This window comes from Tinamus guttatus, unplaced genomic scaffold, assembly GCF_059628265.1.
Source record: "Tinamus guttatus ecotype Peru unplaced genomic scaffold, ASM5962826v1 Tinamus_guttatus_pri_ptg000650l, whole genome shotgun sequence".
Lineage (NCBI taxonomy): Eukaryota > Metazoa > Chordata > Aves > Tinamiformes > Tinamidae > Tinamus > Tinamus guttatus.
The window spans coordinates 601,215-705,937 of NW_028289184.1; the positions used below are offsets into that span (position 1 = coordinate 601,215).

Genomic DNA, 104,723 nt, shown 5'->3' on the forward strand with positions numbered 1-104,723 from the left:
CTGGCGCGGTGCACGGCGCGGCAGCAGCTCCCGAGGGGCTCGCAGTGTCCTAGCAATCGGTTTCACATTTGGTTGTCACAATTTACTGTATTTTTTACTTATTTTCTGTTACAGTTTTGCTAATTTATCAGATGGTCCAAATGTTTTGACATAACTATTTCAGTTTGCATTATTTATTTATGATGCTTTTTGTCATTGTCTTTTATACATTTGGGGTTATAAATTATGTACATGTTAAAATTAGCATCTCAAAGAAGTCTGTTACCCATGATCTAGAAAAAAAAAAAGAAAAAAAAAGCATTTGAGGTTATATTTTTGTGGAATTTATTCCCAGTTTTCTGGATTGGATGATTTTTCTTTCCTTTCTTTTTAAAGTGTGTAACCAGTCATAATGCACCTCCCAGGTAATTAAATGTGTTCTATTTAATAACATCCTTGTAGCATAGATACTGTATCACTGTCAACAGATTTCTTAGAAATGCTGCTATCTCTATTTAACTAACATTTTGTTCAGTTTTGCCTCCAGTGGAAGCAGAAAGGGTTTTTTCAGCTGTTAAATCCAAAATCAATATAATTTATTTATGTAAAAAAAAATAATAATCACATGATTGATATATTTTTGAACCTTTTAAGTACTAACTTTCTTTTTATTCCGTAGAAGAACATGTACTTGCCCTAAATCCTTAAAATACAAATGCTATAAAACTTCATATATCTTCAAAGCCTTACTGTGAATGGATATAGAAATCTCTTCAGAGTCCATTTCTTGTACGGGATGGTTTTTCCAGGGTTACACTCATAAGGAACAGGGTTTAAAGTGAAATTTATTTAATTAGCCAGCATGCTCTATACCTTGTTCTTACTTATCGGACATGTATGTTAAGTCTCTGGGTGTTTAGGCTTCTCTTTGACTGCTATTTTGTGACCCTTTTGCAATCTGATATACTCTGTGGATTATTTAGACTGTAAGGCATAAGTGGCTTATTATTTTCCATCATATCCAAAACAAATGCCAAATTTTCACCCGTTTCCATGGATTCTCACACAAACATACATTCTTCACCAAATGTGCTAACAAAAAAATAAACTGTCTGTGCTCTTGAACATGGATAAAAAGAAAAGGATTTAAAAGTCAGATTTTTATTTTTTTAATTTAGTGACTAGATGATGCTTATCTTTCAGACTTGGCAGAGCCTTGCTACAGATGTATATAATTTTTTTTCAGCAAATATATGTGAATGTTGAATTCACCTGACTCAGTGACAAACGTTGCCTTTCTCTCAGCATGGCGCTGCCGAGGCCAGTGAGCATGGCCCGGTCCCTCTCGGCGGGTGGCTCGCGGCGCTGCCGCTGCACGGCCCTGCGAGGCACAAGGGGCAGCGGGGGCTCCCCGTCGCCGTGCGGCCCTGCAAGGGCACGAGGGGCAATGGGGGCTCCCCGGCGCCGTGCGGCCCTGCGAGGGCACGAGGGGCGATGGGGGCTCCCCGGCGCCGTGCGGCCCTGCGAGGGCACGAGGGGCGATGGGGGCTCCCTGGCGCCGTGCGGCCCTGCGAGGGCACGAGGGGCGATGGGGGCTCTGTGTCGCCGCTGCAGCCGAGCAGACACACGGGGCTGCCTGGGGGACCGGCATCTCCGTCTGAGCCTTGCGAAGTGCTGGTAGGTGCCCGATAAGCGCTGTTGCGAATCTCAGTCTGAGGATCTCCCTTGCTTCAGAAAATTGGGCATTAATTCAGGAGTTTTTTAGATGCATAAGCAGACTCACAGGAAAAGCTCAGTTATTTCTTTATGCTTGAAGAAAGCTTAGCCAGCGCGGAGCAGAGCGTCGGTTTTGGCTTGCGCTCTCTGCCCTTGCGTGAACACCTTTTCTTTACGCTGTGTCCATGGGCTTATCAGCCAGGGAAAGGGAAGCACTGGGCAAGAATAGAGCCAGAACGTCAAAGCATCAAGTGTTGACCGAACAGGGGCCTTGGAGAAAAGAAGTGACCGGGGGAATCCTGAATTTCCTATTGCCTCACCTCCCTTAGCGTGTGGGCTTTGCAGGCCATAACTCCCGTTATCTCCGTCTTTTATGCAGAAAACCTGCTTGAGGCTCAGCAGGAATCAGGTGACCCCTTCCCGTCTGGAGCCGCGTGCGTGCCGGGCCAGTCGCTCCCCCCTGCACTGCACGGCACAGCCGGGGCAGCTGCGAAGGGCCTGACCCAGCAGCCGGGGCTGCTGTTTCCTTCGGTAACGTGGTAGTATGGGGGTCTGCACATTGCCGTGCCTGCCTTCTCTGCAGATTTGTTTTGCTGCAGCCATGCAGAGTCTGGAGCAGGAGGGGAGTGAAAAGCCCTGTAGATGCTCATCTCTGCCCTTTGATCCTGAGATCACTTCTTGTAAGACAGGGAATGAGCAGGTACATCTGCCGTTTGGGCACCATCTTTCATGTGGTTTACTGCCCCAAGGAGCTTGTTAAGAGATTTCCCTCAGCACTAAACTATACCTGGGTTGATGTTACCTACCTTGAGGGCAGGCAGTGCAGTTCAGCTACAAAAATGCACGCACGAAAAATGGGCCCAACTCAGGCTGCAGTGAACAGAGCACAGTTCCTGAAGTTGGGCTGGCATCAGAAAAATCCTTGAGTTTTTCAGTGCACGTATACCTTCCACCCCCTCAGGAACTGCTTCCACAGATCCTGTCAACTCCAGCGCTACGCAAAAACATCTGGGAAGAGCCCGTGAATGGTCACGTTTGTTGTCTGCAGCTTTTACACATGACTTAGTGCTTTACAGAACAAGTCAAGACCAGGTGCCCCAGGGTGCGGGTGCTCCATAGCTGTCCAGGAAGGAGAGAAGAGCCAGGCAGGGAGCCCCGGGCGGACGGCTGCTCCTCTCCCCCCAGCACGCGGGGGTGGCGGCGGACGGAGCAGCGGCTCCGAGCAGTGCGAGCAGCCTTGGGCTGCTGGGCACCGCGGCGGCACCTCTCGAGCAGGACACGGGGACCCCATGGCCGCAGGTGTCCAAGCATGGAGGGGCCAGGAGAACGGGGGGGGCTCATCCCGCCTCAGGGCTGGCTGAGGCGGCTTCGTCACCAACTCGTCACCAACTCTGTCCCCCGCACGGCGCCGCAGCGAGAGGGGGCTCTGCAGGGGTCCCCCACGGCAGCGTGTCCCAGAGGTGGCCCCGTGGGCTCCGATGCCCAGGCCCACAATGCGGCCCGGCAGCAGCTGCGCACACGCTGGGCTGTCGCAAGATGCGCGTGTGCGTGTATGTGTGTGCAAGCATGTTTGTGCATGTGTGCACATGCGTGTGAGCGTTTCACATGTGTGCATTGTGTTGCAGATATGCATGTGTGTTGTGTATGGCACATTAAGAGTGTGTGTGTTGCATATATGTATGCATGCGTGTATGTGTGTGTATGTGTGTGCATGTGTGCATGTGTGTGCGCCCGGCGTGCACATACACACATGTGTGCATGTGTGTGTGCACGGATGCATGCACGCCCGTGCATGTGTGTGCACGCCCCTGCATATCAGTGTGTACGTGTGCACACGTGTGTGTGCACGCCCGTGCATGTGTGTGCACGCCCCTGCATATCAGTGTGCACGTGTGCACACATGTGTGTGCATGCCGGTGCATGTGTGTGCACGTATGCATGCATGCCCGTGCATGTGTGTGCACGCCCTTGCACACCCGCGTGCGCGCGTGTGCGCGTGCGCGGGCCGGGCCCGGCTGAGCCCCACCCCCGCCCCGCCCCTCCGCTCCCTCCCCCGGTTCCCTCCGCCCGTTCCCGCCAAAAGCGGGCGGGGCGGCGGAAGCCGCAGCCCCTTCCGGCCGGGCGGGGCGGCCGCGGAGGGGCCGCCATGTCCCGTGCGGAGCCGCTGCCCGCCGAGCCTGGCGCGGCCGCCGAGCGGCTCCGCCTCGAGCTCAACCTGGACGCGGCGAGCGCGGCCGCGGCGCTGCGCGACTTCACGGCGCTGCGCGGCACCTACAGCCTCGAGGTGAGCGTGAGGCCGCCGCCCCCGCGGGGCCGCCCGCGCCCGCCGCCCTCCCGGATCCCTGCCGCCCGTTGCCGTTATAACCCCAGGCCACAGCCGGGAGGAGCCCCGCCCTGCTGCGCCCCCTCCGTGCCACGGCGCTGCCTGCCCCTCCTGTCACCGCGGGGAGCGGCGGCGCGGCCGCCCCTGGGGGAGCGTGTCCGTGCGGACCCCGCGTGTCTGTGTGTGTGTGCACGCGTGTGTGTACGTGTTGTACACGTGTAGTGTGCATGCGTGCGTGTTTGTACACCTGCGTGTACATGTGTGTGTATCTGTGTACGTGTCTGTACGTCTGTGTGTGCACACGTGTAGTGTGTGCACGTCTGTGTGTGCACACGTGTAGTGTACATGTGTGCGCTTGCGGCAGGGGGACGCCGCGCACTGGCTGGCCTGCGCCCTGTACGTCGCCTGTCGCAAGAGCCTCGTCCCCACCGTCGGCAGCGGCCTCATGGAGGGCAACGGCGTCTCGCTCACGCGCATCCTGCGCTCCGCCAAGCTCAGGTGCGTCCCCAGCCCCGCTCTGGCGCCTTCTTCACCCTTCTCTGTGGGCCCCTTCGCTCAACCAGCCTCTCGTTTCGGCCTCCCGACCTCGCAAAACCTGCATGTCCCACAGTAGTTTTATTCAAAACAATAAATCCTCTCTTGTGCCAAGTGGAAACAAGATGCAAATATGTAATTTGCTTTTCCCTAAGTTTATCCTCAATCCTTTGAAAAACCACCCACATCATCAGACTAACAATTGTTCTGCCCACAGGTGTGTTTTTTTTCTCCATTCTTTCTTTCTTTTTGTAGTTAATTGAAATGCAATAGAGACATCTAAGTCTTTCACTAATCATCCAGATAAACCTTGGGGTGCAGGGCAGATCTCCAGGTATCATCTCCGCTGCTGTGTTGTGTCAGGGCTTGGGAAAGGCCAAGCTATGCTCCTGTGCTCCAGCGGTTTTCCAGGCAGCCTCAATGCCTTGCCATGATATAACTCAAACTACTTCATGTTCCATTGAAAAAGCTGTTTCAACTGGGCAGACAGAGGGGATTGGCTCCAGTTACACCTTCCTATGAAGGTCCTTCACTTGTTAGTCTCCCCTGACCAGGTCAGCTCTGCCAAGCAGCCTTCAAATGCAAGCGAGTATTTCCATGTCTGTGCCTTAAAGGGAGTTGGAAGAAAGGCCTAGATATAAGGAGGCAGAAAGCTTTGGTGTGTGCAGCTTGGCAGCGTCTCAAATGTCAAACCTATGTATTAATTAAACTACTTGCCAAAGATTAAATATGTCGCATTTCACCTTTATCAGAAACTGACAGAATACATGAATCAAGTTAAAGCTGAAAATAAAATACTTTTTTTTTTTCTTTCTCCTTTTAAGTTTAATTCAGTTTTTCAGCAAAATGAAAAAGTGGATGGACATGTCAAATCTACCACAGGAATTCCGAGAGCGAGTGGAACGGCTGGAGAGAAATTTTGAAGTGTCAACAGTGATTTTCAAAAAGTTTGAACCCATATTTTTGGATATATTTCAAAACCCTTATGAAGAAGCTACGAAGCCACAAAGAAGCAGGAAGCAGAGGTATTTGTGAGGCTTAGCAGAGAGAACCGAAGTCACGGAGGGTGTTTTGTCTTGCAAAGAACCTGCTCGGCTGTTGTGCAGAGCGATTGTATCGGGACATCCAGTGGCCTGTGCGAAATGAGCAAACGCTGCCAGGCTGTGGGTCTGGATCATCTCTGCCCCAGATGTTGCTCAGGAGAAGAAGCTGTAATACAAGTAATAGCTGCATGTATTGAAGGGATGACTGATGTTTTGATAAAATATTTAGAAAAAAATCTGTTGTAATTTATATACCCATTGGCGTCTTGTTCACAACTTCAGGTGAATTTTATTTTTTCACTTGTTTATTTTATTGTTTTTACAGTTGTGGCAACAGAAAAGAATAGTATGGCTAAGAGTCACCGAGTGCTGTTTGCTCAAAGAAAGGATGGAAAGATCAATGATGGGGTGTTACATGCTCTGTAGACCTAGATATGAGTATTAATTACTGAAAATTGATATAAGCGTATGTGGCTTGCACTGTGCCTTGGTGTAAAATAGAGTTAGACAGTGCTTCTGAGCTGGGGAACAGTATGAAACCGTTGTTGTAAAAAACAGTTTCTGCTTCTTGGAACTGCAGACTCACTCCTCCTTCCCCGTCCTTGGCAGGCGAGTGCCGTGCAGCGTTAAGGATCTCTTCAACTTCTGCTGGACTGTCTTTGTGTATACGAAGGGTAGGCTTGCTTCGTTTTATCTGTTGATTTGTTTCTAGTTTGAGTTACTAACTCCTTTATGTTGTTTGATGTGATACACTGTCTCTTAAAGGTAATTTCCGTATGATTGGAGATGATTTAGTAAATTCCTATCATTTGCTTCTGTGCTGCTTGGATCTGATTTTTGCAAATGCCCTTTTGTGTCCGAATAGAAGAGATTTGCTAAATCCATCGTTCAAAGGTATGATGAGACAGATTATTTAAAATCAAACACGCTTTGATCTTTTAAAATCAAATGTGAGGTCAGTGGCCTCTCTCTTCCCTCTGTTCCTCGTTTTGTTTCCAGGCTTACCCGCAGACTTCCACGCAGCGGAGACCCCAGCCTCTGCAGAGCCTCCCTGCATCATTGCCACGCTGTGTGAGCTGCACGATGGGCTGTTGGTGGAAGCTAAAGGAATAAAGGAACACTACTTCAAACCATACATTTCAAAACTCTTTGAAAGGAAGGTATGTCGTATTAGCTTTAAGAATATGTGATGGTCCTCAGATAAATGTTCTTATCTTAAAAACACTTAAATGCAAGTTCTAGTAGAAAGTGTGCTAATAGGCAGATGTGTTTGAAAGTGATGGGTTCAGATTTCCTTTGAACGTATTTAGCAGTAGATTTTACTCTCACTTTTCATGCTGCATAAAGCGTTTTGATGTGGCTGGCCAGATGAGTGGGGAATTTCTATCTTCTGTTCACAGCATTGTGAAGTACAAAAGCTTTTGTTAGAGAGGAAACAAAAACAGTTACCTCTTTGTAAATGAACTTTATAGGGTAACTGTAGTGATATGGTGGCTTCTTGTTCTTGTCTTGGTGTTTGGGAAAATATTTATGACGACGCAGTTGAGGTTGCGCTTGCACGAGCTCTTCTGTCTGCTCTTGATCCTGGAAGGTTGTTTCCATGCTCTGTGGAAGGTTATAGAGTCACTCATCCGATCACTCCCTAACCTGCTGGAGGAACAGGCTTTAGGTGGCAGTACTGTTTTTGAAGAGTGAGTTTGTTTGGAGATGGGATAGAACTAAGCTCTGTTCCCCAAGTCTTGCCAAGGGTGTTGCATGCAGCAAAATATCCTATTATGTTTCTAACCATTATTTATCTTTCTGCTAACCAGTTGTGCTGAATTGGGCCAGTTATGAGTTTCATCATATATATATATTTTTTTCAGATCTTAAAAGGAGAATGTCTGTTGGATCTGTGCAATTTTACAGAAAATAAGTAAGTTATGGATTATGTTCTTAATCATGGGTTTGAGTTTCATTTCTGGAGTATTGTGTCCATTTCTGGGCTCCACAGGACAAGAGGGATGTGGAGCTGCTGGAGAGAGTCCAGCGCAGGGCTACGAGGATGATCAGGGGCCTGGAACATCTGCCCTATGAGGAGAGGCTGAGGGAGCTGGGCCTGTTCAGCATGGAGAAGAGAAGGCTGAGAGGGGACCTGAGCATTGTCTAGAAGTACCTCAAGGGAGGCAGTGAGGAGGATGGTGCTGGCCTCTTTTCAGTGGTGGCCACCAACAGAACTAGAGGAAATGGCTGGAAACTGAAGCATCAAAACTTTCACAGGAACTTAAGGAAATTTTTTTTAACAGTGAGGGTGCCAGAGCCCTGGAACAGGCTGCCCAGAGAGGTTGTGGAGTCTCCTTCTCTGGAGATCTTCAAACCCGCTTGGATGCAGTCCTGTGCCACGTGCTGTAGGTGACCCTGTGTGTGCAGGGGGTTGGACTAGATGACCTGTAGAGGTCCCTCCAACCTTAAGAATTCTGTGATTCTATGATTTCTAGAATTCATCATCTTCAGATGCTGTGTATTAGATCTCTCGGTTCCTTTCTCTTGCCATAGTTAACTGTTTTTAATTATGTGGCAAGTAAATCTGTTGTTTGGCCGAAGTGATCTCTGAGTCTGAGATTTGACAATTATCCCAGGGTTTTCTGTTCAGCAGCAGTGATTCCCCCCCCCCCCCCACCCCCGTTTTTATAGTGTTTGCTTCCCACTCACCCAGGTGGCTGTCATCTTTGGAAAGCCTGGTAAAAGGATCAAAGTCTTGACTCTAAACTTCATGTTTCTGTACATGCCTCAAATGTTTATATACCCTGTTGCCTGGGTATGGAAGTTTAATTTATGTTGTTGCCTGTTTCCTGTAAAATCTGTGACTGCACCAGAAGAACAAAAAAGCAAAAATAAAAGTGCAAACTGCAAAACCACAAAAAGGGGATAAAGCACTTGTGTGAGGCTTGCGTAGTTGTTTTAGAAAAGTAAATTGAGATCATTTCTAATTTAAAAGCTAATTTAAATACAGATTAACAGCAGCTGCTTGGTTTGGGATAATCTTCAAGATTTTCTTCTTTGCTTTCTTCAAAGATACCTAATACTTTGCTTTGGCAAGACCAATCTCTATCTTCTCAGTTTGTTAAATGAGAATTATGAGCAAAGACTTGAATTGTTTTAAGGGGCAGGTGATACTCTGAAATAGATGGATATGAGAGTGTTGATATAACCCATATAAAACAGTGAAGCAAATGTAGCTGCTGATTTTAGTATTTCTACTTAGTAATATTGCTGTAATAATGTTGTTTTGTATTGATAATGCCGTAGTACTTATTCTCTTGCAAGCAATTTAAAAAAACAAAGGAAATGTGGAAGCCTGTCTGTTTCTTTGCCCAAACTTATTCATATTTCTTTTCTAAAAGACTGTAAGGTGATAAACCTATAAAATAGTTGCAAGTTTGCTGTGGTACCACTAAATCACTTATGTAATTATGTTACATGTGAGTGTATGAAGTATCTTTGCCTGCAAGGCTCAGTGTTCTTTACCTACAGGTATTGTAGTACATGTATACGTTAGCATAAACTTGCAGATAGGATTTCATGATGCTTCTGGCATTTATTGCCAAGCTTCATTCAGCTTCCCAACTACCAGTTTAAAACTTTGCGACCTTAACAAGGTTCAGTATTCCTGTATTACAGATAGGTGGACTGGAATAAAGAAAATGAAGGATTTATTTGGTATCTTGTGTCAGAGAAGGCTTGGAAAACGAATCCAGGGGCCTGGCTATTCAGTTCTCCCTGTTTCTAGGCTGCTATGAAAAGTGCTGACCACCAAGTAGTACAAGTACAAATCGGACCTCCTAGCTAGTTCCACGCAACCACAATTACCTTGTTCTGTATTTACAAAAGGTAACTTCTAAAAAAAAAAAATTCACTTACAACTGCACTAGAAGCAATTTTTTTCTTCCTGTGCTTGCTGAGAACCAGAGGGTGGCGGTATCCTAGGGAGAAAAGTAAGGCCTGTGGCTGATTCTATAGGGAATAGGGGAGGCTCTAGGTAATGAGAAAGGCAAGGTTTAGCACAAGCAAATTATCCCTTGTAGTAAAATGTCACTGACAAATAGTGCTACCATTTAAAGTGTTATGTGCTCTGAATGCCTCTTGGTTTCAGTTTTGTGCTTTGCTGGCATCTCTTTGCTTCTTTAGCAGTGTAGCCTCTCATTACAACACTTGGTGGTTTCCCCTTTCAGCAAAGCGTTGAATAAAGAGTACGAGGAATATGTTCTGACAGTGGGTGACTTCGATGAGAGAGTTTTCCTAGGAGCAGATGCCGAGGAGGAAATCGGCACCCCTCGGAAGTTCCCTGCCGACATGCCAGCGGGGAAAACAGCAGCAAGAGCCCATGTGGAGTGTCACCTGCAGCAGCATTTTGAAAAGGTGGGTCCGGGGACATCATTTTCTCTCAAAATACTCTTATTCCTTCCCCCCCCCCGCCATCACCGAATCACTTCTGAAAAGTTGTATTTCTTCAACACTTTGCTAAGAGTCAGAAGGTAAGCCTCATACACAGGCTCCAGGGAGCTTTCTTGATAAGGAGAAATTGTGGTGTCTTCTCTTGTGATTTACTAAGTCACTATTCCTTAAAGAACGTGTGAGCACTTTCATATGTGAGTTTCTGTCTTACACTTTCATAAAGTAATTTATCAATTAGAAACCTTATTAGATATAAATGAAGTTTGACCAAAATCTTTGAATACCACGGATTAATTTGCTTGTTTTCCTAATATTTCTCTCCCAATACAGGAAATGTCAACTTGTTTGCTATTCTGTAGGAAATAACATTCAAGACAAATTTGACAAATGCCTTCCTTTTCTAATTTACAAAATTTGCGCTCTACTTTTCCTAAAAGGATATTTTAAAGAAATTCTTTTTCTAAAGAAATACTCTAAAAGTATTGCTTTCAGTCTACTCTACTTTTTCTAAAAAGTTTTCTATTTTTTTCTAAAAGTAGAGTATAAACACTGCAAGTAATTTGCTATGCTTTAAAATATAATATGTATGTAATGAAGCAGGTATATGGAGGAGGAAAAAAACTTGTTTGACGACTTTTGAAACTGGCTAACAGGATAAGGGCTGCTGCCTGTGCGAAAGGATCAGATGTTGTTTCATAGTTACCCACTGTTACATGCCAGCTTGAAAGTTATTGAAAGATGATACTGATCATGTAAATGAATTGCACAGTTTGAGGTTTTCTCCCAAATGTAAACGTACTGCGTATTTAGGCAAGTTAAAGATATAATGATCTGGAATTAATTTTTTAAATTTGAACTTCGGTTTCTTTATTATAATGACATGAGCTTATTGCTGTCTGTTCACACTGGCTGTGGGCATAACTTCAGGTCATTATTTGCCTAGGGCCTGTTCTAATAACTGGGAAGCAAGTGCCTTCCTGCATCACTTCCAGGACGGAATGGCCGCGCTCTGGGCGCTTCGCGCCGCGCGGTGCCCGCAGTGCGGACGCTTCCCGTGGGGTCCCCCCATTCTGTGCCCCCTCCTGCAGCCCGCAGAGCCACGGGTGCTGGGTACTGTGGAGGGAGGCACGTGCTTTCTTGCCCTGCATCTGTCAGTATTTAAGAAGTGAGCTTAGTTGTGTGCTTGAAGATTTGAATTCTCACTTTCCTGGACTTTACTTTAAAAACTTTAACTTGAGTTTAGTCTGTACTTACAGATGAGGGCCTTGGGAAAAAAAACATCAAAATATTAAGGGCATTTTTTTGAAGGCCAGTTCTGTTGACCAATTTATTTACTTGTTCTCTATCTGGCAGAAAAGATCATTTGCCCCTTCAACTCCACTGACTGGCAGAAGATACCTGCGAGAGAAAGAGGCTGTCATCACCCCTGTTGCTTCAGCAACGCAGAGTGTGAGTCGGTTGCAGACTATTGTGGCTGGCCTGAAAAATGCCCCCAGCGAACAACTTGCAGCTATTTTTGAGTAAGTGCCTGCACTGGAGCTACTCGCACGCAGCTGGAAACTTCACTTTGCTCCAAACTTGGCTCTTTTGTTTGGTGCAGTGTTTGCATGGTCACTTCCATGTATTTTTAAGTTCTAAACAAATATGGATGAATTAAAATAAATGTTGCCCGTGATGGTAGAGGTTTTGGGAGCTGTGGGGAGGCAGGAAGTATGAGAGTCGACAAACTGGAATCTTTGTTTAGAGATGTGGGAAAATGAGACTAACTACAGCCGAAAGGCTCACCATTTCTCTTTCATATCACTCTTGGAGATCTTATTCTTAAAAGTTTACAAGTGCTTAGCAACATTCTGTTCTATTTTGAATATTTTTAGGACCATTTGTTAATGTTTTCATTACCCAGTTAAGATGCTAACTCATCTGCAATCTCTGAATGATGAACAGCTTTTTCATTAAGAATAACCTAGTCTTTCATAGAGATGTAAATACTAACAAATGGGCGAGTACTGATTAAACCTCAGGAAAAACTTGTTGAATGCTTTGCTTCTCTTGCACACAGGCTCAGCAAACAGCAGCACATGTTATTTCCTAATTAGTAGTAATAGGAGAAACTGTATTTGGATTACGCAGTATTCTGTTTCCAATAACTTCTGTTTCAAGTAAAAATTCTTTAGCAGTATAACATTGTAATTAGCTGTAAGGCTGTTGATTGAAGCTATAGTTTTTCAGTGTTGCCCTTTTCAAGATGGTCAAGTGTCTAAATGTGAAGCTAATCAGATGATCCTGTGCTCTATTGCAAACTTGTTGGAAAATCTGGAAGCCTTCAGAAAGGGCCCTTGTGGATGGAGAGACTTTTTTTTTTTTTTTTTTTTCTCTTAATAGCAATTGTTGGGCTCATGGGTGCCCCTCTAAAACACAGTCTCACTGTTAAATAAGTTCTCTTTGGGGTGTTGTAGGAAATTCAAACTGTTTGCTGGCTGTCCTTGGGCCCCATCCTCCCTGTGTTTTTGCAAGGGGAAGTAATTTGTTCTTTGAGGTGACCCGGGGTTATTTTAAAATCGATGTTTCACTGTCCTACAATACAATGGTATCAAACACGTGTTTCTTAAGCCAGCTCTTGAACGTGCAGTTTTTGTGAATCTACATTTACTTAATCCTTCTACTGATACTTCAGCATAAATCCAGTTCATAGGGATCTGTATTATGAGTTCTAGCTCTCCCATCTCCATTAAAATCTGTTTGCATTCAGAGTCTTTAGGATATTGCTTTTAGTCTGTTTCAGTTTGTGGATACCTGAATCTTTTGCCCTGGTCACACAAGTTCCTCATAGAGAATTTAAGTTATAAAAGAGGATTTTTTTTTTTTCCTTCTTTGCCTTTCAGAGATAAGCAATGTGCAAATTGCAAGTTGGAAATCACACTTAGGCAGAAATGCAGCTGCTAAAAGCTGGACTTTAGATTATTCATGTATTTTCTGGGGAAAACATTGTGCATGAACTCTAGAATTGTAGGATAAAAGGGTCTTGGCTGGGAGCCTTTATTCCCTCTCCTGATTAAGAATTTTCCTCACTTAAATAGAGGCCGTTGGGACCGAGTGCGCCAGTCTGGGCGCTGCAATGGGCCGGTAGTTGCTGATTGTACTACATCCCAGTTGGATTTGTTTGTCCCTTTTCCCAATAGGCTTACTCACCCTTTGGCTGTTGGCAGGTCATGCTCCTCTGGAGTCAGAGGCTGTAGTGCTGTTACTGCATTTAGTAGCTGCTGATGGGCTTTCTTCCTTGAAGTGATCTTTATTTTTAATTTACTCAACGCTTTCCAAAATCTCCCCTCCTGAGCTGGCTGGCTGGAGCTGTTGCTATGATGTTTGCTCTTTACATGTGCATTACTTTGTGTATAAGTGATGTCTATTTTCTTTCCCTCTGTCAGGCAGGTGTTTAACACAGGGAAGTGGTTCTCTAGATCTCTGCAGCAGCCCAGCAACAGGGGCATCTCCATCCTGCCCTCCAGGCCACTGGTACAGGGTGCTTAACTATGTTCTGCCCATGAGAATCTTTCATGGACAGCACATAGGCCAATAACTGCTTGTTAGGTTAATAGCTGATTGATGACTAGGAATAAGGAGCCCTGTTCTTATTGCCTCTTAACAATGTTGTCTTCTGTGGGAGGCTAATTTCTCCCCTCAACAAGAATAGGGTTGCAGCTTCTGTGCCCCTTCAGCAAAGCCCGAGGCACAGGATTCCCGCTGTCCTGCGTCAGTGCCGTGCTCGAAGGCACCTCTGTGGTGCCCCTGCTCAGGAAACCACCTTCCCTTGGCTCTGCAGCCTCCCTGTTTCTGGTGTGCTTTGGGGTTCTCACTTTTATACTTCCAGCAAGATAATACAATCTGAAGAAATAAATATTAACACATAACTATGATTGTATTTAACGTATGAGTTTGTGGGTTTGCCTGTCTCTTTGTTTCAATTGATTTTCAATTTTTATAGGCATTGACTTCTTGCTTTGGAAACTCCTCTTTGCTCTCTCAAACGGTGCCTGCGTGTGCAGTTGCCTAGATGCGTTTGGGTTACCTCCTGGAGCAAATTTCTTGCTACCTTCCTCTTCCCAAATGTGTCTTTGTGCTTGGTGTGCTGCCATAGCTCCTGATTTTTGCTGCATTTGTTCTAAAATTTCCCGTATAATGCCTATAACTGCTAGGAAAGGAAAAGAAGGAAACAATCTCTTTGTACCTTCTAGGTATTCTGCTTTTTGTAGTAGTGTGTGTTACTGCATGTTGAGGGAAGCTGAGTACAGGCACCTTCCCTCCTCTTCATCTGAGTGTGGTTTTTGGGAAGGGCTTGAGGGGAGCAGAATCCTTATTTGTGCAAGCAGGACTTTCTGTCCGTGTCCCCTGCAGATCGTGTGCGCGCAGCCCTATGGAAAGCATCGTGAACAGAGTGAAGGAAATAGGTGAAACTTTCTGTCGGAGCTACACTCGGTCAACGGATGAACAGCCGGGGTCTCATATAGGTGAGCGTGGAATGTGTGGCTTGTTTCAAAGCATGAAACCAGGCAAACGAAACGCATGCCTGTGCTTTCCTCTAAGCACTTAATTCAGTGGGGCTGTTGGACCCAGAACCTGTCCAGAAAGAAAAGTGCTTCTGTCAAACAGAACACTGTAAAAAGTATTATGAAATAGAACAAGGCTATAGTTCAAAATGGGATAACTAAGAAAGCATTTAAAGTTTAGCAGCTTTTTAACTGAAACTGGAAATTATATTCTTCTTGTATGCAAAATTTAAAGGAAATAGGGTGTGAATTTGCAGAATTCCATACTTAGAAATATTAAAATACATAATCCTCTTATTTTTTTTTTTTTTTTTTTTAGAGTTGCATACTGTTCTTATGTTTAGAAATCCTTTGGTCAGTCTTGATTTAGAGAATCTATATGCATGCACACACATGCGCATTTTTCATTCGTTTTAGTAGAAGACCAGGTATCTGTCAACTTAGACTAAAGCCATTTGTTAAAACAGTATTGGGCTTCATCATTGTGGTTTTAAATTTCAGATTTTGCTGTAAACAGATTAAAACTGGCAGAGATCTTGTACTATAAAATCTTGGAGACTATAATGGTACAAGAAACACGAAGACTGCATGGGAAGGACATGACTGTAAGTAAAAGAGAACACTTTTCCTAAGCTCTCCTCTAGGGAACTCTCCTTAGACAGCTCCAAAACAGATCAGTGTGCAGCTGACCAGCCTATGTATATTGTTAGTATTAAAGACAATTGTATGAGAGGTGCCTTAGTTGCAGGTTTTTTACTGTTACAAAGGCTAAAAATTCAGCTCTACTAACTATATTAATTTGTATTGCCTTTAGAAGCAAACCTTCTGGGCACGTAGTCCTATTGTCATCTGCATCCTGTTATCAATATTGGCACTTCGTGTTAGGCAGGAACACGTCTGTTGTGCTTTGTGATTCAGCACAGGGAGACTGTCTCCTCTGGGTATAGAATCAAAACTGTGTGCTGGTTTTGCCACTGTTAATCTACTTCCAGTCTTTACCAATCTGGAGCTTCCAGTAAAAAGAGGAGATTGGGGGAAGCAGTAGCTGTTTCTTAGGCACTAAGCTGGGTGTTTGTGCTGCAAAAAGGAAACTTTACCTGACCCGTCACCTGGGTGGGTTAATGACTGTGTACTGCTTTGGGTCTGCCTGTTCTTCCTTTCTTCTTGACACTTTCTGGTTGCCTGTAAAGAGCAAAACGTAGCTTATTCAGCTGGATTTTTAAGCTCTTATGTTTAAAGCAAAACACAGAACCTTCCTGCAAAAGATGTAAAGTGTTTTGAGGCTTAAATAAATGCATTCATCTTAGTATTGTTAAATTAAAATCATCTTTCCTGTTCTCCCTAATAAGATTATATAGTATTTTTAAAGAACAAAGGTTGTTAGTTTTTGTCTAAGATGAAGTTTCTTACAGTAAGAGTGACAAAGATGTAATTCTACCTGACTTGCACACTTCTTTTTTTTCTGCCTCCAGTTCCCTAACCTTGGATCTCTGACTGTTTCCATAACTTTTTCAGGCTCTCTTGGAACAAGATGTCTTTCACCGTTCCCTGATGGCATGCTGCTTGGAGATTGTGCTTTTTGCCTATAGCTCCCCTCGCACCTTTCCCTGGATCATTGAAGTTCTTGATCTCAAGCCTTTCTATTTTTACAAGGTAAACATGTGCTCTCTTGTTATTGGACATATCCTTATATATATTCTGAAATATTTTACCCAAAATGTATAAGGTTTCAGTTGATGCTGAAACTTAAAGAAAACCATTTTGTGGATGGTACTTAACTGTGGTGTGCTGTTAATCAACTTTTAATTCTTGTTACGTACAACTTTGAGTAGGTTAAAGCATTCAGTTGGATGCTTTACTAAAATGCAAATATGCTGACTACAAGCTATAGGACTGCTTGCATCCTAGTTCTGCTTATTACAGATAAAATAGTAAAGACACTTTATCTTTGACTACTCCTACTTATTTCAGACTTGTTCTGTAAACTTTCTTTTTTCTTATTTTACATAAGAGAGCATAGTGTTTTTTTCCTTGGTGTTCTCTTATTTTTACTCATAGTTTGGAGGTGGTAGAGTTGTGGTGCTTTGTTCGTTTGTGTGTTTTTTCTTTCTCCTCACCAAATACCTTTTCTCTTCCTTAATTTGTTTACTCATTTAATCCTTTTATCACCTATTCATGACCCTTATGCAAAGCTCCTGGGAATCTTTACTAGACACCTAATAGCTACTGTGACTAGTACTGAAAGCATGAAATTGACTCTGTTTAGAGAGTAATAACTGAAAATACTTAAATCCTTTGCAAAACAGTTGTTTTATATCGTATTCTTTCTTCTCCTTTAAGTTTCAACTATAAGGTGGTAGTGAAACTGAAACAAGTCTGTTAATTGCTGCTGGTGTTGGTAGCCTAAATCAGCAGCAGATGGTCTGGTGTCTTCTCTGCAGACATAACTTTGTGGAACAAATTTATGTTTCATTTTCTTTAATGTTGTGCATATGTTTTCATTGCACTTTTTACTTCAACAAGCTGAAGACGTCTCATGAAAGTCTATGTTTGTTTCACTTGTTTTTTCTTCTTTAGCAGGTCACTTTGGGAGTGTATGACACTCTGATCACTGAAGGTTTATAAAAATAGACTGAACATTCATCTAATTAGAAATAGCATAAAGTTCTTGCATCAGAGTGGGGGGGATAAATTCTGACCCTGCAGGAGCCTTTTTAGCTGTTGCTGGTACTGATCTGTATGCTCAGGGATGGCGAGAGGAGGCCGCACACCAGGGTGTGAACTGGATTGCTTAGAGCGATTGGAAAAGGTTTGAAGGGATGAAGATGTGAGGCAGTGGCTAGAACATCCTATGCTGAAGAGCATGTCTGTGCAGTTTGTGGTTGTTGGTTTTTGTTTTTTTTTCCTCTTTCCTTGTTTTCTTGTTTTCTTTTTTTTTTTTATTTAGGTTCCTGAAATGAATAATATGGTGATATTAAGCACGAGTGATGCAACTTCTGTTTTTTTGTATATGATCCTTGCTGCCACTAGGTCATCGAAGTCCTGATTCGGTCTGAGGAAGGTCTCTCCAGAGACATGGTGAAACATCTCAACAGCATCGAGGAGCAGATTCTCGAGAGCCTGGCCTGGACTCGGGAGTCAGCGCTCTGGAATGCACTCCAGGCTTCGGAAAACAAGGTCCCAACCTGTGAAGAAGTATGTTAGCTGGTTTTCTTTTACTTGCAAATTCGGATTCTTTATTACTGTCACTTTATACAGCAGATCATTCAAACTGGACAATTTCTACAGAAAACAATAAATTTTTAAAAGAAGGGAAAGTTATTTGTTGTCTTACGCTGGCATTTCTTATTTCTCAGGTAATCTTTCCCAGTAACTTTGAAGCAAGCAATGGAGGAGGTGTCCTGGGGCACTTGCCTATGATGCCGATATCTCCTATAATTCATCCCCGAGTGAAAGAGGTTCGGACAGATCTTGGTGGGAGTTTAAGACGGGGTATGTTCCAGGTTTCTAGCATATTTTAAATGCATGGTTTTATTTATTTAGAGACTACTTTAGAATTATGAAGAGCAATCCTGAGGCTGAAGTAAACATTGCTAAATGGCAACAGCTTCAGCCTGCATGCATCCTGTGAAGCCATTTGTGTATTTTAGTAGCAGCAGACATCAGTGATTCATTTCCGCGCTGAAGCTGATTTTCCTTGGTTTGGATGAAATGGGTGCCCTGCTCTTGGAGTGGATTGTCATCCTTGTCCTTTGCTCTTGATGCTTTTCCAGTCTGTTCTCTCACTACTATAGCAGTCTCACTTCTTACCCTTCAGCCTCTGCCTTTCTTCCCCTTCAAGCCCAGGTGCCATTGTCACCTCTTGCTTTGCTTCCTGCAATGATGAGTGGGTCTTTTCCTCCTTCCTCCAGAATGTTTTTTGCAGGAGGGGAGGGAGATAAGAGAGGATAGTTGGGCAGGCAGTGCTGTCTGTCTTCAGTTGTTGCCTGTGATCCAGAAGGCTTCAGCCTTGTAGGAGGCAGGAGACTGCAGTCGCTGTACGGGTGGTTTTGGTTTGTGTTTGTTTTTTTGTTTCTCTTCCCCCACCACATCCCTTAGGTAGCTATTGGGCTTCTGCAGGAATGCCAAAAACAGGCAGTGAAACAGAAGCCTGAAGATTAGTATTTACATGCTTTAGTTTTACTAAAAATGTTTAAAAGCAGCAAAGAGCAATTTGAAGGGGACTAGAGGTATGTGGGGGGAAGGCTCTTGTTGGAATTAGTTTAGAAAGAAGATAATTTCTTCATCAGAAAGGGTTGATTGTATTTTGCAGCTTGAATAGGTTAGCCTGTTGCCTCACGTGGAGAAGTGATCCTCTTAAGCTGCTGCACTTAATTTTTTTTCTTCTTTGCTTGCCAGACCTGCAGCCGCTGTCGCCGATCTCTGTCCATGAGCGCTACAGTTCTCCCACGGCTGGGAGCGCCAAGAGGAGGCTCTTTGGAGATGACAGCCCCAAAGAGATGCAGGTGGAAAAGGTTTTCACTGAAGGAACTAAGCTGACAATTGCTCCTGCTTCGAGCGTCCTTGCTGAAAATGTCTCTGTTTCTCCTGGGCAAACAGTACTGACCATGACAACTGCTACAGTAGCAGGGAAAACGGGACAGAAAGTCACCATCCCGCTGCAAGGTAAGAATTCCTCCTGCACTAGAGCTTTTGCTTGTGCTTAAGACCAGTTAAAGTAAACTTGCATTTTTAAATTGTGTTATTTAAAAGGAAACTATTCATTTAAAAATAAATGAGAGCGCAAATGTATACCAATGTCGCATTCTAAAGTTTGATCTGCTGCCCAGCAAGGAAACCTGGGGGGGCTTGTCCTGGCAAACAGAGTTGTGGAGTCTTTCCCAGTCATGCTTTGCTGCAGATAAAGCTTGGTTTTAGTTGTTGACTTCAATAGTTATTCACCACCATTTGGCTTTCAGTGTCACAGTAAAAATTATCTGAAGTTTCTGGATGAGGGCTCTCTGTACGTATAGATATGAGGCAAAAGTTTGGTTTTGTTTTATTAAAGCTGAAAAGATGTTGGAGTATTTCTGGTGATGATGCACAAGAAATTTTATAGCTTTTTAATTTTAAAAAATAGTTCTTGTTTTTCTGTAAATGAAAACCACTCATTGATGGGAATTTTCAGCAAGAGGGTTTGACTACTAAGCCTTGTCCATACTTTGCAAACTAGACACAATATTAACCCAAAACAGAACAAAAAACACTCACCTACTCCCCCGAGTGGAACATTAGTGCAGAAACTTTCTCTGAGTTTCTTGTGAATGTCGTACTTTGTCTGGATAGTCTTAGAGCATAAATGTGAATTGCTTCTTTTGAGTAATCATCAATGCACTTTTCAACCATTTCTGAATACTCTGAAGGATAAAGTCCGTAGCATCCAGTGCAGCGGGATAACGTATCTTCAGTGGGGAATGTTTGCAAATCCTGAATTCGTTCACATTCTCACTGTGCACATGGTGGCAGCAAGCAGCTTACTTCTCGCTGTGTGTGTTATCTCCAGGTATTGCAAATGAGATGGGAGGGATCACGTTGATCCCCATTTCCATGAATTTAGGTCAGCTGTCTAAAACGGAGGCTCTGGCTCCCAGCCAGCCTCCGGTGCATCAAGGGCAAGAAGCGCCTCCTTCATCAGGAAGCAAGCCGAAGAAAACGGGCTCCTTGGCGCTGTTTTATAGGAAGGTAAGGATCTTGGTCAGGAAGTGGAGCTTTGCTTTTCCTCGTGACTCTATTGCAGCTTATCCCCTTGAGTAGTTTCCATGTTCTCGTTACCTTCCAGGCTTCAGGCACCTTCCCTTTGGCACTAACAGCCCCCCTGTTACCGGGGGGAGGAGAAGGAGGAGGGTTGCTTAATTCTTGCATGGAATCAGATTTCCCCCTCTCACTTCATTTGTGAAGTGAGGAAGGGGTTTAAGGGTAGAATAGATCTAAATGCTTCAGAGGAGCTTCAGTTTTCTTGTCCTTGTTTGCTTGCCTTCACTTGGCAAGGGACCATTGCAGGAAGAGGGATTTCCTGAATGCTGTGGAAAAATACACAAAAAAATACATATCACAAGAATATAGGACGTTGTTGTTTATCTCCTGTCAAGTAAGAGTTTGTTTTTAGAGGCTTGAAATATCTGTATTTCAAACTTGCAGAAATCTGTACTGAAGAATCTGTAAATCTAAACATGGAAACTCATACCTAGAAGAACTTGGAAAGGAAGAAAAAGACAACTGCTGATTTAAGATTTTGTTTGATGATAATTTAAATATCTTTATTTAAATGTCATAATTTAAATACCCACCTTTCTACCATTGTAGTTGATAGGTGATATGGTGTATGAGCAATAGGCATAATGCCTTTAGTCAGATTTCTTTAAGTGTTAGAAATGCAGCGTTTAAACAGAGTTTACACCATAGTGCTTCAAGACCCTTCTTGGGCAGAGAGGCAGATTTTGCTAAAATAAAATCTCCGAGTTCACGGGTGTGCAAAGTCTGTGCTCGGATGAGGAGTTTCTGGGGAGAGGGAGGCAAGCTCCCTGCCCGGCCTCTTCCCGCATCTCTCCCAGGTGTATCACCTGGCCAGCGTGCGCCTGCGCGATCTGTGCCTCAAGCTGGACGTTTCCAACGACCTGCGCAGGAAGATATGGACTTGTTTTGAGTTCACGTTGGTTCATTGCGCCGATCTGATGAAGGATAGGCACTTGGACCAGCTCCTCCTTTGTGCTTTTTACATCATGGCAAAGGTAAGGCATAGGTTTAAGAAATTTAGGGAAATTTACTTCGGTGTGAAAAGTTAGTGTCAGTTAGCTGACAAGGAGCATTTGTTTTTCAAATTCCCAAACATTTTATCTGACTTTCTAGACTTTTCCTTCTTTATCTCTTAGTGTTTCTAGAAGAAAACTTGGAAAAGGAATGATTCCTAAGCAAGAAAGGGCTTTCCTAGCTCAGATAGGAGACAAGGAATTGTTGAGAAGGAAAAATCCTAGCTTGTCCGTATTCCATTGCTGGAAGCAGTTGGGCACCCCACTGCCTGGCTTCCGTCCTCCGTGCAGCGAGCTCTGCACTGGTTGTGCTCCTCCCCGTGCTAGTGTCCTGGCTCGAGGAAAAGCTCCCCTTTGCCACTAAAACTAATGTAATCTTCTCTCACTTCAGTATTTGGTCTATTCTTTTGTAAGAAAAACTTAATAAATAAAGGATGGTAGAGGCTCTAATGTCAGAGTGAAGATAAGAATCTTTATGCAATTGATTTTCAAAATTAAAAGATCCTAGAGTGTGCAGTTGGTCTAGAACAGCTCTTTCTTTTCCAGGTAACCAAAGAAGAAAGAACTTTTCAGGACATAATGAAAAGTTACAGAAATCAACCACAGGCAAACAGCCACGTGAGTAAATAATACTGCCCTTCCTTTGTAGATATGTCAGGTACAGATGTCTTTCCAAATGTTTCTGCTAATAGTAGAAAATCAAATCCTTTTCAAATTATTCAGATGGATTTCATCTGTTCTTTACTTGCCCTCCTTGACAACAGTGTTTTTCCCTCTGTCCTGTAGGTTTACAGGAGTGTCTTGCTGAGGAATATTCCTGGGGATGTTCCACTTGACACAGATACGAGTCAAGATGTAGAGATGATGGATGGTGAGCGCAGCCAAGTAGTCTGCTGTCGTTAGGAATGCACTGCATACTTGAGAGGAACTGAATGGTGGGGTAGTAAGGAGTGCCCTTGTAAGGAAAAGGGAAGCCTGTTTTAGGTTTTCAAATTGGAAAGCAATGTTATGGAAGAAAACAAACTGTCTTGTCAACAGGTGTTCTCTGTGTTAGCACACAGCAAATGTACTTTCCACTTGAAAGAAGTGTTTCTGTGGGAGTGGGTTGGGTGGGTTGTGTTTCTTCTTCCCTTAGTTATGATAACTTGAAGTGCTGCCTTAGTGTGTGACAAAGTGTGGCAGTGACATTGTAGTTCTTTTTGGACAGCAGTACCAGTTAATAAGGGAAGATGAATAGTACCGAAAATATTCTGACTTTTTTCTTAATGTGGATTTATGTTATTACCTTAGGCTTGGCAGGGAGAACATGTTCTTCTGGCCCACCACTCCCTGCCTTCAGATTTCTTTAGATTCAGCATCCTGTCTAGCAGCTCCTGGTGGCACTGGGCTCCCATGTTTCACCAGGCAAGGAGCTTGGTTACAAAGTTCCTTAGTTTCTTTTCCTGACAGACTTTCTTCAGTGTTTTATTCTTTATCTAGTGTTAACCCATGTTCTTTTCACATTAGCTGACAAATAGCATGTGACACATGTTACATTGTGACGTTAACTTGTGTAGTTGTAGCTCTTTCCCTCTAGTTACATGCCTGAACAAGTGTTTTGGCTTCCTTGTAGTAGAGACACGAGTTGAGCACAAAGCTGCTCTTTGCCACCTGATCACTGTAAACTGCCTGGAAAACCTGGCAGTTGTCAGACTGCTTCACACTTTATTTTGCTGTGAGAGCTGGAGAAGTCAAGGTCTGGAGTTGACAGTCTAGAGCACCTTAAAACTGTTCTAGATCCTGGCTACTTTGATTGCTGCTGTAACTGGATCGTTACCTAAACGGGATAAGTGAGCAAGGTGACACTTGGTGAGCAAGGTGACACACAAGGTGCCGGGCTGGAGCACAGAGCTGACCAGGAGCGGCTGAGGGAGATGGGTTATTCCGTCTGGAGAAGAGGAGGCTCCAGGGAGACCCTATCACTCCCTACAACTACCCAAAAGGAGGCTGTAGTGAGGGGGAGATCGATCTCTTCTCCTGAATAACTACCCATAAGACAAGAGGAAATGGCCTCAAGGTTGCGCCAGGGGAGGTTCGAGTTAGGCATTAGGAAATATTTCTGCACAGAAAGGGTCAAGCATTGGAACAGGCTGCCCAGGGAAGTGGTGCAGTCACTGTCCCTGGCAGTGTTCAAGAAATGTGTAGATGAGGCTCTTGGGGGACATGGATTAACAGGTATGGTGGTGATGGGATAATGTTTGGACTTGGTCTTGAAGGTCTTTTCCAACCATAATGGCTCTATGATTCCACCCTTCTCGCCACAAAAAGGGAGCAATAGTGCTGTGTTGGTGAGTGTAACCACCGACAGCATCCCCTGAGCTTGTCTGAAGCAGATTACCCAAGTCACTTTATTAACTGGTCAACACAAGGATGAGCTCATGTCAGTTGCATAGTGTACATCTGAATCTGAAGAAACTCAGTTTGCTGAAGCTATGTTCTTGAAATCTGAAGCTCTCTCTCATTCTTAGAGTCCTCTGTGAAAAGTTGTTCCTTGGCACAATCTGCAACAGAAAACTCCAGTGAGTCAGGAACAGAGGAGAGAGGTGATCTGATCAAATTTTACAATGCAGTCTATGTAGGAAGAGTAAAATCATTTGCACTGAAGTACGATATCACAAACCAGGATCACGTAGTAAGTAAAACATTTTAGAATTTTAGAATTTTGCTCTATCTGATAAAGATCGTAAAGACAAAAGGATTTTACTGCCAGCTAAGAATGTTAACTCTGTGTTGTCGTTTCCCTGATACAAATACAGAAGTCAAATAGTTCTAAGTACTGGGCTTTCTTTAACCGCCTTTCCAGAGGACAAACTGTCAGATGCCATTCAGTTCATAACTCCATTTTCAACTTCTCGTGGTGATGCCACCCTCTTTGCGGAAGTGCCCGTGCGGCATCAGTATTTTAATGCAGCATCTGGGAAATAAATTTGTTCTATGATTTGGCAGACATTTGCCCAATTCATTGAGTACAGCTTGGAAGTGCATTGGTCTTATGTTTCTCTGAAATTAGCATTTTAAAAATATTTTCTAACTTAGCTCCAATGCAAATTTGGCCTCTTTCAGATGGAAGCTCCTCCCTTGTCTCCGTTCCCAAACATTAAGCAGCAGCCAGTGTCTCCTCGGCGGATATCTCAGCAGCACTCGGTTTACGTTTCGCCTCACAAGAACGGCGCCTGCCTGACCCCTCGATCTGCTCTGCTCTATAAGTTTAGTGGGAGCCCTTCCAAGGTAGAAAACAAAGAGGTTGAGAGGGGAGTGTTTGGGAGGGTTGAGCTGGAATCTCGTGGTGGGAAAGTGCTCTTGTGCAGTGAGGGTTCTTTGAACTGGTTTCTTGGTTTGTGCTGAAAGGTAGATTTCCTGGGCTTCCTCCCTGATTGGCAAAGAGGTTCAAAATAGTAGCTGTCTATTTCTCAGATAATTGAAAATCAAAGCAATTTGGAGGTGTAGTAACTCAAGATGCTTTTTTTCTTTATCACAGAGCTTGAAGGACATCAACAACATGATAAAACAAGGCGAACAGAGAAGTAAGAAACGTGCGATAACGATTGATAGTGACACAGAGTCCCCTACAAAACGGCTGTGCCAGGAAAACGATGACGTTCTGCTGAAGCGACTCCAGGATGTTGTCAGTGAGCGAGCAAATCACTAAGGCTGCCTGGTTTCTCTGGGATCTACGAGCTGTGGAGTTCAGCACAGCTCTTGTGCTATTTATTTCTTGGTTTCCAGCCATTTTGTGTGTAGAAAACTGCCAAGTTGTTTTAAGTGTTGACGTTGCCTGACTTCCCTAGGATGCAGGAAGGAAAGGTGAAGTAGCAACCGTCGGGGGATAAGCAGGATGAAAAATGTGTTAAAGTTGCAGAAGACTGATCTGTAGGAAGCTGTGGGATGTTCTCTAGCATAACTCAGAGCATCTGAATTCAGAGTATGACTCAGCTTCTAGTAAGTGGTTTTGTTTTTTGGAATAATGACTTTCAGGGAATAAGTGGAGTCCGTTAATTGTCTCAAGCTTTTGGTATTTGTCTGAGGAAGAAACTTTTTAGAAGTGCCTTATTTTAAGAGCATGGAAATTTTATGCACTGTTTTAATGTGAAGTATATGGAGTAGAGAACAAACAGTCACTGAGAGGTTCTACCAGCCTTGAACTGCGTGGTTTTGTGTGAAGGGTTCCGTCTCCTCTGAGAACTTCAACTGAGGTCATCACCACAGTGAATCAAACGGCTTTTACAGCAAGGCAAAACCCATGAATGCGAAGAGCAGTGGCATAGACGGGTCCTGATACCTGCTGCAGCACTGATGCTTCAGTCAGTGTGAGTTACCTTTCCTCAGGGCTGGTGACAGCTCCTGGGGAGCTGCCTCTCTTCTCGGGAAGCTCGAGGGCATTCCCGCTGGGAAGGCCGGGGAGGCGTCTGCTGTCTTCACCGTGGGAAGTGCTGGATGGTTGCAGGTCAAAACAGGTCAGGCTCGGGCCGACTTCGGGCTGCTCTCATGCTCAAGTTCATTTAACAAATTGTATCTCTTTATATTTTTTCCTGAAGGCTTTAGTCTTTTGTTGTGTAGTATCTACACTGAGTGTAAGCCCGATCAGTTAAGGCATGTTTGTATATGTGATTTTTATAGCTATTAAGGGTGCGGATTCATTGGAAATACATAAATTCCAACATCTAATTCTAAGTTTTTTTTCACTGAAGGATTTGGTAGGGTTTATTTTGCCAAAATGGAGAAAAGTCAAGATTTGTTTGTTACTGTATATCAGTAGTTTGATCTTCTATCATAATTACGTTTTAAGATTAGAGCCATACAAAAACTTCCCAGCCCTCTGTTTTTTCAATTCTATGTGTGTATAATCTGCCATTTTTAATGGTTAATAGGACTTGTTTAAAGAGCTCTGACTTTGGTTTGTTTAATACGTGCCAATAGATTTGCTGTACCTCAGTTCCATGGAAAATAATTTTATAACTTCAAACAGTCTCAGCTAATGAACCTGGCCAGCAATGGTGTAGGAAACATGTATTTAAAAGTATACATGAGACAGCTTACCATATGCTTAATTCATTTTTGAATTAATTACTCTGTGATTTTTTTTTTTTTTGGTAGATTTGGAAAAAGGTGCTTGTCCATTTGTAGTATAAGGAAGCAGCTAGGCAATACACTAGATTTAATGTAGACTTTTCTGCTTATTTCCTTTATTCAGTTTGAATATTTGGCCTCAGATCTTGAGATAAAAAGCGGAGGGGAAGCAACCTTGCCCTCTACATTTGCCCCTGCCTGCCCTTATACATGGGATGGGTATAGTCGTAATTCAGTGATAATTCACCAAGCCCACAGTGTTTGGGGCAGAAGGGGGATCTCGATTTTAGCCTTATGCAGAGTCTGTTGTTTCCACAGAGGGCAGCAGGCTCTCTGGGTGATCTGTGGTTAAGATCCGTCTTAACAACATAAGTCTTTCAGCAATATTGTATCATGAGAATACTCTGTTCTGGTATTTTCTGAAAATGTAGAAAAATAATGATGATAGAATTTTTACTAGTTGTCATGAGACATTATTTTTTTCGTTAGAAAAATCAATATGCAACAACTGAGTGCAGTTCAGGTTTTCTCGTATTAGATTTGGCCCTTTTTAGGTGCTAATAGAAAGAAGGGTTTTCTTGTTTTTTGACTTGCTAAATGACTAATGGCTTATGTGACAATTTTGTAACGGTTTAAAAGTGCCTTCACATGTAAATATGTATTTTATAATAAACACTTTAAAAAAATGTTTCAGCTTGTGTTGCTCAGTTTCCTGTGATAGTTTTTTAAATGGTGCCCTCTGTATTTTTAGTACTGTCTGATTCTTTTCTGCCCTCTTCAAGTTTGGATTTTTTTGCTTTGAATTCATTTTCTTTCATTTTGAATATTCATGTGATCTGTCCTGCACTTCTGCATTGTCTGTACCTCAGTCAGAGTATTTGGGAAGCAGAGGTGAGTAATAAATTCCCTGAAGTAATCAAAAACAGTGAGAATGCAAAAATCCTGCGGTGACGAGCGACCTGCCAACATGTGGGAGCAATGGCTCCAGCACAGTAAATATTAACCTCATTGTGAACTCATCATTCCTCAGCTTGCAGTGCTGCAGCCGAGTTGGGCAGAGTACTCATTAGGATTACCCCAATGCCAACTGTTTGGATGGATTTTTAAAAATCAATCTGGGATGTGTTCACATCTGTGCCAGTGGGCTTGAGGCTGTTTTTGTGTCTATAAATGTGCATAAAGCTGGCCTGCTGCCAGCGCTCTGGGTTTGTGCTCAGATCTTTATCAGGTTTTGTTGTGCACCTGTACTAGGAAGAAAGGAAAAAAATTTAAGAGGAGTGATTTGGCTGTACGGAAGTTCATTTTAATGACTCTGCAAGACAGATTTTGTGGCAAGGTTTCATTTTAAAAGACTGTTAAACACAGTTTCCATCAGAAATGATGATGAGGGGCATGGCTGTGAAAAGGTGGTTGGCTTTTCTCATCGGAAAGTTTGGCTTTTTCAGATGAGGCTGCCAGTGAGGTGAAAGCATTGCAGCTGGGCAGTGTAAGGTGAGAAATAGCTGCTTTACGCATGTCTTGAAACCCACAATCTATTAGGAATGTTATTCCTCTGCCACAGAGACTTTTCACTCATGCTCCATCTGCAGATCACCTCCTTTACTGCCTGAAGGGAGTTCAGCACTTCCACGTGCTCCACAGTTAACGGAAGGGTAAGTAAGGCTGCCGGGTACAACAAATCTAGCAATTTGTGTGTGTGTGTTTGTAACCCGCTATGTTAATATTAGGCTACCACATTCTAAGTTGAGTACTACGATATGGCCTCCAGAAAAACTGTGGTCAGAGTGCAGGTAAGCACTGTTGGGAACAGAAACTTCTTAAAATTTGGCTTCCTGTTAGTTGTTAAAAACAAAAGATTATTTCCTATCTTGTGACTCATGGTTGGGGTTTTGAATGCTATTGGTGGGGTGGTTCCCCCCCCACACACACACTTCTCCCTTCTTACTGACAATCAAGGAAAGTTGGGCTTGGCCCTGGAGCTGATGTATTTTTTTCTCTCTTCAGAACTGTATCACAAAGAGCTGCTTTGAAGGACCGGCAGTAGTTCCTGAAGTTACAAGACCTCGGCTGAAAGATGCTGGTGCTGTCCCTCATGTCTGAGTCTATCTCAAGGCCAAAGAAACTCAGTTTGTTGTAATATCCGCAGTTGCTAAGTGTGTGTCTCATCACCCAAGTAGCAGCCCTGAAAAAAGGGTATCTGGTGATGTTGCTTTGACTAATCATGCAGGTACCAAGCCCATGAAACTTCAGCTTCCTTGAGTGCTAAGAGTTTCAGAAGACTGGTGAGTCACGGAGATGGATTAGGTTGGTCCTTTCCAGCCTTTCTGTAGCCAGGGCTTCCAGCTGCCACTTCAGCCTTGCTGGGTCAAAGTGCTTGGCAGATCTGAGGGGCATGGGGGTCTCCCCTCTGCCTCACCTGAGGGTTAACACAGCTCAGGAACAGGGGACCTTTGGTTTAAGTGAGGCCAGGCCTCCCTGCACAAGAGTGCTCCCAAAGTCATGACTCCCAGTTACAGAAAATCAACTTTGAAAGAATTTGGTCCAAGTTAAGAGCTCCAGTGGGCATGGAGGGCTTAGCTGTGACCTCTTCTGTTCCTGGCAGTACCAAAGCTGTCACTCTGGCAGGCAGGCTCCAGTGCTTGTAGTGCTGCTTAATCAAATCCAGTAAAACCAGCAAAGGCTATTGGAAACACATTAAGAGGGGGAAAAAATAAAAGAACCTCTGCAAAAACAATTCCTCTTCCTTACTCTTTTTTTTTTTTTTTTTTTTTTTCCCTGCAAGGGCTTCCTTATGGAGTCATTTTAGGATTTTTTTGTCATCTTAAAACTGCCCTATATCAACATGCTGCCCATGCTACAAGAAGGAGGCTTGCTGTGTGGTTGGTTGGTGTAGCTGGAGGGAGTGAGGAGAGGTACCTCTACGAGCACCGTGGAGACAGGCTCTATGAAAACATCTTCCTCTCTCGTGCTTGGTTTCTATGCCCTGCCTGTCACAGGAGCAGTCCCTCTACTAGCAAGGATGGGCCTGGCAAGCCCTGAACCCTGGTACTGTGCTGCGTCTGAGTCCGGCGCTGTAACATCGACAGTTTCTCTCTTGATTCAGAGTGTCCTGCCATCTCCCTATTTTTTAGGCCGCTGGTGATGAGATCCTTCTTGGATTTCTTTGAGCATGCCAGAATTACTGGTGCTGTAGATATGATGCATGACTTTAAACCCCTTTCCATCCCCAGCAACCTCTCCGGGGAACATGCATCGATTGAGATACTCGGAATAGCACATTTCTTGACCCACTTAAAGGTAACGGAATGGGGAGCTGAAGCCTTTTTCTTTAAAAGGCTGAGCACTGGTGAAGTGTGGATGTCACCTCAGTGTGGGAGAGGGGCACTGGAAATGGTGTGAGGCTATTTGGTGTGTTTGCTTTCCTTGAGGGATCCAGTCTGTTCTTGTCCGCTGAGCTTTCTTCCAGGAAGAGGAATGTTTGTTCCTGAGTAGCTGGAACAACTGGCTCCTAAGCTGGTTGCTGCCTTTTTGGAAGCAAAGCCCTAAGGGAATATGAAAACCCTCAACTAGAAGAAGGGCTTTGGGCCTCAACAAGGCAGTGAGCATTAAGTACGCCTCTGTGACAACTGATGAGAAATGGAAAAACGTATGTATATATTGGTTTGTGACTGCTGTCACTGACATTTTCTACTACAAGAAAGCTACAACTTTGCTCCCTGTGAAGAACTGAAGAAAAGTCGAGAAAGGCTTTTTAAGCTGACCTTTTTCCCCTACCTTTTGTGGCTGTGACGTGTGCTGGGAATTTGTGACAAGATCACAGCAGCTGTAGGAAGTGCATGTAGCTGCTGAAGGAAAACTCTCCTCAGTCTTTCTCCTTTCTCCCTAAGAAGCCCGTGCAGCATCGCAATAAGCATGAATTCTTCAGGAGAGCATTTTAATGATGTCCTCTTGAAAGGAACAGACACTGCCCCTGTGTGTGCCCTGCAACCATCCCTTTGTGCCCGATACTGCAGAATTACAGAACTGGGATGGGACACGGAGATGTCTCATACACAAGGGCCCGGCCTTCCCTGGGCTGGCTCTGCTGGTGTCACTGACCAGCAGGGCAGAGGGTTGCCCAGGAGTAGAGCGGGGGCATCACAGTGTCGGGGCCCCTGGGAGCAGCAAGCAGGTCAGTGGCCTCCATCCAGCTGCTCAGAAAGCTGTGGTGAAACAAATACCTGTTAAATCAGAGACAGTGTGATGTGAGACTTATTCATGTCTGGCACATCCCTGAGAAGGCTGGTAGGGATGGGCTTAAGCAGCTCGTGGCTTGAGCTACTCACTGTGGTGCCACTATTTGGGAGCCCAAGTCTTAGGGCGCTTCTGAGGACTCCATAGAACATTAAAGGCCTCTTGTGGCAGAGTTGTTTTTTTGTGGATGTTGGGACACTTGCTGTGGAGACAGTAACAGAAAAAAAAATGGGATGTGCTTGTGTCTGTGTGTGCTTGTGTCTTGGTTTCACACTACTGCTGTCGTGACAGATACTGGGGCTGGAGACCATTCATTTTCGCTGCAGTTGTTGTTTTGGGGAATAGTGGATTGAGAAAGACAGTTTGGGTGTCTCCAGGAGTCTTGTTTGTAGGCTCAATGAGTTGGGGACAGTGGTGCTATGACACCATGAGTTTTGAGTGTACCTTGATGGAGGTAGTTTGCTGTAACTGAGCTGGGTTTGGGAGGGTGGGAGAGGTTTGCCGTGATCTATGGCAATGCCAGTTTCCAGTTATTGTCCAAATTCTTCATGGTACCTTGTTGCTCTGGTGGGTACTCTTTATCTCGCCCCAATGGCTCTATCTTCCCCTATTTTATGGGCCAAAGCTTTCATGTAAAAAATGATTGATTTCAGAGAGCAGGTTCCAAAGATAGATGCTAGCTGTAACCTTACTGTGGGTACCTGCCTGCTTCTCCTTTGCCTGCAGCAACACTGGGCTCAGTTAAACGCTCAAGGTGCCCAGGGCTGGGCACAGGACACGCTGGAGCAAGGGGCTTGCCAGATCCCTGGTTTCAGAGGGTGACGGGTCTCCGTGAGCATGTCTGAGGACAGCTTCTGTGAAGGGGGTGACGATTTGAGGTTTGGTGTGGTGCCTCCTCAGGGTGTTGTCAGGAGGGCGGTGGTGCCTAAGACCTGTGTCTCTTGGGGCCTTAGGGTCCTAGGGGCCTTTCCACATTTTTTTCTGCTGCTGCCCTCCATGTCCACTTGGGTGCTGGTCCGGTGCCTTTTCCCAAGGCTGCATCCAGGCTGCAGTAGGGAAGAAGCAGCCGGGCAGCTCCCAGGCTCACTTTGAAGAGGCTTGAGGGTGGTCGGGGGCAGAGGGCATTGGTGGTGTCACCATGAGGCTGTTTTGGGATGGGGGGGCCTGCGGTGGCCCTGAGGCCACTCCAGGCCTGTGTGGGGGTCAGCGGTGGCACCATGAGGCTGTTGGGGACAGGGTGGGGTCTGTGGCGGCCCCGGGGCTGTGCGGTGAATTGGCGCAGTCACCGTGCGGCTGTTTGCGGACAGGGGGTCTGCGCGCGCCGCGGGGGCGGGGCAGCGCCGGGCGCGCTGCGTCATGACGGCGCCGGGGCCCCGCGGGGGGCGGCGGCGGCTGCGCGTGCGCGCGGCGGCGGCGGGATGGGCAGCCCGGCCGGGGCGGCGGGCGGCTGGGGCGGGTCGCCCGCCAAGCGCGCGCGCTGCGGGGCGTTGGCCGAGGAGCCGTGCGACGACCCGCGCCTCTGGGACACCGAGCGCCTCTGCGAGCACCTGGCGCGCAGCGGCGCGGCCGAGCCCGGCCTGCTGCGCCGCCTCCGAGGTAGGCGCGCGGCGGCGGCGGGCGGGCGGGCGGGAGCCGCGGTGCGGCGCTCACCCCGCCCTTGTCCCCGCAGAGAGCCGCGTCACCGGCACCATGCTGCTGGAGCTGCCCGCCCGCGCCCTCGACACCGCCCGCGTCTGGTAAGAACCGCCGCCGCGGGGCCTGCCCGGCCCGCGCGGGGCCGGGGCGGGCGGGGGCGGCGCGAGGGGCGAGCCCGGCGCGGGGCCTCGTGAACTGATAAAAGTAAAACATGTATACACACAGACACACAAAACATATGTATATAAAATATGTATATATAAAATATTATATATTTTATGTATTTATATATTTTATATTTAATATATATATTTATATTATTTTATATAATATATATTCTATATATAGTGTGTGTATATATAGCATGTGTGCATATATATACAAGAGGTTCTGAAAATCTGAATGAAAATACCACAGGCAGCAAAATAACTTTTAAGCATGAATAGGGATGCTGTGGCCCAGGCTGGGGGTTTGCCGAGGCCTCTCGGCTCGGGCGCAGCCTGATTCCCGCCGTGCTGGAGCAAAGCGGATCTTGCTGTGGGCTCGGCTCGCGTGGCTCCCCAGAGCAGCTGCAGGGGCTTACAGCGTGTCCTGGGCCTTTAACCTTTGCTTGGGCTGCCGCAGCGCGGGGAGCGCGGAGCGTGCGGGCCACGGCGAGGGACCGCGTTCAACAGGTCTGTTACTGGGGCGCAGGGCTTGGTGCGCGCGGGAGCTCTCAAAGCACTGCTGCAGCAGTGGCAAAAACAAAACAGAAACTTATTTTGATGTAGCAGGAAGCAACGCAGATTTAATTGTTGTCTGCCAAGAACATAGGAAACTAGAAAGCTGATTTTAAAAGCTTTAGAGAATTGTTCTCACCAATATAAATGGTTGAATACCTTGCATTTTTTCAGGCAATAATCATACTTTCTTGCTCTTCAGAAGCAGAAGAGAAGCTAACTGTATCCCATGCTTCTAGATGTCTGAAATCTCCTTCTCGGCCCTACTAGGGCCTGACTTGCTCAGCTCTCCTGGGACGTAAGCCAATAGCCACCACACACCTCCAGGCACTTTTTGATCTCTGGATGCCTTTCCTTTGCTCCCTTGCTAACCTTGTTTTATGCTTTCTTCCAAATTTCTCTCAATGCCCCTCTGCTCTATACAATTTACTTGCTAATATTGTGGTTAGGAGATTTCAGGTGGGTTGAATTGTGGTTGCTTGGCAGACTTGCCCACATGCAGGGTTGGGAGAAGTTAAGATGTTGGCAGATGTCAGTATTTCCTTTAAAAGGGCATTTAGCCACCACTTAACCACGCGGGCAGATGGAAGTAAGGTAGGAACACGAGGAAGGTGGATAAAGTGTTTATTTTGGTGCCATAAGGAATTTATGTAATGGGAATAACGGAAGGGTGTGGGTGTGTTTTAATGGGTTACCAGATTTGGATTCCTTAGCAGCCAGACGAGCATTCAGTGGCCCCCGTTGGACAGTGGGGCTTGTTTTGACGCTTGTCAGAAGCTTGGAAGGCCACGTACTGTTAGCTGTGAATGCATCCAGCTGTGCCAGTGCTGCAAAAGGAGTGATCCTTGCTAAGGCCAGATGCCTGTGAGAGCTCTCAGTCGGATGCAGGGCGGATGGAGCTGAGGGTGCGGGACACGCTTGTGGATTTTCTTTTACGAGGCACTTCCTGACCCTGCAGCAGCTACCTCTGCGTGTGGCCTGGCGCCTGCCGATGCTCAGCCGGACCCGGAGCTCAGCACAGTGGCGATGCCGGACAGTGTCCGACCCCGGTCCCCCGGACAGGCCGCTCCTCATCGCGGCTCCGTGCTGGTGAGGACCCGTTTGCTCTCGCCGTCCCTGCCGGGCTCTGCTCCTGGCTCCTCTGCCACTGTGGAGCAGCCGGCCTTGTTGCCCCTCGTGCTCCTGCCTCCTCCTGCTTAACTGGTGAGAAATTGCTGCAGCTTTTTGCTTTTCAGGGTGAACTCTGGCTTGACTTTGCAGGAAAAATAGCAGTTAGCAGTTTTTTTTTTTTTTTTTTTTTTTCCCCAGTCCGTGCCTTCCTAGAGTGCTAATAAACAAAACTGCCTTCCCTTCCCACATGTCCCCTCCCAAAACAGATGTTTGCTCTTCTTCCTTGTCCGTGACATTTGAGTGACTATGGCCAAAGCAGGAAAATGCTGAGGAAGAAGGTGTCATTTTTGCCCTTTAAAAGTTAATGTTTGTTCTACTGGCCCAGCTGTTCAGGGAACTACATGTGCTGGGAAAATGAAGTAATGAGTTCAGATCTGTGCATCACCTTTCGGTGGGGGCATTCCGGTGACTCATGGGGTTTTCTCACTGTTCTCGTGTCTGAGGAAGGAGTAGGTGCTCATACCTTGTGCCGAGGATGCCCGTCTCGGCACGGCAGCGCTGACGCCGCGCGGTGTCATCCGGAGCCAGCTCTCCCAAGGGAGCTCAGGCTTCCTCGAGGCGGGAGTTGCTGAGACGTTGGCACGAACGCAAGGGGCTTCCCGGCGTCTCTGGTTGGGCCTTTCCTGCTGCTGGGTGACGAGTGTCGCCTCCAGTGCCCGTACCCGATCCAGCCCAGCCCAGGGAGTCTCCAGCACAGAGCACGGGTGTATCGTGCTGTCCCAAAAAATGTTGGCGCTGCTTTTTAAGTTATGCTAGAGGTGGTTTTCTGGAGCAAAAGTGTGCTCACCTGTGTGCTTTACGGACAACATTTGCATATATAGGTAGTCGTATAATATTATTGTAAGTAACTTAGAGCGAACGGAGAGGTGCTTCATTGTCATCCAGAAATGTCTTTGGATGTTGATTCTCCCTTTGCTAATGGCTTTACTTGGTTGAAAATGAAGTGATTGTGTCGTCCTGCCTCCTGCCCGAGGCCTCACTTGGTGCAATTGCTTTGTCACCATGGGCCTCTGGATTGATGGGGCCTGAGCGTAGCTGTTTCCTAGCATTTGGCAAAAATAATTGATTAATAAGTAGGATCAAAGTGGTGCTTGAGCAGCTAGGAAGCCCTTAACGTTTTGCAGTGGAGCACCTATCAAGGGGGTAGCTTGAGCCTGCGACAAAATGCTGTTTTGAAAGGGCCTGTGCCAGTGGTTTCCCATCCTTGTGGAAGTGCAATAGAAACGTGATTTTGGGAACTTCTCTTCAGGCTGCATCCTGGCAGTGTCCCCGCAGAGCTGTGTGGGATCCTGAGGGCTCTGTCCTCGAGTGCTTGCTGGCCTCCTGCCTGCGAAGCCCAGCTCCGATGCTCGGGTTTTGGGTGGGTGCAAGGGGTGCTTGTTCCCTCCGGGCCCTCGGCCGTGGCCCGCAGCACAGGCCCAGCCGCTGCCGCGCGCTTCTTGGCTCCCGTCCTGCAGAGCGGCTGTTCCTCCGGCGTTTCCCACCTTGCGGTGGGAAAGAGCAGGAGGTGCCCACATGCAGTCTATGAGTCTATGTGGCCTTTTTGCAGTTCACTTTCTCCTCCAGCTGGAATTCTGTGGCGTTGCGAGGTGAAGCTAGATGCTCGCGGACGGAGCGCAGCTGCTGGCGTGGCTCTGGGCACTGCTGGGCATTGCCTCGCTGCCTGCCGGGGAGTGCTAAACAAGTCCCAGCCTGCGTTGTGTCGCGTCGAGTTTGGATGTTCAGTATTTTAGAGTCTGCTGTAAGCCATCTCTCTGCTGTCCTCCAGACAGGGTTTTACACGTTAGATTTGTATTTTGAGGTTATCGGTATTTTTCAGTTTTAATTGTTTGAATAAGTAGAAGGCAGGCGGGTGGCTGGCACAGAGGGCCCTGGGCGCGGCTGCCCAGGGAGCTCCGCACATGCCGAGGCGGCGCCTCTCCTGTGGGGCAGCCCATATAGTCCCTCCCGTCGGGCAGATGAGGCTCAGGAAGCCCTTGCCCTTCCTGTGCGTGCGGAGATAGGTATTGAGAAACTCCTGGGTTTTGCAGAAGGATTCCTCAGTTTCTCCCAGCACCAGAGCTTGTTCTCCAAGCCTAGCGCAGAGCTGAAGGGAGGGCTCGTGCAGGGGAGTCCTCCTCTGTCTCTGCTTTCAGCAGCTTTTGGTTACTTGGTAGATACGGAGCCCTTTCAGGAGCTACCTGGTAAGTAGGGTAGTAACCTACTCTTGGGGTTTGTAACCTAGTGCAGGTGGAGCCGCTTGGGGTGCAGAGTACACAACATTGCTGTGTGTGAGCAGCCCCTGCGACGCTCCTGGCCTTGGAGCCTCGCGGGGGCAGCTGGGGACCCGGAGCCACCGTGAGCAGTAACCCAGGAGCTCTCGAGTTGGGGATGCTCACTTTGAAAAGACAAAAGCTCAGCAGCTCACATCTGATATGGATGTAATCTTGCGGGCTGTAAGTTATTAAACTCTTTAGCCAAATAGTTAATGTGTTAACAAATTGTGCTCACTCATGGTGTAGTGTTTGCTCTTGTACTGTGCAAGTGAAACCATTTTGCTTCAGGACGAAGCTTGAAGATGGTAACAGAAGTGAGTGCAATGGACTGTCTCATCTCCCCTCGCACGCTGGTCCCGCTGGAGCTCTGGGGCTTCAGCCTCTTGAAAGCTCCGAGCACATCGCTGAGGAAGACCCTAACGTCACAAGCGATGACGAGGTGCCGTGTGAGCCGTGAGAGTCGGCTCTCCGCAGAGTCGGGACATCTTTCCTCCTGCAGTGCTTCAGCCTGTGGAGCTGAAGTTCTGTTATATAAAACTCAGATTGTTTTAGTGAAATGAAGGTTTTATATTTTTTTAAATGCAGAATTGATTAACTTTGGAATAAATGTTTAAAAATGTTGCTTGTTTGGGGTTGTCACCTGTCAGTTTGAGGAGTTTCTCAACCTGAACATGGCAGTTATTGGGACACTGTCTGTAATCTTTCAGATATGTTTAAAGGACTTATTCCACATGTGACCCTTCCTAAAAGGATTTGACTTTAATGATTAAAGTGTGCATTTTTCTACTAGCCTCCCAGCTGAGAGATTGAAGGTGCTGGCGTGCCTGACCCAGCTGCAGCAGCAGCACGCGGACATCATGAAGGTAACAGTTATGTGTTAATTTACTTGAGGGAAAGGCTAGACACTGGGTGTATCCTTAGCATTCTGCACTTCTGTTAGTACCCTCTCAGTTAAAGGACTTTGAATAGAGAGACTGCCAAAAGAATCTCATTTTCTTCAGTATTTTGCCAAGTTATGTTTATCCTGAAATGATTTTATCTTTTGTTTTTATGCAGTGATTAAATATGTTTATGTTTATCTTCTTTAATGAGTCGCTGTAGTTACTAAGATTTTTTTTTTTTTTCAAAATGTGTGCTTGGAGGTAGGTGGTCTAGCAGTACTTCACTTTCCAGCTGTGGTTATCTTGGGTTTTATCTTTTATTTTACAAAAGAAAAAAAAAAGAAAAAAGAAAAGACTGGCATCATAATTTCTACTCTGCAAATTTTGCCTTGATTTTCTTAAAAAATGCAAGCGCTGAGAAACTCAGCAATTATTAGGTATCTCAGACGTGTTGTGATAGCCTGCTTGCTCTGATGGAAATGGTAGATGTTGCCATTAAAGTATCAGAATTAAACAGACACAGATGTATCTTTGGAGGTCTGTACAGATTCCTCCTCCTCTGAAATGCCAAGCTGTATCTTTTTAGATGCCACACTGTAGTGGTTCTCAAAGACAAGGCATTATCTAGGGCAGACTGGATGCGGCCAGTCTGTAGGAGAAGAGAAAAAAGCCCCTTTCTCCAAATAACCGCCCCTCACAGACATGCTTTATCTTGGCGCTGCTTCTCTGAAAAGTCACCTTTCACACGCTGGTTTGGTCGTTGTTTGACTCTCCTGTAGGTTTTTAACGATCCGATCCACGGGCACATTGAAATCCACCCTCTTCTCGTGCGCATCATTGACACTCCGCAGTTCCAGCGCCTCCGATACATCAAGCAGCTGGGTGGCACCTACTTTGTGTTTCCAGGAGCCTCTCACAACCGCTTTGAGCACTCCTTGGGGTAAGGGGGTGTCCTGCCACGTGCATGTCTCTTGCATTTTCATTTTCGTGAGATGGATTCTCCTGTGTGAAGACAGCTCTGCGGTGTGTTCTGTCCTGTGAATGTTCCTCTCTGTCCTGTGTAACTGAGTGTTGACTGTTCTTAGAGCTCTTTGATAGAGCAAAACCATGAAGTCTGCTGGTTGGATCACTGTTAGATTTCTTCTCCCACCTTCTTCTCTTTTTGCGAGGAATGATGTTAATCAGAGGCTGTGAATGCTCTATGCTCTTCCTGCTCTAAACTGAGATGCCAAGTTTGCCATAAATTACTTCTTGGATGTGTTTAACCTGCGTACATATATTACCCTGTAGACATGAAACAGATTTTGGCTGTAATGTTTACATTTGTGCTTATGTTTGTCTTATGCAATACACTAGAGTTCATAGTCTGACTATTTGTCATCTAAGCTAAACAGAAACAGATTGTGGATATTGGGATTTCCAAAGGTTTTCTTTAAAAAGGCATCGTCACTTAAATCGTTCATGATCAGCAGAGGAGCTGAGTAAGCCACAGTTTATACCTTTTTTTAAAAGGTGTGTGTTCCTGTGTGCAGAGAAATTCTCCTAGTCAATTTTAGAATAGGAGTGGAATTTACATCCTCATACAGGTCAGGGTGTGAATTAGTTGTGTGCCACCTGTTAAACCAGGGCTGTGACTTCAATTGGCAAAAAAGAATTGGTGAATTACTCACTCTCTCCTCAGCCTGTGATACAATTGCCTGAACTCGTTGTTTTTCGCTGCAACAGGGTAGGCCACCTAGCAGGGTGTCTGGTTCGTGCACTGAAGGAAAGACAGCCAGAACTGGATATAACCCAACGAGACATCCTCTGTGTTCAAATTGCTGGCCTTTGCCACGATTTGGGTAAGCCATGCTTGTTCTCTTGCTGTCCTTTGAAAAGATGGCCCTGAGTTCAGAATGTAAGATGTGTTTCTGGCTGCTCAATGCATGGCCATGCTCTGCCACAGGATTTGCCTACTTCTGCTTAGTCTGGAGCTGCTCTCTATATAGGCAAGTGCACTCGGTAAATCTGCGGGCCACTTAGCTGCTCTTTCATGTCCTTCCTTTGTGGTGCTTTGACTTCTTCTCTCTGGCTAAAATGTCATCATCTTTCTACAGTACCTTCAGCCCTCTTAAAACCTCCGGTAACATCTATGAGAAGTCAGTGGCCGCTTCAGCACTTTCCATGATGATTTTGTAAAACTGACTGTCTCTTTCTGAGCTGGCATTGTGTAATCAATGTACCTCATGCTAGCAGAGCGTTTGCTCGTGGCGTAGGTAATGGAACTCTGTATTCCGAGTGAGGTACTGGTTAGGATGTTGCATGAGTGAAGTGTGCTGGCTGGAGCTGGATCTTGCTAGCTGGTAGCGTAAGCCAGGTGCTTAACTTGCTCCAAGTAGCTTTCCTGATGAGCATGTCTTGGATTAAACCTATATAATCTTTATTTTTAAGGCCATGGCCCGTTTTCACATATGTTTGATGGAAGATTTATTCCACTCGTTCGCCCAGATTTGAAGTGGAAGGTAGGCATTTCGCTTTTCAGATATAAAGAGAATTCTTATTTTTATTTATTTATATTTTTAAGGGGAGAATAATTCATACTGTGAGCACATCATGATCATCTAGTCTTTTCTTACTGCCTCATTTTGATGTAATTAAACAAAGTTGTTTCCTAATCCTGTGGAGATTTCCCTGTTGTTGAATGGGAATGTTCATTTCCAAGTTATTTGGGGGATTCCAACGTGCTCCTTAGTGTTGGCAGATGTAACCTTTCTGGGAAGCAGAAGTGGGGTGCAGTTAAGCAGGACATACATTTGTCACCAGTATCTCCTTCTTGAACGTGAAAATGCTCTTTGAACTCCCTGCATCATGTATTGAGACCTTCTATTTGGGTCAGCGTGTCCTGTTTCTGCAAACATCTCACTGAGCGACATAGAAAAGAAACAAAAAGCCTCAGGTTTAACAGTGCCACTGGCACAGTTTTGAAAGGGCAGAATTCATTAGGCAAAATGCATTGACCTTTTTAAACCAGCACCACAGTTTAATACATTAGTAGCTTTGCTCAGAATATGTTTTACAGATGCAAAATATCATTCTGTAACTTTTTTGGTTTCAATTTGGAGATTTCAATTTAAAGTCCAGATACCTAATGCAGTGACTAGAATGCAAACATTTGGACTATCAAGGGTTGTTTGCTTTGAACAGAATCCCTTCCAGACCTCTGCGAGCAAGTTAATTCTAAACAAAATCAGCTGAGTAAACTTATTAATCTACCACATGGCAAAGTTGGTTGTCTTTTAAATATATTTTTAATAAACAAAAGAGTTAAAAATTTTTACAGCTCTATGGTGAAAATTTCTGGCTTTGGAGACTGTGGACAGGGTGTTAGTTCTATTGGGGTAGATGCAAAATGAACAATCAGGCAAGTGCTACACTTTGATGTGTCCGGGCACGTGTGCTATGGCAGGCAGTGCCACTCGGTGCTTTTGGGGAGGAAGTTTTTGACTCTTTAGCAAAGAGCTGATGAAGAAGGAACTTTGTAAAACAGCATTAGCATGTTTTTAACAGCATGAAAGTGCCTCTGTTGAGATGTTTGAACACCTCATCACTTCCAACAAACTAGAAAAAGTAATGGAATATTACGGTCTTGTCCTGGAAGAAGATATGAACTTTATCAAGGAACAAATAGGAGGGCCTATAGATGAAAACACTCGTGAGAAATCGGTGAGTCAGTGTACTACTTTTGTGGATATTCCTATAAATGCCTTAGATTTTACTGAAGAGGATTTTTCTTTCTTTCTTTTATTGGTGGGATACCCTCAAGAGGTGTAGTGCTTTTTCTTAGTGAAGCTACTCTAAGTTATGCACTCGCATCGTCCTCTGAATCTCTTGCCTCACAATCTTAAGATTAGTCTTTAAAAAAATGCTATTTGTAGTAAGCTTATGTTACTGTAACTAGATTGGTGAAACTGAATTCTTAATAGGTATCTTAGATGACCAGATAAGGGGAAATCAAACCTGTTTACTGAAGGGCTGAAGGTGGTGCTGATGGTAGATCTTGCGAAGACAAGCTGGGCACAGTTTAGAGTAACGAGCTGAGAATTAATTAAGAGACTGAGATGAGGCAGGGAGCAGTGCAGAGCATCGGCCAAGCTCCCGGGCAGGAGCGGGGCCCGGGGCAGGAGCAGGGCCCCACCAGCTTTGGAGGTGGTAACAAAACATCTGGCTTTATTGCAGTAGGAAACACAGAGGGAGGATAAGAGCTGAAGAGATGTGTTGACTCGAGGTGGTGGAGAAGAGATCCTAATTAATTCTCTATGAAACAATTCAAAGTCCTCTCTCTTCTCACTTTCTAGCTGTTGTCATCTCTTCAAGAACACCCATTCAGTTCCTACCAAGTTAAAGGCCTCCTCAATGGGAGGCCTCTGTCATGATAATCTGGTCCTAATCAGAGTTTGCTGTTGTTCTGAAGATTAGCACAGTGGCACCAGCGTGTCAGTCCTTGCTTTCTGCTGCGGTAGTGTTGTGCTCCTGTGTGCTTTGCGAGCCTGATAGAACAGAGGGAGGTTAGCACAACACTAAGGCAGTTTGAGGTCTTGTGGAAGAGGATGTTTATTTACAAAGTCCCTGTGTTGATGTCCCTGTCCTATGCTCCTTCGCTCCCGTTCACTCACACTTGCTGCTTCAGCGCTGGACACGTGTGCCCAGGTAGTCTGGGTGTGTTGGACCCAGGGGGCTGTTGAGTCCTGGTTATGTCCCTGGGGCTGCTCCTGCCTGGAGACAACGAACCAGACTCTGCACACCTCAGGTAGCCTAAGGTGCTCCTTCACCTCCGAACTGTGCTGCTGCCCCAGGCGATGGGCCAACTGGTTTCCCTTTATCCTGGGATAAAAGGAATGGTCCGCATGGTGCGTGGAGACTCTGGTGCCCTCCTCCCGGTGCTGGCCACCACATCTTCCCTCCCCTCGTTTGTGCCGTGGTTTCACCGGCGCACAGGCTGCTCTGCTGCCGGGTCTGCGCCGGGATGTCACCAGGCCACAGGCGCCTGCCCACGGCGTAAAGGACTGGCTCTTCGTTTCCAAAGCTGGGAGATTTGTTGCTGTTCTGGGAACACCGAGCAGGAGCAGAGAGCTGTGTGAGCAGTGCAGGAGGCTCCTCAGAACAGAGACCCGGTGCCGGATTCCCAAGCTGCTTCACGGCAGCGTTGCGTGATGGAGGCGAGTTTACGTGTGTGGGAGGTTAATGGCTGTTGTGCAAGTTGTATTTTACAACAGTTTGGAAACTAATTTTCTGTGTGACTCATGGCTGATTTGGTCTTTGCTCGAGGGGTAGAAGTTTAAGCAGCTGGCTGTGCAGTTTCTGTTTCAAATAGTTTTAAAATAATTATTTTTATAGATTCTAGAAAGTTGTCTTATTAAACTTTAGTTCTGAATTTCTTGCACCCAGATAGCTTCAAAAGTGCTGCTCTTTTTGTTTTCTTTGGTAATTCGGTGTTGGTTGTCTATCATTGGCAAAATCAAAATGTATTCCTGCTATCTTTTTTAAAAAAAGTTTTGATATTGTTTGTGGGTTTTAATTCATTATTGTTTCTGATTTTTCTTGACTCTCTTGCTATTAGTGGCCCTACATTGGTCGACCAAAGGAGAAAAGTTTCCTTTATGAGATAGTAGCGAACAAAAAAAATGGCATTGATGTTGACAAGTGGGATTATTTTGCAAGGTACAAACTTTATGGATTCTGTTTTTTATTAAATTCCTACTGTAGCACTGCTACTGTGTTTATCAGAAATATGATCTCATCGTTAAATACTCTGTGGAATGTTTTTAGGGATTGCCATCACCTAGGAATCCAGAACAATTTTGATTATAAACGGTTACTGAAATTCACGCGGGTCTGTGACGTGAACAGCCAGAAGCTCATCTGCACCCGGGACAAGGTGAGCGGCACGTGGGCCAGGGAGGCTCGGCGCCGCCTCGGAAGAGGAGGAAGCTGCTGCCGCCCTGCTAAATTCCGAATAATGCCTGTCCTGGTGCATGCTGCAAATGGAAGAAGTCAGTTCATTTGCTTCCTTGACAACTGAAATGTGAAAGGTAATTATTATTTTTTTTTCCTAGGAAGTTGGAAACTTGTACGATATGTTCCACACACGGAATTGCCTGCACCGGCGTGCGTACCAGCATAAGGTTGGCAACATCGTTGAAATAATGCAAGTATTATGCTTTCTTCTTATTGCATGGACTTTATTTGAAATTATTGATCCTGTGTATGCAGTTTGAATAATCACATAATCCATAAGCTGTAATATGCAATAAAAGCCACTGGGCTGTTCAGCTGGAGCTTTGTTGTGGCAACATTCAGCAGGGGAGTATTGTGGAGGCTGTAAATAATACAAGGGGCTGATAACATCATTCCACGTGAAAACCAAGTAGAGATAAGTTGCTAAAATCCTGAGGAAACACTTTGCCAGGATGTACTTATGCTGGTGTGATTGCTGACAATGGAAGTTTAAATTGCAGATAGAGATTGTCAGCTCAGTTCGATAGAGCAAGATTACTAGTAGACTAAAGCAAGGAGCGAGTCGCCCAGCCAGGATCTGCATGTCTATGTCTATGCAGTGCCACATGAGCAGCTGGTTAGGACCTGCTCAGTTGGCTGCCTGCATTTGCACCTCTCTTGTGGCTTCCCTGCAGCATTGCTGCAGAAAGGCCAGCACCCCACAGGGTGTTTTGCATCGTGAACTTGGCTGCTGAGTAATAATCTGTTAAGCTTAGAAAAAAAGGAATACAGGAGATGGCACAGTACAGGAATTGTTCATGGCACAGACTTTCATTCTGTAGTCTTTGAGTCATGGTTTAGTGATTTCTTCAAAACAGTCAGGTGTACTCAGGCTGAAAATCTTAAGGGGTGGTTCAGACCTAGGTGTGAAGAGAGAATCATCAAAGAAATGCTGATGTTGACTTACTGCGATTGTAGCAGCCTGTGCGGATCTCTGTGGATCTGCTTTCAGTAAGTGGAAAGATTCTCTACTGAAATGTGCAATGAGACGTGGAGATGGGAGGTCCTGCAGGGTGCTTGGGTTCTGCTGTGTGCTTCAACAAGAGTTTTATTTATTGTCTTGTTTCTGTAATGTACTGCGTCGTTTCTGACTCTTAAACAATAAGATCCTTCAAAACGAAACTTTCCTCAAAACTTTCTGTCTTAACTTAATTTTAAGTCTTAACTTAACTGTCAATCCAGGATTACAGAGGCCTTACAAAAAGCAGACCCGTTTTTTAAAATTGAAGGCTCTAAAGGAAGACCCTACCGAATTTCTACAGCCATGGAGGACATGGAAGCCTACACCAAGCTAACGGGTACGGTGCTCAGGAATCCTTTGTCCTCCAGTGAAGGAACAGGAGGACCTGTTGGAGTGGGGAGTGTTTTTGTGGTTCACGCAGCAGGGCGGGCGCAGGGCAGAGGCGGCTGGCGCGGGATACGCTGGGCTCCAAGCACAGGCTCAGCGCACACCTGTGCTGCCTGTGGGACACAGGAACGGCCGCCTGACAGCGGTGGTTCCTCGAGGAGAGCCAGAAATACCTCGGTGCCCCTGAAACCGCATCAAAGCGAGCTGTCTGGGGGTGGGGGGAACCACAGCGCCCGCGTCGCTGTCATGCGGGAGCGGAGCCGGCCGCTCTGATTGCAGCACCCGAAGCCAGGGCTGGTCTTGAGGTTCAGCAAAAGGTTTTGTTTGTTTGCAAAACGTCACCCTTGTCCCTGAATCTGCTCGTGCTGGGGATGTTCTGCCAAACAGACTGGCTAAATGGCAACACCAAGCAAACTCCGGAGAAATAATGTAACTTTTAAGCATGAGAACTGAGTTTTTCAGCCCAAAACTGTTATAAATCAGCCAAGAGCATTGTCTAAGTGGCATTTTAGTTGTCAGACTAGCGTGTTGGGTCATTTTCTGACAGTACAGTTTTCTGATAGTTTCTGAACCATGTGCTTTTCTTGTTTATTTAATCATTGGCCATTGCTGTGTGTTCTTGTCTGGTTGCTGTGATACTGGAGTTGGTCACATTTAACAAAAATCAACACCCCTTTGGCAGATCACATCTACTTGGAGATCCTGCACTCCAGCTGTCCAGAGCTGGCTGAGGCACGAGAAATTTTGCGTAAAATCGAGCGACGTGAATTATACAAGTTTTTAGGAGACACTCATCCAGAAAAGGAGAAGGAAATTGCAAAGGTAATCTCAATTACTGGAAGATCAGAATTCCTTTTCTTTAAAAACAGTCTCTAAGTAGCTTTTGGGGGGTTGGGTTTTTTTTTATTGTTTTCTTTCTTTTCCTTAATTGCCATTCCAAAAACAGTGTTAAAAGCTCTTTTGCAATCTTAACATAGCCAAACCACTGAATATGTTTAAAAAAAAAAATGGGAAGAGTCTTTTATACAGGCAAGCAGAAGAATGATGAGAGGTGGGCACTCACAAATAGTTTGTGGCAGAAATATTTTCAGAAACATCCTGTTCTCTTGAAGGGGGAAAAAAAAAGTACAATATTGTATAAAATGCTGTTACAGCACAGTGTTTGGGAAGACTGTTGCTTTTGTCATGTTTATTGTATGGCAGAACAAGGAAAATTTGATGATATTTTTGCTTTGAATCGGAATTTGTGCACTTTCGTGACTGAGAACAAACCTCAATCTGAGTATTAATTTCTCAGTTTATTGGTGATATGATCTATCCTTGACATAAGCTTGCATATTTTTCCAGTGTTTTCCTTTCAAAATATTCCTCAAAATTTGGTTTAACTGCTGATATGTCTATTGTGTTACTTCAAGATTCTGTACTAGAGCTGATATTGCTTTTAATGGTTCAGCTTTTCTAGTAATGTGCTACAAAAGTGCCTTTAGTAGTCATTTGACAACCTCAAAATTTCAGCGCTGAGGTGGCTTTTTTTTCCATGCTGAATTTCTTTTTTTTTCTTTTTTTTTTTTTTTTCCCTTTTTTAGAACAAGGCTAGAGAAGGACTATTAAATATTTTTATTTTTCTCCTCATCTTGTTTGGAGGGAGGGCTGGCTTGGGTTCTTCATCTTGGCTGCAGGAATGTTAAGAGATGGCACAACTTCTTTTGTAATGGGGAGCAGGGGAGAGAAAGTATCGAGGAAGAAAGAATAAATGTTCAGGCAAATGCCAGCACAGCCGGCATGAAAAGGTTGGACATTGGATTGCAAAGCTTCTCTCCTTCTGGGGAGGAATTTAGGACAGATGCCCAAATGTGGGGAGTTTACAGTCCTGCTCTTTTCCAAGTTTCACCTTTAAACGGCTCCTTGCTGAGTTGCGAGGAAGCGAGTCCTTAGGCTGAGCACCGTGTGCGCTTGGCCACGCGCGTAACCCGAGTCGCTGTCTCCTTCCAGGAGGAATACAGTGGCCTGTCAGCAGAAATCGCCGATTCCAGACCTGAGAAGAATCCTCCGCTGGTGCAGCCAAAGGCTGAGGACTTCATAGTGGATGTGAGCATCTCCCAGGGCTAGCTGAGAGTAAAAGCCCTTCAGTCACAGAAGCCTTTCTATGCTGCAGGGAACGTCTCTAATGTTTCCAGTTCTAAGTGTGTGCTGTGTGTGTGTGGGTGGTTTCTTTTTTCCCTCATTTGTTGTTTGTTTGCTTTTAACGTTACCTCCTCGCTTGGGCAGCCAGAGCAGCGTGTTCCAGTGCTGGAAGTGGAGGCGGCGCAGGGGGAGCCTCCCCTCTTCTCCTTGGTGCTGCTTTGCAGCCGAGGGCTGGGCGCAGGGCCTGGCCGTGAGGCTCTGCACAGGTCGAAGGCTTTGGACATCTTCCCAAGACATTGTCCTCGGACAGGCCCTGCTCCTGGGGATTGGGTGGGACATGTTCTCCTAAGACTGTCTTCTTGCTGAAAAGGAAAGGGAAAACCTTTGTTTTTTTAGTATAGAGATGTTCAAGGACACAATCGAGGACGCGTGCTCTGGGTATGTTTTTGAAGGCCAGGCAACTGTGGGCCTAAATTGTAACATATTGGACGGTTGCTTCCAAACTTGTGGTGTTCCATGCCTGAGCACAAACCTGTTTCCAGGTTTGTGTCTTGTACAGAAAGCATTTTGGTGCCACAGCTCAGTACCCCCCTGGCGCTGGGAAGGAGTCTATAACAGAGCACTGTGCGAGTAGCCTGTAGCTTAACCCCTTTTCTCCATCAATTCTGGGAAGAGCTAATGAACGGCTTTGTAGCAACTACCCATCACTTCTGAACTCCTTGTTTGGGTGAAACTACAGCAGCTCATGCGGGTAGCTGCCCTCGTCTCATGTAACCCCAGGTCATGGAGAGGTGGGTTCTTCTCCCTGCTGATTGTGAAAACGTGGGTATAAATTGTGTTGTCTTCCACCTCGTGTTCAAAAACTGAAGCTCTGCTGCTGCCTCAGTGTGTAGCAGGATTCAGGAAGGCTGAGCTGTCAGGGAGCAGCACGTTCCTGTGGTGGAAGTCGGAGTGTTTCAGAGTGCAGCCGAGTGCTAGTTGATGCAGATGTGCTGTCCCCTTGGCAGTTTCAGGGAGACCTATGGTGGAAAAAAAGACTTTAAAAGCAGTATCAGATTTCTTTCAACTAAATAAACATTTGCTAATTGCAGTTGTATTTGGTTACTGTCATCTACAGATGTATAATACCTATCTTTATATATTTATTGTACCAAAATTAAGGATGAACACTAACAGATAACCATTTTATTTCTTTATTGATACAAGATTATCAATATGGATTATGGAATGGAAGAACAGAACCCCATTGATAAAGTTCTCTTCTACTGCAAAGCTGATCCTACCAAGGCAGTGAGGATCAGTAAAGAACAGGTAGTCTTTATTTTCCTCAGCTGCCCTCTGAAGGGCACCTTTCTTTACAGTTTGGGATCACCTTTGTGTGTGGGAGCTCTTACGGTAGCGTTAGAACTATCCGGAGATGGATGGGTGGGCGTTACAGGTGAGCAGTGTTTACTTTCTACAGACTTGGGAGTCGTGCAGAAACAGAATTCGTTTGGGTAGAAAGCCCATGACTTCGAGTGGGATATTTCTTCATGCTTTCAATTTGTATTTAGATGAACAAATTGAAGTTCAGTGGACTCTAGATTTCAAGAAAGACTAAAACTTCTTTTTTTTCTCTCTCTCTTTTTTTTTTTTGCAAAGGTCTCGAAGCTTTTACCTGAGACTTTTGCAGAGCAGGTTATTCGGGTTTATTGCAAAAATCAGGATCCAGATACTGTTTCAGCTGCAAAACAGTATTTTATTCAGTGGTGTATAAGGAGGGATTTCACTAAACCACAGGTAACCGTCACACTTAGCAACATTTCACCCTGATCTATAAACTTGCTATTTCATTGGATGTCTTGGGATTTGGCCTTGTCTTTGGCAGAGTTGCTTCTCAATAACTTCCCAGTATGCTTCCCATATGGTTGTTATGTTATATATGGTGGCCAGTATATATGGTTTGTATTGTGGCTCACATCTAGGCATGCTTTGATTTCACTGGAACTGATTTGATTACATTGATTGAAGTAAATGATTTGAAAAGTCTTGCTTTACAACTACGTTAGTGTCCACATAAACATTCACTAGTTCATTGGTGCAAGTTGCCTCATGCAGAGGTTTAAATCATCAGAGACTGAAACATCTGATAGGTCGGATGAGTTTGTCCCATTGCTTTGCCAGCCTCGGAGGGGTGTCCTGCTCTCTGTGGGAGCAAGGAGGAAAGTGGGGAGAAATTCCGTATGGGAACTGAAGTCTTTAACTTGCTTTAACAAATGCGCTGTGAGCACTTTGTGAGTCGTGCACGTGTGTCTGTTCCACTGCGTACGATCATATCCCGACCTTGGCATCTTGGTTTTCCAGAGATACCTGCAAGTCTCTCTGGGAGGAAGAGCTACATTTCCTGAAATGCAAATCCAGGGGGTAGCCCAGTGTTCCCCTCTGCTGCGCCTGTGGCTGCAGGCACGAACCACTTGTCTTGGGGCTCATTCCTACACGGACAGTGGCAGTGTCTGTCCCTTGGGCACAGGTGGCTTGGGAAGGGTGTGTTTTACGGACGGGTGGCAAGGGCCCTTCTCTGCCTGTAGCTCCCACGTGTCGTCACGGGTGGAAGGGTTTCCCTACCACACATTGCCATTGCCTGCAGCCCTTCCCATTTCTGGGAAGCGGCGTCCCCAAGCAGCATTGATGTACTCTGCTACTAGGAGCCTGGATTTATTTCTTCTGTCAAGTCTGACACTAGGTTTCTTGGGTTAGAAAGCAAAAGAGAATGTACCATTGTTAATTTTTTCTGACTTTTAATAATAGGATTGTGATGTGGTTGCCCCTCATCTAACTCCAATGAAGAAAAGCTGGAATAATATTCAAGAGGATGAATGCAGAACTGCTGCAGAACCCAGCTGCAAGCAAAGGCTGTCTTTTGATAAGTAACTCTCTTCCTTTTGCACTATTCAGTCTCCGTCAGAAGATGGGTAGTCCTGAGTAGCAACTTCAGAGCTACTGTGATGGACTGTTAAAAATCCCCAAGGCGATGCAGTAATGCATTTGGCAAGACAGCATATGCCCAGTTTGTTTTAATGACGACACTTAAACTAAGTGCGTATGGACTTTTCAGAAAGTAGCAAACAGTCTGTTGTTGCAGAAAACAAACTCAGTTATCTTTTTTTGGAATGTATCAACACTTTGTAGCAAGAGAAACTTAAACAGATTGAAAATCACCGTAATTAAAAGAAGTACTGAAGAGGCATTTCCACTTCTGACAGCGATCCCTTCCTGAGGTGGCGGTGGTGTGGATGAACAGGAGAGGCTCCCGCTCTGCAGTGCCTGGAGAAGGGGGTCTGGGTGTTTGTGGGAACACAGGGAGGTGTCAGCACTTGGAAAGAGCCATAGGTGCCTCTTCATGAACAATAAACCCAACTTCCTTTAATAATAAAAAGTTAGGGGTGAGGGGAAGACGTTTAAATAACCAAAGATTTCTTTTCTGATATTAAAAAGAGTGAAGAAGATGCAGCCCTCTTGCTATAAAAGCAACTACATTTTTATGGAAGAAGCAATGCATTTCAGCAACAGCATTTTGTTGTTTTTATAGTGTGTTTTTGATACATTGAATGTTTTATTTTTACTGCTACGCTGAACTACAAAAACTCAGGTTCTTGCAGCCTTTCCCCGTTTCATACTTTGTGGGTGCTGTTCCTGCGTCTTCTGTTTCCCCCTCTTCCTTGTAGAATTAGGAGGGTTCTTAGTTTCCACCCAGTGTTACCAGTGTGAATGTTGCTAAATGACGGCTCAGTTGCAAAAGTAAAGGAGGAAGACCCTGTTTCTCTTGCTCAGGTTTCAAATGTTCTTTTTAAAAAAAGCTCACTAAAATGAAAACTAAAAATGCCAAACAGTGTGTTCTGCAGTGCTGAGAAATTGGAGTTTTAGACTAAGTTTTTAAACTGCGTTAAAAAAAAAAAAAAAAAAGTTCAGCATTTGATTTTTTTTTCCATATCTTTTTACATTTCCTTGCCGTTTTTTTCTGCCAGTTCACGTCCAGCAGAGGTAGAGAATGAGTTCTGAACTACTTGTTCAGATTTAATTGGATTAAAATAATAAAAAACCCCACTCCCCCTTGTTTTGCGTTCTGCTGCTTTCTCCTGAGCTTGTGTCCCTGTCCCCAGAGCGCTGTGCAGCCGCTGCTGCTCCTGTTGGGTGGTGTTTTGCACCTCCCGGGTCCTGTGTCACTCCTGCTGCGAGGTGTGTGAGCTCTTTACAGCTTAGATGAAACAACCTGTGCTTCAGCAAATACCATCAGTGAGGGAAGGAAGGAGTTAACCTCCTGTGGCTACAGCAAATCAAGTACTTACTCGTTCAGAATAACGCAGTTTTCCTGTGGTTTGTTTCCTATTGTTCTGAAGCTGTTCTAAAAGGTGCACTTTATGTTTGGGAAAAGCTTTCTGCTCACGTTAACCATGTGTTTTGGAAACCTGTACATAAATATATCAGATGTTAACTTCTGAGACATGACATTTCTTTTTCTCAAACATGCTAATCTGAGCCTACCTGGACTAAAAATAAATTTCCAAGCAATGATTTTCATATTCTCGTAATGAAGGCAGTGTGGGAGGTGCGTGAGGAGGCTGTGTCCTGCCGCTAGCTGGAGCCGTGCGGCAGCGCCGCGGCCAGGCCCTTCGCAGCGGGGAAAGGAGCAGCACCCCGAGCTCTGGCCAGAGGCTTTGGCATGTTCTGCATGGAGGAGGTGTAAAGTTTAACAGCAGCCTCTACGTGTGCAGGGGGAGTTGAAGCTACACACAGCGTTTGGCTTGGAGGGCCGCAGCAGCATCCTCACCTCGCGGCACAGGAGCGTGACACGCACGATGGGAGCTCCGGAGGGCCCTCCCTGTCACCGCTTGCACGGCTGCGTGTCCCCAGGAGCCACTAGGGAGCAGATGGCTGGAGAGCTGCTCCAGCCCGGTCCTCCTTAAGGAGGAGGTGCCCCGCGCTCCCCTCAGGCCACTCTGCCTCACACGGGGCCCTTCGGGCCAGCAGAGCCCATCCTATCACCGTGGTGTGAGCTTGGTGGCTCCGCGTGTGGCCCGCCCTCGCCTGTGCCTCCTGTTTAGCTCTGTGGGAGCAGGGAGCGTGGAGGCTGCCGCGATGCTCCAGGCCTCACCCCAGTGCCCCCAGCTCCGGGGTCCCGGGATGAGGCCTGGAGTGTTGTGCCTGGGGCGGCTCTGAACGAGGACATCCACTGGCCTTCGAGGATGACCGTGCTCCGCTCGAGGTGACCCCAGCATTGGCACTCAGAGCTGCTAAACGCCCATGCCGTTTGGGGCACCCCATTGGAGCCTGCTCTCAGCACGGGCCCTCCGAAGCTGGCTTTGGAGGCAGTTTTGGTTTAGTGCGTTCAGAACTTCATACAGTGACGTTTGGGGTGATTTCTCCCCGTGGCACAAGAATCATCCGATCGGCCACCGTGTTTTGTGCCAGCAGGCATGGCCGTCGCTTGCTGCTTCCAGACAGCCGCTGCGTGCATGGAGTGATTGCTGGCCCTGGAGACTCTGCTGGGTTTAAACACTCCTGGCCCCGCCAACCCCTCCTGCGGCAGCTCCGCAGTGGTCCCAGGGCTGGATCTGTCGCGCTCACACACTTAGGTGGGCGCTGAGAGCCCTGCCCTGCTCTGTGCACTCGCACTGTGGGCAGGGTGACACTGGAGTTCCACCTGCAAAACTGTCCTGGGGATCCCCCTGGGGATCCCCCTGGCTGCGCAGGGGTGGGCGGAGCGGGGGCACAACAGGAGCAGCTCGTGGGGCTGCAGCAGCCGGGGAAAGGGCGAGAGGCCCAGGTCTGCAGGGAGAGGCCGGCAGGAGGGCTGAGGGGTGCCCATGGTTCTGGGCATCCCCGCAGGAGCCTCAGTGCTGGAGCAGGGGCCAGTTTTGTCCCTGGCCCTGGGAGCAGGAGCGGAGCAGCCCCTGCTTGGCAGAGGGGCCTGCAGGACCCAGTGGCCAGAGGGCTCTGCAGCTGGAAAGAGTCTGTGCCCGTGCCGTGAGGGACATGTGGGGGATCCCGGCAGGGAGGCAGAGGCAAGTGCTCCTCCTCAGCTCCTGGTGCAAGGGGGTTTGTGGCACCAGGAGCGGTGCGGAGATGTTAGCCCTTGTTCTCGTGCTTCCTCAGGCGAAGGGAGCAGCGTTTCGGCGCATGCCCCGGCTGGGAGCAGGGTAGTAGCTCCATGCCTGCTGGGGTGGCTTTCTTGGCGCGGCGGCTACGGGTTGAGCGGCACCTGCACGGCAGTGAGGAGCCTGGAGCGTAGCCTGCCCAGCACCCGTTTATTGAGGGCTTTGTTGCCTTCGCGTCCACCAGCCCTGGCGCCCTCCCCAAGTGGCGCTGTGGGTGCGATGCTGTCCCGGCAGGTGCTCCCGTTGGTTCCTGCCCGAGGCTGGTGCTGCTGCCTTTCCCCGCTGCTGCTTCCTTCGCTATCGGGCAGGAACCGGGGGTCCAGCGGCGGCCAGGGCTGCCCTGTCGCACAACACGAGCCTCGTCCTGGCATGGAAGACGCTCCGGCCTTCCCATCCAGGTAGAGCAGCACCGTGGGGCTGCGCAGGCTCAGTCCCAGGTCTGGGCTCCGTGTGTGGGACCAAGCCTGGCGGCAGCCATGGTCAGGCCAGGCCCCAGACTTCCAGGGCCTGGATGCAGAATTCCTCCCGCCTGGAGAGGGGCTCATTGCCAAAGGTCTCGCAGCGGTGGCTCCCGCCACGGTACAGATCCCCGTCCAGCCACAGCCCAAATTTGCCACTGGGAAGATGCAACCGGCACACGGAGCTGAGGGCTCTGCCCCAACACGTGTCCAGGCTGCTGTGCAGCAGCCGAGAGGCTGGGCAGAGCCTGGGGCTGCAGCACCTCCAGAACCAGCTCCTCGCGGGGCTGGGCCTGGACTGCGCCCTGCAGCCCACGCGGCCGTGGAGCGCGGGGGTGCTGGGAGGGAACAGGCAGCGATCCCGGGAGCGGGCAGGGAGCAGGAGGGCAATGGATGGGCCCGCACAGCCGGCTGGGCCCTTGTGGAGCTCTCGGAGAGGCCGACTCCTACCTGCCACTGCCCATCATGAGCAGGTCCTTGTCACCCTTCAGGAAGAAGCTGTTCCTGCCGGTCCACGGGAACACCTGTGGGCAGGGGGTCAGCCTGGAGCAGCCCGGGGCTGGTGCCGGGAAGGCAGCAGAGCCTGTCCCAGCTGGGGACAAGGGCCACCCGCCCTGGGGGCGCACGGATGCCCTGCCACCAGGCACAGCCCCGTAGCCCCGAGACGAAGGGCTCCACCAGGCCCTCCCCAGGGCTGGGACATGGGAGTGTCACCAGCTCCCGGCCTGGGGCTTCCCCAGCGCTGGCGGCGCTGCAGAGCAAGGCCTCCCCCACCTTGAGCTGCGGGGAGAAGGAGAAGAGGAAGGTCTCGCCGGTGCCATAGAAGTGGGTGCTCAGGCGGATGGCGGAGGCGCAGAAGGCACCGAAGGCCTGGGAGGAAGGAGTGCAGAGGTGTCACAGCTCTGTGCACAGCAGGCACTGGCATGCAGCAACCCCAAGGAGGCCGCAGAGAGCAGTGGGGAGAGCAGGGGCAGCACTGCCTGGTGAAGAGGAGGCTGAGGGGGCTTTTGCTGCATCACCTGACAGGGCCAGAGACACCCAGCACAAGGTACCCAGCGAGAAACACAGGGAAGCAGCACCAAGGGACAGCCCGGGCCAGGGAGGCCACGCAGCTGCTGAGGCCAGCAGTGTCTGCTCAGCCCTGGCCAAGCAGCAGGCCCAGAGGGCCTCAGCGTCCCGGGCGATTCCCCGTGGCCCCGGGCAGGGCCTGGCCCTACCTGCGCCTCCGTGTCCCTGATGAGCAGCAGTGCAGGGGTGCTCCGGCGGCTCGTGCTCCGGTAGAGGGTACTGAGGCTGAAGCCGTCCCGCGCAGTGCAGTAGAGGAGGCTCCATGGCACGTGGAGCAGCCGCGCGGGCAGCTGCGGCGCCAGCTGTGCAGGCTGGGCTCAGCACACCGGTGTCCCTGGTTGGGCCATCTCACGGCAGCCCAGGCCCTGCCCAGCCCTTCTCCTCCAGGGCTGAGGGCCCCGGGGGGCCTGAAGGGAGCCAGGGGCCTGGGCACTGCCCCTAGCCTATTTGGCCCAGGGCTCTGCTCGCCTCAGGGACAAGGGGGCCACTGTCCCTGGAGCGCAGCCCCCCCCCCCCCCCAACCCCCCCTCCCACCCCGCAGCCTCCAGCCTGAGCACCCTCATGGGTCTGTCCCAATGCCCACGGCCACCACCATGGAGCCCGTGACAACGAGCTGGCTATGGGGGGAACAGCCTGCTGAGAGCCTGGTGGGACCCTGCTCGTGGCAAGCTCAGTGCCCCTTACCAAGGGATGCATGGGGCTGGGGCTAGCAGGCCCAGTGGCCAGAACCAGGCTGCCTTGCATTGGCCCAGCTCCTTGTGCGGGCCGGGGGGGGGGAGGGGAGGGAGGGGGGGGAGGCGGGTCCCAGTGCTGCCGCTCGCTCCCTCACCTCCTGCAGTTCTGTGTCCCGCAGGATGCTGCTGGGCTCGCTCAGCTGTAGCTGCCCGGGTGGTTCCAGGGCCTCCCCGCTGCCCGGCTGCCCCTCATCCCCCGGCTCCGCGCACACCCGGGCCAGCTCCTCGTCCCGGTCCTGTTGCGGGGCAGGGGCGGGGGGGAGGGGGCGGGGGGGGGGGGGGAGGGGCTGAGCACCCCCAAGGGTGCTGGGCCCCCCCGCTGGGCCCAGGGGACGGAGGCCGTGCGAGGGGCCCTGCAGCATCCCAGCACTGGGGGCTCTTGGCAGGGCCTCCAGGCCTGGTTCCCACTGTCTCCTGGCCCCCTGTTCCCTGGGAAGTGCGGTGGTGCCTCTGGCAGCGCAGCCTTTGCCTCGGCAGCCCTGGGCTCTGCTGAGCAACCCCTTGCCCCAGGGCAGAGCGCACAAGGGGACAGTGAGGGCGTGGGATGGGCCGTGGCAGCTCATAACACTGGTGCCACCTGGCCATGGGACACATGGCACCACCCAAGCCAAAAAGGAGGGAGGGGATTTTGAACCCCAAGATACTCTCTTCCTACATTGGGTCTTAACCACATTTCTGAGCCATTCCAGCCACCTGGCTAAAAAAAACATCTGTGCAGCTGTGACAGGTGCGGGCCCGGCCGTGGCCGCAGGATGCTGGGCTCCACGGGCCCAGCACGGCCGGTCCCGCTGCCCTGCCCAGGCCCGGCGGCTCTGGCCTGGGGGTACCAGGGCACCCCGCTGTGTCCCCATTCCCTCCCCCCGCCCAGGAACGCCAGGGCTGGCTCCAGTGCAGTGCGAGGACCTACCAGGAGATGGTAGCGGGCCCGGAGCCCCCTCATGGCCGGCGCTGGCTGCTTCCGTGGGGCCCAGGGCTGGGCCTGGCGCTGCCGGCAGCTCTCGCTGTCACCCCGGGCTCGTTAATGTTTACCCAGGGCTCCTCCCCGGGCAGCCAGTGCCCCCAGCCCGGCCCACGCGCACCCCTGTGGCATCGGGCGCAACGGCCTTCCCAGCTGGCACCAGGCACCTCTGGCTTTATCCTGCTCCGGTTGGAGGGAGAGTGGCAGCTGGGCCACCCAGGGGATGGGATATCCCGAGGTTGAGATGGCCTGAGAATGGGTCACTGCGATGAGGCCGTGTCCCAGAGAGGCCGTGTCCCAAGGAGGCTGCATCCCGATGAGGCCGTGTCCCAGGGAGGCTGTTTCCCAAGGCCGAGCTGCCTCCCGACCCGGCTGTCCCAAGGATGGGCTGCTGGTGGGGCCGGGGCCATGTGCAGGTGGAGGGAGTTTGGCGAGGAGGGACGTGCCAGGGAGCGACCCCTGCCTTGTGCCTCCGCTCATGCAGCCACATCTGCAAAGGAGATCTGGCCAGCGCTGCTCCCCACAGTGCCTCCTGCTTCGAGATGGCTGTTTCGGGGGCCTGCAGAGCCCCTGCTGCATGTGGGAGCCCACAACTGGGGCACGGGAGTGTGTTCCCTGCTGGGGGTCCCTGCAGCCTCCGTGGGCCCCTTCCGTTCCCGGACTGCCTGGAGCCCATCCCTCACCAGGGCTGTCCCATGGTGGCAGTGTGGCCGCTGGCTGCCGCCTCCGGAGCCACCGCTAAGCAGGGAGTGTCACCAGCCACCCTGTGCTGTTGTTTTGGGATCAACAGGTCGGGCATGCTCGGTGTTGCCAGTTGCAACACGACTGTAGCAATAGTTGTGTCACCTGTCAACATCGTGCCCTGGGAGGGCAACAGCTGGATGGTTCTGGCAGGGGGACACGAGCGATGCCTCTGCCCCACTGAATGGGGCAGCGCTGGGGGCAGAGGGCGTCGGGGGGAGGTGGCCCTGTCCTTGTCTCCCCCTGCTCTCCGGAGGCTCTGGACCACATGTGCTGGTGGGGTCCATGCCCGGCCATGGACTCACCACAGGGACTTGACGTATGGACCTGCTGAGGTCCTGTCTCCAGCTGTGCCCCCGTTCCCAGCTGTGCCCCCATCTCCAGCTGCAACCCTGTCTCCAGCTGTGCCTCTAACCCCAGCTGTGTCCTGACCCCCAGCTGCAGCCCCATCCCCAGCTGTGCCCCGTCCCCAGCCGCGCTGTGGGGCTGCGCTGCCTGTGCCGGCTGCGCATGGGGGTGACGCGCGGCTGCGCAAGGCAGCTCTGCTCTCCACACTCCTGCATGAGGAGCACCGGGGAAGCTGGTGCTGCCTGGCCGCTCCGAGGCTGCTGCCGGAAGCATTTCCCGAGGCTTCCAGGAGGACCCGGCCTTGGGTCCTTCTTTCCCCATGAGGCTCTGGAAGCCGAGGGAGGATCTGCGGCCGCTTCTGTGGCAGGAAGGAGGCACCGGCAGCGCCTGGGGCAGTTTCCCAACCAGCGGCTCCAGGAGCCGGGGGATCTCGCAGGGCTGCCGCTCCGGCTCCGATGCCTCTGGAGCAGCTCTGCAAAGAGGGCAGCCCCCAACTCAGCCCTGCTGCTCAGCAGCTCGCTCTGAGGGCAAAACGCACGCAGCATGAAAGCCGTAAAGAGCAAAAAAAATGCATGTAGATTTTTGTCAGACAAAGCGTGCAACCAAAAGCCTGAAAGCCCACAGAGAGTAAATATAATTGGTTAAAACACTTCTTAAAACCAAAGCACCTTTGGGGTGTCCTGGAGCACCGCTCTTCCCTTCTCAGGGGCACTGCGGCCCCTTCTTTCCTCCCGATCCGTTTGCACCCCTGGGACCACTCAGGATGCCCTGGAGTCCCCCAGCTCCCTCGGGGCCCCTTCGTTTGCCTTTTGGTGCATGTCAGAGGCTCCTGCTCCCCTCCAGCCAAACCCTGCCTTTCCCAGACTCCTAAATTCTGGGAATATTTATTTGCCTTAGATGCAAGTGAAAAACTCCAGTCTTGCAGCAGCAAAAAAAATCGCATTCTTTTCCCCTTGTTTACAGCACATTAACACAAATCCTGAGCTCCTTCCACAGCTTGTCACACCCTGCAGGCCCTGGCCACGAGCCGCCTCCTCCTCCCAGCTGTGCTCAACGCGGGGCACCCAGGCCGCATCTCCAAGCTGCAGTTTATTGTGCTCCTGGCCAGGGCCCCGGGCGCGGAGCCTCCCGGGCCGCGCGGCCGAGCAGCCCCGCTCACCAGGCAAGGTGCCGAGAGCAGTGCAATAAGGCAAAAGTAATTACCGTCCAGAAAGAACAAAAAATAATTTAAAAAAGAGCTGCTTGGGCAGGCCCTGGGCATGTCGGTGTTTCGATTGCTCTGTAACAGATGTAGTTTCTAGTTTGTCAGATTAGCAACCCTCCAAATTCTTCTTGGGATCAACGGGGCAGACTGGCTGCCTCTTGCCCAGACAGCAGTGGAAAAGCTTCCTACACTGTGTTTAACTACTGCTGCTCCATGCCAGCATGCAACCAGCAGCAAAAAGAATCCAGCCTGGGCTCCCCTAGGTCAGTCCCACTCACAGAGTTAGCAGTCCAAGCTCTCAGGCGAGCAGGCCCGAACGTGCATAACGGGAAGGGACATGGGACCGCGAGATGCTGTGGTTTTTGTGCAGGCCTCCGTGTGCAGCTACAAGAGAGCACCAGTGTCCCTGCAAGAGGAGGACCCCGGGGAGCTGCCTGTTAAGCTGCTGCGGGACAGCTCGAGCCCCACAAAAGCAGCATCTGAGGCTCCCTCCAAGTCTGGTTTCTGCTCTCAAAGGGCGGGTTTTGACACCTCCTGGTCCCTAGCACGGGCAGGCAGGCTGCTCCCCGCATGCGCAGCACGCTACAGTTCATGTCCCGCAGCGCCACGCTGAGCGACGTGTGGAGAAAAGCCTCCCCCCTTGCCATCCCCACAGTAGCAGTGTCTCTTCCGCCGAGACCCTGCAGTGCTTCTGAGCAGCTCCCAGCATGAAGGTGTCTGTGCTGCCCCCGTCCTGCTCTCCTGCTTCCAGCCCACTCCGAGCTCTCAGCAGTTTTGAGCTTTATTACCTATGGCCACAGCCTAAGCTGCCCTCCTTCCAATGGGGTGTCCGTTTCACACAAGCTCTCACTGTGCCTGAGCAGATTGTTTTTTTCCAGATCCAACAACAGGATGAGAACCAAGAAAGATCATGTGAGCCGAGTGCAGCCCGAGTTTAGGTCCTGATGCCAAGAGATTGTCACGTGCCAAGCAGGAACACTTCTGGTCAAAGCAGTGAAGGGGGAATCTCCAGGAGAAGCAAACCTCCCTGAGGAGCAGACCAGGGGACACGCTCTGTTCTCAGCTCTCGCTGCGCCAGCCCCGTGTGTAGCCCAGGCACTTCCTCCAGTTCCTGCTGGACTGCCCAGAGTTGCTGGCCGAGGTCACAGTAAAACACAGGGCTGAGGGAAGAGGGAGACACTCCAAGGGAGGCACCGGGGCTGCTGCCTGCAGCTCTTGCAGTCTCTGCACTCACTCACTGCTGTAGCTCAGGCGTTCCAGCGTTCTCGGCTCTTTCCTTCCGTAGGCATCATCCTCGAGGTCCGACCTCATGCAGGGAGCCTTCCCCACCCACCCCACATTCCCCAAGCTTTGCAAGTTCCTTAGAGTGGTCCATTCCCCAAGACTGGTGAGCATGATCCCTACTTCAAAACAAGCATGGCCTCTGTCCCGTCCTGCCTTTGCAAATAGAGTCCGTGAGTGAGGTAGTATTCCCGTCGGAGGAAGGCATAGAAATAATCCGAGACGAGCAGGATCTGCAAAAGTGAAACGTTCAGACACATCACTAAAGTTTCCAAAAAAAGGGATAAAGGGGACATGTGTTTGTGACAGCCAGGGAAAGGATTTAAGATCTTATGCTGTTCGTGGTGTTTTGTGAGAGGAGCCACAGCAGCCATGCGAATGTTCCTTGGCCTTGATCTCACATAACAAAACCAAGGGAGGGTCAAAGCGATCACAGCTTGGACGCAGCACGTCCATGAAGAGGCCAAACCGCACGACAGCGGCAGGCCTAGCTGTGCACAGCTTTCCCGACCACCCCAAAGCCCGCGTGCGTCCTGCTTCATGCGAGTGCTGTAATTCAGCCAGCCCAAGTGCTGAAAGCTGAGGCCTTTGCAATTGTGACTGTTCCTCAGTGGCAATTTACACCAGAAAGGCTTGGAGACTTGCAGGCAGAAGAGGAACCTTATAGATGCACCTCAGCAAACAGGAGTTCTTGGCAGTGTAACAGAACAACATGTGCTAAGAGGCAAGGAGGAGCGCAGAGGGACCGAAGCTGCAGCTTTGCAGCACAATATGCAAGGGCAGCATCAGAGTACAGCACTCCTATCCCCACTGTGTCCCCATCTCCTTCCTGCCCTGTGAAGTGCTCTCAGTGGGGCAGACAACCCTGTGCTTAAGCTCGTGCTCTGGTTCTTTTAAATGGAGAACAGTGATGGTTGCCCCTAAAAAGCACCCTTTTCCCCCGATCCAGTTTAGAACATGCTGCTACACAAATCGATGCTGAACCATCCTGCTTGGCTGGGAGGGTGAAAGTCCCCCAGGCTGGAATTGCCTCCAGCTACTTTGTAATGTGAAATCACAGCTGGAATACCTTGGAATATCTTGGGAGTGCACGGAGCGGGGAAGCCTGACATCCATCACGGGGTCACCCCCTCCTGAAGCCCCTCCTGAAGTGTTGTGCTGCGTTGTCAGGAGGACAGCGAGGAAAGGGCAGAGGTGCCCGGCAAGGGAGAAAGCAGTAGCACTGATTCGGGTGCCTGCTCTGCTGCGCGCTGTGGCTGACGGTGGCCACACTCCATCAACTCCTTTTTTTTCCCAATTAAACTTATTTGCAGATTTCTTTTCACAGGAAAAGAAAGAACAGGGGCTGGCGGCGATGGGGCTAGGTTCTTCTCATAAGAAACAAGAAAAGCAGAGAGGAGATTTTTGCTCTGTTTGCGTTTATACAGAGCACAAAACCTTGCACAATCTGCTACAGCTTTCTCAAATAGGAAATCAAATCCTCTTAGGACACCAACAGCCACCTGCAACTGCAGCTTCACGCAGCAGCACACGGTAGCAGCTGTGTACACTGGACCTCATCCTGCAGGGTGGTAAGCTCCGTCTTCCCTGATGCCAGTGAGTCCCTTCCCTAGAAGGGCATCCCCTTGCGAGAAGCAGGGAGAGCCCCGGCACGACAGGGACCCCACGTCCTGCCTCAGCCCCACGTTTCAGTGAGTTGCAATGCTTTGCTTCAAGAAAAAAAATATGGTACCATGTCCCACTTCATGAGTTCTTGTTTCCCTGTGGGTCCCCCTGCCCTGCACTGCCCCACGCTCCCCTCTGAGCTGCCCTTCTCCGTTGGCACCGGCCGTTAGTCCTGCTGCACGGAGCCGCTTTCCTTGGCTGCCCAGCGGCAGCACGGCTGAGCTGCGCGGAGCTCGAGCGCAGCGACGGCGCGGACACCGCGAGGCTCTGCTGCGCAGCAGGGCCGCGTGGGGAGGATGAGGCCGACTGCAGCTCCAAGCTGCTGGGCAGGATCAGGCGGGATGCAAAGGGCCAGGCCCACACTGCAGAATTGCTGCTGCTGACCGGACACCCGCTCCGCCGCACTCCCAAAGCGCTGCCATGCCGGCTTCGTTCTACTGACCTGCCCTATGTTGAAAGTCAACGTGATGGCGTAATAAAAATTGGAGTTGGCACTTCCTGCATAAATCCACAGATGCCACAGGACGGGGAACAGGAGGGAGCAGAAAATGAGCAGGCAAGACAGGATGAAGATGTTCTGCAGGACTGCAAAAGCAAAGCAAACTGTTACAAAGGGGCATTTGGTAACCAGCCCTGATCAGGCAATGGCAGTGAAGAGGCAACACTTCTCTCCAGCAATCATCTTTTACATTTGTTTCGCTAACTCTAGCAAGAGAATTATTAAGGAATCCATTATAGGTTTCCTTTGAAATAAACAACTTTGCTGGCGTAGGAATCTCTTACTTGTAGCTCCTTCCTTCTAGGTCCTGCTTCTAAAGAGATGTTCTTCTGCTGAGGCCTCTGGCTTTTTCAGAATCGAGACCACAGCTGAGACCAAGTGTCTGTTAAAGGCAACTTCATTTCCCCTTCTAAGGATCATAAAGCCCTGGCCCTGGTAATTCCCTTCCCAAATGCAGGATAAGAGTGGCTGAAAGGCTGAGCCTCGGCCTGAGGCTCAAACACGGCTATTTGGGCGGCTGTGCTAGAGGCATGAGGGCTCCTCTCCCTGCGGGGACTTGGTCCTTCCTTGCTTTGAGGTGCTTGGAACACACAGCTCTCCTGACGGGAGATTCAGGATTGGGATTGCTGCAGCCACAGCACGCGCAGGGCCCACGGCTGCTTTGGCCTTAGCTATCGGCAGCAGGGGACCCGCGGAGCAGATGGGCTCAGACTGCCCTATTTTACTGCCCACCACTGATGCTGCAGAGAACCAGCATTTAAATAAGGCCAAATACACCCAAAGTGCTTGGGGCTGCTGCCGATGCCTCCTGATGCAGGACGGGCTTGTTAACCATAATGGCACCTGCCCGGGCGAGAGGAGACTGCAGTAAAAGCCCAGGGCAGCCCGGCAGGATTGGTCAAAGCAGCTGCTTTGCAGTGACTTCAGCAGACAAGGCCAGGAAAAATGCAGCTCCTTGGGAGTATTAGACTTGCAAAAACTCCCCTGTGTAGCAAGTCCCACAGACAGAGCTTGAAAATCAGCAGGGAGCAGCTCTGGTGATTAAAGAACTAAACAGGTCATTATGAAGCACATAAGAAAAACTAGACCACAGCTTGCACGAATCCAGTTACTTTCACTCTCAGCAAACAAGCAGGTGCAAACAAAGAGGCACTGCAAGGGTGCAGGATTTTAAGGCTGGGAGACCCATCAGGAACAGCACACAAATTCCACAGCCTCAAATGGGATTGAAACCTGCCAGGGCTGCATTCAAAGGGCTGAGGTATTTCACATAAGCCACATCCTTTGAGCAAGATGGTCAAAGGTTGTTACAGCAAATGTGATCTTCAGAAGAATTTGGAAAGAAAGGGAAGGTAATGCAAAAGTGAGAATTCCCCCTGTGATGTCTCTCAATCCCACTCCTAAAATTACTTCAGAGATTGTATCACTGGAAATAAAGTTTGCTTCCAGATGGCCCCACGAGCCTCGTTTGGTTTAGTGGTGAGTTACTGGGCAGCCCCCCTTCCCATTCCAGTTAAGGATCAATGAAACATGAAGAACTCACATCTGTAAAGGTGGCTCCAGACTGGGAGGAAGGCCATGTAGAGCGCGACGTCTCCCACTGTGGGGTAGGACTTGAAGATGGAGATGATGGCGATCTGGACGAACATGAAGAACATGGGGTGCTCCCTGGAAGAGAAGGGGGACACAGACTGGAAACTCAGGTCAGCAAGGCACAACACACTGCAGGCTGGGATGCCAGCGCCCATTCCAAGCCGTTGGAATAAGCCCATTGTGAACCGAGGCAATCGGGGGATGTTTTTATCAGAAAGAAGGGTAAACTTGTTGGCAATGCTCCACCAACAATATCCCTGAGTTACCACTTTGCTCTAGCACTAAAGAACTGGTTCCAGCCAGGAGTTCTTGCTTTCTGACCCCACTGGCTTATTCTGGCAGGAAACAGGCATCTGTATTGCCTAATGTGCTCCCTCTTCCACACCTGTGGAACACCTGAAGACCTTCCACCCAGGCAGTTTTCTCCGTTAACAGGGGAAGTGGAGGGACTGAGGATGCAATATCAGTTGGATGTGCTCTCTTTCCAGATTTCAGATATTATTAATCTGAAGATTAATTAAAATGACCCCACTGCAGCTTTTCGTGACACTGACAGGGAAACAAGATGAAGGAAAATATCCAAGAGCCCCACACAGCACTTTAGGTGACAGTGAGGTGTTTTCTTACGCTGCATTCACAGGAAATGTAAGTGATAGTCATGCACTCTGACCACAGGCTACTCAGAGCCTTCCAAACACATAGAGAGCAGGGCACGGTTCAAGCAGAGGCAGGAGTGAGTGTCTATCTGCTGCCTCCCCTGAACCCTGGCCATGACTAATGGCACTTTGCCGGAGAAGAATCCTTCCAGCTCCAAACATCAGTGCAGGTTATTAAAATGGCAAAAAAAAAAAAAAAGGACTTCCAAGAGTGTACAAGAGTACAGCAGCAGGAGGCCCCTCAGCCACAGCCTGCTGAAAAAGGGGATCTCGGGGGTCTTGGTTCTTTGCTTCTCCTCAAAGCAGGGCCTGCGCTAAGCTCCTAGCAGATTGTTCCCTGGCTGTCTTCACCACGACTCTCTTCTCTTACATGCAGTCAAAACCTCCCCTCTCTCAAGTAATGGCACCGTCTCTTAGTCTCCTTCCATGCACGTCAGCAGAAGGCCTGGCTCTGCCTTCTCAATAACCTCCATCTAGACACTGAAAAGCTGCTATCAGGACCCTTTGAAACTTTTTTTTCTCCAGGCTGAAGAAGCCCAGTTCTCCCAGCTTCTCCTTGGTCTCCAGTCCTCCGACCAGCTTTGTGATCCTCCATTGGACTTCATTAATTTTATCAACATCTTTCTTCTACTGAGAGGCCAAAAACTGCAGTATTCCAGACGTGGTTTAAAGAGTAACTTCTCCCTTTATCTGCCAGCTACACTCCTGTTGATAGGAGTTCATGGCTTCTAAGTGATATGAACCATCTGCCCATTCCAATCCAGCACATGCGTTAATATTTTGCTTGAGAGAAAAATTATCAAACTCTGGGCAATGAGCAGGATAGCCTCATGCAAAACCTGTCTTTTCCAGGCTCTCAGATCCAGTCATTTGGTGCCAGCCTCATAAGCTTCCATTGGGCAATCATGACTTAGTTCACTAAGAGCTTAAACATTTTTTCAGATAGCAAATACGCCAGTGAAGAAGAATATATCTCACAAAAGGCTTTATTCCTCTCAGTCTCATGAGCAGAGACTAAACAGCATAAAATCCAGAATCTGTCAATGCAAAAAGAGTCAAAAAATTAGCAGACACATACTTACTTTAGCTTTACTGCCAAGGGAATGGTATAGAAAAACACGTTGATTTGAAACACACATACGAAGAAAAGACTAAAGTGCTCAAACATCTCCGCAAAGAAGTACCAGAAAAGGCCAATATTGGGTGTCAGATCTGGAACTGAAAGGCTGAAATTTAAAAGGAAAAGTCAAGGTAGTATTTTTAAACAATTGTTTTACACTGCTTCTGTTTCATTAACAAATCACTGTGTGCTATTGAATGGAGGACCTAAATTTTAAAAATGTGAAAGAGAAACCAAAGAGACAAAAATCTGGAGGGGAAAAAAAGGGATCAATCCTTCCTTATGTCCTTTGCATCTAAACCACACCTGTGCAGATATTTGTCTAAGTGGCTCAAAATCCCCAGAGAAGAAAATTTCACAACCACAGTAGCTCAATGATCAAACCCATTTTCAAAAGGCTCAGTGGAAAACAAGCAGTTTCTCTCACCTATTCCTCCCATCTCCCATTTTCTCTAATTCTGGCTATTACTTAGTTAACAGTCTGGCTAATGCCAGCTCTTTTTCTCTTCCCGCATTGCCAGTGAAATCAGAGACTGCACATTCCTGAGGACAGGAAGTGCTGCTCCTCTATGTGAGACACAAGAAACAACACAGAGGGGCTCACACTGAAAAACAGTAAGAATTCCTATACTTACATAAACCCGTAAACAGATGGGATAAAATCCCAGGAGTTGAGGAGGAAGAAGGAAAGGCAGATGATCACCACCAGGCTGCACAGGTACAGCGCTGCATACTGCGTGCTATAGAGCCAGAAGCTTTTACTTTTCAGTTTCACTGGTATAAACTGACGCTGAAAGCAGAACACAAACAGGTTGATCAGCTGGAAAGACATAAACAAGCCTCGGTGTCCAGAACATCTTTTAAAACTGATGAAAAAGTATCAAATCCTGGCACTGCCGCCCTGGCAGGAGCAGCCTTCAAGCACAACCTGCTGGGGGTTCTTCCCTCAGACCAGTTAAACCATAGACGCTGTGCTGGAAAATCAAGCAGAGTATGACAGGCAGGTATTTCACACCGAGGGCCCTGCGTACATCATGACAAGTTTTACACAGGGTCAAATACTTTGGAAATTGCTCAGAATTGTGCACACAGACTAACGGACTCGCTGAATCAGACAATTCCCTTTTCCTTCTGCTCAGCCACCCCATCGAATCCTTCCTATTCCGCATGCCAGGCCTGCAATGTTCTCCTCACGTGCTGTCTTCGGCTCAGTAGCAAAGAGTGGCCTCAGCTTCAAACCTACCTCGCCGCAGCGGTGCCTGCCGGCCTGGAGCAGTGGCTACGTGGCAAGGTGGCAGATACCTCTGAATGACCAAGGCCAGCCCTGATGGGACCCAACAACTGTGAGCCGAGGGCGAGAGGCACAAGAACAACCTGCTGAGCACAGCCATTCCCATCAGGGCTCCAAACTTTCCATGGCCTGAGCAGAGAGGCACTTTCTCTGAAACTCAGTACTTGCCCCTGACTCCCCTCTCTCACTAGTGGAGAGGAGCTGCCTCTGCACAGACATGACCGGACAATGGGGATACAGTTAAAAATCACTTACCTGTAGAAGGTAAAGGAGGGCCGGAGCAAACAGTGTGACAGGGTATAATGACTGGTAGGTTGCTAAGGCCAGAAATATTGCACTGAGGAAGGCACTACCTGCAAAGAGAAAAAATAAAGTTCATTCAGAAGGAAAAATTAGTAACAACAGCCCTAGAGACAAGAAGTCCAAAGGGCTTTACAAACACCAGAAGGCTACTTATTGAGCAGCAGAATGTGTCCTGGAGAATGCCCTTTTGTTACCTACACTTTTGAAAGGAGAATGACTCATACCCAAGTAATTTTCCTACACGAAACAAGGTTTATATTCCCCATAATTTACATAAAGATATTCATATAACCCAGCCTATATATATGGTAGTCACTCATGCTGGCCCTTGTTTGCGAGGAGTCACTTAAGTCATTTCTGCATGAAACACCTTACATGGCTGGCCATGCCACATGCCACTGTCACCAGAAGGTGCCAGGGCACTCCGTGAAGCTCTCAGCCTCACAAGGGAAGGTCTGCAACTGAAGGACAGTAGTGGCCTCAGCCCTGGTTACAGATAGCAAAACTGAGGTTCGGAAAGGACTGGCCCAGATTTTTCAAATTGTCTTTAAATATAAACGTGTCTGTGGAGGCCTTATGCGCGGCAGCTTGGGTTGAGCTCCCTGCTGATGAGCTCATTGCCCAAGCACCTTATCTGCGGCTGTGGCATTGCCTCCCACCCAAAGATCAAGTTCAAATGGTCTCAGATCACAAATCAAAACACAGAAGCACCCAGTGCAGTATCCTGGTTAGAACTTGTTGTTTTATGTCACTTGATCAAACTTATCAGTTATAATACAACTTAGCAAGAACCCTGAGTAAATTCACTGGGCTATTTACCAGACGTGTCCAGCCACTGACATCAAATACTCGACAAGCTCTGCTGCTTCCATCTTTCAAAAGAGAAAGTATGCCTTGTGGTAGGTCTTCTCCAACCACAGTTAAAATCTCCTATGCAGTAGCTTCCCTATGCTCTATTTTATGGAGCATTAAATTCTGCATAGTGCTAAAGGACTGGTACCCAGAACTCACTGTCTAATATTCTCTTTGCCCACTTCCAACACTAGAGGCTGCCACACACCAAATCAGGCCGAGAAGGCACAGGACAGCAAGGGCAAATACCGTCCTGGCCATGGCAAAACTGTGTCTTACTGTGTCAGCAAGACAAAAATCAGGTTAAAAATCAGGTTAGCCAAATGGACCCTGCTCCTTTGCTTTGGCAAATACTTTTAAATGAAAACTCTTCTTGCCTCACTAGTCAATAACTGGAGATTGTTTTCCTTTTGGAAATACTGAAATATTAAAAATAAATAAATAAACAAGCAAACTACTGTACCAGCTTTCTTTGCAAGGTCTAGTTCCAGGCACTTCCAGAAACTAGAGAACAAACTGGATTAACTTTTCTAGTCTGGGTATTTGTGTGCTGTGCATTGTTCCTTACTCCCCAGAGCTCCACTAGCTGATTTCATGCTGAGGTTACAACTGTGAGTGAAAGCCAAATTAGTATTTCCAATAACTTTACTTGGAAGGATTTCTTCATGTAGAAAAGAAAAAGCAGCAGAACATTATGACCTCCTAGAATACAATGCACACACACGGGTGTCTTTGGAAACAGAAATGGACCCAGGAAAAGAAGTCAGTTTTTAAGAGATGAAACTCATAGGCACACTGGGCTGAGAGTTTTGCCTTGAGGTAGTCCCGTGGCTCTTGTGATTTCACACAGAATTTAGATACAGCTGCAGTCCAGCTTCTGATGTGTCCCACTAATATCTTTGTAGTAAGCACATTCGTAAAGATCTACATGGATTTAATTTTCACAACTTCTAAAATCTTTATAGAAGGGCATGAAGAGTAATTTTTTCTCAATGTTTTACCTTTTATTGTAGCTAAAATGAAGAATGCAATGATAGTATTGTTGATAGAGCAGGTGGACTTTGCCACACAAGACATCACAGTATAAGGATTTAAGAGATAGCTGAAAAAGAGCAAAAACTGTGGTTATATTCATGCCATTCAAAGGATGTAACATTAAACACAGAGAAGGTCAATGGCAAATAAAATACAATTTGCCATTTTATTTTGTTTATGTATATCTTATGGGTTCCTCTCATCATCAAATTAATTCAGCTGAACTGGTGCTTTTGTCCGAAGCAAAACGCAGATCTTTGGATTGTAGCCTAGGACACAATGGCCATAGGAGCACACAGCAGAAATGGAGATGGTTGGGACGACATCTAAATGTCCTGTTATGTCCTATAAAATAATTAACAAAATGTTTCTTGCTTCTCAGAAGCTATGTGAATATATTCAGTCAGAGCTACAAACATTGCTCCAAAGTGAATTCTTTATGCTTCTCACATCTACTGCCCCTGAAGAGGTAACAAAAATAAGACAGAAACGATTCTTTGTGGTACATCAGGAGCCCTATTCCACCTACCGTGGCAGTTCAGTTCCTTAGATTCAGCACAGCACGATCTGAGCAGGAGAGTCACTCCTCCTTATGGGGATAATTTACTGCCTCTCAGGGCCCAAGGTGGCAGTTTAAAATACACCAGCTTTTTATATGCAAACCGAGCATAGCAAACCTAGAATAAACACCTACTTTCTAGAATACAACCACATTTTAATTATTAAGGATGCTGGCTTCTTTTAAAAATGAGAATTATAATGATCTTGTTTAACTCCCTCCTGCTACATACTAAAAGTTTTCTGGACTGAAAAGACACCTGAAATACTTGGGAGGTATAAAATTAGTTTTGAAGACATAAGCATAAAGGCAAAATACATATTTCAAAGGGCCTGAGCAAATTTACCTTTTAACCACATACTTTTGGAAGAATGTCTGCTTTTCATTTTTGAACTGAGTATTTTCTAATTGAGTACTCAGGGCTGAAGAGATGTGATGTGCAATGGGAATTTCACACTTTATGAAAGAAAAATCTTCAACAAATGCTGAAACCTCAAATCAAACACACAAAATCCAAGGAGAGGCGAGGAATCGGCTGCTGCTGCCTCCAAGGAGCGATACTTACCACAGTGCAACCTTGAGGGGGATGTAGTGCATTTCCATGGGCGTCCGGATGAGCTCAGCCACGTCTGATGCATATTTATCCAGCTCTATTAGAAGCTTTTGTTTTTTAAACTGAACAAGGGAGAATGACCAAAGACTGTCAGATGAGGAAAGTCCCTATTTGTTACCAATTACGATTTCCCTTATCTTGGAACCTTCTGTGAGTCCCGTGTAATGTGCTACGTGTTGTACAGACAGAAGAAACAAAATCTCTCCTTTCCCAAATACTTAACAATTGAAGTTGAAGATGAGAAAAAGCAGATAATCCCCATTTCTTTGAACTTCCTTAATTGTCTGTGTCTACTTCTTGAAACAGTCGACAGTGAATTCACCACATCAGAGTTTAATACTCTCTATCTTCCTAAAGTGTTTGGTTCTCCAATGAAATGTTGGCTTTATAAATTCACTGTTAACACACAAGCCCCACAGAAACTGAGCAGCCTTTGTTATTTTGAAAACATGCACTTCAACGTCAAGTCTCCTTTACAGATGTGAAATATGCCTTCATCTATCCTTCATCTATCTTACTCTATGATGCTAACAATTTTGCATGCTTCCAACTTCCACAAGAATCAGTACATGTTCCAAAAACTCCCATTTCCTCATCTGTCATGACTCTACAGCAGCCTGCATTTCATTGACTGCATTTTATTCTACTCAAGAATTAGTTAAATTCTTTGAACTCCTTTCAGATTAAAGGATCTACACCTCTGAGGTGCTCTAGTGCAGTGCGCAATCCTTGTACACTAATTTGCCTCACCTCATAACAGCGACACAAGAGAACTGAAAAGCATCCTAGCTGGATAACTGCATTCAAGTCCCCATATTTGCTCATCATCTAGAGACAAGCAGATTTACTTGCTACTGCCAAGGAACGAGGATTATGTAATACTGGATTTGCTGCCACATGTTTTCTTTGGCTCAAGATATTCATAAGTGTTGGGTGAAGGAGGACCAGCAGCATTGATGCGTCAGCTTACCACAACTTTGTTGAAGTCCTGGATGGCCAAGTAAAGGGCAACAGCAGTCAGCACATCAGTTATCTGAGAAAGGAAGGCAGAGAAAGACTGACTTCAGGTAAAACAAGTAAATGGAGAAAAAGACACGGGGCACCCTTGCAATCACAGTAACACACACACACACAAAGCTTTAAAACCACTATTTAGATTGGTGATTTGTACAGTGGAATTCACCACTGAGGCCTGAAGCCATGTGCTATACTAAAGATATTAATATTTACCTGACAAGAGAATGGGGAATTAAGGCTAATCAATGATTAATAGAAAGAAACATGCAAGGATAACAGAAAGAATCCGTGGTCTAATCAGAGCAGAGGGCAGCACCCGGCTGGCTAAATCCACCTGCCCAATACTGCAGTGTGGCAGTCTCGCGCGGGCTCGAACCCAGCAGGCCACCTGAGCCACCTGCACAAGCACAGCCCGGAGGGCAGGTCTGCTCGTGACCACCCAGAAGCAGCCTGAGCACAGAGGCTCCCCGAGGTGGCCGGCACAGCCAGCCCCATGACTTTTGTCCTTCCGAATTAGGCAGAATTTGTGGAACAGTTTACGCATTTGGAGCTGTGGCCCTCTCCTGCTCTCACTGCATTGCTGGCAGTGGGTTTTACTGAAAAAATCATGCAGTGCAGGGAGACAGAACAGTAATCTGGGGGGAAACAAATGTTGTTATTTTGACTGTTGCTTGGTTTTTGGGGGACACAAAACCCACTGTACTTGTAAGATGTAAGCTTTGAGACTTGAAACCAACTTATCCAGTCAAGGACTGTCAAAACAAACAACCAAACAAACAACCAAACAAAGGGAATAACTTTAGAGCAAGGGAGAAACCTCGGTCAGGGTTTGTACAGGCACAGCAGCCTCTCTGGATGAACCAGGAGCTCAGGAGGAAACTGAACAACAAGGAGACCGAAGGTCCCTGATTCTTGCTGGAGTGAAAGGGAAGTCACACTCAGCATGTCACAGAATGGGACCTTCTCAGGGGCACTTACCATGAATACCAGCTCAGCATATTCAATCAAGAAGTGAAAGAGGTAAATTATCAGCGGGGTCTAAGAGAAAGCAGAAGGGAAACGCATGTCAAACACAGCCCGTCTACCTTCGGACGAAACAGCTGATAATTTCAAGGGAGAAATGTAGTAAGACTGTGCAAGACTGGAAAAGATAATTTTTCTTCTGCAGTGCAGTTACGTTACAGTAATGCGTCTCATCAGACCACACTGACCGATCTTCTTGCTTACAAAGTTTTCAGAACATTTTTAAAAAGATTTTATCAATTTTGAAAATTATAATTTATTCAAAATTCTAAATTTTGCTACCATGCAGTTACATATGAAAGCATATCTGGAAAACCTTTTTTTCTAGAGAATTATTTTCTATTTTTTCCCTAAATTTTCTAAATTTTATTTGCATTATACTTCTAAAATTATTTCCCACACTGCTGATTTCACTGCTTAGCCTGTTGTTCAGATGCATCTTTTATAAACCCAAAAGGAAGACAGGATGTTAACAAAATAAAGCAGTGGGACCTGCAATCCTATTAGCCTCAGATTTCCATAGCTCTTCCCTTTTAGGGCTAGAAGAAGAGCAACTTTAGAAATTATTCCTTTGACAGAAGATACAGTATATTTACATGGTGTAAACTGAGTCTTTACTGTGAGAAAATGTGTTTCTTTTAAAATACTTTCGAAGTAACATGATGCTATAAAAAAGCATTGAAAAATACGGGGAGTTATGTTTAAATAAGAGGACTTTATTGAGAATAACAAGTTTTCAGAGCTACACAGAGTATCTGACACTCATAAGTGATGTGTAAGAGCACTTTGATAGCACTAAGAGTATTCCAGCACATGAAGCCCCACAGGTGCTCACATGTTTGAAGGAATGAAGTGATTTTCAAGAGGAGGAATGATTGTACTGCATGCTCATGCTAATATTAATATTTCTGCACACGCAGTAGCAGCCTGGAGAGCCCCATCCGGCGCTTCCCACACCAGCTTTCTGCTGGCCTGGCAGAACACACGTAATTACTGATAATCCACGTGCAGTCTCGTAACTGTGCAGTGTGTCCGGGAAACTCCAGATGCTGCCATTCGGTTGGGCTGTGCTCAGAATGCCAGTGACACTTTCCCTGCCCGTTCCTGCCTGGGAAATGGTTGGCTGTAACAGAGCATTCTCCTTCTCGAAGCTCTCCCCGGGGAAGACGTCTCACGTGCAGGACCCCAGCGCAAAGTCTGTCATTAGCAACTAGCTGACAAGTGACAACCTGCCCGTCCTGGTCACGCTGGTCGCTGCACGGAGCTGTCACACAGGCAGCCACATGAGCCCAAGGTTTTTGAGGTCTTTCGGATAGGAAAGTTCCCAAACCTTCAACACGCCACAAGCAGTAAGATGAAGAAAAGTGCACGCAAAAATCATGTTTGGGATGAAACATGCTTACCAACCTCATGGAAAACAGCTCCAGAATACGGCGAGACCCCTAAGTCCAGCAGAGCTAATCCCTCGACCACTGAAACACACAAAACGCCTGCATTAGAATGGAGAAAAACCTCATGATGGTAAAAACACCATTTCCAATATCCCTGCAGTGATAAGGATCTCACATGAAATCACTACCTGAATGAATGACAAAACTGTACAACAAGCAACTAAATGGAACATTTTCCTTACTTATTTCTACCGTGCAAATTTCCTCTGAACTTTGAGTCATGATTTACTTATTTACTCCAGGCAACCAAAACTCTCAGAGCTATAGTTATAAAATCACACGTAGAAATTTTGCTAATTTACAAGTCATATGTTATATGACACATGGTACGTACACTGGAGAAATATTTCACTCTCGAAGGATGACCGTGACATTCCCTTTTAAAATGCACCCGTAAAAACCCTATAATTTGAATTATTTTGTAAAATTAGATGCAGAAGGGCCCCAAATGCCCCAAACTTGATACACGCAATAAAAGAACAGAAGCTAATAGACATCACGAGGCGATGCTGCAAGCTTCATCTGTTGCTGAAACTGGCTGCCGCTGGGCGGCCTTCATCTCGATCCTCTGCAGTTAAAGCGTGTACTGAAATGTGCACCCATTTTGCACAGGGCCTCCACCCTGCCGAGCGGGAGGGCTCTCTGGGAATTAAGCAGATATAGCGAGGGAACACAGAATCACAGAATGCTTAAGGTTGGAAGGGACCTCTAGAGGGCATCTAGTCCAGCTCCCCTGCACACGCAGGGTCATATATGGGGTCCAGACGTTCCCAAAGCCAGAGGGAAATGAAGTGGGAGACAACAGGAAGGTTCAACAAGAGGTTCTCAGGTCGGTGAGACGCTAGAGGTGGATTCTGTCCCTGCCACAGGGTTTTCACATGACGGCAGCCTTTCAGCCCAGTTCAAGCTGGCCCTTTTAGGACTCCTTAGACACTTGACTTGGTGCTATAAGACTTACAAAGCACTGACTTGCCAGGACATTTTGGGACATTCTTTTGAACTGCGAAATACTCTGCAGTGTGAAGCACAGGCCTTACAGCTTCTTATATACTCACTCTTCCAACCTTTATTATTCTGTGCCGCTTTTTTTTTTCACCTGAAAACTGCGATAATATTATGTGCATAATATCAGTATATTATATTTTTAAAGGAACAGCTTAAAAACAAATTACAGTTCATGAGGGGCTCTGAGAACAAAGGATGTTACACAAGTGCCTCGATTAACCTGAAGTTCAGCCTTGGGGGCAGAATTTGTAGGAAACAACGGCAATTGGGCACGGAAAACACAGCGAAGCCGGGAAGCTGGGGCACCCAAGGGGAGAAGCCCCTGAGGGGACCCGTCGGGGCTGCGCTGCGCCCCACTCGGGGCCCGTGTGTCCCGGGCCGCCGAGGCCTTCGCGCGCGGCGCGTCCCGCGCTCGCTCCCGGCTGCTGGCCCGGCCGCGCCGCTCCGCCGCGGGGCCTCACCTCGCTTCCAGGCGTTCAGGGGCGAGGCCACCTCCACCCGCTCGGAGATGAAGGCGGCCAGGCTGGAGCGGTAGAGCGCGGCGCGCACCGTCACAGCCGCCACCACCGCCAGCACCAAGGGAGCCGCCATCTCCGCGCGCTGGCGCCGGCGCCGGCGCGGCCGCCGCTGTAGTTCACGCGCGGCGCTGCGGAACGCGGCGCCTACGAGCCCGCCCGCCCGCGGGACTACATTTCCCAGGAGCGCCCGCGGCGCGCCGGCCGGCCGCTGCCCGGCGCCGCCGCGAGCTACGGCGCGCGGAGCGCGGCAAACCTAGCGGTGGCGCGAAGCAGCGGCCGCGCCTCGCGGGGGCGGCCGTGGTCGCCGTTGTCGCCGTGGTTGATCCGTGTTGCGCTTCCACGGCCTCCCCACGTGGAGGGACTCTGGGCACTTTCGTTGAGAATTAATCAGTAAGACCTGTTAATCAGAAAACTAAGAAAAAAAAACATTAATTTTGCACACATTTTTGTTTTGAAAGTTTTCATTGCATGAAGTTCGTAATGAAAACTTTCTTAGTTTCCACTTTCTTTTCTCTTACATTTCTTAGGAAAGCTCTTGCCTTATCCCTCCTGTCCTTTATCCCAGACAGGGAGCTAGCTCATCATTTTGTACTAAGTTAATGGGAGACGCAGATCACAACCAGTATTGATTGGAATATTTTTTTTGTTAGTTTTTACTAAGCTGTTTTTACTAATGGACCTGAGCTGTTGTTACTGAAAGCAGACACCTATTCATAGGATAAATAAGGTTGAAAGGGACCTCGGGTTGTCCCTAGTCCAGTGCATGGCAGGGACCATCAATGGGGTTGGACCAGCCTGGTTTTGCAAACCTCCAAGGACGGAGGCTGTAGAGCCTCTTTGGGTGACCTATTCCAATGCTTGACTATCCTTGTGGGGAAAAGGTTTCTTCTCACATATAGCATGACCCTCTCTTGGGTGAATTCCTTCTGGCTCTCTCAACTGCCCACCGTGTGCGCTGTGAAGAGCCTCTCTCGTCCTCTTTATGACCTTCTTGATGTCTTTGTAGGTACTGGACAGTGACTGTTAGCCCCGCACAACACAGAGCCTCCTCTTCACCAGCCTGAACAAGCTCTGCTCCTCACAAGTGCTCCTGTGCCCCGAACGCTTTGGTGGCTCTGTGCTGAAATCACTCCCACACAGTTACAAGGGGTTCTTCTTTCTCCGGTGCAGGACATGGCACTCATCTTTGCCGAGTTTTGTAAGAGCGTGTGCTGGCGCCCTGCAGAGGCTTGGCAGGCTCCTGGTATCATGACGTTTTCAGTTCTTGTGGCTTCAGCCAGGCCATCAGACTCTAGAGCTTATGACTTATTGGCAGAAGAAGTCATCTTCTTCTTCACACGTCTTTTCAGGACATATTTTCCCATTCTTCAACCTGCTTTTTTTTCTAATAATAATCTTTCCATCTACATCCATAGACACCTCTACAGCATGATCACACTAACTCTCAGAAAAAGGGCCTTTGTGACAGAAAGGCTGGAGGAAAGCAGAATAGGAGGGAGATCTGGTAGTCTCTTAAAAAAACAGAGAGATACAATAAGCACACACACACTTCATCTTATAATACATAAAGAACACTTATTTTCATGCAGGAAGCCCATAGAATTTACTGCCAGTAGTGGTGTTGCTGCATAAAAGAGCTGTTGTCAAGGTCACAATTTTATCTTAAACTTCTGCAACTTCAGATCTATGGTGTGAACTTGCATGAGCTGAGAGAGGGGAGAGCAGCTTCTTTGGAAAGGCTGAATGTATCTGGGACGTGCTCCTTAAGGGCCCAAATGCCACAGCAGATACTCGCCCCATGATTCGTTTGCAAGGACTGGTGGATTTAGATGGTAGATCATATGCACTTGCTTGATAAAGGCCATTGCTTTGTCTTTAGAACAGCGTTAATCCCTCCATGCTACAAAATAGACATAGAGGTGCAAGGATAGTCTCTTAGTGCACTCAGTCTGTTGCCGTGGGATGAGGCAGCACATCTGCTCCAGCTGCTGCCTTCTCAGGGCTTCCTTCGGCTTTGGCCCTGGCACTGCCACAGGACAACAGAAAGGAGGTACTTGAACAGTAACAGGAACGCCGCTGTTCAGTTGTGCATGTGGGAACCCAGCTGGCGCGAGGGCACGGGGTGCAGGGCTAGCACTGCTTTCCTAGTACATGGGCGCTAGCTGGCCAGAGGACTTCATGGTTCCAGGACTGACTGGGCTGGGCAAAACCTCTGGTAAACCAGAGTGGGTTTGTTCATATTCACCTATTTATGCAGGCGTCTGTAAATAGGAAGCTAGAAATGCTAATTCTTCACAGCTGTTAACATTGCTCCCTTGAGGGTTCTGATCAGATACGCTTTGCTTTTCTTTTTCTTTTTTTTTTTTTTTCGTTTGTTTGTATTGATTGCTTTCCAAGCGACAGTTCTGATTCACTGCAGTTGCCTCACAGTCCTCCTTCACTGCGTAACTGGGGTAGGGTGGTGTGTCTGAAGCTGCACTGCTCTGAGACTGCTGATTTCGCTAGTCTTCCATGTGCCATATGTCTTCTAGCACCATCTGTCCAGACACAGGCAGAGGGAAACCCTGGAGAGCACCAGATAACCTCAGAGGGCCTGTGGATGTAAAATCATGCCACTACACTAGTTTTGTGCTTAATCGGAGTGAAAAAGCCAGCCAAAAAGAAAGGTCGAAAGAATAATTTGCGACATATGCAGCCATTATGTCTGGAACATTGGTTTGCTCAAGTAGGAGATCCTGGGGCTAGCAAAGGAGCAATGTTCATAAGCCAACTTCATATGCTGAGCCCCCTCAGAGCAGCAAATAGCTTTGGGACGTTTCACTGCTGGAGCCTTGGTATCTGCCTGCAGATGGACACTGGTTTGGGGGGCTGACCAGCTTGCTTGGAGAGATGTAAGCACAAACGGCCTCCCTGTGATGCTCCCTGTGGGTGCCCGAGAGCTATCTGAGGTGCCCCCCTTTGCAGATTTAGGGGATGAATACAGCCTCGCGATGCTCCATTAGAGGAGAACGTTGGTAAAACACTCTGTTTAAGGCTTTACTCCAGCAAAGAGACGCTGATTTGGGTGCTTTTACTGTGCCCTGCTAGAATCATTCAACAGTGGCGTTTTACAGGTATCTGCCTGTGGATCAAGGTCCTTGATCCTCTTGAAGAAGGGTCCTTGAAGAAGGTCCTTGAAGAAGCCCCTCCTCTTCCATCTCCATTGCATAAAGTAAGTATTCTGAAACCTTAGGTAACCCACAGCCTTTTCTTGCGTCTCTTCGAAATCAGTCTTCGCATGATTTTCTTTGCTTGTAAGGAACTGAATGAAAGAACGGAGGCATCAGGGCATGATGGAAAATAGTTTATAAAACCAAATTTTCCTTTGCAGTTGACTAACTAGTAGGAATGGGAACAAGCAGATGAGGCAACTCAAAGAATGTCTAGTGCCCTGGAAGCTTGTCAGCTTTTTCCATTAACACTGTTGAATAAAACAAAACCCATTTACCTTCTTCTGTAACCTGCTATAATATCTGATGGGAAAGAAGTGAAAAGCCCTGCATTACCAAGACCGTTTGCAAACCTGCCCTTGCCAAGGTTCCTGTCCTCTGTGCTCTGCTGTATTTTTCTTTTGTTCTCACCTAATCGTTTCCAGGATGCGTTGCTAGATAGGAACAGGTATTTTCCACTCTCAGGCCTATGCTGTGACAGTTAGTGATTTTTAACCTCATGGTAACCTGCTGGAGCACGAAGGCTCCCACTGCAGAGGGGAATCAGAGCGAGGGTGTTTGCTATTGTAAGAGAGGGTTGAATTGATTCTTCACCATTGTCCTGTCTCTGTTCAGCTTTGGGAATAGTCCTGACAGAAGGAAACTGTTAAGTGCTGGGGAAGAGAATGCAAGTGTTTGCAATTTGGCTGGCTGTCCACTACATTAGCAGATGCAGCTCTTGCCAGTGATCCTGGAGCTCTACCTTCATGTGGACATGTGTTTTCCTTGCAGTCTGCCTGAGAGGTGGGTACGAGAGCCAGGAGCTGGCAGGGAGGCAGGGCATGAGCTGTGATGGAGGTGACGTGGCCGTGCAGCGCAGCTGGCCCTGCACTCCCGGGCTGAGCAGTGGCACATCCCTCTGTGCGCGGAACTACCCAAGGACCTGGAACATCTGCCCTATGAGGGGAGGCTGAGGGAGCTGGGCCTGTTCAACCTGGAGAAGAGAAGGCTGAGAGGAGATCCAATCACTGTCTATAAGTACCTCAAGGGTGGCAGTGAGGAGGATGGTGCTGACCTCTTTTCACTGGTGGTCACCAACAGAATTAGAGGAAATGGCCGGAAACTGAAGCATCAAAAGTTACACAGGAACTTAAGGAACAATTTCTTGACAGTGAGGGTGACAGAGCACTGGAACAGGCTGCCCAGAGAGGTTGTGGAGTCTCCTTCTCTGGAGATCTTCAAAACCCGCTTGGACGCAGTCCTGTGCCACGTGCTGTAGGTGACCCTGCGTGTGCAGGGGGTTGGACTAAATGATCTCTAGAGGTCCCTTCCAACCTGAAGCATTCTATGATTCTACGATGACCTTGATCCACAGGCAGATACCGTGGATGGCATTGAGCTAGTTAGCCTATATAAGTGCTGCTCTGGGGTCAGGTGGATGTCAGCGGATGCACCCTAAACAATTACATTTGCAGGGAAACTCAAGGAAATAAAGATTTTCTTTTAAACGACTGGTGTAAAAATGCTGAGCCCGGCTCTGTTGTCTTGCTAGCTAATACCGATCGCTGGACTGGCTCTGTAGGGGCTCGTTTACACAGCATCTCTCAAACCTTTAATGTAACGTCTGCCTCACATTTGAGGGCTGCAGGAAGGTAGCAGGAACAGAGCAGGGTTTCTAAACCAAAGGAGATCCTGACTAGCAGTTTCTTATGGCACAGGGAAAAGATGGATCCTTCTCTAATGGGGAATTTCTGTGGGTTAAGGTATCACATTACCAAGATATTCATGCTGTCCAGGCTGGGGAAGTATAGTTAGCAGTGAGAAACCCATCTGTGAAATGGAATTATTTCTATTTCCCCTTCCATGCATGGAAACACTGATTAGGAAGTCAGTAAAGGTGGCAAAGAGCTTTCCAGCAAAAGCATCACTCCCAACAGCCAGCCAGTTCATCCACATCCTGGTCAGCAGAGCAGCCCCAGCTCCAGGGATTTCTCCTTGGGAGATTTTGTGCTGAGAGAAGCCAAGCCGTAGAGACTCAGAAGTACTATGAGCTTACATGTTGTGATCTGGCCTTGGCAAAGCTGTACCTGGAATGAGGTCTGGAAATGACTTGTTGCCACAATAGCAGCCCTGAGCTGAGCACTCAGTAGAGACGGAATCATCCGACACAACCACCATGGGTGTCAGGTGGAGAAAGGGAATCTTCCCAAGGACAGATCAAAATTTTTCTTCTGATATTTAATATAAAACCTCCCTCCCTCCTGGCCAAAGCTGCCCACTGAGAAGAGAGGAACTGAATACCCGCCTGAAGGCATCTACATCTGCCATCTGTTGTGGTTTTTCTTCCCCCCTTTTTTTTTTTTTTTAAGAAAGAAAACCCACGGTGATTTAAGAAGAAATAAAAAGAACCATAGAAGGGGGTGGCTCTGGAAGGTAGCGGTGAGGTTGCTGGAAAGGTTTGCCTGGAAACAGTGGGGTCTTCACCATCAGCAGAAGTCTCTGTGCTGTGGCAACAGAGCCAATCTTGAATAGACCATGACCTTTGAAAGTGCTCTCTTGGGTTCCCAGATTTCTTGATTAGTTGTTAATTCAACCTTTTCTTCTATGTTGCTGCTGTAATTGATATATTTAGATAAGACCTCAAACTGTTAATGCCTTTCTGGTGGAATCACGCATCTGGACAGGCCATTGGTTTCCTTCTGGTGGCAGATTAACCTGGCTAGTGAAACAGTGATGAAATGCATTCCTATCGATTTTCTCCCTTCTCCCTGCTGAGGATAAACACTTCGTCTTTGCTCTGGTAAGTGCATTTGGCGCCTTGGCCTTTGCATACCTCTGCAGCTTTATTGTAACAAAAAGCTTAACAGCAATTCTAGTCTGGCAGCAAATTTACAGCCAGATCTGCAGCTGTACTAACTGAGTATTCTACATAGGAGGTTTGCAAATAAATATATTCGTGGATCATCTAGAATCACTCATTTCACTCTGGATTCACTCATTTGTATGTAGTTCTGGTCAAATAGTATATTGGCTTTCAGATATGTTACCAAAAAGTTGGGTCAGATCCAGAATCTGTAGGACACCAGTTGTGCAATCACAGCCAGCAGCCCCATTTCCTTCCTCCTGTTCAGGCAAAAATCCCAGGCAGGTCTGTAACAGCTGGAGCAAGTAAAGAGAGGCTGGAAAGGCGAGGTGCGCTATGCAAAGCATCATCCTCTGTTTTAATGTTCGTGTTTTGCCCTGATGGAAGTCATCACCACAACATATCATAGGGAATATGTGTTTAGGCTCCTGCAAACAGGCTCTGCCTCCCCTGCCTTAGCAAAGGTCAGTAATGGGTTACATGGCCCGGCTCAGCCCAGTCCTGCCTGAGGAGGAGCCTCTGGACCTGCCTTAATAGCTTGACCATGTCCCAAGCAGAGTGGGACACCAGCCTCAGCCCGCTGTGTGATCACCACACTTGACAGCATGGGTCTCGAACACGCACAGGACGCCCTGCTCCTCTCCTGTCTGCCGCAGCCCTGCGTGTCCTCAGTCAGTGTTCCCATCACCTACCTTTCAGATCCCTTGTCATCCCATCCTGCACACAGGGATATCTGCTGTTCAAAGAGAAACTAAGATTAAGGTAAAGGAAGCAGAAGGAAAAACAAGTTTGCCTGACACTCACACATTTTCTGCAGCTCCTCCCCAGGGCCCCAGGAGCCGCTTTCACCAACGCTGCCTGAGTTGGCGCCCAGGTGACCAGGGTGGCCTCCTGGAGCCATCTCCCCTCTTCTGCTCTTGTGCCTCTGTGTGATGAGAGGACTGCCAGAGCATAGCATGCTTTTCTTAACCATTCCATTAGATTTATTTGTGATCAAGGGAAGCGGGTGTTTTCAGGCAAAACAAAGGTGGAGGTGTCTTATGAACGGCTGTTTCCACGTAGACAATCAAAGCCCAGGTGCATTTCCATTTCATCCCTGAGAAACAAATCTCCAGCACGTATCTCCTTCATAACATGTGCAACTTTCCTGAGGTAAAATTCCTCCAGGCTCTCATTTATAAAGGGTCACAGAAAGTGAAGGCAGAGTGAGAAGGTGCCTGAGCATTTGCCCTATCTTTCTTCTTATTTTTCACCTGGGAAAAGCCCCATACTGCTATGTAGTCCTGCACATTGTAATTCACACACTGATTTCATTTTACAGAGGTTGTTGCATGCAGCGGAGAAGTGGGGGAAAGGCTGTGGCAAATGGAGAGGCAGAGAACAGACTGTGAGCTACTGAAGAGTCTCTCAGGCTCGGGGTCTTCGGGATCTTTGGAAAAGGCTGTTATGGAATGAGCTCCCAGCTGTAGGAACTGTCCTTATGTGTTGGAGATCTCAGGCCACCAAGTGCCTGCTCGGATCTGTGCGGGGGGAATAGTGCATGTACAAGAAAGTTGGTCTTCTTTCAGCTGCTCTGCTTGTCTAAAGAAAAGCTTACCTTTCAGTTTGTCACGTCTTTCCTTCGGTCTTCTTCACCAGCCCTTGCTCTCCGAGCCTGGCCCTGCTCTGAGGATGGATGAGGTCCCAGTCAATTCATCAACCTGGGTCCTTTGCGTGATTGCTGAGGCTCGGGGGAACCATTCAGGGATTTCTGCTGGAGCTGTAGAAGAACAACAGGAGGGGAGGGAATGTGAGGCCATGACAAGGGTGCTAATGGGGACGCCAGTGGGTTCTGAGGGTGAACAGTGGTGTGGGTGGTGCTGGGCCAGCAGCACCTCGGAGCCCAGCGGTGCAGGGTGCTCCAGCACCCTATTGCCCGGCGGGCGGCAGGGACCGAGCTGGTCCCCTGCTTGTGCTGCTGGCCACAGCTCAGCTTGGCCTGGGTCAGCATGGCTCAGCTCCTCTCAGGTGGCCATAGCTTGGCTTGGCTCAGTTTGGTTTGACTCAGCTGGGCATGGCATGGCACTAGCTGGCTCTGCTCGGCACAGTTCGACTTGGCATAGCTCATCTCAGCTAGGCACGGCTCAGTTTGGCTCCTCTTGGCTTGGGTCATCTTGTCTTGGCACTATTTGGCTCACTTGTCTTGGCACAGTTCAGTTTGGCTTTACCGGGCATGGCTCAGTTTGGCTCGGTTTTGCTCGGTTGGACGTGGTTCAGCTTGGCTGTGCGTGGTTTGGTTCCTCTTGGCTCCACTGGGCACTACTTGGCTTGGTTTGGCTCGGCTTAGCTCGCCTCAGGTGGGCACGGCTCAGCTTGGCTCAGCACGGCTCAGCTCAGCAAGTCTTGGCTTGGCTGTGTTCAGTTCTGCGTGGCCTGGCTCGGCTCGGCTCGGCTCTGTCTGACTTGGCTCTGTTGGGCTCGGCTCTGCTCGGCTCTGCTCAGCTTGGTGCAGAGAGCAGCCCCGCTCCTCCCGTAGCCTCAATAGCCTGCGCGGGGCAGGAGGGGCTGCAGGAGACTCGCGGCAGCGCCGGAGCCGGCGGAGCGGAGCAGGGCTTGTCTCCCCGCAGCACGGCATGGCACGGCTGGGCACGGCTGCAGCGGGGCACGGCACGGCTCGGTTTGACACGGCTCGCACAGCTTGGGTCAGCCCCGACGGCTCAGCACGGCATGCTCAGGCTCGCTTGCTCCTGGAGGAGGTGGGACTTGTCAGGACCCGCTAGGAGGAGCAGAGCCCTCCCGCTGGCGGCACCCATAGCAGTGCCCATGGGGAAGGGGCACCCATCGGGCTGACGTGGGGGGATTCCCTGCCCAGGGACAAGGCAGAAGGATCCTGAGCCCAGAAGTTCTGTGGGGTGCGTGGAGTGTGGCCTCCAGGTCACTCGGTGGGGTCCCTGCAACCCCCTGCAGCCCGTGTGCAGGTGGCCACCATGGCGGGCCCGGTCACTCCAGTGTCCCCAGTGCTCCCAGCATCCCCAGGCCCGGTGGGGTCTCCTGTGGGAGCGATGTGCGAGCTCTGCCTCACGGTGCTGCTCCTCGCTGCCAATACAGTGGGCAATGCTGCCGCCCTCTGCGTCCTGGCACGGGCCCAGCAGCTCCGCACCCCACAGACGTACCTGAAAGCCTCTCTGGCACTGGTGGACCTAGCGGTGGGGCTGGTCGTGGTGCCCTACTCCATCTTCTGGGAGGCTGCCAGCCTGCGGCGTGGGGCGAGCAGCGGGGTTGACGGCCATTCCCTGCCCTGCCTCATCACTGGGCCCATGTTTGCCAAGCACCTTCGTGTCCATCAGCACCATCTTCCTGCTCTTGGCAGAGTGGAGCGTGGCTGTGCTGAGGCCGCTGCAGAGGCTGCGGGCCATCACCAAGCACCGCATGGCGCATGGCCCCCCAGCGCCATCACGCTGCTCTTCCCCGCCTTTGACTTCTCCCTGTGCATGGTCACCTTTGCCATCAACTTCATCACCTTCACTGCCATCTGTCGCTATAGCCAGGCCCGCGGGCAGCTGGGTGGCAGGACTGCTGGAGGCGGCTGCCCCGCTGGTGCCGACATTGCCACAGCCAAGACCATTAGTGTGCTGACCTTGGCTTTTGTGGCCGACTTCATCCCCATCACTGTTTCTGTGGTGGGCTCTGTGCTGGGCTGGTGGTGCCGGTTCTCCTTCTGTGCCTTCTGGATCCTCGTCTCAAACAGCTGCTGGAACGTGGCCATCTACAGCACTGTGGACCCGCGGTTCTGTGCGGGAGCTGCTTTATGTCCCCAAGTCCCCGCGGCCTCCCCAGCAGCCCTCCCCCTCCCTTGCCTGTGTGGCCAGCATCAAGGAGATCCTGCAGCAGGACACGCGTGAGTGAGTGCTGGCCCCAAGGGACTCACACAGCCGTAATCCCTGATCCAGGGGTTAAGGGCCCAAATATCGGATGATATTTTTGTCCTTCAGGTGAAATATTGCACTCTTCTTTGAAAACATTTTGGGTCTGGGGCTCTTTAAAACACTTCCAGATTGAGCGGAGGCCAATTTTGCAATGAAACCTTCTTGGGAACTGGAAAAAGAGAAGAACATGGTGTATGTCAAAATTAAAAGCTGACACTACTGTCATTATTTCAGGGCAGGGAGTGGTAAAAGAGACCAAAATACTTAAGGCAAAACTGAAAGATTTTGCAAAATGTTTCAGTAACGTAGAATGTGTGGGTTTTGTGCAGAAGTTTGGTCTCGTAAGTGTCACCTGACATTGAGAGCTCAGCATGAGGTCCCCATGGAGAGGTCTGGCTGCGTGGGCTCACTGCAGAGCAGAGGCATCGACGGCTGCCCAGGTGGACATGGACAGGGGCAGCTGCTGCTGCCGGCAAGGAAAGTCTTGCGCAGATGCTGCCTGATGTGGCTGCTCTTTGCTTGTCTTTCACTTGATAGTCCTGCACTTAGCTTTTATTTACACCATGTGTGATTTTTCTAATTGATTTTTTGATATGGGTTGGTGCCATCTGGTTGCATGGGAGGAAGTATCTTTAAAAACAATTCATTTGACCTATCCTTATGAAAAAAAAGATTAAATGTCACCAAGCTTAGTCTGGAGAGGCTCTTGCAAGGTGATGTGAGGGAAAGGGACAGCAGAAGAGGAAAGGCCTGAGACGGTGGACATGGGGTAACTCTTGAGGTGTTACTAGAAGGAAAGAGCAGCAAAGATGGGCATACTGCATGCTGCTGCAGCAGGCTGCTAATTCTCTTAGGGTTAATTATACAGATTGGGATGGCTTTTGGGGAGGAGGGTTGCAAGGGACTTGGCAGTAGTGCACAGTCTGTCACATCTTGCTATGCTTTCTGCATTGGCTAAGCTTTGTGTTGCTTTAGACCACTGCAATGCAAATGCAGGTTCTGTATTCCTTGCAAATAAAGGCAGCAGGAATGCAGCTTCCACTCTGCTGTAGTTATGGCACTTCTAGTTGCAGTGAAAATACTTCTTGGTTTGAAGTCACGGAACCACAAACTAATCCTGCTTCAAGATTGCTGAATAAGAAAGGCGGCTTCATGGGCGGCAGAGCGATGGCAGCCCGATAGAGGTGGAACTGCCACAGCTCCATGCCCCCAGGTCCAGCCGAGGCCGAGCCTGTTCCCAGGTAGGCATGCACAAAACCCACGTATACTGCATAAACAAACACCTGAACACACACAGAAGTGCATGACCACAGAGAAAAACACAGACAGCGACACTCGGCACTCACACAAACATCAACAGCGCTGCTGGCTCATCCTGTTCCCATCTCTGGCTGATCAGGATGAAGGTCCATTAGTGGAATATATGTGCATAAATACATATATGTGCAATGCAGATCTCTCCGGCAACTCTGCTTACGCACTCCAGGAGCTGCTCTTGGATCCTCGCTCTTGCAGGGGCCTCTCTCCCAGGCACACGCTCACACACAGCAACGGCTCTCGCATTCGCCCCCACACCCTGGGTCCCTCCAGTCGGTGGCCGGGGCCTTTGCTCCCTCCGCATCCAGTGCCTCTACGGTCTCATACTCAGACACACACTTGTTTCCCAGCCCTCGTTCTGTTTGTGCGGGGTCTTGCACACGCTCTCTCCCTCGTACCATGTGAGCCGGGCCCTGGACCTGTGCTCCCCTGCCAGCTGCTGGCACGTGGATCTGTACACACGTGTGCCCACAGAGCAGGGAACACCTCACCCAGGAAAAGAGTTAGGGAGGAGTTGAAGAGGAAGACAAGCTGACTTGCCCTCATCAGTCACATGGCATGGCTGGACAGGAGTCATGACTAGCCCTGTTTACATGCGACTATCATCAGTTCTTTGACTTGATGATCTTGAAGGTCTTTTCCAACCATAATGATTCTATGATTCTATGACCAGCTCTTTCCATCCCTTCTTTTTGCACATGTTTTTTCCTCCACAAATCACCTGGATTGCTCTCTTTCCTCACCTTTGGTTCCTCCTCTAAACATCCCCTAAGAAGCTTGGTGCAATGCCTCACTGCTCTTCCCTGCACCCCACCATGTGTCCCATGCTCCTGGGCAGTAACTGCTCCCAGCTGGAGAGAGGTTCCCCCGATCAAGGCGATGGGTGGCCCGTGGGGTGACGCTCTCCTGGAACTGCCTGGGGGAGAGGCCAGTTGCTCTGATGGGGTCGTGGGTGTGTTGCCTGACATTGGCAATCGACTCCGTCCGCCGAGGCGGCCAGGCACGTCCAACCCGTGCCCGGGCCAGAGAGCACAGACACCAATATGAGGATGCTGCAAATGGCGTTTAATATACGCAGGCTGGATCTTATAAAGGTAGCAAAGGCGGAAGCATGCCTATATAGCCAATAAGCGTTGCTCTTTACCTAATATGGCATATGCCTTAGTTCCCTATTCTTCCCGTACATCGCGAGATCTTCCGAGCGCCGTACCCTACATCTCCCCCTCCCCATGTTAATCTAAGTATCCTAAATATCACTACTTTGAACAAGCTGCTGATAGCGTACATTGTGACTGCCTTGTTTCTGTGAGCGTCGTAGCTGATGCAATACATAGTGGGTTATACATGACAAAACAGACATGCCGCAAAAGACACCAATCAATACCATAATGATAATCAACCCAAGCTTCCACAATCAATCCAATTGAACCAGGATAGTAATCATGCCCAGATACTGTTGCCTATGCTCTCAAGCCATCTCCAGTTTCCTGGGTTACATCTTATCACCTGTAGCAGATCTGATCCTACATTTTGAATGGCCTCCGACCTCTTGCCGATCTTCTCGTAGTCTTTTGTGGTCAGGCAACAAAATGTTAGGTTTTTGAATGTTCTGGACCGGCCTCCCCCCACCTGGAGAATCTCGAAGATTACGTTGATGGCCTCGTGATGTGCTTTGAGTATCTGGTTGACATCCCTAAGACCTGCCGCTATCTGTTGAGACAACGTGTTTACTGCTTTATTCGTCCGCAACAAGTGACAGGTCGAGCTTTGAATTTTGTATAGCCCTGTTGATCCTAAAATCGGGCCGAGGCAAGTAATATTAGCATTCACCAGGACGAGGAATGGTGCCTTGCTCATATTACCCGGTAAAAAGACATCAGGTGACATGGGGGCAAAAAATTTTACAAGGGTTGGGGGTATTTTGTCTGGTGGTAGGTATGCAGCAGCCAGCAAGCATAGCGCGCTAGAGCAGGAAACGTTTCAGGTGGGGAGAATTATAGTACCGTTCGTCCATCTTGTACCTGAGTGTCTAAACAAGTCTTCGGGTATAATCCACTCCCTGTTTCCTTCATCATCCCCGCAGCTAAATCTTCCCACACCTCTGCCTATATTTATTGTATTATAACTTTCATAGGTGGCAGAGGGGTCTGATGTAATCTTTCTCTCCCATTTCTGAGCCTTCTGAGTGACTATCTCTAGGTACCCTGTGAAATTCACATGATGGGAGCGGTATGTCACATTAACATATGACCCATATGGTGACCATGATTCCCCATACACTGTCCCACTAGGCAGTATTGTGAGATTTGCTGCTCTTCGTGCCATTAATTTGCATAAAGCGTTATCTGTTAGCGGAGCCGCAAAACTTACAAAAGCAAAGCATGTTAGTGGATTGTGTGGAAGGAGCGTTTGTAGAAGAATTGTTTGAAAGCAGGAACTGAGAGGAAAACTAGGGCCTCACACAGCTCTGGCATTACAGAGGCCTGCTTGGGGTGCTACACAGTTGCCACTTCCAGGATGGTTGGTACGCACGGACTCTGCTCCTCCACGGTTCCCTGGGCAACGCAATCTGCCCTCCTCGCAGCTGCGACAGGGAGTAACGGAGGATGGAGCGGGGTGAAGGCTCCGCGGCCAAACTCTGTTGCACTCCCTGTGCTGGGCTGCTGATAAGCTGCACAGTGGCTGTCTAATGGGAGATATACAATAACATGTCCGGTGCTGAGCCAGCAAAGGTGGCAAATGATGAACTTTGCTTAAACTTTGCTCATTATAATGTGAAAACCGTACCTCCATCTCAGAAGTTACCCGCCTCCGAGGTACGACCACCCCTCACTGAGCATGCGCTTTAGATTTTCGGTTGACTGTACCTTTAAATGAAAGCGAGAAACTTTTCCACCAATCAACAACAAGGTTAAGTATGACTTTAGTCACTCAAGCTCCACCTGAATGTAAAGAAAAGTATAAAAGGTGAACTAAGGATGAAAAGTCTGGAGGGAAGAATTCATCGTAACTCCTGGGTCAGTCGAGAGGCTGAGCCCCCTTCCCTCCCCTTGCGCCAGGACGCTGCCTGAGGAGACTCGAGACTGGACGTCTTCTCCCATTTTCTGGGGTGAGTGATGATTGCACATTTGTACATCAGAGCTAGCTAAAAACCCCATGCTCTAGTAGAGAATTTCCTGTACTAACATCCGAAACCTGCTTTGTAAATGCTGCACTTGAATAAATCATACTGTTTGTGAACTCGACTATTTGTTTGGGGGGAGGCAATCGGACCTACAGTTGACAGACTGTTCGTGAATCCGATACCTTTTTTGATACCTCCTTCCCCCCCCCCCCCCCCCACCATTACCACTACGGCTTTCAAACTGCAACATTTTCAACACAGGTTGAGATCAGGACTTTCCCCTTTTTCCACCCCGGTGGGGAGGCAATAATGGGATGCGCCTCTCGCCCTCGCCCATTGTCGGGCCTAGGATTCTGTGTTTCCTGGTCGACTCCATACAACCTGTATCAGCAGGATAACGCAAAGAGACCCTTTCCTCGTCTTGCCATGTCGATCGTTTGTTTTGCTATTCTCCAATATTTCCTTTTCAACCGGACAAGGTGCTTTCTTAGTAGGTCGGGGTCCAGTCGAATCCTCCATCACTGAGGTGTATGGGTTGTGAGGTCGTCCCACCATCTGTTCCTGTAGGGGGAAGCTCATAGTTGCCATGAGTTTTGAGGTTCAGTCTTATCCACCTTGTGGATACCCATTTCACTACCTCCTGCTGTCTTACGGCCGCGTAGCCCCTTCCCTGGGTTACCAAGTTCCACCCAGACTCCCATATCCCTGTCTCTGGGAACCTGACCAGAACTGGGGGCCCATCCTCTATAGCTGCGACCGCCCAATGCTTATCCACTGGTGCCTTGTTCTCATTTCCACGAATGAAATGATTCAGCGAATATAGCGCTCGCATCAAAATTTCTGGTTGCTTCATACTGGGAATTCTTTGGGTATGACCTTCCCCCTCCCCAAGGATCTTGATTTTTTTGTTTGAGGGTTTGATTTGCTCTCTCTACAATTGCCTGTCCTTGGCTATTGTGGGGAATTCCGTGCTGCAGTTGAATTCCCCATTTGTCAGCCCAGTCTTGCGTAGATTGGGCTGTGAAGCAGGAGCCGTTATCTGTTTTGATTATTCGCGGAACGCCTAACCATGCTATAGCCGTTATCCAATGCTGGTGAGCTGCACGCGCAGTAACCCTCTGGTGTTGTGTGGCTATGATCAGTCCACTGCATGTATCCACTGTAACTGCTAACCAGGGTCGTGGTTTGAATAAAGGGCATAATGTGAAGTCTGACTGCCAGATTTGATTTGCCTTTAGGCCACGGGGATTCACCCCAGCACCCCATAGAGTCGATCGTTGGCAATACGGGCAAGTGGCTACCACATCCCTGGCTGCTGCAAGGGGAATGTTGCAATGCTTTGTGAGGGCTCTCGCTCCTATGTGGAGGTGCTCGTGTATAGCACGAGCTTGTGTTATTGTCCATACACCCTTGGCTGCTGCATCAGCTTTATTGTTGCCTTCCTGATAATATCCCTGTATACTGGCATGACTTCTCACGTGGACTATGGAGGCTGTGGTGCTGCGCTGTTGCAGCGCCTCCTCCAGCATGATGGCTATTGGCGTGCCCGCCCATACATTCTCCTGTGTGCACTGATATGATGTATTGAGTAGGCTATATGGATTCAGCTCTGTCCAGTTGCTTTGAGGAATACCTAACACCAGTGCATCAATTGATCCGCTGTCCCACAAAGCCAACAACTCTTAATTTGGGTATAATTAACAATACGCCTAAGTAGCATAACATATCCATTAGTGTTAAAAGTAGCATCAGCTTCTATAATAGCGTTAAAAGTAATATTACCTCCTAAAAGCCACAATATACAGCTAATAATAACAGTAACACTTCTTCCTCCCATGTTGTTGTTCTGCAGGCTCACACTTTCCACAGCTAGGGTACCAGCTGCCTGCCTGCTACGTTTGATGTATGCGAGTTTGCTTCCAGCCAAGGTCTCGCCCATTTTTGCTGGCACCCATCTGGTTCCAGTATCTGTAACGATACAAGCATACCCTTTTCCCCAGGTTATTAAGCCCAAGGGTCCCATCCAGTTTCCCGTGTTCCAGTCTCTCAGCATCACCTTACACGGACCCGACTTTACTTCTGTCAGGCCTCCCTTTAGCCCAGCCCTGTGTTTGACCATCAGAGGGACTAGGCTATCCTGGGGCAATCTCAAAATTTTAAAACATATTCTGCTCTTGCCAATTTTTCGTTTTTCGTAGCTGGCGTTTCAGCGTTTGGTTCATATGTTCCACTATGTCATGGTCCTCAGGATGTAATAGTATGGTGAAAAAACAATCTTTTAAATCGATTATTAAGATGTCCGAATCATTTTGAAAGGTTCTCAATTTCCATTTCTATTTATGTTTGCATAGCTTCAATTTGGTTTCCTCCCCAGAAATTGCTTGGGATTTCTGTATATTAAGGAGGCCCCCGCTCCAGTAGCATTGAGGCTTTTACAATTTGTAAGGACTGTTGCAGGTCCTTCCGTGTCAGTTGCACTGGAGCTTGGCCATCGCTTCATTCTTGTTTCCCATGCTGAAGTACTTCCCTAGTCTCTTTCCAAGGATACAAGTCAGAGTACGGCTCCCAGTCCTCCATCGGTGGGGTGGGTGGGCGGGGGAGGTGGGAGGGGACGCTGTAGTCTGAGTTATTCCTGACTTTCCCACTTTCAAATTCTGGACTTTCTTGTTGTGCTTATTTAGCCCTCTCTGCTGATATTACACAATAAAGATCTAAAAACCACAGATACAAACAGCACAAACACAATTTCCATCCAGTGGCACGACCTCACGTAGCTGTGCACTCCACTAGTGAGTTCCACTGTCTCAATTGCCTAATCCCATCCTCGCTGCCAATTAGGTTGCGAATGGGTTTGAGATTTGGCAATAATCACACAGAACAAAGTGGCTACGGCTATTCAGGTGAAAGCACGTTAAAGAAGCAAAGTATGCCTAATTACTCGTGAGGTAATACTTGTTGGCAGGACACTGAGACTGAACATTCTCTTGAGTTGGCAGATGAGAGGGTTGCTGACAGGCTCCCAACTCAGCGGGCGTCCCCGCAGAGACAACGTGGGTCTCAGTGTTAGGAGTCTCACCCCTCCTTTCTCTCTGCACTGTCTGTTTATGCCCGGTGCATCCTGCCACGTAGGGCCAGTACGTGCCAGCAGGCAGACCGGGGGGCGGACAAACTCCGCCTTCAGTCACATAATCTTCCCTCCTGGGTGCGCAGGTGCGCATACCAGTAAATTGTCCCAGTCGTCAGTCTGAGGGTCCTGCCTTTCTCATCTCCCTCCCTCTCGGGTGTTTGACCTTCAAACTAATTTAGAGGATGTTTGCAGTTAAGTTGGCTACAAGCCCGGTCGAGCAGCCGCCTTCAGCTGCTTTCGGAGGAGGTCGGCTCTGAGCCTGGCTGGGCAGCCGCCTCCGCACTCCTTATCGCTCAGCCTGGGCAGGCAAACATCTTCTTTCTCAGGGTCTTGGATCCTATTTTGCACAATAGTTTTATGACTCTACAGATCATACAAATTTCCACCTTTCAACCATGCCTCGTGTCGGCATCAATATACAAAGGATACAACACATAATAGAGATGAACATAGCAAATAGAAATAATAGCCCTAATAACGGTTTCCGTCCTCACTTAAAGCATTACAGTTCTTCAACCCCACTTTTAAAGACAGATCAAATTCCTCTGCACCTCCCTCCTGGCTTTCATCAAGCCTTCAGCAACATAAGTTTCCTTGATCTCATTCGCCTTCTCTTCCCCAGCCCCCCTTTCTCCTTTTTTCAAGGCGATCTAACAAGCGGAAGCCGGGGCACAGACAGTGTAGGCGCCGCAGGTGCAGGCACAGAGGCAGGCACGGGTGGGGGGGTTAGCGATGGATCTCCAAACACCAGCGGTTTTCAGTGGCGTGGCGGTCCCGGTCCTGAAGTGCTTGCAAAGGCTGCCGTGGCTCCGATGGCCACTTTGCTTTTGGCTTTCACATCGGGTTTGAATACTAGGTGGGGCTTGGCTTTGAACCCATTCTCTCTGCACCAGATCGAAAGCTTGCAGAGGGTCTGTTCATCAGCCTCTGTCTGCACTCCCACTGCTTCGCTCTTCCCGAGCGCCTCCCATGCTGCCCTCCAAGTCTCCCTCTCCTCCCTTGCTCTCTGGAGGACCTGCCGTATCACTCCCCATGTCTTTAGATCTTTCGCACTCCCTTTAGACATACCATATTCCGTTAACGCGGTGGTACATCTCTGCCAGTGCTGGGGGAATAAAACTTCCCCGGCACTGTTAACCGCCCCTTCTTCAAGGAGCCGCTCAGCAGCTCTTAACTGCGTTCGATTTCATAGAAATCCCCATTCACGAGCACACGATAATACGACCTTGATTATCGCTTCCATGATCCGCGGATCCCTCGACCGCCTGTGGTCCGCCGCCTCGGAGTATCACGTCGGGGTCACCACTTGTTGCCTGACATTGGCAATCGACTCCGTCCGCCGAGGCGGCCAGGCACGTCCAACCCGTGCCCGGGCCAGAGAGCACAGACACCAATATGAGGATGCTGCAAATGGCGTTTAATATACGCAGGCTGGATCTTATAAAGGTAGCAAAGGCGGAAGCATGCCTATATAGCCAATAAGCGTTGCTCTTTACCTAATATGGCATATGCCTTAGTTCCCTATTCTTCCCGTACATCGCGAGATCTTCCGAGCGCCGTACCCTACATGGGTGCTCCTTTGTTGCTAAAGTCAAATCAGTTAAGTGTCTGGATCAGCATTTTTTTCCCAGTTAATCCCCAGAAAAGGAGGAAGGAGCAACTTAAACGATGACATGAAAATTTTGAAAAATACAACAGAATTGCAACCTCCTCCTCAGAACACCCACCTGACTTTCAGACCAAACCCAGCTCAGTTCTGGTTAAAACCCGAATTGGCTCCAGCTCCCACAAGTGCAGGCTTGTGATTTTCATCATTTGGTAACACAGGATGATATCCAAAAGCACCCCTCTTCCTATTCCGCTTGTTCTGTGGATAATATGAATTCCAGTGAGTTCTTCACCGAAAGCCACTTTGAGGGCTGATCACTAGAAAGTGCCATGTAGCCATCTGGGTTTTCAGCAGCAACCGAAGGGATTAAGACCAGCACAAAGCAAAGGGGGCAACATGTGAAAACCAGATTAGGAGAGTTGAAAGTGCAGTGTACTCTCCACAGCCTCTTCCAGGTCTCAAGGGATGGAACTGCTGGAGGGAGGACGGTGATGCTGCTCGGGGGAGCCAAGGCTGTGCCATCCACGAGCCTCCCCTCTGCAAATCCAGCAGCGCAGAGGGCAGTTCATGCAGGTGGCAGGAAGCCAGCAGCAAAGGGACCTGCCTTGTTGCAAAAAGGATTGCTTTATGTCTCAGGAAGGGTCTGCTGCGAACTGACCTGTCCTTCCCTGCCAAACCTTGTGTTTGTATTTAAAGGAAATGTTCTAGTAATGTCATTCCTTCTAAGTATACCCTCCAAAGTCCAGTTCAGCGGTTGTTACATTATGATTATGGTCATTTTTAGTGCTATGCCATCCAGAGCTATAGCTCTTATAGGGATTGCACAGATACGGAAACTTGCTGTTGGAACAGGCAAGAGAAATGGCGAAAGACAACAGGAAGAGCTGAAGCATCTTGCCCCAAATCAGCCACAGAGCCTTTACCTTAGGTAGCAATTAAATCTTCAGGCTGTGAGTCCAGCTGCACTCAACTATCCTAGTTCCAACCCCTTAGGAGGCAAGATGCAAACTGTGAGCATCCGTGGTTGGTACATGGTAAGGCAGGAGCACATGTGTGTGTTGACGTGTCCTCTGCAATGAGGCGGACACCGGAGCTGGAAGAGAAAACTAAGGACAATGGTCATCTTCTGTAAAGCTACAGGGACGAGGGGAAAATTTTCAGGAAAGGCCACCAGGCTAAAATAGTAGGACTGAGTCATGCCTGTTGCTAAAAGATGATAGCGGTGCACAGTGCCAGCACCCAGGGGTGTGCCCTAAGGGACAAACTAGAGCAACTTCCACTTTGGACAGGACATAGCACTGCCCAGTGCTGGGACAGTGCCAGGGCTAGGAAAGGCCCAAGTGCTCCATGGGGTCCCTCACCCCTGCCAGGCTTCTCCCTGCCACTGCAGGAGGAGGCTGCCCACTGCGGGAGGCTGTTGAGCACAAAGGGCTCCCCGCGGAGTGTTTTATTTCCTCCCAAGTGAGCATGCCAAGGCCTGAACCTGGGCCACTTTCCTGCCCTCATGGGCCCCTGCATCAGCGCAGCACGTGAAATCCCAACCCGCATCCGCACCTGCCCTGCAAGCAGGGGTGGCACCAGCCCTGCCCAAGGAAGACATTGTGAGCATGTGGTAGTGGAATGCACCCACTCTTGTAATAGATAAAGAGGAAAACATTTGTTCAGGTGCTTCGTTTTCAGACCTGAAGTCGGTGTGCCTGAAGCCTCTCTTCTTCCCTCCTTATTCTAAGAAAGATGTTACCTCTCTTTACAAAGTGCCTTCCCAGTTTCATAGGCTTTTGTAGAAATTCCCAGCGGTTACATGCCTGCCTTAGCACTTAATATCTCTTGTTTTATGGAATAACATGAACTTTCCAGCTCTGCTACCTAATAGCACCAGTGGACAGGAGAGGTTATTAAATGTTCACTTTGCAAGCATCTCAAAACATGAACTATTTCAACAGCTCTTTCCAAGGACAGCTGATGCAAAAACCGTTTTCTTGCGTTATGAATCTAGGATATAATTACATTGCAAGATTAATTAACTTCTACCATCTTCACAGGAGCCAGGGTGCTTTCTTATATTGAAGTAAATCATTAGATACACATTCATTCTGAAGTCCAAATATCACCTACGTCCTCACTAACACACGTTTGAGGTCAGACCTTTCAAAGCACGTAGTCGTTTCTATTGCACACCTATTACTGCAGACACCCACGCTACCAAGAGCAAACAGGACAGCCAGATGTGCAGAGGGGTTAAGGGTGGGATATGGGAGCCCAAGTCTGTCTGGGCATGGACCCAGCAGTTTCTGTAACTGTTGGGGTTTGCAGGGAAAAAAATTGAGCTACAATACTGATCTGTCTTGGTAGTTAATAGACTGAAGCAGTAATCAAAGAAAAAGTAAGGGTTTTCTACATAAATGTCTGGAAGTTTTTTTTAAAATGGTGGGGTTAATTTTTCTTATTTTTAACATAAATAAATGAGAAAACTGAAAATTGCAGGTATCCTGGGCTTCCAAATGATGAAATGGTTCCTGGTGCAGTTTTGCACGGAAATGGAATGCAGTGATTTCAAGAGAAATGTACATGTTGCTTGGGAAATCTTCATTAGGAGAGGCGCTGCCACGCGGCCGCTCTCCTCCACACGCTTCCTCTCCGCCACCCATGACGTTGCGGTGGGAATGTCGCAGCGGGACCGCACTGGCCCTGTCTCCTCCCGGCTGCTGCCCGTCCCGACTCCTGCAGCAACACGAGCCTTGTCTCAGCTGTGGGAAAGACGTCTGCCCAGGTCTGCTAAATAAACACAAGCACGCTGATAGCTGCTGGGGACCGGCAGTGAAAACTAAGCAGACTGGCTTTTCCTGTCCTTGTTTTCTTCCCTCTCATTCCCTGCCTCCATAAGGACTCACCGTTTCGCTCTGCTCTTGGCCGGACGGTAGGAGGGCTGACGCTGGCTCCGTCGGGCACCCAATAAAAGATTGCACTTGTTTATTTTTCCAGTATGAGTTTAGAAACATTTTGATGGTAAAAATAAAAGAGCAAAATGACATTCACATAAGGAATAAATAAATGGGCCACCGAGGGAGGGGTTTGGAAGAAGTTCTGTTCGAGTTATTTGCTCTGCCTTTGGCAGGATGCTTTGGAGCAAGTGCCTGGCTCGTCATTGTACCTTTAAACTGGTCCACTCCCAGGCTGCCATTGATCAGGGTGGCTTGTTAAGCTGTCTTTGACAACACCTGCTTGTTCAAAGAAAACACAGGTGAATCTCAGGCAAAAATGGCTCTACTGCTTCCAGGAATGGGTCTAGTGAGAAGCACAGTGGGGTTATTCCGCACTGCACCAGGGTGCCAGGCTTCCTGCACGAACGCACTGCGCACGTGGGATGTCTCCAAGAGGAAGCAGGGCATGGCCACTTTGCTGGTGATCTCCTGGGATGCTGCTCTAAAATTCTACTTAAATCTGGAATAATCATTCCTGATGATGGAAGTGAAGTTTGCAGTCACACTGAGTCAGAACTCAGGGAATTTAGATCTGGACTTGGGAGTTGCCTCTGTAGATGAGGAGCAATGGCGGGTCTCCATGAAAAGCACTTTCGTACATAAATAATCCTTCACTGGCGACATTTTTCAGGATCCAACTTTTCCTTAGCCCACAGAGTGTTCTCCCTCCTGGAGAAAGGGGTGAAGCCAGACTCCATCTGCCAGGCGTGGTCGTGATAGGGGCCAGGTGGCTCCAAAGGGCATGGAGGGCCACCTCAACCCCACTCCTTCCGATTGCAGGATAACATGGCTGAGCGCTGCTGCTTCCTTTTGGCTCCTTTCCCCTCTTCCCGCCTGCTCCTGCCCCGCAGGTGCTCCGCCTCAGCGGACCACTGCACATGCCACATGCCTCCAAGCATGGTTCTGACCACTGGCCGCCTCCAGCTTGAAACCAAGCTGGAATTTTTAATTAGGCCCTCCCTGTGGTCCCACCTGCTCTGTGTGATGTGTGGTCCTGAGTGAGGGCTTTGGCACTGAGGTCTGTGCAATGCTCCTAGACGGTGGCACAGGAAGGAGCTCCATTCCTGCACATGATAGTACAGCTCTGCTTCAGGGTAGCTAACAGAATCCCAGAATCCCAGAAGGACCTCTAGGATCATCTTGGAAGGGATCTCCAGGGATCTTCTGGTCCAATCCCCCTGCTCCAGCAGGGACACCCAGAGCACGGGGCACAGGGTGGCATCCAGGCGGGTTTGAAGATCTCCAGAGAAGGAGCCTCCACAGCCTCTCTGGGCAGCCTGTGCCAGGGCTCTGGCACCCGCACAGGAAAGAAGTTCTTCCTCACATGAAGATGGAACTTCTTGTGTTTCAACTTGCAGCCGTTACCCCTTGTCCTGTTGCTGGCAATCACCGAGAAGAGTTTGGCCCCATCCTCCCTACATTCTCCCCTCAGGTGCTTGTACGTGTTGATCAGATCCCTCTCACTCTTCTCTTCTCCAGACTAAACAGGCCCTGCTCGCTCAGTCTTTCCTCACACGATGGCTGCTCCAGTCCCTTCATCATCTTCATGACCCTGCGCTGGCCCTTCTCTAGCAGCTCCACGTCCCTCTTGTGCTGGGGAGCCCAGAACTGCCCCCAATGCTCCAGATGCCTCCCCAGAGCTGAGCAGAGGAAGCTCAGAGCAGAGGGAGCTAACATCAGCTCAGCGCATCCATGCGACTGATCCCACCACCGCATGGACAGGACAGCAGCCGACGGCTCATCTTTTATTTCCCTGGCAGCAGATCCTGTTTTGGACCTCACTGCCTTCTCCTCAAGGCTTCATATCGCTTGCTGTTGGGCAGATGTGCCCAGGTTTTTAGGGGTTCCTCCCTGCTCCAGCCTGCTGCGAGCTGAGTCGCTCCTCACTCATGGTCCAGCTCAGGCGCCAGCTGCAATGGTGGTGCCCAGCACCACCACCATGAAGCCAGCCCCTGTGTCGCCAGCAGAGCTGCCCCTGCTGCCTGAGGGCCACCAGCATGGGCTGTGTCTCAGCCCAGCCCTCACTGGGGTTGGGATCTCCCTGCCAAACCCCTGTAGGGCTTGGGATGGGGAGGCAGGGCCCGGGGAGCCTGCCCGGCTGGGCACTGGGTGCCACGGGTCCTCTGAGCAGAGCATGTCGGCTCCCTCTCCTGGTGCCAGGCTGGCACTGATGGGTGCCACGGCCTTCTCTGCTGCACTCACTCCGAGGGCTCCTGAGGGAATTCCCATGTGTGTCCAGCCCCCATGCCGGTGAAGGCAGGTTGTCTTGCCACAGAGGAGGATGCCAGGAAAAAAAGGAGGGGAGCCCTGCTGCAGGGAAAGGCCAGACTTTGGGTCACAGTTGGCCTATTCCCATCGGAGGCCCAGGAGATGGCCTTGGGAGCAAGGATGGAGGGGAGCCGAAAGGCTGGTGCTCAGGGCCTTGGCCCTGCCAGTGAGTCAGATGGTGACCTATGCTCCTTCTCACTAGGCCTGAACCTGGGGCTATTCAGTCACGCACTTAGCGCTTGTGATGCATGACTTGCCTGGACGTGATTTTGTCACCATTTCAGGTGCCGTGCATCCCTTTTGGATGCCGGGCCTTGTGATCCACTCTCTTGGAGGAGTCACACACCTCATGGCTGCGTTTTCCTGTAGGACGTGGCACTTTGAAGTCCATGCTGAGTCCATCCTTTGGCGTATGACTCAGCTGCAGCCATGCCACCGATGAAACCCTTCACTCGTGCGCATCAGTCATTGCCTCAGGTCCCCACCACAGAGCCGTGCTCTCCCGCAGCCTCAGCAGGACAACGTGATGGTGCGGAGGCTGATCAGGATAGTGGTGCCAGGGCCTGGGGCGCTGCCTCTCTAGGAGAAGGTTGCTATGCCGAGAGCATCTGCCCATCACATAAGCAATGGATAGAAGAAGGCTGCTCTATCCCCTCCTCTCTCCTCCCAGATGCAGTAATTTGCTCCTGGGCCATGTCCGGGGCATCCTAGGATGGCAGATAGGCTTGTACCTGCCTCCACTGTGCCACCAGCACCGGGGCAGCCGCAGCCGGTGCCGTCACCGCAGCTGCCTTCTGGGGCTTCCCTGCCTCCGAGTCTGAGCTCTGCCGAAGCCAGGGCCATTTCTAGCTAGCACCTGGGAGCCTCCTCTTGTGAGTGACGCAGCTGCTGTCTTCATGTCCTTTTAGCTGCTTACGCCCGGGTCTTGTCTGCATCATTTCTTCTATTTATTTATTTATTCATTTCCTTTCATAAAGAGTTCCTCTTCTAACCGCATCCTTTTTGCAGGAACACCCAGTAGTGAGGATCAAATGCAACAAGCCACATGAACAGGGCTCATTTTCTTTTGTGCAGTGGGCTCGAGGTGACCCTGCTGGAGCAGGAGCTTGGACTAGATGATCTCCAGAGGTGCCTTCCCACCTCGACCCTTCTGTGATTCTTTCACGTGGCTCCAGTTGGTAGCTCCATCTCTACATCACAGCAGTATGTCTTACACTGGAGAGCTGCAATCCTCCCAGCCCTGTTCTGTGGTCCCTGCTCCCTGTTGTGGCCACCCACATCCAGCAAAGGGCAAGAGCTCCAGTGTGTACCAAGCCCCACTGGACCAAAACAGCCCATAGGCCATGGCTGCAGTTTGCAGAGGTGCTCAAGGTGGTGCAGTGATGTTTGCAGATGCTCTGCAGGATGCATCCCTGGCAAGCAGACCCTCACTCGTGTGCTACATCAGTGTACCGCTCTACTTGGTCTCTTGTCTTTGGGCTGAATTTCCAAAGCTTTTATTTTTGGAGGAAAACTCACTGAAAAATCTGTCAGCAGGCTCCTGTCTAGTGAGGAAATTCCTTTTGGCTCCTCCTAGCAGCTTCACCGGCTGGGAAGCACAGTCCAAAACAGGCTCTGCCGCTGCTTCGCTCTCACCAGTGCCAGAGCCAGAGCAATGTCCAGGAGCAGCAGACACCAAGTGCACCTCATCCTGGTAAACCAGGAGTCGACAAGACCTAGCTGGTCCCTGTGCCAGGCTATTTCACCGTGACTGTGTCCTCTTCTGTGTGCCCCAGTGCTGAGCTCCATGGATTGCTAAGTCTTTTTCCATGACAACCAGGGCAATCTGATGTCAAAGCATGTCAGGGTGGGGTTATGCTTAGGAAACTGTCTCTGTGTAAAGCAGAGGCTGAGGAGACCACTCTGATCTGCTTGGTGCATACCCGTAATCAGCCTCGCAATGCCCTCTTTTCCTGTTTTCTTATAGGAACAATTCCGTGGGTGTCCTCACTCTGGGACGGCACTTTCTGAGGGCCAAGGAAAGGCCACTACCAGTTTAGCATTGCCCCTGGTCGGTGCGAGGCCATCTGCTCCCCTTTTGTGCTCCTCCAGCGTAGGAAAGGTCGTACTGGGACACAAACGGATCCCTGTCACACGCATGTCCCAGCAGGAAGAAGCAGGCCTAGGCCATGAGGAACACTCCAAGGCAGAAGGACAAAGGGACACGGTGGAGCCCCGCATCGCTGCATCCTCCTGCACCACTTGTTTTGCTGCTTCTCTCCAGGGCAGTCCCGCACACTGGTGGGGCTGAATGGCAGGACGCAGCATGGGCCCAGTGTGGGTGATATCCCCGCGGAGGGGTCAGCCCTGGGTGCACGTGTTGTTTGTGAAGAAGCTCTGAGTAGGAGCCCTTCCTCTCCCAAACCCGTCTCTCCTGCTCCTCACCACCCCTCGCTTTACTTGCCCTTCTGGATTGCTGAGTCCTTCTCTCAAGTGTCTCTCTCCATTTTTTCTCTCCAGGATGACACAGGCTGCTTTGGTTTGAGCCTGTCCTGGCTCAGCTCCATGCACTCATAGCAGCAGGAAGAGGCAAAACAAAACAAAACAAAACAGTTTGCTAGACATGGACTTTTGTGGTGCCCCCACTGCTATGGGGCCACTAGGCACCTCCTGTACCCACAGGACCTCAGCCACTGTGGCATTGCTGGGGTAGATGTGCATGGAGGGGACTCTGAGCTGCCAGACCAGGACTCTGGGCTTGGCTCAGCCACTGATCTGCTTCCTCACCCTTGACAAGCTCTTGGACTTCAGGAAAATATGGACAGCATGTGCATTTCTCTCCTGGGGAGAGTTAGTCAAATTAATTCAGCTTTATTCCGCTTCAGCTTTATTCCTTAGTCCTGATGGAAAGAAATAACGCTAATGCCACCTTTGGTTTCCTGGTGCTGCGTTTCCTGGCACATGAGCAGGTGAAGTCCTATTGACTTCATAACGATAAGTGTGTCCTGCATAATGGCAAGTTCTTGACTCAGAGCCACGGATGCCAGTCCCAAAAGGGAAAATGCTACTGTTAGTAAAACAGTGTTTGTGATAGTGTGAGTACCCCAAACCCTTCCCGCAATCAAAAGCAAGGTTTCCATCCTCCCCATTGCTTTCCTGCATCCTCTCTCCTGTGCAGGGGGGAACAATGTCTGGAAAGGGCCTCTCTCCCTAGCTCTGCGTTCACACCAGTTCAGAAAATGCCCCCAGCACCGGCCTTGCCTACCTGGGGCAGGAGAGCTGGGCTGGCACACTCGTGTGTGCCTCCCACACCTGCAATCACAGCCAGCTCTTGCATCATCTGGACAGTGGCCTTCAGTTGCAGAAGAGCAGGAAGTAAAAAGGGTTTTGTTTGTTTGTTTGTTTTTTAAGTAATTTGACTTACATACACACAACTTACCAGACAGAGGCAAAACAGCTTTCTTTTGCAGGAGAAACGGTCCTAATTTAACTGTATTTTGGTTTAGAGTGAAGTCTGTAGTCATAAACGCACTAGCTATCCCAGAGTGCTTTCTTGTTTGTTGCCCCCATGCTGCTACTGCTTTAATTTAGATGAAACCGGGGAAAGATCTTATTGCAATAAAATTTCTGTCTAAAGCCGACCTTGTTGCAGGGACTTGGGTGCTGAAGCAGGGACAGGAGCTGGGGATGAGGATATGGCTGTTATTTTTTCCCACTGGATTCCCACGCTTTGGCCATTCCCTCACCCCTCCCCATCCCCACCCCACAAGGAATCGACACCTCTAATAAACTCTGTGGTTTCGGTGCTTGCTCAAGGGAACCTTTTGCCCAACCTTAACCTCCGCCTGGACTCACGGGCCCGGTCCCATCTTTGTTATGCTGTCCGGATACCGGGCAAGGAGTGGAGAAGCGTCACGGTGGAGTTATTCACCATGGGACCAGCTCTCTGCCCTCTGTGAGGCAGAGCTGAGCCCCAGTTTGCCCCTTGCCCAACTTTCAAAGGGGGATGGCTCAAGAAAGGGGGGAACAGGGAGCTGAACAATGTCCTGGTCCCCAAATGCTCTCAAAAGAGCTGCAAAAGGCCTCCCTGGTCCCTGCTGGCTTGCAGAAGATACTAGCCCATGGAGGTGTCGGCCCTCACAGGGTCTCCGGGGAGGATGTGCCTGGGGGCTGTGAGCTTTGCCAAGGGGATGGCTCTGCTGCTGCCCCTGCCCCGCGTTGTTCCTTCCTCCATCACTGCGCCCTCCCCAGCACCTGCCTGTGGCACTGCCAGTCCCTCTGGTGCCCTTGCAGCGAGGTGACCTGCCCAGGGCCATTGGGCCAGTCACTGGACAGACATTAGTCCTTGCTTAGTGACTCACACCACTGCAGTAGTTCTCCTCCCAGTTCCTCCTGGGTGGCTGGCACGGGTTCACTGTTTGCCAGCGACCTGCTGCAAGGCAGCGCACGAGCAAACCCACTGGATGCCTCCTTTCAGCTGACCTCTTCTCTCCAGCCCCTTCCTGGACTTAATTATAATTACAGGGTGTCGTGATCCCATCAGGGACGGCCAGAACAGGAGTGTCTGACACTGTTTGTTGGAGCTAATCTCTGTGATACCATGACACAGTTTTTACGAAAGAAGTAATTAAACACGCGTGCCAAACTCCAATGTCTAGGAGATGGGGAAAGGGCCTGGCCACAAATCTCAGAGGTCTGTTTGAGTTTCTGGTGTCATAAAATGAGCTTCCTTGGTGGCCAGGTCTGTGATGCTGTGCTTGAAACCCACAAGAACAGATGTGAACTGAGAGCAGACCAGCAAGGGATGCCTGTCAGCTCTCTAAGGAAATACCGGTGGGAAACGGCGCCTTCTTCGCATTCCCCATGCGCTGAGCAGTCTGCAACGGACATGTTTGTCAGCACAAATGTGTTTATCCAAATTCTGGGAGCAAGGCGCATCTCGAAGTGCGGGCTGATGCAATCAGCCTCCCGCTCGAGGGGTGACCTGTCCCCAGGCAGACCTGGCTGCCGCAGAGGAGGCCGCGTCTCAGCAGGCTCCGTCCCCCGCTCCAGGCATTTCCGAGCATTTGCTTTGGCCCATCATATTACACCATGCAGGGCAGAGGTGCCACAGCCAGGGAGTGCTTTTCAGTGCTGTAAAGGCGTGGGAAGTTTCCTGCTTCATGTTGTAAATGGAACGGGATGACCTGCCTCAGGCAAAAGGAGCCCTGGCCTGCAACCTCCCCTTCTGAAGTTGAGATCGATTTGGGAAATAGAGCTGTGGCTAGGGGACACGGCTCTTGTGCTGTCCTGTCACCCTGCAGCAGCGGAGACATAGCAAACAGCAGAGTCCACCTGGTATATCCCGGGGGCTCGGGAGTGTTCCCTCCCTGCA

At 48.7% G+C, this 104,723-nt stretch overlaps 4 protein-coding genes across 5 annotated transcripts; 2 read left to right on the top strand and 2 right to left on the bottom strand.

Moving 5' to 3' along the window:
- Positions 1 to 3,841: 3,841 nt before the first annotated feature.
- Positions 3,842 to 25,229, top strand: RBL1 (RB transcriptional corepressor like 1). The gene is made up of 22 exons (XM_088536067.1): positions 3,842 to 3,979; positions 4,383 to 4,516; positions 5,377 to 5,577; positions 6,205 to 6,269; positions 6,361 to 6,489; positions 6,595 to 6,755; positions 7,461 to 7,510; positions 9,807 to 9,993; positions 11,383 to 11,549; positions 14,422 to 14,534; positions 15,075 to 15,178; positions 16,089 to 16,226; positions 17,604 to 17,768; positions 17,930 to 18,065; positions 18,972 to 19,238; positions 20,116 to 20,294; positions 21,164 to 21,340; positions 21,905 to 21,976; positions 22,145 to 22,229; positions 23,866 to 24,029; positions 24,461 to 24,625; positions 24,876 to 25,229. Exons 1-22 carry the CDS (start codon positions 3,842 to 3,844, stop codon positions 25,044 to 25,046), a joined length of 3,168 nt encoding a protein of 1,055 aa, XP_088392193.1. The 3' UTR covers positions 25,047 to 25,229.
- Positions 25,230 to 32,115: 6,886 nt separating this feature from the next.
- Positions 32,116 to 49,965, top strand: SAMHD1 (SAM and HD domain containing deoxynucleoside triphosphate triphosphohydrolase 1). Its single transcript, XM_088536023.1, has 16 exons — positions 32,116 to 32,293; positions 32,367 to 32,433; positions 37,267 to 37,339; positions 38,137 to 38,297; positions 39,083 to 39,198; positions 39,788 to 39,858; positions 40,904 to 41,059; positions 42,954 to 43,054; positions 43,163 to 43,271; positions 43,450 to 43,541; positions 44,573 to 44,688; positions 45,421 to 45,560; positions 46,731 to 46,826; positions 48,069 to 48,173; positions 48,504 to 48,641; positions 49,650 to 49,965. Exons 1-16 carry the CDS (start codon positions 32,116 to 32,118, stop codon positions 49,770 to 49,772), a joined length of 1,842 nt encoding a protein of 613 aa, XP_088392149.1. The 3' UTR covers positions 49,773 to 49,965.
- Positions 49,966 to 53,449: 3,484 nt separating this feature from the next.
- On the bottom strand, positions 53,450 to 56,196 carry TLDC2 (TBC/LysM-associated domain containing 2). Its single transcript, XM_088536025.1, has 6 exons — positions 56,164 to 56,196; positions 55,352 to 55,492; positions 54,672 to 54,824; positions 54,229 to 54,324; positions 53,905 to 53,978; positions 53,450 to 53,612 (listed from the first exon to the last, which is right to left on the bottom strand). The coding sequence occupies exons 1-6, from the start codon at positions 56,194 to 56,196 to the stop codon at positions 53,477 to 53,479; spliced, it is 633 nt and encodes a 210-aa protein (XP_088392151.1). The 3' UTR covers positions 53,450 to 53,476.
- Positions 56,197 to 59,842: 3,646 nt separating this feature from the next.
- PIGU (phosphatidylinositol glycan anchor biosynthesis class U) lies at positions 59,843 to 75,061 on the bottom strand. 2 transcript variants are annotated; one of them, XM_088536026.1, is made up of 12 exons: positions 74,932 to 75,061; positions 73,422 to 73,486; positions 71,970 to 72,029; positions 70,945 to 71,007; positions 69,927 to 70,036; positions 68,769 to 68,869; positions 66,868 to 66,965; positions 65,957 to 66,111; positions 65,284 to 65,427; positions 63,496 to 63,620; positions 61,896 to 62,038; positions 59,843 to 60,021 (listed from the first exon to the last, which is right to left on the bottom strand). In XM_088536026.1, the coding sequence occupies exons 1-12, from the start codon at positions 75,059 to 75,061 to the stop codon at positions 59,908 to 59,910; spliced, it is 1,308 nt and encodes a 435-aa protein (XP_088392152.1). In that variant the 3' UTR covers positions 59,843 to 59,907. The 2 variants fall into 2 exon arrangements, with proteins under 2 accessions (XP_088392152.1, XP_088392153.1); XM_088536027.1 differs by lacking the exon at positions 65,284 to 65,427.
- Positions 75,062 to 104,723: the final 29,662 nt, after the last annotated feature.

What these genes read in the sequence shown, in the direction of transcription:
- RBL1 (XM_088536067.1), top strand. Translation starts at nt 3,842, where the DNA reads ATGTCCCGTGCGGAGCCGCTGCCCGCCGAGCCTGGCGCGGCCGCCGAG. An exon ending in CAAAACTCTTTGAAAGGAAG is followed by an intron (nt 6,756 to 7,460) that starts GTATGTCGTATT and finishes TATTTTTTTCAG; the next exon opens with ATCTTAAAAGGAGAATGTCT. An exon ending in AGATGTAGAGATGATGGATG is followed by an intron (nt 22,230 to 23,865) that starts GTGAGCGCAGCC and finishes TCTCATTCTTAG; the next exon opens with AGTCCTCTGTGAAAAGTTGT.
- SAMHD1 (XM_088536023.1), top strand. Translation starts at nt 32,116, where the DNA reads ATGGGCAGCCCGGCCGGGGCGGCGGGCGGCTGGGGCGGGTCGCCCGCC. An exon ending in AAGTGGGATTATTTTGCAAG is followed by an intron (nt 43,055 to 43,162) that starts GTACAAACTTTA and finishes GAATGTTTTTAG; the next exon opens with GGATTGCCATCACCTAGGAA. An exon ending in GGCAACATCGTTGAAATAAT is followed by an intron (nt 43,542 to 44,572) that starts GCAAGTATTATG and finishes CTGTCAATCCAG; the next exon opens with GATTACAGAGGCCTTACAAA.
- TLDC2 (XM_088536025.1), bottom strand. Translation starts at nt 56,196, where the DNA reads ATGAGGGGGCTCCGGGCCCGCTACCATCTCCTG. An exon ending in GGGACACAGAACTGCAGGAG is followed by an intron (nt 54,825 to 55,351) that starts GTGAGGGAGCGA and finishes CAGCCTGCACAG; the next exon opens with CTGGCGCCGCAGCTGCCCGC. An exon ending in CTCATGATGGGCAGTGGCAG is followed by an intron (nt 53,613 to 53,904) that starts GTAGGAGTCGGC and finishes GCATCTTCCCAG; the next exon opens with TGGCAAATTTGGGCTGTGGC.
- PIGU (XM_088536026.1), bottom strand. Translation starts at nt 75,061, where the DNA reads ATGGCGGCTCCCTTGGTGCTGGCGGTGGTGGCGGCTGTGACGGTGCGC. An exon ending in CATTTTAGCTACAATAAAAG is followed by an intron (nt 66,966 to 68,768) that starts GTAAAACATTGA and finishes TTCTCTTTGCAG; the next exon opens with GTAGTGCCTTCCTCAGTGCA. An exon ending in CTGGAGCCACCTTTACAGAT is followed by an intron (nt 62,039 to 63,495) that starts GTGAGTTCTTCA and finishes TTGCTTTTGCAG; the next exon opens with TCCTGCAGAACATCTTCATC.